This window comes from Cavia porcellus, unplaced genomic scaffold (assembly GCF_034190915.1).
Source record: "Cavia porcellus strain 051 isolate PalLab524CR breed Dunkin Hartley unplaced genomic scaffold, mCavPor4.1 scaffold_2, whole genome shotgun sequence".
Lineage (NCBI taxonomy): Eukaryota > Metazoa > Chordata > Mammalia > Rodentia > Caviidae > Cavia > Cavia porcellus.
Window position 1 is genome coordinate 146,926,492 of NW_026947485.1, and position 144,179 is coordinate 147,070,670.

The following is a 144,179-nucleotide window of genomic DNA, read 5'->3' on the forward strand; positions in this document are numbered from 1 at the left end:
CCAAATGTAAAGGCCCTAAAGAAGGATAAACTGGAGGCTTTTATAGGTAAATGCATACAACTTGAGGTCATACCCATCAGTGAAATAAATCAGACCCACATGTGTAAACATTACACTGTCTCCCTTGTGTGAGAAATTCGAAGAGTAAATAAAGTTTGTACTAATATTGGTTGTGGAAGTTTTTATGCCCATACCTTGTATGCTGAGCAACCACTTTGAAAATAACAACATTTAATGCATCAACTATTGTTATTCTCCTACTATTTTGTTACAAAATTTTATCTTTTTTCCGTAAAATAAAAAAAATTTTAAAAAAAGAAAAAAGAGAGGGTGAGGATTTAGCTCAGTAGCACATGCTCCTGCCTGGCAAGCACAAAGTCACACATTCCATACCCTGCACAAAAATCAGAAAGAAAGAAAGAGAGAGAGAGAGAGAGAGAGAGAGAGAGAGAGAGAGAGAGAGAGAGAAAGAAAGAAAGAAAGAAAGAAAGAAAGAAAGAAAGAAAGAAAGAAAGAAAGAAAGAAAGAAGGAAATGCATCTTTTAGCCTCTAGATGGCAGTGCCTAAGAATTCGTACCAACTTTGCAGAACTTCATTTTGGATGAATCTACTGATAACCTGCAAATACCTCTTTCTCATCACCACTTTCTCCCAAAACTTTTGTAAATTTACTTTGCTCCTTGTCTCATTCATGAGCATGACAGACGCTAATTTAGACAAAATAAATGTTTAAGATATAGATTCTGGCTAATTCAATTTACCTTTCAAATCATACTCAGAAAGAAAGGGCAAGACAAAGAGAGATTTTACTTAGAATTTGGTTTTTTTTAAGTATTTTGGGGAGTTGTTGAGTTTGTCTTTAATGGCTCTTCTTTTATGTGAGGATAATTTTCCTGGTGTCACATTTGAGTCTCTTACAATTCTAGAAATCAATGGAAATTTGCAGAGTACCTAAGCAGCCTTTGAAGTTTCTCTGCAATCTCTAAAAAGAGATTACTCTTCTGGGGGAAAACAAGCAGATGGTGCTCATAGCACTTCCCCAAATATGTGTAACAATACTATTACTTGACTGTGTCATCGTCTAGAGCACCTGTCAGGAGAAAGAGTCATGCTTCTGTGCTTCTCTCGGCAATTAATCACACCTCTTCTCCATTTCTCACTGTTCAGCATGTTGTCTTTTTCAGAACTTTGTGCCAGGAGATTTCGGTGACTCCCTGACATAACTCAAAAATATACAACAATACCACTACTGTGAGTCCTCTGAGACAAAGGAGACTTCACTAGAAGACAGGCGGGCATTTGTTCAGCTTCTGACAAGACTATACTTAGTCAGTTGTTTCATTCCAGGTGAGTGATGAGATCTCAGTAAAAGAAGAGCTTGAATATGCTATGGTTGCTCTAAAACCTGACTTCCCTTCATCATTTTGCAGCAGTTTCTCAAGTAGCTGGGACTAGAAACATGCCCTCCCCTTCCTTGCTTTCCAAAAGCCATTTTAAATGAAAGCAAGCATTATAACTATTAACATCAGTAACACTATTATTTGATATAAGAAATACATTTTCTTAATCTTACTCATGAATAAAAGCACCTATGAATTTTTATTTTATTTAGCTATACTCTAAATGAATCACAGAAAGCAAATACTGTTTCAACGCAAGATCTTTATCCTTCTATTTCGAAAAATCACAGTCAGTTTCATCCCCGAGGCTGATTGTAGACAGAAATCTAGATCTCCTTTGGTACTGGAAGAGGTGACACCATTCTATATTTTCTTTCTTTCTTTGTCCCTATAAATATCTCTTATTGTAGAATCTTCTGAAGAAACTCCAAATTATCTCAAAAAATAAAAAGAAAAAAATATTAAGCATAGGGATTAAAAAGAAAAATATAACTGAATCCTCTATGTTGCTCCATTCCTTAAACCAATACAGAAGTTGTTAATTCTCAGAGAAGAGGGAGAGTCCACTGATTTAGCTTCATCTATTCACAGCATCAGTGGGACTAGACCAGTGCTGAGCAGAAACGTTTGAAATATCATGCATGAATGATTCAACAGCTGGGGACCATGGAAATTGTATCTGGAAAGTCATGAGAATGGTTGGGTGCCCAACACACAAAACAGAGTCTGTTTTTAACTAAGAAAAGGTGTAACTCCATTTGTTCTTAGTCATTCTCAAAATGCAGAGTCAGGAGAGGAGTACTCCAATTAGAAGTGAAAGGAATTCATAAACACCCTACTATGTGCTTTACAGTTGTGGGCTTCCTTTATAATCCAGTTACTGTTCTCCTGTGCATCTGAAGACTATAATTGCATTACAATTCTCAAGGCTAAATTTACTCAAAAATGTTTTTGTATTTTGTCACATTGTTGAGGATTTTTTTGCCAACTTCCTTTTTTGGTCCTTCTATAGGTTACAAAACTCTAGCTGTAGATTTTCTCATTACATCAATTAAATGTGAGATTTTACCGTATATTTTTAAGTGCTAAGGAAAGCACAGCTTTTCTAAAATATACTAGGTGTCATTTCTTTAGAAAACCCCAGAGTTGAGCTAATCTAAATGAAATACAGATGGAGTTTTCTATATGGTATATTTAAAAGTAAGATTTATTTATACACACTGAGGAACTGAGTATGATTTTGCATTTTTGCAATACCAGCCCTGGGACATGGAGATAGAATAATTGCCATTCAAGTCCAGCCTGGACAACTTACTGACTTAGCAAGACCCTGTTTCGAATTACAAAATAAAAAAGTGCCTAGCATGTAGCTCACTAAGAAGGATCTGGGCTCAATCTTTAATATTACAGGGGGAAAAAGGATAGACAGATAGAGATAGAGAATAGTAATAAAACTAGAACTAAATTTATTTATTACATATCTTGCAAGTAAAATAATTTCATTTGCCTTAAAAGAAATTACATATATATATATATATATATATATATATATATATATAATTTCAGGATGCTTCTTTGTATAATAAAATACTTGATTTTTTTCATACATAATAATAAAGTGATATTCACCCCATACAAAACATAGGAATTATCAATTATGATATATCACTCTAGCATGATATTTTAAAGAATATCTGTGTGGAATGGAACCTCTCATCCTGGCTTTTTGAGGAATCTCCATACTGATTTCCACAGTGGTTGCACCAGTCTACACTCCCACCAACAGTGGAGAAGAGTTCCTTTTTGCTCACAGCCTCTCCAGCAGTTGTTATTCATGGTTTCCTGATGATAATCATTCTTTCTGGAGTGAAGTGAAATCTGAGTGTTGTTTTAATTTGCATTTATTGAATGACAAATGATATTGAACTTTTTTCCATATATTTATTTGACATTTGTATTTCTTCCTCTGAGAAGTGTATATTCATCTCAGATGCCCAGTTTTGGACTATGTGTTTGAATCTGGGGGATCTGATGTTTTTCAATTCGTTATATGTTCTATATAGAAGTACTTTGTCTGAGGGACAATTGGCTAAACATTTTTCTTATTCTGCGAGCTGTCTTCTCTCTGTTGGTGATTTCTTTTTCTGTGCAAAAGCTTTTTAATAAGACCAAATCCAGTTGTTGATTCTTTTAAGTGCTTCCCATGCAGTTTGGGTTTTGTTCATGAACTCTCTGCCTACACGTATGTCTTCAAGGTTTCTACCTTCTTTTCCTTCCAGTAGATTTAGTGTTTCTGTTTTAATATTTAGATCTTGGATCTATTTTGACTTTAGTTTACTGCATGGTGATAGACATGGGTTTAGTTTTAGTCTTTGCCATGTAGAGAATCAGTTTTTCAGAATCATTTATTAAAGATGTTCACTGTATTCCTTCCAGTGAACATATTTGGCCCCTTTGTCAAAGATAATGTGGCTGAGTGTGATTTTAGTTGTGTCTACATCTGCTACTCTGTTCTATTGGTCTTCAGGTCTTTTTTTTTTTTTTTTGCCAGTAGCATGTTGGCTTGGTTACGGTAGCTTTGCAGTATAATTTCAAGTCAAGGATTGTGATGCCTCCTGCCTTGCCTTTGTTGCCCAGGAATGCCTTTGCAATTCTAGCTCTCTTGCATGAAGAGGCTTTTACAGAAACTACTAAAATGATTCTAAATGTTCATAGTCATATTTTCTTTCTATAGACAAGTTTTTTGCATGTCAGGCTCATTATATAGTATAATATTAAATGTTAAGAAAACAAAAATACAGTAAGAATTCAACAATAAATGTGAAGACAGTCAACCTACCTAGGAGTGTCATCAATGACATTTCACAAGTGTACCTAAACTAGAAAGAAGGTATTGAATAATCCCTTCCAAAGACTCACCTGCGAATCTTTTCAGTCAGTTCCCGCTCCTAATCCCAGTCCAGAGAAACCATCAAAACATTTTCTTCTCTATAGCTCTTTCTTTTCAAGACTATCACATGAGTGGAATCATACAGTAGTGGTTTGTGTGTGTACGTCTACTCTCTTTCACTAAGCATTATGCTTTTAAAAGACTCATATATGTAGTTGATTCCTTTTTATTGCTAGTATTATTTCATCATATGAGTGTACCAGAGATCATTTGTTTATTGCCCAGTTGATAGCCTATTTTCAGTTATGATGACTATAAGTAAAACTACTAGAAATGTTTGCATATTGACCTTTGTGCAGACATATGGTTTTATATCTTGGATAATTGTAAGACTGTAATTTCTGGGTATTATAGTACCATAAATAGATCTCACAACTTGGCATTAAGAAAATGAACAGTCCAGTAAAGATTGAACAAAATTTTGAATGGATATTTTAGTAAAGCAGATTTAACCCAGGCAAAATAAGCATATGAAAAGAAGAGTGACACAATTAGTCATTAAGGAAACACAAATAAAAGTTAAGAAGGGCTGCCACTTTACAGCTATTAATGTGATTAAAATAGAATGGCAAACTCTCAGAAAACATGTGAAGCCATCTGAAATTTCATATGCTCCTAACAAGGATAAAAATATGATGTAGCTACTTTAGAAAATAACAGCACTTTCATATAAAATTAAATGCTCACGTTGTCAGTTTTCTTACAACTAGTTCAAGCAAATGGCTCCACCTGGTGTAGAACAGAAAGAAATGCTTACAAAATTTGAATTATGTTTACACGGGAATGGGAAGAATTGCTGTATGTCAAATTATATCTACATTTTTATTTAGACATTCTCATTTTAATTTGAATCTTTCTGAATGATAAATTAGGATCAGAAGGTGGTTAGTCCGAAGATTAATCAGATGCATAAAACAACCTTTCCACGTGCTATTTTCCTGGTAGAAAACAGAGTAAGGAGAAGCATTTTATAATCTTCAGCAAATCTGAGGTACTGATGTGTAAAAACTTGCATTCTTACAAGTAAAGTTGAAAGCTGAAATAGAGAACTAACAACAGAAAACCCCTGTGCTTCTAAATTTGCAAACACTGACATATAAAATGAATATATGTAGGGATGATTATGCAGCTTTTTGACTTTAGATCATTTATTCTTCTGTTGAGTTATTCTTCAAAATCTAGTTCACCTCTTTCTTGATTTTTTAAAATTTTATTTAAAGAAAGACTAAACAAAATGGAAAATAGGTACAAATAATACATACATTCAAGGAAAAAATAAACTAAGAAATCACTAGTTGATGTTTATATATTGTTGTTTTACAAATAGTTGTTCAAGATACAAAAATGGAACTTACATGTTCCTTACATGTTCCAAGTGGGAATTCAAACAATGAGACTGCAAACAGTTCTGTTCAACTATCCAACAAAAACTTAGTAACATGGTTGTCAGTCCTATGCACTTAAACATACATGCAGTTATCCATATCTTCATTTATGTTTAGATTAAACAAACTAAAGCAGGTTAAAATCATTCTGAACAAGAATAATAGTATTGCTGGGTTTCACATTATGACACTCCAGGATCAGCACTGGACATTTTAGTGTCTCTTTTTCTTCAAAGTATCTGTTCATTTCATCATGTCCTATGGTCAGTTCTCATAAACTGTTTATAGATTCCACACATGCATGAGTCTTAACATATATTTCTATCCTTTCTATATTAGAAGGAGAAACAAAACAAAGCAATGCAAAACAAAACATATTCCTATAAACACATGAAATGAAATAAACATATAAGACCATTGTACAAATCTTTCTACCATAGTTCCTGTGTTGTCTCTTATCTCCAATAGAATTGGCTATATCATCAGACATAGTATAATTGAATATGTCAGTACATAACAGTATTAATAAAAACACAACTTTGTATATAGTATAGAACTTTGAAAACTGGCATTTATCAAACCAGAATGTGTATCGTTGAGTCTTGTCATCTTCAGTGCACTTGCCTATACTCTCAGACTTGATACTATCAATCATATCAGTTTTGAATAAAATATTGTCTGCCTCATTTCTTTTATGCTCTTTTTTTCCCCCACCAGTTGTCTGCTTATCTTCTTCATTCTTGTTTCTGTTCCATTCACTGAGGCCTCTCTGCCACTGTTCCTGGAATCCTAGTACTTTTCTCTCTCTCTAGAATGCCCTGCAGTATTCTCTGTAGACTTGGATTGGTGGTTGCAAATTTCCCAAGTTCCTCTTTGTCATGGAAGCATCTTGTTTCTCCATTAATTTCTAGAGACAGTTTATCAGAGTATATCAATCTGGGATGCAGGTTATTTTCTTTCAGGGCTTGGAATATTTCACTCCATGCTCTTCTTGACTTGATGGTTTGTGTCGAGAAGTCTGCCATTATTCTGATGGGCCTTCCTCTGTAGGTTATCTGTTTCTTGTCTCTAACAGCTTTTAATATTCTGTTCTTATATAGAATTTCTGGGATCTTGATTATTATATGCCTGGGTGTAGCTCTGTTTTGGTTGTAGGTGGCTAGAGTTCTGTATACTTCATATATCAGAATATCATTTCCTTTTCCTATGTTTGGGAAGTTTTCCTTAATTATTTCTGTGAATAACATTTGTAGTTCCTTTGTTTGTATCCCTGCTTCTTCACTCACATTCTTTATTCTCAAGTTGTAGATCCTCTTCTTGTCTTCTAGCCTTTGTATTGTTACTACTTGTTTCCTTGTTATTTTTAAAAAGTTTTCCCTTTTATACTCCCACACTGCAAAATTGTCCTCCAATTTGGATAATCTGTCCTTAGTTTCTTTCAAGCTGATTTGCAATCTTTCCACAGAGTTTTTAATTTCCTGGTAATCGCTTTGAATCTGCTTCATGTATTCTACATTTTTTTATATTCTTCACCAAATGGTTCTCTCCTTTGTTTGATTTCCTCCCTTCTTCCATCTGTGTCTGCTTGAGGGGTGCTTTGTACCTTTTTTATTAATCTTCTTATATCTTGCTTTATTTGGCTAAATATTTCACTTTTGAACTTGTTTATGAGGTCCCAAATATATCTCTTTATGTCCACTGGCACTGTGTCTGATATTGCATGTTTGCTGTTCTCATTCTCGTTTGTATTTACCTGTCCTGGGTCAATGTTCTCAGGGCTGGGGCCTGGGGACTTTTTGTTGTTGCTTCGTCTTCCCATTTTTTTTTTTCTTCTTCCAGGAGGCCCCAGTTTCTTTCTTTGTTGGTTACAATTCTTCTGAAGCACACTGGCTAGATGACCCTTCACACTGCAGTGTGTTAGAGAGTTGCAGACAGGGACAGCGTATGCCAGCCCCTCCCCTCTTTGCACTGTGTCCCCTCCGGACCAGCCAAACCTCTGAGGCCCCACTGGGCCAGTGTGGTTAGTGTGCACCACTGCTGCAGGGACTTGACCTCAGATAATCTATTGGGTCTCAGCCAGGTCATGTGACTCAGGCCTAGCTCACTTCACCAATTCTGTTCTGGAAGGGAACAATTGACTGAAGTCACTGCTGCCCCTTGTACTTGCCAGTCCTGCCCAGCCCCAGAATGTCATCCACCGGAGCCCCCTATTTATGGAACGGCTCCACTCCCATTACTCACCACAGTTTGATGTAGGTTCCCCACCAACTCAGCTCTCTGTTCAGCTCACCGACTCTTGAACTCAATGTAAATGCACTTCCAGTGAGTTGAAGTGGCAGGACTTTGGACGGCTCGGCAGGTTGCGGTGGGACCCCGGCAAGTCGTATCGGGACCGGCCAGTCACATGGGAACCGGCAAGATGCGACGGGACCTCGGCAAGTCATGCAGGACCCTGGCAAGTCACAGTGGTGTCGGCCAGTCATGGCAGAACCTTGGATGGTCAGCAAGTCACCTTAATTTCTTCTTGGGACAAGAGAATTCATCTCTCTGTTTGGGGCTCCCCACTCTGTATTATGTTGAATTCTAAGTTGACTATCTCAGAAAGCCTCTGTAGCCAGTTGTTATCTATCCGCCATCTTGCTCCTCCTCCTAGTCCTACCCTAGTTCACCTCTTAACATGACACAACACCAGGCTGAGCAGGTGCAAAAATGAATAAGTAGAGTTTCCATCTTCTAGGGATTCACATATGTTTTGGACTGATAGTAGTACTGTATTACATAAAGCTAAAAGTGACAAGTAAAAATATGAAAAGTAAAGTCTCATCCTACAAACAGTGCTATAATTATAAATACATTAATTTTCAAAGTTAATTATCCAACAAAATTTTATTTATTCTGCATACAACTTATGCCCAATCTCAAAGATGCATTTATAGAAAAGCTCACATTAATTTAGAAGAGGGATAAAATCTTTCTTTGTACAATTATGAGAATGATTCTCAAATTACCTTGAGAGCCCATTATTTTCAAGTAACTTAATAGGGCCCATTTCAGCACAAACATTTGTTATAAGGCGAAGGTATTAAGCACCTTTAGTATTCACCACAGGAAGCTAAATGCAATTTGAAAGTAATGATCTGTATTTTTAAAGGAAATATTAAAATTGACTTTGTTCACTTTATACTAGAAATGTTAGGTGCTATAAATACAGTTTATCACAGTGTACTTCTAAAATTCATTTCATGAAAACTCTTCCACTCAATAAACATTTTCATTTTCATTTTCTTTTTGTTTCCCTTTGGTTTTGTGGTGCTGAGAGTTGAACCTAGGTCCTAGGCAAGAGCTCTACCATTTAGGACATCCCCAGCCCAAGAACATTTTTTTAACTAGACAAATATGAATTACATCTATAAAAGAGAAAAACTTGGATAATAGAAAATATCTTAGAGTTGATTTGTCTGGCATTATTTGTCTCCCATGTATGCTATTAAAAAGTAGGTTTTGCCAACCCCCTCCTGTGAGCCAGTCAATGTACAGGCGGGGGGAGGGGACAAGAAGAGCTGAGCCCCTCCCCCCACTATGTAAGCAATCAGCTGATCTGGAAAAACACAGACGAGATGATAGCTACTTAAGCAAAAAAATAACAATGCTTGTATTGTTTGATTGGCTTCGCAGGCCTACAGCTGGTAGTCTGAGCATCTATTTAGAGGATATGTAGTATAACAACTATGCAATATAGCAACTATGGGAGATTTCCTTCTGTCCTGCTGTTTTGTTTTGTTTTGTTTTGTTTGTTACAGAGGATTGAACTCACAACCTCATACTTGCCAGGCAGGCACCTATGCCACTGAGCTAATTCTTGGTAAAGGATTGTTGCATGATCCTTGAAACCAAGTAAGGTGGAAACTGAAATAGGCAGGGCTCAGACAATGAAAGATATTATGATGTCTCTCAGTTTAAACCCAAGTTTGTTTTGTTTTTGTACCGGAGATTGAACTCATGACCTCAAGCTTGCCAGACAGGCAATTATGCCACTGAGCTAAATCCCCAGCCCTGTCCTGCTTTTGAAATCCAGTATTATTCTCACTGTTTTGTTTGGCTTAGTTTTATTCCCTTTAAAATAAAAATAAAAGTACATTTTTAAGGGTAAATGCTGTTGAAAAATCAAGACACTTTAAATTTTCTATTCTGCACTAAACTTTTTTTTTTAAAGAATACCCACTGGATTTTATAGATCATGAGGATACAGCATTGTGTCATGTAAGTATTAGGCATCAGGGAGAAAATCACTAACATAAGACTTCAGAAAGCCATCCTTGGGTCTGGGCATGCTCTTATTAGTGGCCAGATGGCTTTTTGTTTTTCTAAGAAGTGCTGCACCCAGGGACTGTCTCTAGTCTCACTTTAGAATGGTCATCCCAAACGGCTGTAAAGCTCTGTGTTTGCATGTCTCCTAGCAGCCCCAGTCCCTGAAGAGTAGTAATGGCCAAGATTGTGATGTTATTCCCACTGTGGCTGTGACTATTCAAAGGCTAAATTGTTTCTTATCTAGTTTCAACACATAGTACTTAAACTATTGAATATATTATATATGCATAATGTTACAGAACTATAGCAAATATTTATAGCAAATTTTAAAAATTAACTTGTTCATTAATTTATTGGGTTTCTTCTCTGTAGAGTTTCAATTGGCATAATAAAGCACTGCTGCTTTGATTAAATTGAAGTTGCTAACTGAAAGCATGCAATTCTGAGCTTTCTAGAGAATGATGTCTATGCCTATTATTGTAAAATGTTTTTATGTACATTAAGCTTTGTTAGCTACAAATTATAGGAGGTTTAAACCATAAATCCTTAACTGATTGTGTATAATAACATTTGTCCATTTCTTGATTTAAAAAATGATGCATGAAAATACTCAATACCTTATAATGGGCTAGACCCAAGCTTCCTGTGTGGTTGCATTGGTGAATTCCACTCTTTGGATTAGAAGCTTAGTCTGGACTATATCCTGCTTCATCTACTATAATGGAATGGGGTTTGTTTAATAAATTTATTACAAATTTTCCCCACAAAGGAAGTACATGTATATTACCTTACAACATCCTTACAACATCTTGGTGATGTAAGAAGCAAAAGTTGTTTTTCAGAAGTTCATGACGAAGAAACTGATGTATGTTGAAGTTGAGTGGTTTAACAGAAATCATTCAGAAGGGAAGCCCTGGCTTTCTCCCCCACACTTCCTTCACACTTACTCGGATGGCTGGCTCTTCACACACAGCATATCCAAAGCCCCGGAGTTACTAGCTACCTTAATACGGTCAGTGGATCATAAGCGTGCGGATGGATGCTGCACAGATGGCGTTTTGAGCATGTGTTTATAGCATTTCTCTAAAACTTCATGGTTACATCACTTTGGTGAAATGTGAACTTTTACATTTGTGTCTGCTTGGATCATCAAGCTAATGATTAGGTTTTATTTATTTATTTTTTCTTCCAGGGTCTGAGGAAGGATATCATATGAAGTGGAATGAATACGCTGATTCTTGTCTGAAAAAAATATTAATTGCATATGGATTTCCACAATAGCCGTAGGGACTGATAAGCTCGGGCACAGTTGATAACAATAGGTAGTTGAAGTAAACTATACGTGACTACTCTTTGACTGCCAGAAATGCTTTGTGCTGATGCGAAGCAGAAGTCCCCAAGCTTCTCCTACTCCTAGTTTTCCAGAAGAGGGCGCCGTGCTTCGCAGAAAGAAAATGAAACACGGGTCCAATACTAAGGTAAAATTAGTCCTACAACATTTTATGACTCAGGTATTCTTTAAAAAAGAAAATTTGGAAATTAATATTAAATAGATCATATATCTATAACTTATTTGGGTCTATTAAAGCAATTGTATTATGAAATCTACAACAATAAGGAATCTGGCTATGAATATTATTTTGTTGTTGTTGTCAAAAATCCCACATTAAAATACTAAAGAGCATTTAGATAATCAAAACCAAGTAGACAAGCCAAAAACAGTTACTCCACACTTTCTCAAGAACTAACTCGGTATAAATCCTTCATGAAAAGGACTATCTCATGTGTAGTGCTTCCTAGACAGCTATAATCACTCTGTGGGACCTCTTTGTCTAGTTATTGAAAAACTGAGCTTGCATTTAGCTAATTCTCTTTCACTTTAAAAGATTTTATCAACATGAATGAGTGAACAATTACTATTTTGAAACCATCTAAATGTTACATATGTGTCAATGTGATTAAATACGGTCTGTTATATATTCCATAACCTAAAGTAATTCTTGGCTTCTTTCCCCATTATTGTTTGGAATGAATCTTTATAATGAGCAGGTATTGTTTAATAAAATATGGAGTTTTAAAAACAATATTAAAAAACCATTTGTAGGGCAACATTACATTAAGCCATTGTCTTAAGAGCTTGTGTGAAGTGATAAGATTATCAAACAAATTGAATAACTTTATCTAACTACACTGGATTCTGATTTGATTGGGGTTTTATTGCTAAAACTACAAATTGCCTCAAACAACCAATAACTTCTGTTTCTCTTTCTCTGTGTGTCTCCCTCTCCTCTCTCTGTCTCTGTCTCTCTGTCTGTCTGTCTCTCTCTCTCTAACTAGTAGGTTAACCAAATTGCTAAGCTGTTTTCAAAAGACTATTTAACTGGATTGTATGTGTAAGTACATCCTTAGATGTCACAACTTTATTTCTGATTAATTTATTTGAATCAGATTATTGAGAATAGAGAGCAGTTTCTCTTTTTATGCATGTTACCTTTTTCTATCAGTGATTGCTTTTCTTTCTAGCCTGGATAGTAGAAGTTAGCTTTGTAGCAGCCTAATATCAGTTTAAACTGTACATTTTAGAGAGAATTCAAGTTCAAGCTGAGGAGTGATATAATAAAAATATACTAACAAACAGAAGTTATGATTTTGGAAACATCTAGGCAAAATTATTTGAGGTACATTTACATGTAAAAGCTATTTAAATATGTATTCATTGTGGTTTTATTTGTGCTTTCTGATATGATATTCTGGCTCTTTTATCCTAATTTTTGTTCTATGTCTTTTAAAATTTTATTTCTTTCTCTTTCCTCCAGGTAAATCAAGCCAAATCAATTCACAAGTTCTAGTCCACGTAACTAACTCTAATTTCTTAGAGGTCATTTGAGCCTCTGTGTTACAATCTGTTGTGTTTAATAAACACAGACATAAACAAAAACTCATCAAAGTTTGTGTCCTTGAGACACAATTTGCAGTATAATCAAAATTATCAAATTTAAGAGAACTTGACAAAATATTGCATAATTCTCTTTTTAGTCCTAACAAGGAACAGTAGCTAGTCCATAAATGCAATTTGCTTCCTTTTTTAGAGAAGCCAGAGAGCAACACTAGGACCACCACAGATGTTTAAAGGTGAAATATGCTGAATTTTAAATGTTACAGTTTGCCAAAATAATTTGTTATAGGACATAGAATTATTTGGCTTAGGATATAAAATATAAACTATCCAGAACAACACACAGTGGCCACTTAGTAAACATTCCTAATTATCTTGTTTTGAAAATAAGAGTTGGGCAGCCTCTATTGGCTTGTTCTTTCCTTGCCCAGGAGATATACCCTGGCAAGCTCAGTGCGGTTAATCAGTTTTGTTGAACCCTTTGTCCGTCCTTCTGGGAGATAATTCACATGTCATCTCTGCACCAGGCTTACAGTGCAGTCAGGCACATCAAGCCAAACAGGGAGGGTGGCTTAACTTCCTTAAACATAACAGGGTGAAATATTTGCTCCCACAGGAAAATTTAGAAAGGGCAACAAGGCTTCTACACACCATTTATCCTTCTTCAGATTGGGCTTCAGGGAGATTATTCTCCTCTTCAAAGATCTTGACATACTGGTCCTATCCTTTTACTTTGCTCTCTGACACAGTGTGGTCCTCCCTGGCTTGAGGATTCTGTGGGAATGAGAAGACGCAGGTAAAAGACTGAAAGTTCTACTTGAAAGGATCAGAGGAGAGGGAGAAGGTTTTGAAGAATACAGTGTTCATCTCACAACACAAAAGTCTGTGTAAAGGGGCACGGACAAAATCAAATGAGAAGGAATATGTAGCTGAGGATTTAGTATAATGAAAATAATCAGTAAGGTAACATCTGCTTTAAGCACAACAAAATAGAACACACTAGGAACAAAACTAAGAGGAATAAGTAATAGTTAAATGTTAAGGATTCTAGAGAGATATTAAGGTCGCATATATTATTTTATATTTAAGAATTTTATCATTTTTATGAATATAAAATGCACAATAACAAGGAAATAAAGTATTTTCCTAAATCTTTCCACAGATTGTTACATGATGTTAATGTCACATGAATGCTATATACTCTCAAAAAAGGAAAAAGATGGAATCCACTGATAAAAAGAATTAATGACAAGAATTTGAGCATATTACAGTTAGTAGCACACAGCTGTGATGGTCAAGAATCATGGAGTTACAGGCAATAAAAATGCAAAATGAATTAACTGGCTAAAGAAAACCTAAACAGTGAATTCCTTGGCTCATGTTACTGGACCTGGAGAAAAGTGCCTCATGTGTAAGATATTTAATGATCTCATCCGAATGCTACCTTTCCATCAGCTTGCTGCTTCAGGCTCTGTCTTCATTGTGGATGTAGGTTCTTTTCCTATAGCAGAGAAGAAGAGCTCTTTAGGATCTCAGTACAAAACCCTTAACATCTCTAGAGGAGTTAAGGTAGGTAGGTAGATCGACAGGGTAGGTAGAACTGGAAAATTTAAAAGTCTTTTAAAAAAATAACTGTGGTAACTGCTTTATTGTTAGTTAGGCACTAAACGTAAAGGAGAATTGCTTCTCGGGAATGACTTCCATCTGAGCTCTGTCAGCGGTTACCAGTTTCATGTCAGGCTGTGGCTTCTTTTTGCGTCTCCTTCGGTCACTCATGAGCCTTCGACCAATCACCAAGAGCTGATGTAGGAGGATTGGTGGTCACCCTGAGAAGGCGCGTGGGGCTCTGGGACAACCGAACCAATACACATGGGAGAAAACATTGTGCTGCTGCCACAGAAAGCAGAGGAAAGCTAGGGGTGGGAGAAAAGATGATTTATGAGTACCGATTTTTTTTTTTTTTTTTTTTTTTTTGTCTTTTTCATTTTTATCGGTACCGGGGATCGAACTTACGACTGCCTGCTTGCAAGGCAGGTGCTCATGCCGCTGAGCTAAATCCCCAGCCCCAGAGTACCAATTTTTTAAAAGTTACATAAAGCCCCAATCCTTTGTAATTATGGGTAAAATAGAAAGAAAGAAAAAAAAAAAAGATACAGCCTACTTGTCAGAATTAATGTTTTCCATGTCTAATTTTCATCAATCTTAGGCAGCTGAAAAATGAAAGCTATCTGAATATATCTAATTAGGTATGCAAAATTCATAGACAGCAAGAAAACCACACAGCCAAATGCTATAACCCTGAGCGGTGCCTCTACCTAGAAAGAGAACCGTACCTTCACTTAATTCTGATTTGAATGACAGAAACATATGAATAAAGTTGTCATAACAGAAGGTGAACGGTTCCGACTGTGGCTCAGTTCACTCAGGGGCAATGCAGGAAGCCACAGCCTGACGTGAAACTGCTAAGAGCTGACAGACTGCTCAGATGGAGGTCATTCCCGAGAAGCAATTTTCCTTCAAGTTTAGTAGCTAACTAACAACAAAGGAGTTGTCACTGTTGTTTTAGACAAAGATGCTTAAATTTTCTGGCTCTGTCTATCTGTCTGTCTGTCTATCTGTCTGTCTGTCTGTCATTGACATTTTCTAATTACAAATCTGTTGACCTTTGTGTGAAGTTGATTAAATCTTTTCAGGGATATTATAGCAATGTCACATACAACATTTGATACTGGCAGTTCATATGCTTGCCATTCTCAGTAGCTATCACCCTTTTCTCCACTGCTGAAATAGTGATTTTTAGCAATGATTTTATCTAGAAGTCAGTAACTGCAAAAATCCAACTTTGTCCCAAGTTTGATAAGATTATTTTAAAATAAGTTCACATTAGAGAACAGGAGATAAAAATTTCCCAGATTCAAAGAGATTTTTGAAATATTATCATTTCAAATGTCATCACATGCAAATGATTTCTGGTAACTTATTCTGAAAGTCTGAAGAGAACATTCTTTTGTCTTTGACTCATTAATTCTAGTTTGAAAATCAGCTGTGAATTAGGTGAAAAAAGTGACAGAGAGAATAGAAGGTTCAAATCAACTTTCTTCCTTACTTTCTTAAATTCATAAAAATAAGAAAAAAAATCCAAGAAAATGAAAGTGAAACTGATACTTCATTTCTTTTTTAAAACTAACCATTTGAAAGATCTAGAACTTCAGTTTTATAATGAACACTAGTTCTTTTAAAGTATGCATGCTTCCTGAAGAAAAAACTCTCTTCAGAATACATGAGCATGATTTTGTAATCACACAGACCTTTTCAAGTTACGTCATTTTAGCAATGCTTTAGCCCCACTCACTACATCATAAATACATTTCTTAAATATTCATGGCAATCTATTGAGCTAGAAATCTTTCTTCCTCAAAAATCAATAGCATTCCCATACACTAATAACAAAATCACAGAGAGAGAAATAAGAAAGTCACACCCTTCACACTAGCATCCAAAAAAATGAAATACTTAGGAATTGTTCTCACAAAAGAAGTGAAAGATCTATATAGGGAAAATTATAATATACTGAAAAAAGAAATTGAAGATGATCTCAAAAAATGGAAAGACATCCCTTGCTCATGGATAGGAAGAATAAATATTGTGAAAATGGCCATTCTCCCAAAACTGTAAGACAGATTCAATGCAGTCCCAATAAAAACACCATCAATATACCTCATAGATCTAGAGAAATCACTTCTAAAATTCATCTGGAACCAGAAAAGACCTAGGATAGCAAAGACAGTTCTAAGCAACAAAGGCAAGGCAGGAGGCACCACAATTCCTGACTTGAAGTTATACTGTAGTAAAATCAACATGGTACTGGAATAAAAACAGAGCTGAAGATCAATCAAATAGATTAGAAGATACAACCACAACTACCAACACACTCAACCACCTTATCTTTGATAAAGGGCCCAAATCCTTTATGTTTTCATGTTCACTGGAAGAATGACAGTCTCTTTAATAAATGGTGTTGGAAAAACTGGCTCTCCATATGCCTAAAACTAAAACTAGACCCATGCCTATCACCATGTACTAAATTAAAATCTAAGTGGATCAAAGATCTGAATACTAAAACAGAAACACTAAATCTATTGGAAGACAAATTGGGTAAAAACCTTGAAGACATAGGGGTAGGTAGAGAATTCATTCAGAGGAATCAAACCACACAGGAAATACTTCCCAGAATCAATAACCGGGATCATGTCTTATTAAAAAGTTTCTGCACGTCAAAAGAAATCTCTAGCATAGTGAAAAGAAAACCCACCAACTGGGAAAAAATCTTAGTGAACTGCCCCTCAGACAAAGGACTTCTGTCTAAAACATATAAAGAATTTTAAAAAGTCAGAACTCTGAAATTCAAAGGTCCAATCCAAAAATGGGCGTCTGAGATGAATACATAGTTCTCAGAGGAAGAAATACAAATGGCTAATATACATGAAAAAATGTTCATCATCATTACTCATTAGAGAAATGCAAATTAAAACCACACTGATATTCCTGTAAGAATGGCCAGGATAAGGAAAACTACCAACAACAAATGCTGAAGAGTCTGTGGGGAAAAAGAAATTCTCCTGCACTGTTGGTGAGAGTGTAGACTGGTGCGACCATTGTGGAGATCAGTCTGGAGATGTCTCAGAAAGCTGGGATTAGAAGTCTCATTTGTACCAACTATTCCACTTGTAAGCATATTCCTAGAAGAACTGAAAACACCATACAACAGTGATATATGTGCACCCATGTTATAGCAGCACAATTTGTAATAGCCAGATCTTGGAAACAACCTAAGTGTCCATCAAATGAAGAATGGATAAAAAAGTTGTGGTATTTTTGAATGGAGTACTACTCAGCTATAAAGAATGATCATATTAAGATATTTATAAATAAATGGACACAACTTGAGACCATACTCATAAGCGAAATAAATCAAACTCACATGTATAAATACCAAATAGTTTCCCTAGTGTAAGAAATGGTAAGAATACATAAAAGTATGTGGTAATCATGATTCCCCATTATATTGCTTTGAAACTTTATAATGTTTTCATTCATTAATTGGTATGGTTTTATTCTGAGTTGTTTGGTTTTATTGTGTGTGATGATATGAACAGCTATTTTGAAGAAAACAAGACATTATAATAGCTAGTGCTGATTTAATATCAGCTTGTTTTGAAGTCCTACCAAGCTTTTGTTCTTCTGTCTCCATTGGTTTTATCATGTTGTATCTTATTGGATTTTATTATATGTAATAGTATAAACAAAAATTTTATGGACGAGGAGATAATATACTAACCATTGTTCATTTTCTGTTAGTTGGTTCTGAATACCTTGTAATACTTCCATTTTCTCAAATAGTTTTACACTATCTTGTTATGTTTGATACTATAGGGTATGAAGTTATACTCAAATACTTCAAGGAAAGAGACACTATGGTGGTTACTTTTATGTCGGGTTATTCTGTGGTGAAACACTATGTTGCTTAAATTGTTCTGTTCTGTTCTATGTTCCTATGTCCTCTTTTATCTTAATCTTTTTAAAAATAAAATTAAAAAAAAGAAATTGTCTTCCTCAACTAATTTATGAGATCTCATAAAATTTTAGTTCTTTTTCCTTTATATCTATAAGAAAAATAGGAAAAATTTGAAAGATGCTGCTTTAAATGTATGCACATCTTTTTTTTACCTTGATTTTTTAATTTTCAAACATGTAGCATAAATCTACTTTTTTCATAGTTTTAATTTTATGTTTCTCACACCCAAATTATATACAACATTTATATTTAAGTTTCCCTTTATCTTTGTAAGTAAATTATTATCCACACACTAATGGTAAAACATATGTCACTGCAAATATTAGGCAATCACTCCAGGGACAAACTAACAAGGGTGTCGAAACTGGGGGAATAAGTACAATATTGAGGCTAAGAGTAAGGAACACTTTTAAGTACATACCCATTCAACTATTTGTGTTCTTGCAATGTTTTACTACTTTCTAGGAAATCAGTGAACTCTAACACAGTTGAACTGAAGTGTCCTGGTTCCTTTATTTGTGTGTTACTATCACTACCAAAGCTTATTTGGCATTCCCAGTAATTTAAACTCCCACAGATTCCACAGTTATGGGAGTGCCAGCATAACTGTATTAATACTCAGGAACATTTTCACACTTTTGGGGTCAATGCATTTATTTGGCTCTCAGTTTTAAACAAGTAGTAGAAAAATGGAGCTACAAAATGATTTACATAAGAATAATTAAGTCATATCTCTAGACTAAAAAAGAAAACATCTCTCATACCAATTACTGAGGTCTGTGATATGCAGCAATTCTCGTGGTGCTCAAGGTCAAAAGTGACTACAGGCGCTCTGACCTTGAGGAGCTGCTTTATGTATGAGTCCCACAGTGTTTGAACAACCAGTATTCCCACCACAACAGACACTGGCTCTCCTTTCAGTCACATTTCAACAGAGCCCGGGTGATCTTGCATCATTCCCTGGGGAAAACTGTCCACGACCTCCCACACTGCCCTGCAGGACCTGAGAAGCTCTTTGTCCTGTAGCCCCACCCCCACCTCCCTGCTGGCATTTCACACCGCTTTTCCTGGCATGTTCTCTCCTGCCACCTTAGGCCCTGTGTGCGGTCTGAGCCTTTGCAGATGTTGCTCCCTCTGCCTGCAGATCAGCTGCTCATGTCCCCCTCTGTCCCTTCCTGCAGATTTGCATTGTCCCTTCACTGCTGACCATGGCCAACACCCATGGAAAACTGTAGTTCTCTTCCTGCTTGCTGGCACTTTCCTCTGCTTGTGTTTTCTTGGTATGCTTAGGACTTCTGAATATCTAACACTGTGATTATTTCTTGCATCCTATAGATTATCTGTTTCGCCTACCAGTGAAGACAAAAACTTTCATTTATTATTTACTTTTATACACTCAGGATTTAGAATGACATTTAGCTAGTACATAATAAGCAGTGAAAAAATTCTTGGTTGAACTGGAGGAATAAATAATACTGTTACCACTAATAAGAATATCAAGCTACTATTCTCTGGCACATACTTCACTAGGTATATTAAATAGATATTGTCATTTTTTCTGCAATAACATTCATATTATTAACTTCATTTAAAATGTAAAAATTTTAAGCCAAAAAGACATTATAATTTGTCCAATGTTAGTCTATTTTCTTCTCTGTTTTTATTTTTTATTAGTACCTCTTTTCAGTATGTAATGGTCACATTCCTTATAAGAAGTTGATACCTGTACATAAAATGTGTCAATTCTTTTTGCTCATCCCCCTCTCTAACCTCCCTGTTCATACTTTTCAATAATAAAGTTATTTGGTTGAGTTTCGATGACTATTAAAGATTATCTAAATTAAATATAATTAAATTATTTATCAACTGTGACAAAGTTTTTCAAATCAGTAAGTTAATTCAAGTTTTCAAATTACATGGGATTTTTTATGCATTTAATAAATATTAATTAAGCCCTTAATCTGTGGTTGCTAGGCACAAGGGCTACAGTCATGACTATTTGTTCTCTTGAATCCTACTTTTCAAGCTGATATATAAATCAATAAGTAAAAGAATTTCAAATAGTAATGATACACAGAGAATGAAATTGAATAATAGATAATGAATGCCAAACTAGTTGCTTTAGGTAGGCCAAGACTTTCTGAAAGTTAAAATGGTCAAAATTACTTACTTTTGAATTTCATTAATATTTTAGAAAATGCAATATCTAATATTCACAAAAGATGCAAGAATAGTTATTAAAGAGCTACCACTGAAAATCAACAGGCAAGAGGGCTGTACAGGACTGCAGGGGAAGAGAACAAGAAGTCACCAAGAATCAAGCCCTCCTTGCCAATCGGTGCCACGTACAGGCCACTGCAGGGAGAGCCAGATGCCAGCCCCTTCAGGCACATGGGCTGGAAAAGAAGAGCCAGCATCCTCCCTCCCCCTGCCATAAGTGACAAGCTAATTCAGAGAAACACAGGCTGTGATAATAGCTATTGAGGTAAAATACAACTTAACGCTTGTAGTGTTTAGTGTTTCACTGACATTGCAGGTCTAAAGCTGGTAGTCTGATTGTCTGTTCAGAGGATAATAATACACAGTGTGGCATCTATGGGGCATGTTCTTCTGAGAGTCGTAGCCATTGTTAATTCCCTACTATCTTGTTTTGAAGTCCTATATAATTTTCATTGTTTTGTTAGGTTGAGTTTTATTCTGTTTTATTTTATTTGATTTTATTATATCCGATGGCATGGATAGCTATTTCAAAGATAACAAGATATATTATAGTAGCCATTTTGGATTTACTATTATCTTGTTTTGAGGTCCTATGTCACACTGGTTTGTTTTGATCGGCTTTATTCTATTTTGTTTTGCTTGATTTTATTCTCTTTAAAAAATAAATAAAATATGGTTATATGACTATAAGCTGTAGCAGTTATAGTGAAAATAGCTGAACTGACTTCTAATCTGCGAGGACAGAAACTAGGAATTGAAATGGAAATCATGACTTCGAACTGTATTTCCCCACTCCTTGCAAAACCAGTGAGTTGTACTGCACAATGCACATTGTAGACTAATAGCAACCAGTTTGTTCAGATCCATTCATTTCAAAACAAGACTGTAGATAAAATAATGTAATAGGAACTCCTCAGGGATTCTATAAACAAGAGACCACTGACTGTTCTCACAAATCCCTGGTTTGGAACTTGTAAGCATCCTGCTTATCAACTTATTTCTCTCTTCAGGTCCCCGGACCCTTACAGTTATTTGATTCCCCACTTTTGATATGTCATTATCCCATGAGGTGCAGTCTTCTTTGTTGCAAGTAATAAATCTAATTTTGTTTAAAGCAAGTGTGTTTCAAGTGGCTTTTGGCTGATGGGAATTTAAAAAGTATATTTTTATTTTAGTCAAGCTACTCCCAGATCATTTATCATCTTTTTCTTGAAAGCAAAAATCATATACAGAGAAAGAGGTTAATTTGCCTGAATAAAAGTTCCTGCTGTTATTTAGCTCCCTGAAAGAATTAAAAAGAATAGTCTTTTCATTTCAGTTTTCCTGAAACTATAAATAAGCACATATGATTGTATAAAGGTTAAATTACCATCAAAAATTCAAATCACTGTACCACAATGTCCATGGCATTATTCTCCAAATTCATTATTCTCTTAGAATCAATTAATATGCAGTAAATAATTCTAGCAATGTAGGATTTTCACTTTTCAGGCTGTATCTTGTTAGGACAAGTCTAGACACTTCAACCTAAATACTTCATCAAGACCTTTTATATTTAGGAGACCTATCCCCTAACGCACAATCTATTCTGAAGAATAACAGCTGACTGGTTTGGGTGGCAAACCACGTTGGTGGTTCCTTGCTTAATGAGCAAAGCAAAGTCTCCAGCAGTTCCATCCTACATAGAGGAGCAGTGTATATGTATCTGTGTGAAGTCCCATTTAAGATCAAGATTGAGCTCCTAGCAGGTGCATCACATAGAGCAACAAAGAGAGCAATAACTTTGCCTACTGTGGACCTTCTCAGATATGCTTTGAGAGAAATGTTCGGCCACCAGCATTTTATTCTTCAAAGAACAGCATTAGAGAGTTATGGAAAGTGTAACATGCCTTTGGACAATGGCTGTCAATTCTTGCTACATATTAGACTATCTAGGGGAAAATATCTGGAGAGCTTTAAAATTTCTGATGCCCAAATTGCACACTGGACCAATTAATCTCTGAGGATGCCACCCAGGCATCAGTAATTTTTAAAGTTCTCTAGGTCATCACAGGTCAAAACCACTGCTTTAGGAATAAACTGAATTGCTGTACTATTAGTGTGTTGTTACTTGGAAAAATAATATAATATTCCACAATGACTAAAATACACAAAAACAAAGAAATATGTAATTAACATCTCTTAGAATTTCTTGTTAAAATGCTTTATTTTTTGTGGGTACACTAAAGGTAATATGCATTATTAGGGTTAGTGGTTATTGAGATATTTTTCATTAGAACATTTGTTAATTCTTTAACCAACTAATAATTTAGCAACATTGTAAATATCCATGTGATTAAGAAGTTTGGCTTTGTATTAGACCCAAAAGCATGGCCCTAGTAAGCTGGGTATCTCTCTAGCAAACTTTTCCCTATATATTAGAAATAGGGATAATATGTGTCATTAATAGAGTATGAGACTAATGGCAAAGCACATGATAATTATTTTTCACAGTACCCGATGACAAAGTACGTACTGGTAGCTATTATTGACCTGGTAGCTATTGTGCTCACTGGTCGGATCAGAAATAGCTATAAAGACTTTCACGTCTTTTATCCAAGGGTGAACATTAATTATCTTTTGAGTTGCTAGGCTGTATTAAGCCTGGGTCAGAGGCCTCACGTGGATTCTTATTTCATTCACTTTGTGTGAAGCTGCTCTTCTCATCCAGCCTTTGCAAATGGGAAAACTGACGGCAAGGAAGTATAGGAGCCCACACTGCTGGTGAATACTGTTCACAAAAATCACATTAATGAACTCGTACAGGGATTTTCTGAGATAAAAGCAGTCCAGTAATTGTGAGAATATGTCCACATAAAGTGATAAGTGTTTTTCCTTTAGAAAGCATTAGAAAAGTAATATGGAGATGTTTAGGATGGAAACATAATTCCTGGGGTTCTAAATAAATAATAAATCCAAAGTAACTCTGTATTACATAGAATGAACTAGACAGAAACATTTTGATTTCCAATCTCATTAAATGTTTTCTTCCTAGTAAAAAAATCCAAATTGGACCAGTGATGATGAGAACTGTTTTGTTCCTTTTAACTATGCTTCCCATGAGAAAATAAAAATCACAATTCCTTTGTACCTTATTTCTGGTACTTTCTTTTTCTTTTTTCTTTATTAGTATATGTCTGTAATGCCTAATAACTACAATTCTGGTGGGGAATTGGTATGTTTATATACTGATCTCAATAATGTTTGCCTTTCTTTCTGCCTACTGTCCTGTCTCTTATTTCTGAAGATTCATCAGAGCAGATTCACAGTGATTGATAGAGCTAGGGGCCTGAGTATGGGGCAGGGGAAGTACTTCATGAGTCTATCGTGGGGCTAGTGTGAAGAATGTTTGCTTTGGTCTAATTATGCATACCTCAGTGAGAAACAAAAAGCCGTAGGTATGAACATCCAATGAAAATTGTCTTTTGCCTAAGAGACTTGGAAAACTAGCATTTGTCACTGAATCATGAATCATGAGGACAATGTAGATGGTGAAATTCTTTGTGATCAGAATTAACTATTTTCTGTCTTTTCATTTTGCCCCAAAAAACTGATAAAATAAGGTCTTCCCTTCATTAGTGCTTTATATTGACAGTTTTTAAATTTATTTGAAATTTAATCACCTGTAGTTCTTTAAATTAGTCCGTACTCTAACCTGAGAGTTTCCAGAAAGCAGAAAGGACTATGTGCCAGTAATAATCTGGGAGGCAGTTACATATCGCAGCAGTGAGGAGAAGGTCAGATGGAATGCAAGAGAAGACAACAAAATGGTAAATGACTGAGTTGGTAGATGAGGTATAAAGTTCTACAACCTTCAGAATCATCCACATTGGATGGGGAGAAGAAGCATTGCCCTTAGATTCTTGTCCCTCACTGACTGTTATGCAGGGTCTTTGCTACCCAACTACTCTGGTGGATCAGTCAAATGGAACTCAGCAGAACTCTCAGTGCACAGAATTGGAATGACCTGAGCAGGCATTTGGAACAAGACACTGTCAATACCAAGTGTGTCAAAGCAAGTGCTGAACTGATCACTAGAGCAGGGACTGGAAGCAGAGACATGGCACACTGAAAATGACACTGGGCAGTTTATGAGACACAGTGTTGTGGGTCTGGGAATTTTGAAACATTTTCACAACAGCCTTACGTGGGTTTGAATCTAGACATTATCCAGATTCTGTGGGTTATTTTGGACCAGTTATTTGTCATTTCTGTATCTTGATTTACTCATTTTAAAATGGAAGTTATTTGTGCATCATTAGCAAAGATCTCATAATTATCCATATTATAGGAAAATAATTTAATGCATGTTGCTTGGAAGATGCTAATTTGTGTAAAAGAAGAGACTTACAAACACTTTGCACAAATGGTAATACGTGCCTATAATCCCAATAGTCTGGGAGGCCAATGCAAGAGGATCACAAATTCAAGACTAGCGTGGGGTAACTTTGTACACACACACACACACACACACACACACACACACACACACACACGAGGTTATCTAGTTCAGTGTAAGGTGTTGGGTTCAATTCTTGGTGTCACCTCCTGCCAAGACTCTGTTATAAATTATTTCTGTGGAGCCATGAAGCAATCCACAAGTTAAATAAAAACAAATTATACTTATTTCAAGTAAAGTCCCAGAAATGTAAAATAGTTAAATGTTTTAACTAAAGTATCTTACTTGTTAAAGTCTTTTTGGTGCTATTTTTCAGAGTGTTCATAAGAGCCTTCAAGCCGAACACAATACTGAACACTCACAATTTCAAGGAGAAAGATTAAATTTAGCTGATGGTTTGGGTCCATAGTCAGCTGGCTCCAAAGCAAGAACATCATGGTACAAGGGTGTAGCAGAGCAAAGCTGCTCAGCTCAAGGGAGCTGGGGACCCAAACAGAGAAACAGTGCCAGAGAGGAAGAGGTAAAAGACCACAAATATTACCTAAGCCCATGCTCCGTGACCTACCCAGACATCCGGAGAGGGCTCTGCTAATCTGTTAGGAGTTTCTTAATCCAGTGAAATTGACACATCAGGGTTATGGTCAGTATTTAATAACTTCTCTTCAATTTTAGCAAATAATGAAACTTTTAAGTTTGTCTTCAACTTGTGAATTATATGTAAATTGCAAATACAATTTATGGATCCCAGGCTTAATTGCAGTAGCCTAATAACTGTGTACTTACTGAACTTGGTGAGTAGCTCATTCCTTATCATTGATTGTGCTGTTAAAGGTTGGACAAGGCCTTTGAGTCTTTTCCCTTGTCAGTGTGCACAATAGAAGGGCCAGTGTAATTACCTCTGCTGACTGCTAGCTTTTAATTGAATTAGTGGTTCTTGTAGTCTATCTTAAATAAAGTTTTTAAGCAGCAACTTATTGTTAAGTGATTTAGATTAAATATGTCCTATTAGATGCTACTTTAAAAAAATCCTATGAAACTGTGAGAAAAGTACAAAAAATAATATGTAATTTAATAAAACAGAGTTGTATGAATTTCATTAATCCAAAACTCATCACTTAACAAATTTCTTGGCCACAATAATTTTATGATTATACTTGTGATTTGTTTATTTAATAAAAATCATTTTGTACTCTATATTACAGCTTAGGAATCGTCGCCACATACCCTCTTTTGTCTTGTGACAGTACATTCATAACCCTCTAGTATTGTCATAATAGCCTAAGGAGAGAGGAAGGTTTGTTACTTCTATTTTGTACAAAAGAAAACCAAGGAACAAAGAAGACAAATGACTTAAGGTCACATAATGATTGGAAAACTTAGCTATAAACTCTTGTAGTAGGTTTCGTGTCCACTTCCCTAACCATTAAGCCTATTTCTTCCTGTGGTTCCTGTGGGGGGGGTGGTCAAAATTTCACTGATTTTACAAATTGTAGATAAATCCAAACAGATCTGAATATCTGATTATTGCATTCTCCAAGAGGTACTTAACTGAACATGTACAGTAAAACTATGCGTTGAAATGTTTAATAAGGTTACACTATGGGAAATGAACTGCCACAGGCAAAATGTGCAGAGATGCCTGGTTTTATTTTGACTGCAAAGGTGTCTTGGTCAAAGTTTTTATACTGTGTCATCTATATTGTCTTTCATAATTACCCTAAGATCTGATTAAATTAGTTTAAGAAGAAAATAAAACATATTAGCACAAGTATTGATAAATCTAAAAGTCAGTGCTGGTATGGGGACTTAATTATTCAGGACCATCATTTTGATGATCTCTCTCAATCTCTCTTACCTTCTTTCCACTTTATTGGCTCCCAGCAGTCTCCCATGTAGCCAATAAGCAGACATCACTGTTGATACAGGGAGTGCCAGAGTTGTATCATCTTCAGTGCATCTCCTCTCTGAAAGAGAGCTCCTGTCATACAGGTTCACATTAATCACGGGAAAAGAATAGATTGACTCTATTTGGGCGATTTGCCTACTTCTGTAGTAATTGTTAATTCCAGAGGCAGGCTGTGTTTTACTTACCAATGCTGGTTGGTAGAATTAGCATATTATTGGAATCCTGTCAAATAGGTGAAGAACAATTCCAAAAGAAAAGAAGATTTAGTTGTCAGAGGAGAAAAATAAATCTTTGACCTCTTATATGGTAGCTGCTGTGGTTCCAAAATCTTCAAATCTCTTCAAGATGTTTCATGAAAATGGCACTGGAGATAGATATTGTTGGAGTCCCCCCAACTCTCCCCAGATTTCCTCATACCGCAAGACACTGAAGATGAATCATGGAGCTCTTGCCTGTTATTGGAAATAATCATATATATTTTTATGATTGCTCCTAAATTACTGCTGCTAGTTAATAAGAGTAAACTATTTAATATAAAAAGGAAATATTACAAATTCTTTGCAGCAATATTATCCTGTCTATAAAACATGACAGATGAAATGTGAGCTCATTTCTTTTTTGGTATCTACTGTTCTTTTAGGTTTGCTTTTATTCTGGCCAAGGAAAAGTATCATATATCCCCCTTTGTTAACATTAGTATGATTTTCTGTGTATTTCTCTGTATTTTGAGTGTCAACTTTTATCTGCTGTACACTCTTAGTTACAAGGAAATTCATGCAGTCCACATTTCATTTAGCCTTGAGTCGACCTAATTCCTACTCCTACGCTCTCCCTCACTAATCTATAAGTGGCGGTGCAGACTAGAAAAGAGGGATCCCTTAATCAACTTGGCAACTCCTCTACATGACTGATGGCACTGTTATCTATAAATTACATTGGAGGAAACCAAGGCACTGAAATATTGCATACAGATGATAAATAATGCAGTAAAAATACAAATCCAGGCAGATTGATCTTAATCACTATAATATATTGCCCCTTCTTCAAAGGGTGTTTATCAAATGAATGGTTCAATGATTATGAGAACAAACCCTGCTATTATGTCATTGGATGACTGTAAAACAAAGATAAAATGAAAAGAATCCAAAGTCAGGATCAGGTTATTTAAAAATATGACAGAAAAGCCAACCCTTTTATGCTTCATTAATGTAATATGGATTGGTTAAAGCCTTTAGAATAATGTGATGACTTTTTAGAGCAAGGTATGTTTTTGGGAGAAATATTTGATCCATTATACACACACACACACACACACACACACACACACACACACACAACGCACACAAGCACTTTTCTAATGTGACATGTTAATGTAGTATACACATTTAATATTTGATTTTTTCCTTGAGGCAAGCCTCATCACCTTGCCAGTTTTTTCATTAATAAGGTAGGAAAGTATTTGACACTGTTGAGTTTGTGCATATGTCAGTTACTTTTCCATCACTCGAACAAATGCCTGAGAAAATTGATTTAAAACCGGAAAATATTCCTTTTGGATTTGGGCTATGGAAGTTGCAGGTCATGATTGGCTGGCCCCAATGCCTAGGTCTTCACATTATGGTGAAGTGAAAATGTCACCTCATGTTCTAGACAGCATGGGAGCTGTTTGTCTTCAAGGACATGTGCACAGGGACCTGAAGATTTTCCATAGGACTCATGTCTTTAAGGTTCTACAACTCCCCTACAATGCCACTTTGAGGAGAAAACCTTTAACACATGAGACTTTGGGGGTCATTCCAGATTCAAACAATGGCAGCGAGTTCTATAACCTTCTCAAAATCATGCCCCGCAATAAAATGTACTAAATGTGTTAATCTTCTGCAGAATCATCACAGAGATTCATGGAGTAGGCAAACCTACTGTCATGGTTTATGTTTGTGTCCCCCAGGCCTCAGGAGTTTGCATTGTTCATTTGTGATGGTTCATTGTCTAGTGCTTGGATTGATGGTGTCGGTGCTCCACCCACATAGGGGTGGAGCCAGGATGTGATGTAATGGCAGGAAGAAGGTGTGTCTTTCTCTTTGCTGGTTCGAGTGGGCGGTGGCCATGAACTGCAGCCCAGCCATGCTTACCTGTCTTGGAGCCAACTGAGTGTGGACTGAAACCTCCAAAAACTGTAAGAAATAAACCTTTCCTTTCCCAACTTGGGCATCAGGTATTTTGTCTCAGCGACGAGCATAAAGTAAATAAGACACCTACTAAGGCTCAAATTTCCTGCAAAAGCAGGATGGTGATTTTATTTGCTCATATTAATGAATATCTGTGTATGTAATCCTTGGATAATGGGTCATTCTATGGTGGAGAAGCATTGAGTGTTACAGATTAGATTTTACAGTACACAGAATTAATGATTTCTGCATAGTGGGAGAAGTTTCTCAGACTAGAGCCACTAAGAAGTTATCATCATCTCCTCTAAGGAACAGAAAAAATTCTTCAAGTGCAATGAGGGAACTCTGTAAAACATACCTTGAAGAAAATAATTTTCATAATATCTAGCTTTTAAAAGATTTGAGACAGATGCATAAAGGTTAAAGATATTGAAATATACCTGATATCTTCTTTTTCCATCAATTTTGAAGGATAGTTTTGTAGCCTAGATCAATCTGGATTGGCAGTTGTTTTCTTCAATTACTTCTGTGAATATCCTTTTAAATTTTATTTATGTTGATCCCTGCTCCTTCATCTACACCTATCATTCTTAAGTTATGCTTCTTTGCATCATTTTGCAGTCATTAGGTTTTTATTTCCTGATTCCGTGTTATTTAAAGACACCTTTCCTTTCATGATCACTAGCTGCAACCCTGTCTTCAAGGTTTGAAAGCCTGTCTCCAGTCTCTTTCAAGCAGTTTTGCCAGCTTTTGATTGAATTTTAATTTCCTGCATCTCTCTTTGAATGTTTCATGTATTGTAATTTCTTTCTATATTCATTCAAGGTTTCCATCATTTTCCTATGCTCCTTTTTATTGGCTCTGTCTTCTTTAGAACTGTTGAACAATTCTTTCACTATGCTTGTGATTTCTTCTTTTACCTGAGACATTATTTCTGATTTGACTGCTTTTACAGTCTCATGAAGTTGTTTCCTTACTTCAGTTGCTATCCTCTCAGAGATGTCAGGTGTGTGACTTCCATTTTATTCCATGACTGTATCCCCCAGACTTATTCTGCGTGGGCTGGAGGTCTCAGTTTGCCTTTTGCTCCTTTGTCTTGACACTCCCCTGGGTTCCTCCCAACAAGCTGATTGTGGAGGCCCAGGCACTTACCATGTTGGCTGTTCCTAGGCAGTGTAAGGGGATGAGACAGGTACCTGGGTCCCTCTGTTCCATATTTACAGGAGACAGCAGGGTGTGGAGCAGGCTTATTTAGACCTATGCAGCTACACTGGGGCTTTGCTGATGATCAGGGGTGCATGGAGGTGGGGCTGCTTCTCTCAGCCTGTGCGTCTACACTAGGACACCCACAATGGTAGCAGATACATAGAGTGTGTCTGTCTGATTCTGCTAGTGGGTGGTGGCTGCCTGAGGGAACTAAGGTCCTCCAATACTGGCCTATGGATACACAGGGCTTACCTGGCTATATGTCCCTGCTCCTGCTAGCTGCCTGCAGGAAGGAGCCTTTGGGTGGTAGCTCCCTGAAGGTGAAGGCGGATGGATCTGCTGGTTCTCTGCACATGCTGGCCACCTGCAGGGCGTGGCCTTTTGGTGGCAGCGCACAGCAGGCAGAGGTGGATCTGTCTGTCTCCCTTCACCCCCACTGGATGCAAGAAAGAAGTGGCCTTTCTTCCGGTGGTGTGGTGATGCTCGCAGGCAGAGGTTGATCTCCTGGTTCTCTCTTCAGCCCATGCTGGGCACGCAGAGGAAAGGTCCTTCCAGTGGTGGCACCCCACAGGCAGAGAGCTAAATGAGGCTTTTTAAGATAACAAGTTGAATAACAATTTTATGCGACTTACTTCTCATTTGTCTCAAAGCTTAATTAATTACCTAAGAGAGAATTGGAATTCATTCTCAGAACCATACCATTTATAATTTGAAATTGTTGAATATACAAAATTAACTAAGTTTGGGTAACACTTTTTGTGATGTTAATAAATACTGCAGTTTTTCTTCCTTTTTGTTTCTTTCCTTTTCGTATAAAAACAAAAAGCTTTCCGTAGTATCAAAGGACCTAAAGCCATCACATTTAGGCAAAGTGACTGGTCATCAAGAGAGTCTCTGAGGAGCCTATTTGGAGCAAGGTGCATTTTTTCTCTTCTTAGAGTTGGCAGAGAAGAAATGAATGTGAAGCGATATGGATGTTCCTAGAGTCAGACTATATTATATTTTATAGTTTTTTTCTTGCTGTTTTTGAAATCCTTGTAAAACAATCACAGTGTCTCACATTTTTTCTTGACCCCACATCAGTCCAGTTACTGTTTTTTCATTCTGGCTAGAATAACTCAAGTGAAATACACATTTGAAATGATTGTATCATTTTTCATTGATGAGTTCTTATTAGACTGAAGCCTGATCTTTACATGGCTGTTAATCAGGCACATTTGAACTCTGTGTGTTGTTTGTTTTCTAAATTCCTTGAAGGTACTATGCTCCTCTCTGCTATTGGAGCGTAATATAAGCTGTTCCTTTTACCAAGGTATTCTTGAAACTAGTCCGCAATTCTTATTCATTCTTCAGAACTTGGGTTAAACATCTTTGAAGAATCTTTTACTGGGTGCAGATCTCTTTATTGTATACTTGCCATGCATTCTGTGACTTATATTTATAGTAATTTTATAGTTTCGAATGATCTTTGGATTATGTAATCAGCTGTTACGTATGTGTTGTTTTTCATTAGAAGAGAGGCTAATAAACTTTGCTCCGCAGGACAAATCCAGCCCATTGCCTACTTTGTAAATAAAGTTGTCTTGAATTATACTCTTACTAATTCATTTACGCATTGCTTACAACTGATTTCTGCTACTCCATTAGCAACCGTGACAGAGACCATGGTCCTAAGGTTCTACAATGTTTGTATTTGGCCCTATATTAGGTATGCTTATGGGATGCTGACAGTGGTGTAGACTTATTTTCTTCCAGTACCGTGTGCAAATCAGTCTAAATGCACTGACATTAGAAAGTGCTCTGGCTCTCCTTGGTCTTACAGTGACAGTCCGAGGCTTTCCTTCTTCCGCACTGCTTGCAGAGTCCTTCCACTCAGTCCGCGGGTTCTTTCGATGGGCACCCACATTCCAGGATGTGATGTAAGGAACAGCATGGGTTTTTCATTACCCTGCATCTAGAACATATACAAGTCAGACCTCTACTCTGCCCTTGCAGACCTCTTCGTGAGGCTTCATGGTACCACGTTATCATTATACAAGATTCTCTGTTGCCTTCCTTAATTTCACTGAACGTTCTTTCCTGGGAAGGCCTGGGAATGCAATTAGAAACAACCAAAAAATATAAGCATAAATACTTGTATAAACGATTGAGGTTATAGATGAAAATCTGAAACTAGACATGAGCTTTTTTTATTTTATGGAAAAAGGTAAAGCAGAATTTCATAAAAAATATTAGCAGAATAATAATAATTAATACACTACATATTATCATCTTAAAAGTAGTTACTCAGAGTACAAGATATGGGCATAAAAATTGTACAGTCAAAGCACAAACCTTCTTTTTCAATGAACTAAGAGACACTAACAGGATAGCTTGCATTTTTTCCTTTTTTCTTCCTTCCTTTCCCTTTCCCCCACCCTACTTCTTTTTTCCTTTTAAACATTTTTTTTCATCTCACAGTATCTATTGTTCATTTTAGACTTTAATTACTCTTTTAATTTCTCCCACCAGGGAGAGAATACATTTACACATGTGAGTCTTATTTATTTCTATGATTTTTATGGATAGGGTCTCAAGTTGCAACCATTTATCTGTAAAAGTCTCCAGTTTATCCTTCTTTATGGCTGAGTAGTACTTCAATGTGTAAAAAATCATGTCTTTTTTTGTCCAGTCCTTGGTTGATGGGCATTTGGATTGTTTCCAAGAATTAGCTATTACAAGTCATGCTGCGATAAATATGAATGCACATGTATCTCTGTGGTCTGATGTTTTTAATTTTTCCTGGAAGATACCCAAAGGGGGAATAACTTGTCAAATGGAATTTCTAATCTTATCTTGAAAAATCTCCATACGATTTCCACAATGATTGCACCAGTCTACACTCCCAGCGACAGTGGAGAAGGGTTCCTTTCTACCCACAACCCCTCCAGCAGTTGTTATTTGTTGATTGCTTGTTGATAGTCATTCTTTATAGAGTGAAATGGAATCTTAGTGTTGTTTTAATTTGTGTTTCTCAAATGACCAATGATGTTGAATTTTTTTTCATATACTTATTCAGTATTTGCATTTCTTCAGCTAAGAAGTATGTATTCACCTCAGATGCTCATTTTTAGACTGGGATTTTTGAATTTGGGGAGTCTGATATTTTTCAGTTCTGTATATATTCTAGATAGAAGTCCTTTGTCTGAGGGACAATTGGTTAAATTTTTCCCACTGTGGGTTGTATTTTCACTCTGTTAGTGATTTTTTTTTTTTTTGCTGTACAAAAGCTTTTTAATAAGATGAAATCCCAGTTGTTGATTCTTTGAAGTAATTCCCATGGAGTTTGGGTTTTGTTCATGAACTCTCTGCCTACACGTATGTCTTCAAGATTTCTACCTTCTTTTCCTTCCAGTAGATTTAGTGTTTCTGTTTTAATATTTAGATCTTTGATCTATTTTGACTTTAGTTTATTGCATGGTGATAGACATGGATCTAGTTTTAGTTTTTGGCGTGTAGAGAACCAGTTTATCAGAATCATTTATTAAAGAGGCCATCTTTCTTCCAGTGAATATGTTTGACCCCTTTGTCAAACATAAGGTGCCTGAGTATGTTTGTAGTTGTGTTTCAATCTTTTAATCTGTTCCACTGATCCTCAGGTCTTTTTTTCCCAGTATCATGCTGTTTTTGTCATAGTAACTTTGTAGTATAATTTCAAGTTAAGGATTGTGATGCCTGCACCCTTTCGTTTGTTGCCCAGGAATGCCTTTGCTATTCCAGTTCTCTTTTATTTACAAATGAATTTTAACAATGCTTTTTATAGTTCAGCGAGATATGTTAATGGCATTTTGATTTGGATTGCGTGAAATGTATATAACAATTTTGGGAGTATGACCATTTTCACTCTGTTGGTAGTTCTTATCCATGAGCAAAGAAATATCTTTCTATTTTCTTTTTTAAAGTTTATTTTAAAGAGAAAAATAGATAAATGAACAATAAAGATGAGTTTAAACACAGGTAATAGGACAATCACAATACTTGATATATTGTGTTTTGGAGTCTTGTTGTTTTTCAGTGTACAAGACATAGGCATTATATCTTGTCTAAAATATTATCACAAAACATTCTTATCAAGGAATGAACAGAAGCTAGCTGTGTAACTACTTTAACTATCTTGCATATTCATATATTTTTTCCTTTTACCATTTACCCATTCTTCCCTTCCCCTGTCATGGTTTGTTTTTTCTTTTGAACAATTTCTTCCCAAATCACAATATTTATTGTACATTTTTTTATTTTAAAGAGAAAAACCATAAAAATAACAGAAAAATAGAAATGCAAAAAAGCCCTCAGAAACAACAAGGAAAGCAAAATGACAACAACAGAAATAATAAAACAAAAGAAAAAAAAAACAACAATAGCTACATAGGTTTTCAAAACAAGATGATAGGAATTTAAGAATGGTTATCATACTGCATATTGTTATCTGCAAAATAGTGGCTCAGGTCACCAGACACAGGACAGAATAAAACACTGTATATCAAAAACAAGACAGAAGGAAATCCACACAGTTGTCACGATACACTGCCATCTTCCTAACCGATGTCCAGACCAGCAGCCCCAGGCCTACAAAGACAATCAAATTCCACAAGCGTCAAGCTACTCCTCTCAGCTCCATTGCTGTCATCCCACTCAGGCTTCCGAATTGGTCAGGGGCTTATTGGGAGGAGGGGTCCTCTTCTGGTTTCCCAGCCTACGCACAGGCTGCCTAGGGGAAAGTGCTTTGTCTTCTTGCAAAGTATCCACTTGACCTCCACGGGGAGTCTATCTTTCCATTTTCTGATATCTTCTTTTTCAGATAACTGTAATTTTCAACATACTCTCTTTGTTGGATTAACTCCTGAGTATTTCATTTTTTTGGATGCTATTATGAAGAGTGTGGTTTCCCTAATTTCTCTCTCAGTGAATTTGTTGTTTGTGTACAGGAATGCTATTGATTTTCGAGTGTTGATTTTGTATTTGGTTATACTACTGCATATGGTTGGTTATTAAATCTAGAAGTCTTTTGGAGGACATTTTGAGGTTTTCTATGTATCGTATCATATCATCTGCAAAGTGATAATTTAACTTCTTCCTTTCCTATCCTAATTGCTTTTATTTCTCTCTCTTGTCTATTGCTCTGGCTAACAGTTCCAGAATGCTCTTGAATAGGAGTGGTGATAGTGGTCTTGCTCTTAATTTTAGAGTGAAAGATTTCAGTTTCTGTTTACTTAGTATAATGTTGGCTGTTGGTTTGTCATGGATGGCTTTTATCAGATTGAGGTGGAGACCATTTATTTTGATATTCTGTAGGGTTTTTATTAAGAATGATGTTGGACTTTATCAAAAGCTTTTTATGCATGTATTGAGGTGATCATGTCACTTTTCCCTTTGGCTTTGCTGATATAGTGTATTACATTAATTGCTTCGCATACATTGAACCACCCCTGCAATGCTAGAATAAATCCTACTTGGTTACAGTGTTCTTGGTGACTTGCCGAAGTTTGTTTGCTAGTGTCTTCTTGAGGATATTTGCAACAATGCTCATTATGGAGTTCGGCCTGTCATTCTCTTTTTTGGTTGGATCTTTCTCTGATTTTTGTATTCTTGCTTCTAGAAATGAGTTAAGGAGTATTGCTTCCTTTTCAATTGCATTAAAGATTTTGAGGAGTTTTAGCATTAAATTTTCTCTAAATTTCTTGTAGAATTCAGCTGTGAATCCATCAGGACCTTGATTTTTGTTTGTTGGTAAGTTTTTAGTTAAATTTTCAATTTCATTAATGGATAATGGTTTTTCAAAATTTCAATATCTTCTTGATTCAGCTTTGGAAATTTGTACAAATCTAGGACTCTGTCCATTTCTTCTGTGTTTTTCATCCTTTGAAAGTAAATATTTTTGAAGTTAAGTCTTGATCTTCTGAATTTCCACAGAGTATGTAGTGATTTCATTCTTTTCATTCCTCATTGCAAGAATTTGAATCTTTTCTTTTCTTACAAGGTTGGCTAGGGGTTTATCAAGTTTATTTATTTTGTCAAAGAACCAACTCTTCAAATCATTAATTCTTTGCATTGTTTTCTTATTCCCAATTTCACTAATTTCTGCTGTGATCTTTATAATTTCCTCCCTTATATGGGCTTTCAGTTGACTTGCTTTTATTTTCTCTAGAAGTCTGAAGTGCAACATTAGATTGTTTATTTGTGCTTATTCTATTTTTCCTGATGTGAAAATTCACTGCTATAAATTTTCCTCTTAGATCTGCTTTCATTGTGTCCCACAGGTTTCAATATGTTGTCCCTAAATTTTCATTTAATTGTAAATATTATTCAATTTCTTCTCTACTTTCATCTGTAACATATTGGTTGTTCAGGAGGGTGTTATTTAATTTTCATGTATTTATGTAGGTTTTGCAGTTTCATTTGCCATTAATTTCTATTTTCATTGCATTATAGTCAGATAATATGCATAGGATAATTTCAATTCCTTTGCTTTTCTTAAGCATGTTCTATGGACTACTATATGGTTTATTTTAGAGTATGTTCCATATGCAGCTGCTTCTATTCTGTGTGTCTTTTTCCCCAGGCACAATACTGGTTCACCTAACTTAGCACCTGTTGGCATGCATTGTTAATGTTGCTTTGAATTTTTTAGTCCTACCTGTTCATAGTGTGTATCCTATGGGGTCCTATTGTGGTGTTTCCCTGGTTTCCTGGTCTCATCAATACAGGAGTAGGAGCCAGCCACCTGGATTATTCCTGCCAGCCAGTTGCTGGCTCCTGAGATGCATGGCGAGGAGCCAGTTACCTGGATTCTCCCCAGGCTGGTTGCTGGGTCCCCAAGATGAGTTTTTAAAAATGCAAATTAATAGCAATGGTTGGTTAAATAGCTGATGGAGAGACTGAAAAATCACATAGGGGACACTGAGGTATTCTAGAGATTAGCAACAGTAGAAAACTGCTACTATCACCATTAAAAGGAGATAGCAGTGTTCCAAAGGTCAGGAGAAGCAAGGAAGAACCTGGATGATGGAGAAGGTACAGCTGTTCCTAGAGAAACTGCAAAGGCAGAAGGAGATGCTCCATTAGCTGTGCTCTGGCACTATACCTAAATACCTCAGGCTGTGTGCTTTATAAAGAAAATGGATTTATTTAGTTTATAATTTTGTAGGCTGCAAATCCAAGATTATTCAACTCTATTGACCTCTGGTCAGGGCAACCAAGGCTACATCACAGTACAGTGGATGGCACTCTGCAAATTCTCGTGACAGAGGGGTGTCACAGAAGATAGGAAGCCCAACGGAGTGAAGAGGCCAGTCTGACTTCTTTTTTTAATAGCAACTTGCTTTTATGGGAATCCATTGTATGAGACCTAACCACTCTTCACTAGACTGAATCCCTTAAGGGTTCCATCAGCTTAACACCACTACACCCAGGTGCAAGCTCCCAGCATGGGAACCACTGAGAGACACACCCAAACTCTGCCTTTGCTTTCCTCTGTGCACCATCCTACCAGCCAAACACAGCAAAGAACAGTTGACTAGAAAACCTGGAAACCACAGATCAGAGCCTTTGAGGTGAACATTGAACTGCGGAAAGAATGACAGTGAGAGAAAACAAGCCAAACATCAGGGCATTTTTAATCTTTTAAAATTTTTTTATCGTTACCGGGGATTGACAGGCGCTTATGCCACTGAGCTAAATCCCCAACCCCATCAGTGCATTTTTTAACAGGACAAGGATAGATCATTAAATTCCTGCTCTTTCAAGTTTTTGGTGTCAGTAGCCATTTAGGCTATCTTGTTATCGACAATGTAAAGAAAAGTGTTTTCATAACATACCCTAGAGACTTGAATCAGGACAAAATTTTTAAAGAGTATAGACTGTCCTACTCTGAGGTTCTTGAAACCATCTTTAGTTATAGTAAATTTTGTCAGCAATTTTGTCACTCTCAAATCTTGATGTATCTTAATATTTTTTCAACATTTCTTATGGTTGACATTCCAAAGATTTTCTATCTGCTTATAACCTCATTCTTTTTAAAAAAATTTTATTTAAAGAAAAGAAAAAAACAGTAAAAGGGTACAAGTAATACAGAATTTCAAAAAAATAAACAGTAAGAAATCACTAGTTAATAGATTACATATTGTCATCTTAGAAATAGTTGTTCAAGTTACAAAATTAAAGCATACAAAGTAGACATTTAAACAGTGAGACTGCAAACAGTTGTGTTCAGTGATCCAACAAAAACTTAGTAATACAGTCATCTATCTTACACACCTAAACACACTTGCAGTTGTATCCTTTAGAGCACGTTCTTTTCCTCTCTTTTTAAAAATAACATTTACACATTTTTGGTTTTACTACTCCCACAGTTCTTATTACCTTTTTTTTTGGAAGAGAATAAAACCAAATGTGACAAAACAAAGCAGTCAGTCAAAACAAAGGATGGGCATAGTACATGATGTAAAAACAGAATACAAGGTAACCAACGATAGTCACCATAATGCCTCTTGCTACCTTAAAAAGAACTGCCAAATCATCAAGTATAATAAAATTGAACAAAACAGTACAGAACAAAACCAATAAAACCTAAACATTGGAGACATTACTGGACTGCAAAAGAAGATAATAGTCAAACCAGAATGGGCATCGTAGTGAATCTTATTGCCTTCAAAGTAGTTGCCTATACCCTCAAACTTGATACTATCAAACAGAACAGAATAGAATAAAATCAGTCAAAACAAGATGGTGAGAGTGATACAGGGCTTCAAATCAAGTTAATAGGAAATCAAAAAGTTTACTATAATATATCCTATTTTTTTATTTTTCCCTTAATTAAAAAAATAAATAAATAAATTTTTAAAAAAGGGAAAGATTGAGATTAAAGAAGACATAACAATATAGGTCAGAACAGAACAATTTAAGCAACATAGTGTTTCACTACAAGATAACTCGACTTTGTATAACTTGTACCCTTTTTATGTTTTTTTTTCTTTTTCTCCTTAAATAAAATTTTTTAAAAAATGGATAACCCAACTTAATAGTAGTTACCATAGTGTCTCTTTCCTTGAAATATTTGAGTATAACTTTGTATACTATAGCATGAAACATATCAAGACTGTGAAACCATTCAAGAGGATGAAAGTATTACAGGGTATTTATAACCAGCTAACAGAAAATGAACAATGGTTTCTATATTATCTCACATAACCTCAGTAGTTAATTATACTCTTTTGTCTTTGAGATCTGAGCCCTTTGCAAAAATAGTATACAGTTTTTCCTTAAGGAATAAATTAATTGCTGGAAAAGTTAAATTAAGGAACACAATTAGGATCTGAAGTGAAAGTGTGCTTCTTACTTTTTTAATAGATTAAACTGACCCCAGTAGATGGATAACTGCATACTAGGGCTGTGAGTACTCACTGTTCTTTTGACACTTTGCCTTTTAGATTCATCAACCTGGTAAAGCAGCCAGAGCTACCTTTCAGTACTCTTTTCTGGCTAGTAGAATAGAAAACCTCTTTCTCTGTACAAATGAGAGAAGACAGAGAATAAAAGTTCCCCTCAGTCAAATGATAACTGAGCAAAAATTATCAATCACTCACCTAAAATCCCACTTTGGTCGAGCTTAAACTTTTGGATATTAACATCTACAAATATTTGCAAACTGGGCATTCCTAAAAGACATCACAATTTTTCTTTTTAATTTTCTTCCTCAAAACTCACATTTAACAAATATACTCTGTGCTGTCATAGAAGTGAGGATAATACACACAAAAATATGTTGTGCATTATACATAGCCAATAACCTTAATTCAAATCTGAAAGAGTACTAGAAGTATTATAGGAAGTGTTAACTAATTTTATAATTGAATATTTATTTTCTGAGTAGAAAACGTAAGTACAAAAATAAAAGCAAATGAAGTTTCAATGTCTAGATCCATTTCTTTTAGATTCAATATAAAGGTGAAATATATTCCCTCTAGGGGGCAGCAAATGAAATCTTTTAAAATATTGGTGCCCCTGAAAAAGTAAAGGGAAAAATAAATTCTTATTGGCAACTGGATTAGAAAGAAGGGAGTTAAGAATTCAGACCGAAACAACTCCTTGCATAATGCACTGGCAAATCCAATGCACTGTGCCAAACTTCTTGTGATTACAAATCTCCTGATGTCAAAATTTTAATACTGATTCTTCTCAAACCTGTGTTTTAAAATAGTCCACAGGCAAGTGGATAGAACAGTAACTCCCTGTTACTGTTAGGATCTGGTCTGAGTGAATGCGAAGGTTCAGGTGCAAGACATTTGACCACAGCGTGGTGGCTCTGAGGAGAGACCATGCTCTCAGAAGGAGCTCAGGTCATCCGACACTCTGCCCTTAATGGGAAGCAGAAAAACTGGGGCCACTCTCACCTTCTAACAGTCCACCCTCAGGGTTCCTGAGCCCTGCTGAGACCATGGCCTTGCTCCCACCCCTCCCGTGGAGCTGTCTGCTCTCTGATTCCATCCTCCTGTCACATTACCGCATGAAGACCCTCCCCAGAGGTAGGCTTCTTCAGATCACAGGCTTCCCAGCCTCCAGAGATGTGAGTAATGCATTTTCCCTCCGTATAAACTTCCGACTGGTGTTACAGCAACAGAAAAGGTACTAACATACAAACTCAGTGTGCTCTTTTGCTTCCAAACCCCATTTTTCTTTGCTTGAATTAAAGTTAAGCACAATTTGTCTCCTCTTTTACAATAGTCTTAAGTAAAATTTGCTTTAGTGTTTAATGTGTTAGAGTAATTTCAATTTTTTAAATGTCTTGTTTTTGAAATTGCAGCATGTAACACAACAATCATTTTGAATCATTTTAAAAGCGTATTAAGTCTTACAGGAGTATATTTCCTTTAATAGTTCTTGTCATCACCTAACTTCTCATCCTCATTTCTATCACTTTCTGCTGAACCCGCTCTGCTCCCACAAAGACCTCAGTTAGGAAGGCATGTGGCACGTCTAAATGTTGTCTTGTTTATGTTTTTCTGCCCAGAGAGGCTTTTGTCTAAAAAGCTGATTCAGCGAGACTTAAAACTCATTGAAACAGCTTTGTATGTCCTTTACAGGTACTTTAAACCTTACCCTTAATATACCTAGTGGCAAACATTGATTCAGTACTTATGTCTATCACTACCTTCTCTCTCACTTTTTGTGAGAAAATTTTCTGATATATTTTTCCCTCAGCTGAATCATTTCCTATCCGCTAATCCAGAGAGCTATCTAAATTGTTTTTAAGATGGAGGCTAGTGATTTTAGTAATTAGAAAAATAATTATCTTGTTTACTTACTATATGGCATGAGTGGGACAAAACACTTATAAAATATTGCTTCTGGTATTCAGAATAACCACAAATAGCTTGACTAATATCTTCATTTTTAAATGAAGAACTAGGAATTAGAATGTTTAAAAGACCTGCTTCAAATCATAAAGAAGCCAATGGGATGAGGTCAAAGTCTATAGTGTACTCACTCCATGGGATGTGTTGTTTTGTTTTATTGCTAAGAAGCTTTCCATGACTCACTCATATTCTCCCCTAGTTATAGACCTGTATAAATTTTCTGTCTTCCTGACTCAGTTTTAGTAGGTTATGTAAGAAAATTATCCATGTTTGTAGATTTTCCAAGATTTTGGTGCATAAGTTATCTATTATAGTTTCCATGACCCTTTACATTTCTATGCTATCCATTGTAATGTCGTTTCACTTCTGATTGTACTCATTTTGCTCTTTTCTCTATAGCTAGCTTTATTGACTTTTAGTTTTACTGTTTGTGTAGTTCATATTTTCAAATACCAACTCTGTTTTGTTTATTCCTTTTCATCTCCATTTCTATTTTTGCTCTGACCTACTCTTTTTTTTTTTTTTTTTTTTTTTACTGTATCTTAGTTATTTTTCCCATTGCGGAAACAAAATACCTAATATCTTCAAGGTAAGGAAGGAAAGTTTATTTACCTCACAGTTTGTAGAGGTTTAAGTCCATAACTGGCTGGTTCCAAGGCAATGTGGCTTTGCAGAGAAAAATAGTTCATGGGGGCAGAAGCTAGCAAAGCAACGAGGGAAGACCTAAGCTCTTTCTGGTGCTTTTGTCTTATCCAAGCTGCATAGGAGAGTAGCATTCACAGCATTAGCCCTAATGAGCTTGAGCCTAGCAATGCACCACGAGTCAATCCCAGCATCATATAGTCTAGATTTCAGCCACCTCTGAAAAAGCCTCAGCTATGACTGCATGAGGCTTTGCCGGCAACATTTAGACACAAACCATAACACACTTACTTTAAATTAGGCTTTTCCTATTTCTCTAGTTACTTGAGTTATATAATTAGGTTGTTTATTTGAAATCTCTTTTTGTTTTTTATGTAGGTGCTTATTTTTACAAACATCTCTTCATACTGCTTTTGCAATATCACCACAGGTTGGTATGTTTATTTCTATTTAAAAAACAGTATTGTGCTTCAATAAGTTCTCATTTAGGACTTGTTTGTAAGGCTTTCTCAATTGCTAAACATTTCCAAATTAACGCTACCATGCCATTTTTATTCACTATTAGCATGATTTCATTTTAAAAGAGAAAATTTATTCTCATTACCAATCTCTTCCACCTTTTTTTTATTCCTTTTCCATCAGTATTCACCACCCCGTTCATCTATTTTCATTATCTCTTTTCTCTATGTAAAGATTTGCCTGTTCTAGACCCTTCATACAAATAGAATCATACAATATATGGTCTTTTGTGAATGGCTTTTCACTTAGTGTAATGTGTCTGAGACTCATCAATGTTGTAACAAAAGCCAAGTACTTCATTCTGATTAGTTGCTGAGTAAGAGTCCATTGTTCAGATATACTATGTTGTGCCCATTCATTACATTATAGATATTTTGATTGAATCTAATTTTTATAATTATAAATAGTTCTGCTGTCCTATTTGTGTATAAGTTTTCATCTGCTTTAATTTTTATTGATTGTGTATTTCAGCAGTGGGATTGGTAGATCTTATGGTCACCTCTATCTTTCACATTTGGGGGGATTTTCCAACTGTTTTCCAAACAACCTGCATTTTAAATTCCCATAAGCTGAATTTGAAGGTTTTCATCTCATTGCCAGTTATTGTTCTTGGCCATACTAGCTATTGTTTTCCTTTTTTATTATGGTCTTTGTATGGATATAAAGTAGTGTCTCATTGTTGAAATACCTGCATTAGCATTTAAGAATTCATTAAAATTTCAAATATTTCTATTTTTTAATGACTGCTTTTTTTCTTGTGCTCTTCCAAAAAAAGTGAGGCCATCTGTGTGCACCACACTGCTTCCAAAGGGTGTGTTTCTCTTTGGTATGAATTTATATTTTGTAAATATAGCCTTCTAATAGATTCAAAAATAAAATATTTATGCAATCAGGCTTTGTTGTTGTTGACATTAAATTGGTGGGAAACATAGGAAAGCTGTCTCTGTTCTGAAAACTGAGATTTCTAGTATCAGTTATTTTTAACAGCACTGTATTTTCACCACTGGGAAAAATGGCCAGTGTGATATCAAAGGACAAAGACAAGGGTTTCCCCTTCTCCATTTCCTCCTCCTCAGAATTCTGCCTTGTCTCTACACCTTTTAACATTATGAAGCAATGTGAGGGTCCACTGAAGTTGAGTTTGATGAACATGGACAGCTGGGATGTCTCTGGAGTGAGTGTGCATTTGACAGTGCTCTTACTGACACGCTTGTAGCCTCTCTGAGTCAAGCTTGCCCTTCACATCAGTGGTTTAGATGGATTTTCTCCTTGTCTATCAGGCTAGCCCAGCACAAAGACTTGTTGAAGAGCAGGATTGTTTTTATAACATATCTAATCCATAGGAAGGAACACAGTTTCATCTTTTCTTGAAATCCATCCGCTCCATAAGTGCAGATTAAATAACATATTTTAAGCATAAGAAAAGAAGTCAATAAGATGTTTTAATATAAAACAAGTTTTACATACTGCAAGGATGCTTTCACAGTCTTTATCTTCAGTGAGACTTTTATACCTGGGAAAATTAATCATTCTACGGGTTCTGTGACTTTAGTTAGGGAGGAAATGATTTCGGTTGCGTGGTACGAATAGTTTCTCAGAGAATATTTTGCTGGTGTTAAACCTTGTATTGAAGGATGTTCTCTGAAGTATTTTTCTCATCTCTGTTGCTCTCCCAAGATTTTCTTTGTGTAAAAGGTATCTTTTCTGCTTCTGATCTTTTTCTGGTGCTTCAACAAATCTCAGTGTGTATCAAATGAGATGGTCCAGTTTGGGGATGGAAGTGTCACAATAAAGTAAATCTGGGAAAAAGACAATTTCATGGTCCCAACTTTACACATTGCTCTTTCCTTGCTTCCTAACGAGTATCAAATAAATAAATAATGGAACCCTTAACTTTACTCTAGCATTCCCTGGGTGTGTGCACAGTTATCAGAATCGAGTTCTCACTTTCGTTCTGTTTTGTTTACCCTTTTATGACGTGGCAGGAAGTCGCCACAAGGCAATGGCAGCTCCTGCATGGGCATCGCCTCAGGCCCGGAGGATGCCCGTTGGCCTCGGCGCGCGGCCACATCACAGTCCTGGTGTCTCGGAGTCGCCCGGCCCAGCCATGGCGCGCAGCCCCGCGCTGCGCACGGTGTCCCTGAAGGAGACGCTGGCTGAAGTGGAGACAGGGCTCAGGTCTAAGAAGACTTCGAGGGCAGAGGATGCTGAAGAGAAGGAGATGATCTCTAAGATCTTGAAGAAGAAACCCCCGTACCTAACAGTGCTTCCAAACACCGTGATCAAGTTCACTCGAGCCTCCGCCAGGAAAAGGGCCAAGCTCACCATCTCCAGTAAGCCGCCCCAGACAGCACCGGAAACCTCGAACATCTCGGAGGAGCGCTGCGGCCTGGCCTGCCTCGTTATCCCCTGGTGCCAGCGTTTTAACAGCATCCGGTGGTTTATGACTTTCTATAGTGTCCTGCTCATATCTCAAGGTGAGCCCCGGAGTGGCGGCCTCTGTCCAGCTCTGCAGAGAGAGCGAACCAGGCCAGGCAGCAGTCCTTGCATGTCTTCCATGCTGGACATGGTCTGATGCATACACTTTAGGTGATAGGGCCCAGAGCCCCAGGGAGCCAGGTGGGGAGATGTTCTCTAATTTCCCTTGTGCCAGATCTAAGCTGCATTCAATCTTCGGATGCAATTTTGCCCACTCTGGCTGTTGTTGCCTTGTCTGTGAGCGGAGGGAGAGGGACCTCCCAAAGTCTACACCAGACAAGGAAACGTGAGAGAGTTTATTTTTTTCCTATGCTACTCTCAGAAGGTGAGCTTCATGCTCAGAGAGACCATGAATGAATCCCGGGCCACAGCATTCACCAGTCCCTCTATATCCTGACTGTTCCTAGCCTCTTTAAACTGATGGCACTGAGTTCTGACCCACCTGCCCTCTTTTTGCTCCCAAATGCCATGCTTAAATAAATGCAACAAAAATGCTGTGTATGAAAAGAACCATTTGAAAGGAATAAAGATGTGGTCATTAGTTTGTTTTGAGATCTTCTCAGTTTTTTGCAGGAATTATGCCTTGATAGTTAAGTACAATCCTGATAGGCAGCTTTGGAGTTAAAGAGCATTTATTGAATAAATAAATGAGTGGGAATCTTTAGGGACATATGCTTGAAGAGTATTGTGAGACTTCAGCATCTTCTTAGTTTTTATTTTTTTTCTACTTCCAATCTATAGATACACCACCCTGGTCTTATTTTCCACCCTGTTTTGATACATCAGCCTCAAAACAATATGGCTGGCAGATCAGGGGCTGGAGTCTCTGAAAATGAACATTTTCTCTTTATGAATCAATTATCTCTGATGACTGTTGCAGTAATGGAAAACTGATTAACACAAGAAACTAGAACCAACAAGTGGGGTCCTTCTGTGTGGCTAGTATATAATGGGCAATGTGAGAAAGCCTTTGGAACTGGATTGCAGGAAGAATTTACAAAGGTTTGAAGGAAGAGAATAGATAGATAAAGCCTAGAAAGCTGTGAGGGAGGCAGTTGATTCTGGTAGAGGCTCAAAAGACAGGTGAGCAAATACAAATGAGAACAATAAAGGTTATGTTGATGAGATTTTGTATGAAAATGATGTTTCTGTTGGAAATAAACTAAAGGCTTTCTTTGTCATACTATAGCAATTAATTTGGATTCATTTTGTCAGTACCCTGATTGCTTCAAGATACCAGCTTTACGTAACAGAGGACATTTCATCTAGTGATGACATGAGAATAATGACATCATTTTAACTAAATTTACAGTGAGAATCAAGAATAAGATGAGCATAGCAAAAGATCTGAAAATTTTATACTTTGACTAGGAAAGTAATGTGTTTGCAGGAGCTGCTAGAGAAGGTTTGGTTATTGGTGCCTACAAAAAGAACCCAAGTGCTTTGCATAGAAATATTAAGAACAATTCCTGAAGCTGGCCAGAATAGAAACTGGCCAGGCTAGAACCACTGCAGGCTGAAAGGTGCAGAAAAGACTTTTTAAAAAAATCTCTGGGATGCTCTACTTTGCTCAAAAAACAAAAAATGAAACACAACCAACCAATCAAAAAGCTAGAGACTAATTTTCCTGTGCTTAGCCAGTAAGGTACTCAGAAACTTTTACATGTGTGATTCAAGTGGGCACATATATAGCTTGTCCTGGTGATAGACCTTGGCTTTGTCCATATGATGATGGCTTTGCAAGACTATGGAATAAAAGAATTTCCACTGAGATTTCTGGAGAAAACCTGGGGAGGCCGGAAAGTGCTTTGAAGGTTTGGTGTGCCTGCAAATACTCAGTGACAGGGCAATGTATGGATCTGTGACAGTGAAACAGAATTGCAGTGGAGACCAACAGCAAGAAGAGATGCCAGCAGAGTGAATGACTAGCAAGGGAAGCTGTAGGAAATACGCAAGCCTTATAAGAGAGAGGTTGTTTTTATGCCACATAGCCATAGAAGCAAAGCTGCCTAAGTTCTCGGGAGTCCACATGAATCGTACTGTGCCTAGATGTTGGAAATGAAGATTAAAGATTTAAAGTTTTTCCTGCTAGATATCAGACTAATTTTGGCCTGAACCTTATTATTTTATTTCTTAATTTCTGAATAGGTTGTATAATCTCTGTCTTTTCCATCATTTTATCCTGGAAGCATGTAACTTTATTTTTTATTTTTATAAAGGTTCATGATTTTGTCTGTTTGCAGAAGATTTTATACTATTAACAATTCTGGAACAGTTCAGACTTGAAATTCTTGAAAATGTGGTATACTAACCAGCTTTCTCACTAGCTTGATGATTTTTTTGAAAGAAAAATAGCAATAAGAATTGTCCCTATGAAAAAGACACTGACTTTTCTGTATCTCAGCTCATTATTTGTTGCCAATGTCCTACTCACTATAACTCTTCTGTATTTTTATGTGGCTTCCAGAATCGTCTGTGTCTGAGCATTCTCAGCTTTGGAATGTAACCTCTAACTCTTACATCCTCATTTTCTAGCCTTGTAAGATTCATTTTCTTTTTTTTAAATTAAACTCAAACTGATAAACTTTTTTGATAGAGGATATGATTCCAGAGGATATGATACCTGATGGCAGGATATGTAGGTCAGAGGCACAGGGCCTGCTTGGCAAGTGTGAGGTCCTGAATTCAATGCCAGGTACAACTCCCCCAATCATATTACATTAGAACCATAATTTTCTACCTCTGCCCCACTAGAGACTCATTCATACCAATTTATGCAAAAGGAATTTAGTTATACAAAAGGATTTTAGTTGCCAAAGTCCTAACAGTTTAGCACTGCTGAAAAGTCCAAGTCCCTAGTCTCTTCTGAGATGTGAGGCAAACCTTTACTGAGAGCCCTTGTACAACTGAAAACAAACACTTCCAACTTTTAATGGCATGAGATAAACATTTTCATTCCAAAAGTTACAAATGGGAACACAAAGGATTGGGACCAAAGCAAGTCCAAAACCCAGCAGGACAAATATTAAGTCCTATAGTTCCACATGCAGCATTCTAAGCAATCTGTGGCACACTGCGAACTCCAAAGGGCTTGGATGGCTTATTCCACATGTTGTAGCTCCCTTGGCTTCTTCTCTTGGGTCTGCTTTGCTCACTCCTTGCAGATTTCCTTAGGAGATCTATGCTTCTGATGTTTTCGAACTTCTGGGGTCTCCACTGAACCTTTGGCTTCACCCTCACAGCTTTATATCCTACCCTCACAGGGGCACATTAACTGGCTCCCAGGCCTTCTGAAATAGGGATGAAAGCCTTAACTGCACAACTCTTGCATTTTGCATGCACCCAAAACCAACATCACATGTATGATGCCAAGGTTTGCTATTACCTGGAGTAGTAACCAGGCTTCCTTCTCTGTTGGTTGTAGGGGCTGGTGCCTGGATCACGGGGCACTCTGAACTCAATAATGAGGAACAAATTGTCTATGCTACTACCATTCTGGAGCATGATGCTCTGTGACTTTCTCCTCAAAGCAAAGTCTTGCAGTTTTGCAGTTTTGAGGCTGAAAAAGGTGAAAATTTGCTGCTGCTTGTGATGCCCTCAGGCCATCTATTCCTTCTCAGCAATGGAGATCTCAGCTGTAACTTTTTTTAGTCCACAAATTTATTGGAGCTTTTCTTTTTTTTTTTTTTAATTTATTTAAGAGGAAAAAGAGAAAAACACAAAACAAACCAAAGCGGTGTAAGGGTACACGTAATACAGAACTACAAAAAAACAAAACAAAACAAAAAAAACAAAACAAACAAACAAACAAAAACATAACAGTAAGAAATCACCTGTTAGTATATTACATATTATCATCTTGAAAATAGTTCCTCAAATCACAGTATCAAAGAATACAAGGTGGACATTCAAACAGGTAGACTGCAAACAGCTGTGTTCAATGATCCAAAAACATTGATACAGTCAGCTATTTAACACCCCTAAACACACTTGCTGTTATATCCGTTAGAGCTCTTTTTCTTTTTTTTTTTTTCCCTCTCTTTTTTACAACAAAATTCATGCACTTTGGATTTCATTACTCCTTAGTGCTTATTACTTTTTTTTTGGGGGGGGGAGAATACAGTCAAATATGGCAAAACAAAGCTGTCAGTCAATACCAAGGATAGACATAGCACATGATGTAGAACAGAGTACAAGTTTATCAACAATGGTTATCAACGTTGTCCCTTGTTTCCTTAAAAAGAATTGTCTATCTCATTAGATATTATAAAGTTGGACAAAACAGTAGAGAACAAGACCAATAAAACTTAGGCATTGTAAACATTACAGGACTTCCAAAGAAGACAATAGTCAAACCAGAATGGGTATCTTAGTGAATCTTATTGTCTTCAAAGTAGTTGCCTATGTCTTCAAACTTGATACTACCATATAGAATGGAACAGAGTCTAATCAGTCAAAACAAGATCGTGGGAGTACTAGAGGACTTCAAAACAAGTTAATAGGAAATCAAAAAGAGTTACTATTTATATATCCTAATTTTTTGAATTTTTTCTTTAATTAAGACAAACATAAGAAATTACTAAATAATTTTTTTAAAACAATAAGGGGGAGATTGAGATAAAACAGGACATAACAATATAACAATAGAGGTCACAGCCTGACTGTTTCAACAACCTAGTACTTCACCACCATATAACCTGACTTAATAGTAGTTACCATAGTGTCTTTTTCCTTGATATATTTGGATAAAACTTCATATACTCTAGCTTCAAATATTTTCAAATCAAGAAGCCCAGAATAAAGCCTTTCTAATTAATGAGTGAAAACTTTATAAGGCTCCAAGGCCACCTAATGGGGAATCATGATTACCACATATTTTTATATATTTGAATCATTACTTACATTAGGGAAACTATTCGGTATTCACACATGCGAGATTGATTTATTTCACTTATGAGTATGGTCTCAAGCTGCGCCCATTTATTGATAAATATCTCAATGTGATCCTTCTTTATAGCTGAATAATACTCCATTGTATAGAAATACCACAACTTTTTTATCCATTCCTCAGTTGATGGACACTTGGGTTGTTTCCAAGATCTGGCGAGAACAAATTGTGCTGCTATAAACATAGGTGCACATATATCACTGTGGTATGATGCTCTCAGTTCTTCTGGGAATACGCCTAGAAGTGGAATAGCTGGAATAAATGGGATTTCCAGTCCCAACTTTTTGAGAAATCTCCAGACAGATCTCCACAAAGGCTGTACCAGTCTACACTCCCACCAGCAGTGCAGGAGAGTTCCTTTTTCCCCACAGCCTCTCCAGCATTTGTTGTTGGTTTTCTTGATCCTGGCCATTCTTTCAGGAGTGAGATGGTATCTCGGTGTGGTTTTAATTTGCATTTCTCTAATGACCAATGATGATGAGCATTTTTTCATGTATTTATTTGCCATTTGCATTTCTTCATCTGAGAATTGCGTATTCATCTCAGATGCCCATTTTTGGATTGGATCTTTGAATTTTGGAGGTCTGAGTTTCTTTAATTCTTTATATGTTTTAGACAAGAGGCCCTTGTCTGAGAGAGAGTTCACTAAAATCTTTTCCCAGTTTGTGGGTTTTCTTTTCACTATGCTGGAGATTTCTTTTGACATGCAGAAACTTTTTAATAAGAAGTGGTCCCAGTTATTGATTCTGGGAAGTATTTCCCGTGCGGTTTGAGTCCTGTTCATGAATTCTTTACCTACTCCTATGTCTCCAAGGTTTCTACCTAATTTGTCTTCCAATAGATTTAGTGTTTCTGTTTTAATATTCAGATCTTTGACCCATTTAGATTTTAATTTAGTACATGGTGATAGACATGGGTCTAGCTTTAGTTTTCGGCAAATGGAGAGCCAGTTTTTCCAGCACCATTTATTAAAGAGACTGTCATTCTTCCAGTGAACCTGCTTGGCTCCTTTATCAAAGATAAGGTGGTTGAGTGTGTTCGTAGTTGTGGTTGTATCTTCTAATCTATTCCACTGATCTTCGGCTCTGTTTTGATTCCAATACCATGTTGATTTTACTACTGTTGCTTTGTAATATAACTTCAAGTCAGGGATTGTGATGCCTCCTGCTTTGTCTTTGCTGCTTAGAATTGCCTTTGCGATTCTAGGTCTCTTCTGGTTCCAGATGAAATTTAGGAGTGATTTCTCTAGATCTATAAGGTATGTTGATGGAATTTTTATTGGGATTGCATTGAATCTGTATAACAGTTTTGGGAGAATGGCCATTTTCACAATGTTTGTTCTTCCTATCCATGAGCAAGGGATGTCTTTCCATTTTCTGAGATCATCTTCAATTTCCTTTTTCAGTGTATTATAATTTTCACTGTATAAGTCTTTCACTTCTTTCGTAAGAGTAATTCCTAAATATTTCATTTTTTTTTGCTTGCTAATGTGAATAGTCCAGTTTCTCTTATTTCCCTCTCTGTAATTTTGTTGTTCGTGTATAGGAATGCTATTGATTTCTGAGTATTGATTTTGTATCCAGCCACATTACTGAATTTATTTATTGTATCTAAGAGTATTTCAATGGAGTTTAGGGGGTCTTCTATGTAGAGTATCATGTCATCTGCAAACAATGATAATTTAACTTCTTCTTTTCCTATCTTTACCCCTTTTATTTCTCTTTCTTGCCTAATTGCTCTGGCTAGTACTTCCAGTACTATATTAAATAGGAGTGGCGATAAAGGACATCCTTGTCTTGTGCCCGATTTTAAAGTAAAGGCTTTCAATTTTTGGCCATTTAGTATGATGCTGGCTGTTGGTTTGTCATAAATGGCCTTTATTATATTGAGGTAAAGACCATTTATTCCAATTTTCTGTAAATTTCTTATCATGAATAAGTGTTGGACCTTATCGAAGGCTTTTTCTGCATCTATAGAGATGATCATGTGATTCTTATTTTTGGCTTTCTTGATATGGTGGATTACATTTATTGATTTGCGTATGTTGAACCATCCTTGCATTCCTGGGATGAATCCCACTTGGTCATGGTGTATAATCTTCTTGATGATTTGCTGGATCCTATTTGCCAATATTTTATTGAGGATTTTTGCATCTGTGTCCATTAGGGAGATCGGTCTATAGTTCTCTTTTATAGTTGGGTCTTTCTCAGGTTTTGGTACTAGAGTAATATTTGCTTCCAGGAATGACTTAGGAAGGATTGATTCCCTTTCAATTTCATTGAATAGTTTGAGGAGTGTCGGCATTAGGTCTTCTTTATATTTCTTGTAGAATTCTGCAGTGAATCCATCTGGGCCTGGGCTCTTCTTGGTGGGTAAGGCCTTAATTACATTTTCAAGTTCATTAGCAGAGATTGGGTTATTCAACAGTTTTATATCCTCTTGATCTAGCTTTGGTACTTCATATGCTTCTAAGAATCTGTCTATTTCTTCTGTGTTATCAAACTTTTGAGAGTAGAGGTTTTCGAAATAGGTGTTGATGATCCTCTGTATTTCTATTGGGTCTGTAGTGATTTCTCCTTTTTCATTTCTTATTGCATGAATTTGGGCTTTTTCTTCCCTTTTTTAAATAAGGTTGGCTAGGGGCTTATCGATTTTATTTATTCTTTCAAAGAACCAACTCTTTGATTCGTTGATTCTTTGGATTGTTTTCTTAGTCTCTATTGCATTGATTTCTGCTCTGATTTTTATAATTTCCTCTCTTCTTTTGGCTTTGGGCTTGACTTGCTCTTCTTTTTCTAGCTGTTTGAGGTGTAGCATCAAGTTATTTATTTGTATTCGTTCTGTTTTCCTGATGTGGGAACTCAGTGCAATAAATTTTCCTCTCAGAATGGCTTTCATTGCATCCCACAGATTCCGGTAAGTTGTATCTGCATTTTCATTTTCTTTTAGGTATTGTTTAATTTCTTCTTTAATTTCTTCTGTGACCCACTGATTACTCAAGAGTGTGTTATTTAGTTTCCATGTGTTTGTGGAATTTTTGCAGTATCCTTTGTCATTAATTTCTAATTTCAGAGCGCTATGATCCGATAATATGCAAGGGATGATTTCAACTTTTTTGCATTTGCTTAAATATGTTCTGTGAGCTAATATATGGTCTATTTTAGAAAATGATCCATGTACTGCTGAGAAGAATGTGTATTCTGATGTTGTTGGGTGGAACATTCTGTATATGTCTATCAAACCCATTTGTTCACAGGTGTGATTCAGTTCTGTTATTTCTTTGCTCATTTTCTGTCTGGTTGATCTGTCCCTTGGTGTCAGTGGTGTATTAAGGTCTCCTGTTACAATTGTGTTACTGATAATTTGAGTTTTCATTTCTGTTAATAATTGTTTTATATAACTGGGTGCTCTGGAGTTTGGTGCATATATATTTAAGATAGTTATCTCTTCCTCTTGGAGTTTTCCCCTTACGAGTATCTAGTGACCTTCTTTGTCCTTTATGGTCATTGTTGGTTTAAAGTTCACGTTGTCTGCAAACAGAATGGCTACTCCTGCGTTTTGTTGGATTCCTGCTGCATGGAGAATTGTTTTCCATCCTTTGACTTTCAGTCTGTGAGTATCCTTCTGGGTTAGATGGGTTTCCTGTAAACAGCATATGGTTGGATTTTGTTTCTTGATCCATTCTGCTAGTCTGTTTCTTTTGATTGGTGCATTGAGACCATTTACATTAATGGTTATTACTGTTAAATGCTGGTTAATTGTAGGAATGTTATCTCTCTGCTGTTGCATCTTTCTTTTTTTTTTTTTTTTTTTTGTCTTTTTCATTTTTGCCGGTACCGGGGATCGAACTCACGACCACCTGCTTGCAAGGCAGGCGCTTATGCCGCTGGGCTAAATCCCCAGCCCCCCGCTGTTGCATCTTTATCTTTCTGTTCTGTTTAATTATTTGCTTTGCTTAGTGGTTTTTTCCTTTGTGTATCTAAACTGTCTTTCAATATTTTTTGCAGGGTTGGTTTGGTGTTCATGAAGTTCTTCAGCTGTTCTTTGTCATGGAAGTATCGTATTGCACCATCTATTTTGAATGATAGTTTTGCAGGATATATCAGTCTCGGTTGGAAATCATTTTGCTTTAGGATCTGGAATACTTCACTCCATGCTCTTCTTGACTTTATCATTTGGTGCTGAGAAGTCTGCTGTGATTCTGATAGGTTTTCCTTTATAAGTGATCTGTCTTGTCTCTCTGACAGCTTTTAATAATCTATTCTTGTGTTGGATTTCTGGGATGGTGATTATTATATGTCTGGGTGTAGTTTTATTTTGGTTATGACTGTTTGGAGTTCTATATGCTTCACTGATCCTGATGTCAGTTTCTGATCTCATGCTTGGGAAATTTTCAGCTATTACTTCTCTAAATATCCTCCTGACATCCTTCATGTTGTCTCCCTCTCTTTCATTAATCCCTATCATTCTTATGTTATTCTTCTTTGCATCGTCTTGCAGTTGTTGAATTGTTGTTTCCTGATTCCTTGTTATTTTCAAAAGATCTTTCCTTTCCTGTTCACTAGCTGCAATCCTGTCTTCAAGGTCTGAAATTCTATCTTCACTTTCATTAAGGCGGTTTTTACAACTTTCAGTGGAGTTTTTTATTTCCTGTATATCTCTGTGCATCTGCATTATGTATTCTGTTTGTTTCTTATATTGCTCATCTAGGGATTCTATCTTTTTGTTTAGTTCCTCCAATTTTTTATCTGTGTTTTCTTTAGATATATTTAGAATCTCTTTCATTTCTTTTATCATTTCTTCTTTTATCTGGGAGATTATTTCGAGTTTGAATTTCTTTAAAGCTTCCTGGAGTTGCTTGTCAATTTCAGTGGCTATTGTGTCCGATATATGAGGTGGATGGGATATATTTTCTTCTATATACATCGCTCCTAGGGTTTCTTGAGATGGGCTGGAGGTTTGAGGTTGTAATTTGGTCTTTCGTTTTGTCATTTTCCTATATTTCTGTTTCAAGTGTTATTTGAAAGCTTCCTCAGGATCTGTTGAAAATCCCCTTCTATGTTTGGAGCTACTGAGACTCTGGCACCGCGCTACCCCAAGCCATTGGGCCTACAGAACCAGTGGCCCTCCTCTGCCTGCTCAGAACTCCGCAGTTCCAGACAAGCTGGGCCTCAGGGACACTGTGCGCCCACCTGCCCCTTGGAAGCTCCACAGTTCTTCAATCGCAGCCGGTTTAGGGTACTCACCACAGGCCGCAGTGGTTCAGGAACCTGTGGACCCTCCCTGGTTGCAGAGATATCCAGAGTCCTCCAGACACGCAGAGAGGCCGGTGAGGGCACCCCAGATCTGCCCAGCTCCTCCTCTGCAGACCTATGGCCAGCTGGAGCTTTTCTTTTGGCCAAATTTACAACATTTTAAATCATCCTGATGGGCTCTTTGCTTTTGATTCTCACTATAAATTTGGATAGAAGCCCATAACAATAACCATGTCACCACTTCAACATTCAACTGCCTTGAAATTTCTTCTGCTAGTTTAATTAGCCCACATCCTTAATCTTAGTCTTAGATGAAATCTTGGCATGGACAAAATGCAGACAAACTTTCTACCAAACTATAACATATTGTCTGAAGCCCAGCACCCAGTGTAATACTTCTTCTTAGCAGAAAACTCCTGAACTTAGTCTTTATCTGCCAGATTTTTATCAACCACTGATCTTCTGAGTATGACCAGAATCTCTCATACAGAACATCATAAGGTGTTTCAGCACTGTTACTTCAGGTGACATCTTTCCAAATTCTTTCCATAAGCCATTCGCAAAAGTTCTTGAACCACATGGTCAAGTATAGACAAAGTAATGACCCTACTTCTCTGGTACCAAATTCTGTCTTGGTTACTTTTCTCTCATTGCTGAGACAAAATACCCAACATTCAAAATTAAGGAAAGAAAGATTTATCCAGCTCGCAGTTTGTGAAGATTTCAGTCCATAATCAATTGGCTCCAAAGCAGGGTGACATGAAAGAGGAGCGACACTTCAAGGTGCCAGAAGACAGCAAAAGGAACAAGAGCAAAAATGGGGAGACCTCTTTTTCTCCCTTATATTGTAAACAGAATACCTGCCCTTGGATGGGTGTAGTACTCACACCATCTCTGTCTCCACTTAAACAGGACCAAGATGTTTGCAAAGAGAAGACTCTGGCCCTCTTCTGAGTTGCATAATTAACATTCTAAACTTCTCAGATTGATACAATGTATCAACCATTTCAGTGAATATGCTTGTATCACTGTACTAGGATGTCTTTAACTCTTCTAGGAAGATACCTAGAAAGGGAATAGCTGGGACAAATGGAATTCCTAGTTTCAGGCTTTTGAGGAATCTTCACACTAATTTCCATAGTACTTGTACTAGTTTACTTTCCCGCCAACAGTGTTGAAAGGTTTCTTTTCCCCAAACCTCTCCTGCACCTTTAAATCATAATGTTAAGTGAAATAAATCAGATATACAAGTTTAAATATTGCATTGTTTTCTCTTTTATGAGAAACACAAAATATAAATAAAGAACAAAACAAAAGATAGATACTAGAAAGTAGGGAGATACATCTTTTTCAAAGGGGAAGAGATGGAAGATAGGATGGGACCAGGATGAAAGAAAGAAATTAAGAAAAAAGAATGTGTTATGTGCATGTGCCAACCCCACACAAGTAAGTTGAACATTTTGCAATACAAACATGTACAAAAACAAAAAGGAAGGAGATAAAGAGATGAGTGAAAGCCAGCAGAGGGAATGTAGGGAAAGAGGATTAAAAAAGGAATTAATCCATGTGCTGGCTGTTGCCTGACAGCCACACCCAAGCCTCTCCAGTCAGCACCATTCCCAGATTGCAGGGGAGCCATCCTGACAGGGAAACCATATCATCTTCATTATTTTGTTGGGTTGGGTTTTATTCTCATTTGTCTTGTTTAATTATGTTAAATCTGATGACAGGAGCAGCTATTTGAAAGATAATAAGACATATTATGATAGCTAGTTTTTACTTACCAGTGGCCTGTTTTGAAGTTCTTTAGCACATTCACTATTTTGGTTTTATTGTTTCTATTCTGTTCAATTTTTACTATTTCTGTCTGCAGCTAATTTGAAGACAATAAAAGGCAATATGGTAACTATTATTGGTTTCATAAGGTTTTGAAGTCCTGTATCACTTAAGCTGGTTTATTTTTTATTGGTTTTACTCTGTTTTATTTTCCTTGGCTTTATCATTTTTCAAATAAAAATTTAAAAGAAATTAAAATGTATTATGTAACTGTACCAACTCCCCACAAGGAATATAAACATCATGTACTACAAACATGTGATACTAAAAAACATTTTAAAATTCTTCATTAAATTACTCATACAGTTTGTTAAAAATAACTTCAAAAACTTAATTAGCAAATATTTCATAGAGGTTAAAATCTATTCATGCTTTAGAAAAGGACTCATGAAATCATTGTGTTTATAGGTTGTAAACATTTAGAATAATGAGAAATAAAATTAAATTAGTTTTAAGTTAAGGCTTGCTTCAAAATAATTATAATGATAATATATTTTGTCTCCAAGATACATATTACTATTGTCTTTCTTTTTTCTTTTTACTTGTAGGTATTGTGCTTGGTATTATTGATGTGAGCAATAATGATTTGCAACAAGAACATACAGTGACAAATATTGAGCATTTGGCACTGACACTCACTTATGATATATCTTCTTGCCTAGTAGCACTATTTATAGCATACTATGGAGGGAGCGGAAACAGAGTAAAGTGGATTGCACTTTCCTCCTTTTTGGTAGGATTTGGATCACTTTTACTTGCTTTTCCATACTTCAGTGTTAAGCATTTTGAATCAGAGGCAAAAATTGAAGGTAAGATTTTTCAAATATTCTATGGCACATCAAATGAATTTTCACTTAAACCATTGGCTCAAGAAATTTGAAACACTCTGTGATACCTGTCTACCATTTATATAACCAAGTTTATTAACTGTTGCACTTAGTGAATATATATGGCTTGTTCATAAGGACCAAGGGAGTAAAAGAAAGGATATTTTGCAATAATTACTCTGTAAATGTATCTCTTCTTTATGGGTTTTCATATATGGTATGAATTTGAGAACTTTGGTATTTCCTTTTGTCTTCTATGTATGCTTGCATGGATCCCTTTATCTTGTCTCACTGCTGTTTTTCTGTCTGTGAACCTTTTGACCAAACTATCCACTTTCTTTTATCTACAATTGGACAGGTGATGATTCGTACAGTAAATTTGTGGCTGTGAACTTCAGTTGATAATTTTGCTCTCAAAGTAATCTTTTACCTAAACATTTTTTTTGGTAAATTCTCTGTTCCATAATAGTCAAGGAGTTTAAACTTTCTTCACTTAACTCTTCTGCACTGGATGAAAAGTTCATGACATAAAATAATGTTGCTTTAATTTTTAAACATAGTTTTTAATTCCACCTACATTGGCATGCTAGTGTTCTTTACTTTTTCCTTCCTGTTAAAATGGAAGTGATTCCTCTGGCTAAGCATTCTGTGCTTCCTTGTCTTTTGGAGAATTTGTTCCATTAGTGATCTCCTTGCCCTCTTTCTGAAAATCCTTATTCTCCATCAGTTTTCCTTTATGACACTCAAATGTGCTCAGATTTTTCCCCATTCTTAAACAATGGCTGCAATACTTGACATAACTGTCAGTATTATTTTTTATTACTCTTGCAACCTCCTCACAGGCAAATTTTTTGAAGGAATTGTTCATGGTTATTGATTTTATCTCCTGTTTTTGTTCAGTCCACTGTGGTGCAACAAAATTCTTTTTATGAAGTCACAAACCTAATTCTTGTTGCCTAATGTTTGTTTTCTTTATTCTTTTTCTTTTGAAGTTTTATGTCAGATTTTTTAAGATTATTCCTTTCTACTTGAATTCTCTCCTGTTTTGCTTGGCATTCATAGTAACTATATAATTTTAGTTGAAATCAAAGTTATTTTTAGTGTGAATAAAGATACAAAAATTATCTTTATTGATTTAAAAATATTGTTTCTTTTTTCAGATGTCAATGAACAGGAAGTTTAGGACTGTCGTTTCTAGGAGAAAGGATCTAAACAAGTTGAATTTTCTAGGATAAGTGAAATTAGCAAACTAGAAGCACTTTTTATGATAACCAGGAACATAAAGGATCTCCTTGAATTTGTATTCACAGTATGATTTTAGTGGTTGTGTTTTTTTCTCAGCTACAATCAGCTTTAAAGAAATAATTTGAGTATGGTTGTGATTTTATTAGGAGGTTAAATTATATGGGAAAAAAGCAAAATAATGCAAAAAAGGTGATAAATTACAGAAGTAATGACAGAGGACATTGGGATAGTGAAAAGAATTATTATATGATAATTGGGCCCTGTAAATTTTAGGTATTATTTGAACTGGGTTACTAACTAGAGTGAGTGTGGATGGGTAGAAATTCCAATTTGGGAAGCTGTGTCATATAGTTTACATTTAAAGTGAGCAGGTAACAGAGATGGGGTATAGAGAATGAGAAGAAAAGAATTTCCCTGGTGAATGTATTTATTTTGTCTCCGAACATATATTAATAAAAGGGGGCACTCAAAGAACTAAGGGAGCAGAATGTTGGATGTATCACTAATATCACTACGAGTCAAAATGTCTGTATAAAATGAACAACCACTGTTTTACCCACAATTCTAGAAGTCTCCTTTCACTTGTTTTAGAGTCAAATATTATTCCATGGAAACCAATCCAGATGAAAACTTCCACTGGTGTACTAAGTTGCAATCTGTACTTCACTAGATTTTCCACAATAATATTGGAAGAATATTTTTACAATTTTACCCCAAACCCACAATCAGTATGATCTAACTGTGATCTCCTAGACCTGTCCATATAGTAATAAATGCTACTGCACAAACATTTGTTTATTACTGTTCCATAGCCATGTGAATAAAAGGTGTAAGAAGGATCCTGCAACCTAAAGAATTTTAGAATGTGATAGCTGGATGTTCATATAACCACTAACTTTAGCAGAAAGAAATTTTTATTGTGTAATGCTTTGCCCTTGTGATCCTGTGGTCTAGAATTTAGTGGGTCTAAAATGGAAAATTATTTAATTCAGAGTGACACAAATTTACTGTAAAGATTGCTAAAGAAATGGACATAGAATTAAATGCAAAGGGTAAGTTTTGATAATTGAGAAAATCCAGAACATTAGAAATACTTTTATTTTAGAGGCAAAAGTTAGAGCAATTGAATACCAAATTAAGAGGAAATGGAGGCCAGGTGCAGTGGTGCATGTATTCCTAGCTACTTGGGAGACAAAGGGAAGAAGATCTAGAATTTGAGGTCAGGCTGGGCTAGAGAGAAGATCCTGTCTGAAAACAATAAAGGTTAGCAAAATGAGTGTGTATGTGACCATGTTATGGATTTATAATAGTTTATAATAGTATATAATGCATCTCTTCCAATAGTTTCATAAATATTATCGTATAATGGTATTTTTCTGAGAATACGTTTGACAAATTAAACAAATGAAGTACCTAAGAGACAACATAGCATCATAGTGGCAATAGCTTGTAGAAGAAAGATATTTGATAAAAACTAGTGCATATTGTACTTTTAATTTTTAATGTCATTAACAAAATTAAAACTGTTATCTTTTCAAAAGATATTTGCAGTGCAACAAAGTCTTTCAATTCCTTGGTGAGAAGCAAGTCATCATTCAAAGCAAGCTATGTAACTTTCTTCACTCTTGGACAGATAGTTCAGGGAATTGCAGGAATGCCTCTTTATATTCTTGGGATTACCTTTCTTGATGACAGTGTTCCCACACACTCATCTGGCATCTATTTAGGCAAGTTCTTTTCTTGCTAATGTGATTTATCTATTTTGAATTTTCACCTATTCTATAATTTGGTATGTATATTTTAACAGATACAGTGTACTAACTACTGGCCCTGTGATAACATTGTAAATGCATAAGTTAGCTATTTACCTGCAAAATCGCAATGAAGATTAAGGGCACACATCAAATCTAGACTGTGTAGAATGCTTACAGAGTGTGCATGAAGCTCTTGAGTTTGATCCTCAGCAACACTAAAACAAAGAAACAAACATCAATCACACCTGATCCCCTGAATATGTTATTGAAATTTGGAATTCTACAGAAGTTATCTGACATTCATATGAATGCCACTGAGAATATATAGAACAATAGGAAAAATACTCTTTTAGGTATTGAGAATATCCTGCAAATAGACATATATGTACATATGGGTACATGTATGTGTATATGAGTATATTGTATATACGTGCATATATATGTATGTATGTATTCTTTTATATATGTATGTTTAGAGTCATATACTCATGTCATGTTATACAGTTCTTTTCTCTAGAGAAATACTTACAGTTGTTGACTTCAAGAGGTTGAGTAGTTATATTTTTAAACTTTGGGTGTGCAGACCATCACTACTGCCTTGAATCTGTTAGGGGATAGGACACTGTTATACAGCTCCTTATGTGCTGGATTCATTGTGATCCTGAAGTAACCATCACTTTCAAATCTCTTTACACATATTATCTCAGTCTTTTTGAAGCATGTAATATTCTTAAGCTAATTGCAAACTTCTTGAAAGAGGGATATCGGTATGCTATTTAATTAAATGTAATGAAGTCTCTCTTGTTTACAATGTCTTTTGCTACTGTATCTACAAAAATTATTCTAGATATTTCCCTGCATAATTTATCTTTTTTGCTGTAGATTGATAGATTTTGGTCCTAGTACATCACCAATTTTTATACAGTTACTTAAGTATAATTTTGAAAAAAAAATAAATTGTTTTTATATACTTAGTATTAGATGATTTAAAAGTGAACTATTTTGCAATGAAATAATCATTTTCTACCATCTATATGAAAATTCTTGTCAGTAAAGTAACATAAAGGATATTCATAATTAAATTCACTTTTATAAAAATGTTTTCAGGAATTCATTAGAACTATTAGACAAAAATGACACAAAGTTTCTTTCTTTTACTTTTAATTCTACTGAGAGCAATTGAAACACATAACTCCATGACACAGAGAGAGGCCCACTGGTATAATCACTGCTTACCACCTTAGCAGTAAAGGCTAAATATGCAAAGGTGATAGTGCAAAAGTATCATATTCTTATGTAGTTCAATGTTAGGGGAGACATGGACTATTGCACTCACGTTAAACATAAATATATTGATGTCATCATAAATACACAGATTAAATAGGGTATAATGAATTATATAATAAAATTACCTGAGTTTCTCTAATCTTTATTAGATAATATGTGTGATGATTAATTCAATGTGCCAACATATCTAAAGTACAGCACCCTGCTCTTTGGTCAAACCCTGGATATTTCTCTACTGATATTGTTTAACATTTGCAGTTAGTCAACTTTGCATAAAATAGGTAATGTCGTTCCATTGGGTTTCATCCAGTTAACTTAAGGCTTTAACTGCAGAGACCAAGGTTTCTCCTATAAGAAGCTATTCTCCCTCAAGCCTTGCTTCGATTTCTAGCCTGCTAATGTACCCTGGAGTTGTTAGGCCCAGTAACTGCATGAATCAACCCTTTAAAATGTCTCTCGCTCTCATCTCCCTTACTTCCTCCTTTCTTTTTTTCTCCTGTGTGAAAGTACCTGCTGTTTCTCTGGAGAACGTTAATACATCATGCTATGAAAAGCTCTTCAAAATAATCTACTTAAGTTAAATAATTTTATCATCTGTAACAATGCTGTCTTGAGAAGGTGCTTCATGCTTGGTATTCATTTTGTAGGCATTTCAGATGCTGCAGCAATACTAGGTTATGCTTTGGGCTTTGCAACAGGATCACCACAGCTTCCACACTCTCAAAACAGTACTTCTGGTGCAGCAACGTAAGCCACTTTCCTGCCTTTTTCTTATAGTTTTCATGTATAAAGTATTTGTGAATTGATAATAAAGTTTATAAATATACATATATATTTAATTAACAATAAACATTTTGAGAGTTATATGTAAATGTGGTGGCTAGACATATGTATGTTAAAAACATACATTTATAGTTTTTTCTAAATATAATTAAAATCATACTCATATCACAGTCTTACTATTAGTTTATCATATAGTTTTATTATTTTTGGTAAAAACCACTGTCTTTGCCATTTTTAGGTGTACAGTACAATAGTTTTAACTGTTCATGTTGTTTATAACACATATGTAAAAGTTTTCATCATGAAAATTGACATTCTGTATCCATTTACCAATTTACAACTCCATTTACCAATTTAACAGCTTCCTTTCCTCTTTCTCTCCAGACCCTGGTAACCATTATCCTAATCTCTGTTTAGAAAACTTTGACTACTTTATATACTTTGTATAACTGGTATCATATAATAGTTAATCATTCTGTAACTAGCTTGCTTCATTTTCTTAAAAATCTATTTCTATCTAGGTGTAGCGTAAGGCAGAATTGATGTATGTTGCACTATTTTGCATTACAGGAATAAATCTCGATCATGGTGTATAATCTTTTGTAATATGTTGTTGAATTCAATTTACTAGTATACTTTTGATTATACTTGCATCTGTATACATCAATGTTCTTAGTCTATAGTTTTCTTGTGGCATCTTTGACTTTTTTTTGTAAGTGTAATATTATTAAGAATTTCAAAATGTTCTCTCCTGTTCAACTTTTGAAAAATTTTGAGAATTGTTATTAATTCTTGTTTAAATGGTCAATAAAGTCCTATAATAAAGCCATCTTGTCTTGGACTTTTATGGAGGGAAGTTTCTGATTACTGACTCACTGACTTAGTAGTTGTAGAAGTTTTCAGATATTTTATTTCTTCATGATTCAATAGGTTGCATGGTTTTAGAAGATTATCCAATTCTTCTATTCAATTTTTTTACCATGTGACTACTGCTAATAGTCTTTTATAATTGACTTATGTCTTTGAAATCTTTTTTAATTCTCCATTTTATTATTTACTTTATTTTTATCCTTTTAATTAAGGGAAAAATAAATAAAACATAGCAAGATATATTATAGTAACCCACTTTGATTTTCTATTAACTTGATTTGAAGCCCTGTATTGCTCTCACCATCTTGTTTTGACTGATGTTCCTCTATTCTGTTTTGCTTGATAGACCAGGTTTGAAAGTTTAGGCAACAGCTGTGAAGATAGTGGGATTCATTATGATGTCCACTCTGGTTGACTATTATCTACTTTTGAAAACCTGTAATGTTTCTCATGTTTTGGTTTTGTTGGTTTCGTTCTTTACTGTTTTGTTTAATTTTATTATAACTGATGATATAGGTAATTCTATTTGAGATAGTGGGAGGCATTATGGTAACCATTGTTGATCACCTTGTAGTATGTTTTTACATTATCTATTATGTCCACCCTTTTGATTTGACCGACTCTGTTCTGTTATGTCACATTTGGTTTAACTCTCTTCCAAAAAAGTAATAAGAACCGTGGGAGTAATAAAACCCAAAATGTGTAACAGTCATTGTACAAAAGAGAGAAAAGAAAGTGCTCTAAACGATATAACTGGATGTATATTTAAGTGTATAAGATAGACAATGATATTACTGAGTTCTGTTGAATCATTGAACAGAACTGTTTGCAATCTCACTGTTTGAATGTCCACTTTATATGCTTTAATTTTGTAACTTGAACAAATATTTGTAAGATGACAATATGTAATCCAGTAACTAGTGATTTTCTGTTTATTTTTTTTTCCGAAATTCTGTATAATTTGTACCCTTTCTGCTTTTTTCTCTTTTTCTCCTTAAATTAAAAAAAAAGAGAAATCTTTTATAATGATTTTATTTTCATTTCTAACTTTTATTATTTATTTTATCATTTTGTGGATTCAGCTAGCTAATTGTCAATTTTGGTTTTTCAAAAAACCCCAACTTATTTTTATTTTATCTATTGCTTTTCCTTTCTCTGCTTCATTTACTTCTCTAATCTTTATTTTCTTTTCTTTGCTACATGCAAAAAAAATTTTTTTTGAGGAAGGGTCTTCCTGTGAAGATCTGGTTGGCCTTGAACTCATTTTGTCGGCCAGGCTGGCCTTGAACTCACAACAATCCTCCTGCCTCAGTCTTCTGAGTGCTGGGATTACAGGCATGTACTACCACACCTGGCCTGCTACATGCATTTTAAAATTGTATTTTAGTTGTATATTTAGGTAGTAACATCTTTCCTCCTTTTGTTTTGTTATTGAGATGTTGGGCTTATTTAAGGAACCATTATCTACAACTGGAAGAAAATGTGAAAGTTTACATTCTATCTCCAAGGCACTGATACTATATTAAGATAGAATATATAGAAACTGTGATATAGAAGCCAAATAACTCCTCTTACTTATTGTTGATTAGTCAACTAGTTTTGTGATTATATCACTAGAAATAGCTCCTTTATCAGTCAGTCTTCAAATTATCTAGTGTAAGTATATCATCTCTTTCCTACCAGCATATTAATTCTTCCTGGAAGAAGTTTAAGAAGTAGCAATAAAATTTCATAACTAGGTTATGTATTGATGTATGAAGATAGTATCATTTGTAGGGTAACTTGACATAGCTACTAAAATAATCACTGGTTATAGAAAAGAATAAAGTTCACGATAGGTCAAGGTTTTGAGAAATTAAGTGGTTGCTATTAAATGATTTGAGTGACAAAGAGATTTTTTAAAGATTTCTGGGTTGTATGCTCTCTTTTAATAGTATTGGACAACATTCCTAAAGAAAAGGGAAGAGTTAAGTGGATGATTACTTAAAACAATGGCCACCAAGTTATAGCTGTAGTCAACAGCTGTTTTGAAATAAAGGGAATCCTTCTGGTGGGTAGAACTTCAGGCTAGTTTTCCACTTAGCCTCTAGGAAGAGATGGCTTGAGGTCTATGTTGATACTGATTTATCTTGTTTTTGTTAGGCAGTTTGGACAAGAACGCAAGGGCAGATTTCAAAGCAAGTCCACTGGAGAGCTTCCTTATCTGTCTCTAGCTTCTTACAAATAGTTGTCCCTAACTTCACCCACTTTATATACTTATTGCATATTATAGAACTAATCAAATCATTACAGGATGATGAAGTCTTTTTAGGTGCTTCGATCATAGAGCAGAATGGTTTGTAGGGTCACTTTTTTGAATGTCATTCTAAATACTTTAATTCTATAACCTGAACACCCATTTCGAAGATGACAATTCGTAACTTATCAACCGGCAATTTCTTACCTTTTGTTTGTCTGTAATTTTGTATTATTTCTACCCTTTTTTTTTTATCTCCATGTATTTTTTTTTCTTTTCGTTTCCTTTTCTTTAAATAAAAAAAAAAAAAAAAAAAAAGAACGCAAGGGCAAACCTCTTTGAATACCTATGTGAAGAGGGTTTTGCTGTAAAGAGAGACCAGCTTCTTCTCCCTCTCCACAACTTTCTTTTCCTCTTTCCCACTGCAGTTCCTCCTCAGACCCTGACAGTTGAAACTGGGATTATTACATAGCTATGGCAACATGGACTTCTCAATAGGGCAATCTCTCATCAGAAATATTCACTAGGAGTTTAGTATTTCTATGCCAAGGGTCCACTGTTAACGATGGGAGGGAATTCATGATTATGTCCCTAAGACAGTGCATTCTTTGAGACAACAGGTAGATAGGATGATAAACTTTGACCTTGCACCTGGATAATGAGGCAGCAACCATCAAAACTAGTTTTTATATTTAATTTATTCTATTTTTCTTCTCTTAGCTTGTATGATGAACCTTGGTAATTAATAGTAACTATCTTGAACTGGATTTCCTCAGAATCAGAACTTGTGGCAAAGATGAGAACACATGCTTCATTTAAATAATATAACAATCAGTATAACATATAACAATCAGTATAGCAGATATTGGGGAAGCAAGCAAGGCAATGGAAGGAAAATGATAAATAAATAACCTATTCTATTGGGGCAATTTCATGCCAGTGCTCCTGCAGCACACTGGAAGACCGTGTAGGACATAACTCCATTATCCCAACAGCCACTGAAAAGGGTGGAGGTATATTTCCACTAACTCCTGATAACCATTGTTTGAGAGATGCCCCTGGGATTAATAGGAATTTAGGGCAACTCTCACTTGCACCTGGTTTGGGTATAACAGCAAGAAAAGATATGTTAAGAAGACAGGAAGAAATGAGTTGTTCACATCAACATTTCCTCCTCAACTCGAAGAAAGAAATGAGGTACAAAAAGAGACATCTCCCCTTGATGGTGATATTAAGAAATAGAGGAAAATAAAAGGGATTAAACCAGGGCTAAGACTTGAAATCTAGCACAGTGCCAGACCCACTACTGTGAATTATACAGTGGTAGGCAGAAAGGTATGACCCCCTGACCCAGCCACAGACTGGGCCTTGGAACTATTTTAGCCAAGTGGCCAAGAGATTGACTCTACCATCTTCTCACCTGTAGGCAGGAAACCTTGCATAGGACCTAGCCTTGGAGCTCAGTACTGGACCCATCACAGTGAAATCCACCATTGGGACAGAAACCAAAAGCCTCCCTAGCCAAGCCAGACCTGGTAGTTGGAATCTTCAGAACTGTCAAAACATCAGGCAATGCCCTGGCAGAATACTACTCTTTGAGATGAATGGGAGGAACTTCCCTCTCCAAGATTAGTACAGATTGTATAATAAGTCCCAAAATAAGTCTCAAAAAATTTAGAAAATTGAAATCATATCAAGTATCTTTTTTGTAATATTGGAGTAAAACTAGGAATCAATGAGAAAAGCTTGAGAAGCTACTTAAAGAAGTCACTTACTCTAAAACAATTAATGATCAAGGAAAATTCTAGAAAATCTTGAAACAAAAATAAAAACACAACATACACAAAACTATGGGTTACCAGCAGGATTGGTGGTAAAATTTATGTAATCAGTGTCCACTTCAAAAACCAGGTAGATAACAAGTAACATATTTCTGTGCTTCGAGGAACAAAGTAAAGAAAATACAAACCAAACTCAGAATTAATAGAAGGAAAGAAATGAAAGACTAGAGCCAAAATATCAACAAAACAAAACTCTGGTTCATACATGATAAGCAAATAGACAAAGTTAGCTGGACTAAAAAAAGGAAAAAAAGTCAAGTAAGTAAATCACTCATGAAAAAGAGATATTATAGCTGACACCACAGAAATGCAAAGTATCATTAGAGATTATTAAAAACTACATACCAAAAAATCTGATAATCTTGAAGAAATAGATCAATTCTTACACATATAGATCTTAGCAGGATGAAAAATAGAAAACTGGAACTTACTACACGTAACAAGATTGGATTATAAAAAAACTTGAGAAGAAAGGCCAAAGACTGGATGATTTCACTGCTGAATTCTATCAGACATTCAAAGAACTAAGATCATTTCTAAAAAAAGCAAGTCAGTTACACTATTAGTGTCTCTTAGTTCTTACAAAAAGAAAGGTTTGTGCTAATATCAACTGGAAAAAATTTTAAGCTCACATCTTATACTCTGAGTATTTTAAAGACAACAATATGCAAAAAATGCTCTAAAACATTGAATGGGAGGTGATTCTTTCAAACTCATTCAATAAGAGAAATGTTACTGTGATGCAAAAAAAAATCAGAGGACATGATAATCAAAAAAATCTAGAAGTTATTTATCATTGACAAACATAAATACAAAACGTTTCAGCAAAATGCTGATAAATCAACCTCAAGGGAAAATTTAAAAGATTATTCACTATTACAGAATGTAATATGTGTTTTAACCAATAAACATAATATACTACATCAATAGGATGAAAGATAAAAAAAATCATATGATCAACTCAATAGATGCAAAATTTATCTGGTAAAATCCAGCATCCTTTTATGACAAAATGCCAGAATAAGTTATTAGGCTAACAATTTACATTGTTGTGAATATATAAAAGCTGATATGTTTCTAAAGTGCAGAATAAGACAATGATATCCACCTTCACCATTTTGTTCAATATATTAGCATAGATCCTACTCAGGAAGATCAGACAAGAAAGAAAAGCAGAGCGCATTCAAATTATAAACTAGGTAGTCAAACCACGGCAGACTCTATCCAAAGACTCCATCCCACAAAATACTGTTACACTGTCTTGACTTCAAAGTATACTACAAAGCTGTAGTAATGAAAGCATACAATTGGCATTAAAAAAGATGTCTCCATTCCCAGTAGAAAAGAATACAGAAACAAGAAGTAAGTTCTACGTAGGAAACAAAAAAAGACTTCACTAAATGTATTAAAAACATGCATTGGAGAAATAATTTCTCCAAGCAGTGATGCTGGCAAAATTGGATATTCACATGCTGAAGACTGAAACTAGACCACCATGTCTCACCAATTTTAGTTTCAACTCAAAATAGATTAAAATCTTAAATATAAATCTAAAACTATAAAACTATCAGAAGAAAACATGATGGTGGGGGCTTTTATAGGTAAATGCATACAACTTGAGACCATACTTTTCAGCGAAGTAAATCAACTCGTGTAAATATCATATTGCCTCCCTAATGTAAAAAAAACTGAAAGGATAATATCCAAAATATATAATAGATATTGTGAAAATAAAAAGGAAAGAAAGTGCTCAAAAGGAAAAAAACAACTCCAATAGGGTAAAGAAGAAAAGGAAGAAGAGAAACGATTATATGCATACAGGTATACGTGTGTGTATGTGTGTGTGTGTGTGTGTGTGTGTGTGTGTGTGTGTGTAAAACAAGATAATTAGACTACTAATCGCTGTATGTTCATCAGAAAGAACAGTTTGTGCTCTCATTGTTTTATTGTTTGATCATTTTTTGTGCCTAAATCTTGTAGCCTGAACAACTGCTTCTAAGAAAACGATATGCAATATATTAACTAGCGTTAATTTTCCATTTTTTGAAATTCTGTATCATTTTTATCTTTTGGTTTTAAAATAAAAAAAACATCAGAAGCACTTCAGGACATTCTAATGAGAAAGACATTTTTAAAAAAGACCCACAAAGCCCAAGAAATAAAACGAAAACATCAGACTGAAAAACTTTTGCACAGCAAAGTAGCCAATAGATAGAATGAAGAGACTACATACACAACTAAAGAAAATATAAACTTTATGTCTGACAAGGCATTAATATCTAGGCTGTATAATGAACTTAGTAGCAAAAGTGATCAGATCTAAATAGACATCTTTCCAAAGAAAATCTATAAATAGCCACCAGATATCCAACAAAATGCTCAACATTACTGAATTATGGAAACAAAATTAGAACTATATCACCTCACTGATATAAGGATGCCTATTATTAAGAAGGGTAAACAAATACTGGGAAAAATATGGAGTAAAGAGAACACTTGAATGCTGTTAGGGGAAATAAAAACTAGCCATTATGGAAAACCGCATGAAGAAACCTCAAAATGTTCCAAATAGAAGTGGCATAGGATCCAGCTATTGGATTATTGTGTGTATGTCCAAAAGAAACAAAATCAGTGTGTTGAAGAGACCTGTGCACTATCCCCTTCACTGTAGGAATACTTACCACATTCAGTAAATGGAAACATTGTAAATGCCCATCAGCTGCTGAACAGTTAAAGAGAATGTGGTGAACATACAAAACGCAGTACCATTCATCCCTCCAAAAAGAATGAAATGGTGTCATTTGTGACCACATGAGTGGAACTGGAAATTATGTAGAACGGAATAAGCTAGGCCGATAAAGATATGCATTTCATGACTGTATGTGCAACATAAAAATTTAATCTCATAGAAGTGCAGAATATTGTTTACCAGAGGCTGTAAAGAGTAGAGAGGGAAAACGGTGGTGCAAGCTTGATCACCAAGTGTTAGAGAAGAGAAAGATGCTCTGGTGTGCTGTTGCACCATAGGGTGACTGAAGAGAATGCAAATATGCTATGCTGTATATTAAAAACCTGAAAGGATTTAAATGTTTGCACCATAAAAATGATTAATGTTTGAGAAGATAAGTATGTCCACCCTAATTTAAACATTACACAAAATATGCATGTATCAGAATATCACATGGTTTTCCATAAATGTGCGCAACTTTTAGGTTCTGTGTATCAGCTAAAATGAATTTAAATTAAAGGTTTTCTCTTCATGCAACCAAAGATTTTTTTTGTCAAGAAAAGAGGAAAAATAGATTCTTAGGCACAGCACTGGAAATTAGAAATCATGTAGAATATCACCTGTTGGCTGCTACAGTACTGCTCTGTACTTTTCTCCAACCTCCTACCCTGAATACGAAGTGATTGACCCTGACGGACCACCCCAATCAGCTCACCTACTGTCTAGCTTCATTTGAGAACAGGTTTGAGTGAATAACCAGCAAGAGAGCTGGGGTCAGATGGAAGTAAAACCTGGAATTTAATTCTTCCTTCTCTTTTTCTGCTGAGTCTCAGTGGTTTGACTGTATGTCTTGAGTAAAGGCCACCTCTCCTCTTTCATGGCACTTATGCTATGACTCTCTTTATGATTTATGGAACTACTGGATCCTGGGTTCTCATCAGATTTGGAGGTAACACTAGCTCTTTGCCATTGCCAGAGCCCAGTTCCCAAGTGTTCCTGTTCAGATTCCTTTAAACATTTCTCATACCATATAAATAGCTCCTTTTATTAAATTCTAATCCTCAATTACTAAAAGTAAATATATTGTCAGAGCCATGACTCAAACAATATTTCTTATTAGCCACAATGTGTATATTGTATCTCTTATAAGTTTGAATTCATTGTTTGTTTCCTTTTTTGTGTTTATATTACCTATTGTTTTCATAGATTCATACAAATATTGTTTGCTAGATATATGGCAGACCTTTCTTCCCATCTGTATCTAAACTCTCTGAGTGGAGTCTTTTATTATATAAACTCTAAAAATTTTTTAGGTAGCTAAATATATCAGTATTTTTTATCTCATAGAACTTTAATCTTTTGTGGTGCTTCAATCATTCTTACCCTCTATAGAAATACAAAGCACTCTTCTATTTGGGTTTAAAAATTAACAGTTTGAGTTTTTTGTATATGATTTGAGGCATAGGGCAAGCTTCTAATTTTCTGTCAAAGGGCTATCTAGTGATACTATGGCTTTCACCAATCTGTGCTGATTTTAACACTCATATTTTTCATAAATTAAATTTCAATGTATGTATAACTTCTTTCTTGGCTCTGGTATCTCTCGTCTGTCCTGTAATATATTTTTTTCTATTTCCATGTCAATATTACTATTGGGATGAACATACCTTATTGTTTTATTAGGAAATACTTGTTTTTTTAAAATTTTATTTAAGGAGAAAAAAGAAAAAAACAGAAAAAGGGCACAAGTTATACAGAATTTCAGAAAAAATAAACAGTAGGAAATCACTAGTTAATTACATATTGTCATCTTAGAAATAGTTGTTGAAGTTACAAAATTAAAGCATATAGAGGGGACTTTCAAGCAGTGAGACTGCAAACAGTTTTGTTCAATAATCCAACAAAACTCACAATATGGTTATCTATCTTATACACTTAAATATATATATAGTTATATCTTTTAGAGAACTTTCTTTTCCTTTCTTTTGTACAATGACAATTACACATTTAGGGTTTTATTACTCCCACAGTTCTTATTACTTTTTTTTTTGAAGAAAGTAAAACCAAATGTGACATACCAGGACAGAGTCAGTCAAATCAAAAGGATGGACATAATACATAATGTAAAAACAAAATACAAGGTGATCAACAATGGTTACCATAATGCCTCTTGTTATCTTAAAAAGAATTGCCTATGTCATCAGTTATAGTAAAATTGAACAAAACAGTAAAGAATAAGACCAATAAAACCAAAACATTGGAGACATTAGAGGACTTCAAAAGAAGATAATAGTCAACCAGAATGGGTGTCACAATGAATCTTATTGTCTTCATAGTTGTTGCCTATACTTTCAAACTTGGTACTATCTAGCATAACAGAATAGAGGAAAATCAGTCAAAACAAGATGGTGAGAGCAATATAGAGTTTCAAATCAAGTTAATAGGAAATCAAAGTGGGTTACTATAATATATCCTGCTATTTTTTATTTATTTTTCCCTTAATTAAAAGGATAAAAATGAAAAAGTAGATAATAAAAAGGAGATTGAGATAAAAAAGAGGGCATAACAACAAAACAGTGCAGGTCAAAACATAGCCATTTAAGCAAAATAGTGTTTCACCACAAGATAATCTTGACATAATAGTAGTTACCATTGTGTCTCTTCCCTTAAAATCTTTGGGTATAACTTTGTATACTGTAGCATCAAACATATCAAGACAATGTAAAACCATTCAAGAGAATGACAGTATTACAGGGTATTTAGAATCAACTAACAGAAAATGAACAATGGTTTCTGTATAATCTCCTTGTCTATAAAAGTTTTTGTTTATATTATCACATATAATAAAATCCAGTAAGATACAACACGTCAAAACTGATGGAGAAAGACGAACAAAAGCTTGATGGGACTTCAAAACAACAGGATATTAAATCAGCACTACCTATTATGATGTCTTGTTTTCTCCAAAATGGCTATTCCTACCATCCAACCTTCTCTGCTCATTTCTGCTGAGCTTTTTTTCTGTCACTAGTTGTCAGTTTGACCTCTTCATTTCGCTTTCTGCTCCATTCATTGTGGCCGCTCTGCCATTGTTTCTGGAATCTTGGTATTTTTCATTTTTAGAATATCCTGCAGTAATCTCTGTAGAGTTGAATTGGTGGTTGCAAATTCCCCTAGTTCCTCTTTATCCTGGAAGCACCTTGTTTTTCCATCAATTTCTAGGGACAGTTGTGCAGGATATATCAATCTTGGCTGGAGGTTGTTATCTTTCAAAACTTGAATTATTTCCCCCCACGCTCTTCATGATTTGATGGTTTGTGCCAAGAAGTCTGCTGTAATTCTGATGGGTGTTCTCTTGTAAGTGATCTGTTTCTTGTCTCTGATGGCTTTTAATATTCTGTTCTTATATTGGATTTCTGGAATTTTGATTATTATATGCCTGGGTGTAGCTCTGTTTGGGTTGTAGGTGGCTGGGGTCCTGTATGCCTCATACATCTGAGTATCTTTACCTTTTGCTAAATTAGGGAAATTCTCCTGGATTATTTCTGTGAATAGCTTTTGTAGTTCATTTGCTTGAGTCCCTACTTCTTCTTTTATGTTCTTAATTCTTAAGTTATAGATCCTCTTGTCATCTTCTAGTCTTTGTATTATTGCTGTTTGTTTTCTTGTTATTTTTAAGAAGTTTTTCATTTCATGCTCCCACCTTACAAATCTGTCCTCCAGTTCTGATAATCTATCCTTAGTTTCTTTCAAGCTGTTATGCCAGCTTTCAATAGAGTTTTTAGTTTCTTGGTAATCTCTGTGAACCTGCTTCACGTATTCTATGTTTTCTCTATTTTCTCCATCAAACAATTCTCCCCTTTTTTTCTGTCCTTCCATTCCACCATCTGTTTTTTCTTGGGTGGTGCTTAGCGTTTCTCTAACTATTCTACTTATTTCTTGCTTTATTTCATTAAATACTTCATTTTTGAACTCGTCTATGAGGCTCCCGAGATACCGTTTTATGTCTATAGACGCCGTGTCTGATATTGCATGTTTTCTGTCTTCATTCTCTTTTGCATTTACCTTTCCTGCATCAGTGTTCTCAGGATTGGGGACTGAGGACCCTTTCTTGTTGCTCCCTTTTCCCATACTTTTTGTTCCTTCCATACAAGCATATGTAGGAGGCCCAGTTTTTTTTTCTCTTTGACTGTTGCAGTTTGTTTGAATCCGCTGGCTAGGTGTTCCCGCCCACTGCAGTGTACTAGGGAGACACATGCCTGGGCAGCCTCTGCTGGGCCCGCTCCTCCAGGTCAACCTACTGAATGTTTCACTGCTAGGGTGCACCAGCAGGTGCAGGGACCTGATTTGGGCTAGCCTACAGGATCTTAGTCCACAGCGTCACCAGGCCAAGTGCTCCCCACCACTCCCGCTTGAGAGGGGAATATGCGACTAAAGTCACTGCAGGGCTGTGTTCCGGCTAGTCTGCCCGTTCCCAGAATGTCCTCTGTTGGAGCCTCCTAGTCTATGAAAGGGTCCCCATTTCACTCACTGCAGGTCGAGCCAGTCCTGCTCTTAACGCCGTTTGAGCCGATTCCCACTCTCAGAGCTTTCCGCGTCTCTCTCCCTGCCATGCAGATTGGGACGCAGTATCGGCAGCAGGACATTCAAATCGCGGCTTCCAATGACGCGGGATCCAGCTTCTGCACTGAGATTTTATCTGTTCCTGTTATAGCATCAGGATTGCATTTCCAGTTGGTTTCTCTCAGCTTGCTTTGTTACTGGGTCGGCAAGGTACATCTCCCCTCGCGTAGGACTCCTCACACGGCACCGCTCCTGGATTCTAAGCTGGTAATCTCAGAGAGCCTCCGTGGCTGCTGTTATTTGTCTTCCATGTTCTCCCGGAGTAGGAAACATTTGTAATACATAATGTTTACATTCCTTCTGGTGAATTGGTACTTGTAAATAACATTTTAATTCCTTTTTCATCCTATTCTCCTCCTCTCCTTCCTCTCCTTTCATCACTTGATCCCCTTTCTCCTTGAGAAACATCTGTCTTTGTAGTTCCTGTTACCTACCTTTTACCTTACCCTTTATTTATAATCTGCGTTTCTCATATAAGAGAAATTGTGCAATACTTGAGCTTGTGTGTCTTATTTATTTCCCTTAAAGGTATATTCTCAAGGTGCATCCACTTTCCTACAAATGACCAAAGTTTATTTCTCTGTGGCACAGTAGTACCCCACTGTGTGTAAACACCACCTTTTCTTTTTCTATTCATCTCTTGCTGGATAGTCTGCTTCCAAGATTAACTTAGTATGAATTGTGCTGTGTAGGCATGTATCACTGTAATCTAATGTTTCAAAATCTTTTGAGAAAATACTTAGGAGGGAAATGTTTGAGTCAAATAGGATTTCTAGTTTTAGTTTTTGAGGAATTTCCTTAGCAATTTTCATATTGTTTTTACCAGTTTACATTCCATCAACAAGGTAGAAGTGTTCCTTTTCTTTCCTCAACCTCTCCAGCCTTTGTTATTTGATTTTTTGGTGATGGCTTTACTAGGGTAGAGTGGAACCTCAGCTTAGTTTTAATTTGCATTTCCCCAACAGCCAGCAACTTCAAGCTTTGCTTCATGTATTTATTGACCACTTGTACTTCTTCTGTGAAGTATTCGTTTAGTTGCCCATCTTTTGATGGCTCTTGATTTTAGGTATCTAAGTTTTGTGTGTTCTTTATATATTTTATATACTAGTATTCTGACAAATAGCTGGTAAAAACTTTTTTCCACCTGTACATTGACTTTTCACTCTGTTGATTGCTTATTTTGCTGTGCACAAATTTTTCAATTTGGTGAGATTCCATTTGTTGATTCTTGATACTATTTCTGTGCAAGTGGGATTCTGTTCAGAAAGTCCTTAGCTATGTTTATGACTTAAAGAGTTTTACCTATTTTTTCTTCCAGCAGGTTAGATGTTTTTGTTTTAACATTTAGTTCTTTCATCTCTTTCGATTTTAGTTTAGTTCATGGTGAGAGATACGTCCAGACTCAATGCTTCTCCATGTGGATATCCAGTTTTACCAATGCCATTTATTAAATTTGTTATCTTTCCTTCAGTTTTTGCATTTTGGCCCTTTTGTCAAAGATCAAATAGTTGAATGTACTCTGTCGCAAAACCCAGTGACTTGTGTTTACTTGGGAAGAAAGTTGGTCCAGTACCTTGTTTTCTAGGTATGGGCCACAGCATTATTAATGACTCAAGGTAATCCATATGTTGAATCTCAAGAAAAATAAATAATATCAACAAATATCGCTGTGGCTGTTGTAATAAAGTGTTGGAGACCCCAAGTTCAGTGTCTGGTTTTGTGTATTTGCTTGTGGGATGAAAGGAAGGATTGAGATTGTTGAAATCACCCATCTGATATTTCCCATTGACTCTTCCAAGCATAAGATCATCTATGCCTTCTTAAGTCATCTCAGGATTACACTCAAGAACAAGATACTTCTAAGCATAAGATCATCTATGCTTTTGCGAGTCATCTCAGGATTATATGCAAAGTCAAGATTTTTCTAAGCATAAGATTATCTATTTCCTCTTGAGCCTAAGTCTTCAGATGAACTGGGATCCTTTACTAACCCCATCTGTTCACGGGATACAGCTAGTAAATAGTGACTGCTTTAGGAGTAGAGAGGTTGGATTCTGAGACACTGACTTCTCAGCCACTGTTGGAATATGATACTTGTCTCTGTTTTTTGTATTTTTCTTGCATTCCTGATATTGACAATCTGGATGGACTCTTAGCTGGGTTCCTGATAATCATAATCGAGACTCTTGACCAGGTTCCCAATAATAATGTAAGCAGTGACAATAATGTGAAAGACAAACTGGATATTGACAAACTTGGAGGATTAATAATATAGATTCTCTTCTCTATAGATAAGAGAATTAAAAGAATCCAAATAGTGACCTTCTGTTTATCTTCTGTAAATTTCTACTAAATGTCTATCAAACTTTACCTTGACTAACAGTATAGCTGTAATCAACAGTAATAACATAAAATTAAGCAGCTATCCAGAGATTCATAGAACTTAATAGTTACACTAGTAAAGTTAGAGAGGATGGAGAACCAGAGTGAAATAAGAAAAATTTGAAAAATGAATCAGTAAGATATGAGATGGAAGAGAGAAATGTAAGATAGCTGGTCCTACTGGGGAGTAGAAAGAAATTAGTAATGTTGGAAAAATGACAAGAAATAATAGACAACAACAGCAAAAAAGAAAAGCATGGAGAAAAATAAAGGAAATGAAAGGAAAAAAGACAAAGAAAAAAAGTTGAAAGAGAGGAAGAGAGAAAAGAAACTAAACAGAAAAAAAAAAAGACCAAAAAAGAAAACCCACCTTCTCCAAAAACAAAGCAAAATACACAAAGGAATGAAAATAATAATTTAAAACAGAGAACTTTTAAAAAGATTAAGTAAAAAAAAAAACTCACCTGTGATTTTAACTGAGTGGTTTCTTCCCACGGTCTGCAGTCTTACAATCCAGCCAGTTATAATTTCCTGCCAAGGAAATTACAACTTTAAGGCCTAAGGGTTTTGAGGTATCCTCCCTGTACCCTCTGGCTATTCTGTCTACTCTGGTTACCATCCACATCAAAGCTCGTCCATGCTCACATTGGTGGATACGGAAAGTGACCAGCTCTCTGGGCTTTGTTGGTTGTAGACCACAGGGCAGGTGTTCAGGTGGATGCTGGATAATGCCAGTGCTCACAGGATCGGTGGTTCCTACAGAGGATAGAGCCCAGGTCCTTCCCGGTAGTGTGGCTTCCTTTGTTATACTGAAGGTGCTGCATTCTGGGTGGGACCCTCTTATTACTTTTCACCAAGCATCAGAGACAATTTTTGTAAAATTACTGTTCCAGTTAATATTGATAATCTCTGATTATAATCAAAACATTTTGGTTTGAATTCATATATCAACTGGAAATAATTTTCTGTGCAAGAACATGGTATATCATGTGATTTTCTCTTTGTTTTCTATGCCTTTCAGTGAAGTGTTGTTGTATTGTTTATTGAATATATTCTGGTAGGCTTATTTCTGAATATTTTGTACATTTTGTTAGTGATCATTACATCATTTTGTTTTCCAATCAATTATTTCTGGTAGGAAAAATATTTTCATTTTAAAATTTATCTGAAATATACAAGTCACCCTATCAAATTTTTGTTTATATTTTTTAATTTTATTTATTTGATTCACCTGAATCTTCTTTGTATACAAGTATACACCCTTACATGGTAATCACACTGTATGTATTATGATATATATAGTTAGAAATCATAGTTGTGCTCAAAAGTGAAAAAAACGAAGCTCCTGAGTCTTAGTCAGAAGAGTAATGTAATTGGAAGACCAATAATCATTATCTGTCAACAAAACCAGCAAGTGATAGTGACAAATTACAAATTAGTACAGATTAATAAAAAAATCCTCCATGTGCTCTCTGATTGATTAAGGCTTTGTTTTTAATAATTATTGCTTTGTTTTTAATAAAGTGACGAAAGCTGAAATTTTCATTTTTCTCTGCATAGTGTTGATACAGGACAGAAGAAGAACTGGTGGCATGATTTTATTGTTGCTGCTTCACTTGCATGGTCTACACTAATACCATTGTTATGCTTTCCACGCATTATAGGAGGTGACTATAAAATTATAATTAATTAATTAAGATCAGTAGCTTCTCCTCTCCGATTCTCACAGCATGGCCGAAGTACATCTGCCTGTGAATACCAATCTTTTACTGGTCCGTCATAAAGATAGTGTCACGTGCTAATATTTTTGAACAAATAAGGCAACACATAGGCACATATTTTACTTATGGAGCAAAATCATATATATATATATATATATATATATATATATTCACTGTTTGCTTTGTAAATGATTTATGTTTAAAGCACATAGTTGAGTTTTAAATATGAAGCATATTTAAAGCTACCTAACTTGCTTTAATGTTTGTACCAGCTCAGAGAAATTTTCATAAGATGGAATCACTATTAAAACTATTGCAAATACAAAAAACCACATGCAAAGTCAGAACAAACAATTCTCTCTTGATGGTATATTTTATCCTTACAAAATATTTTTAGTAAGAGCAGAGTTTATTCTTTTAAATTTTAGAGGTGGGCTGTCAAACACGTCAGCCACTTGTCAAATGTATCTGTTTGAACTAAATTAAAAATATACTCAATTATAGGAAATCCATTTCAAGTTCTTAGTAGCCATAGGAAGCTAGTGGTAGGTGGTACCAATATAGCTGTCTTGCATTGTCACATTCTGTCAATATTGCATTACCTCTAAAACAGCATTATTTTACAAGAGTGTGTCTTTTAATTAATTGAATTGACCTCAGCTTGTTTGAAAATGTCTTCCTAGCCTCCCCTCCAAAAATTAGGTATATTAGGATTTGTATATTTGTGTTTTGTTTATTTTTTAAATAAATTGTTTTCCTTGTTAACTTCCAGATACAGCAAAGATAAGAGATAGGAAACGAAGAGAGTTTCATTTGTTTGAGAAAGACCTCCAACACTGGAAATTTGGAGCAAGTATTAAGGATTTGTTTGGTGTTGTTTGGGTAAATTAAAATATTCTTTGTAAACTTGCTATTTAAGTTCATTAGTACAGTTTTCTGATAGTGGGCTTAAGAAAATGACCATAATTATTAAATTTAAATTTGCGTGAAAGTTTCTGAGTTTTTAAATTTTAATTATTTATTTTCTATGAATAGAACATACAATAGTATTTATATAAATGACATTGCCAAGAACCTGGCCAGAGTAGGAGACTAATACCAGGTGTCTTTTTTGTATTTCTTTTAATTTTGTGTCTATGTTATTTTGCATTTGTTTTCCCCTAAGAAATAAGAAGTTTCTTTAATGAATGATGTATTCACACCAACATGAATTTTACTATGCTTAAATTATTTAGGAAACTTTAGTAGTAAACACATAAACCTGCAAACATTATATTTTAGGCAAAATATCTCAACACAGAATGAAATGAAGAACCTTTGCTTCTTTGGGTGAGAAACAGAACTAGCACACACATATCATAGCATTAAAAATATCAATGTCCAATCAGTTTGCATTTCTTTTCTCTTCTCCCACAAAATAATCTTTTTTTAATGCTGCCTGCACAATTGTTTTATTCATATATAAATTTTATCTAGTAATTTCTCAGATGACATGGTAGGTGATTTTCATACTTCAAAAATAGGACTTTCAAGACTCATAAGAGAGTCAACCATATTTTCTTGCCTCATTTTCTCAGAATTTTCTTTCTTTCCCCCACATTCTAGTCACTTGTTTTTAATGTTGCATAAAACAATTTTGGTTTCTATTCACTAAATATTTTTTGTCAAATCATGAACCCTTTCTTGTAGTTTTTTGCATTTCTCTAATATTTTTTAGAATTTAATTTTATTAGAGTATACATGTACATATTTTAACAATGTAGAAGTCAGTTATAATTTTCCATATTGTTAAAATTAAGATACAATTGTTTAGAAAATATTGCACAAAATTTAAACAGGAATGTTTTAAAGTTGTTTCTTTAAAAGTTTCAAACATGTGTTTAACATGTGTATTAATTGGATTCATTGTAATATTTCAACACTTGCACACAAAATGCACCAGTCAAACCACAGTGAGTTGCATTTCCCTGCTCGTATCATTTCTTTGTGTTTCATGTCTTGAGCTTCTCTCTTCTAGATCTCCATATGATATGGAGTAATTGTGAAGGGTAGTCAACCCACTAGACTGTAGAACACAAGAGCTTACTCCTTCTATCTGTGTTTTGATGCTTGTTTTACAGACACTTTTGTCAGTCCTTTTTTCACTTTCCAGTATGCATGGCAACTTTTATTTTTAGATTCCATGTATGAGAGAGGACACACAGTATTTGTTTTCACAAGTCTGATCTATTCAACTTAATACATCCTTCAGCTCCATTTCATTCTGCTACAAATGACGAGATTTTATTCTTCTTTGTGGGTAAATCATATTCAGTTGCATATGCATACTACATTTCTTTCATCCTTTATTCATTCATCAGTTGATGAGTATCCAAGTTAATGTCATAGCTTAGCTATTATGAATAGGACTATAGCAGTCATGGTCATGTAGATATGAATTTTGTTTTTTGAGTGAATGAAAAATTAATTGTAAAATTCACATGGCTCAAAACAAGCAAACAGCATTGAACTTAGTACATATTAAAATATTTTACAAAACCATACTAGTAAAAATAGTATAACATTTCTTCTGTACAAAGCAATAGAAGTAAAAGAACAGGAAGAGAACTAGCAATAGATTATATAAACTACATATACTATATATAACTTTGAACATGATAAAATAATTATAGTAAGAATAATTGTGTAGTGTATGTGAGGAAAAATTTTGTTGTCTATATGTAAAAAATGAGGTAAGATGTCTACCTCACATTATGTGGAAAGGTGACTACCAAAATTTGGGGCAAGTATACTAACCTTTATACTGAGCTATATTCCCAGGCTTTTAAAAAAGCCTCCTGCCACAGCCTCCCAGAATATGGGAATTATAGTCCTGTACTACCACACCTAAAAATAACAAACTTTTGAAATTCAAAACACAGAGAAATATTTTGTAACATAGAAATGGGACAGTGTTAAGATTTTGATAGTATAAAATATTCAGTAAAGTTTTATAGATTAGATTACATAAAGCCAAAGATTTCTAGGAAGAAAACTACATACAATATTAGTGAACAGGTAAGAGATCTCTAAATCCAGCTTAATACCTAGCATGAGCAAGAAAAATTCTACACAAAATGTTCAGAAAGATTAATAGAAATAGAAATAATCATTACACACCCACACACACACAAAGCCCTCAAATGGCTAAGAAAAGTTTAGTTACGTTTACAGCTACATAAGTACAGAAGAAAGCTTTGTGAAACTACATTTGTCTGCATGAGGATATTTTGAAAAGTAGAAATGTTATCAAGTACTTGTGACTTATGTGGGATGTGCCAATTATCCACTGCTCTGTGACAAAGTACCACAAACCTTCATAGCATATGCTGGGAATTATAATTTCTTTACAGACTGATCATTAACATATTAATACATTAAATATTATATAATGTATATTATATATAGAATATATATAAATTAATATATCTAATCCTCTTGACATAACAAAGTAACTGATAAATGGTATTTCCTTTACAGATTATGCTGAAGAATCCAGTGTTTCTGTGCCAAACACTATCTAAAGCTACAGAATCTTTAATCATTATTGGAGCCTCTGAATTTTTACCTATATATTTAGAAACTCAGTTTATATTAGCACCCGCAACAGCAACTGCACTTACAGGTAGTCATTCCTTCATATTATTATCATCTCAAACGTTTTGTGATGTCTTCGTGAGTATGCATTTATTAAATATTTCCAGTAAGCATAAAATAGAGAAATATACTTAAGTACTATTAACTGAAGTTTTAAAAAATGTGAACTGTGCTATTGTGCCATCATATTTTTTTTAAATTTTATTTAAAAGGAAAAAGAGAAAAAACAAAACAAAACAAAGCGGTGTAAGGGTACAAGTAATACAGAACTACAAAAAAAAAAAAAAAAAAAAAAAAAAGAAATCACCAGTTAATAGATTACACATTATCGTCTTAGAGATAGTTGCTCAAGTCACAGTATCAAAGCATACAAAGTGGACATTCAAACAGTGAGACTGCAAACAGTTGTGTTCAATGATCCAACCAAAAACATTAACATGGTCAGCTATTTAACACCCCTAAACGCACTTGCAGTTGTATCCTTTAGAGCACCTCCTTTCCCTCTCTTTTCTACAACAAAATTTACACATTTTGGGTTTTATTACTCCTTAGTTCTTATTACTTTTTTTTTTGGAAGAGAATAAAGTCAAATATTGTGCCATCGTATTTTATAAAACAAAGTGTTATAAGAACATTCACATCCCTTCCACACCCATTTCTCTAAAGTTACACTGAATCCTCTTTATCCATATTTGTCTTCGGGTCTCTGCTTATCTTTTTGTTTATATTTAACCCATTTCTAAAATTCATTTATCATTTTACACATTCTTTTGCTCCTTCTTTTTCTCATCAGAAGTTATGTTCTTCACACATAGGTTGATGTACATCTATTTAATGCATCCTAAATGTCCTGTGGGGACTCTGTTTTGTGGATATGTCACTCTGTATCATTATATTGACAGATACGCAATTGTCTCTAATAGGCTTAGTGATATCTCCTTATGCTCATTTGTAAAGGCTGTTTTATGTTTTGACATTAAAAGAGAGCGTCATTGTATATACCTAGTTATTACTAGTTATTACAGTTTAACTAGTTATTAAGACTTTAGCTTCCAAAAAGAGGTTTCTAGTGGAATTAATGTCATAAGCTTCTAGCATTAATAAGAAAGCAGGAAATGTAGCAATTATATTTAGCTATGGGGGGTTAAGGATTCATGCTGAAACTTTTGATCAGTCAAGGAATAATCAAAGAGGATATTAATAGGCAGAAATCAGTGAGTTAAAAATGAAACAATGAAAGAGCCAAAGAACACAAAATATGTGGACCAGATAGAAAAGACATATTAACACATGCAGAAACATTGAACATAAGGTAATTATTTAATACATCTTTCTATAAAAGTCCGAGCATTGTCAAGCCACACATTTTCTAAAAAGCTAAAATATGATACGAATGTGGCCATGATGATATACTTCCCATAAGTGCAGTATTTATCACTGTTAATCTAGTCAACAGAGGCTGTGAAGCAAATACCTTTGATTTGTTTCTTAGCTAAGCCTCTAACAAATTGCAAGACATGGGATAAGACCACCAGCAGGAAAAGTCTCAACTGTGCCTTCAAGATCCTGGACCCAGCCAGATGCACAAAATTCTTTAGCTATGAGATTTTCCTTTAATTTTCTGTATTGTAAGTTTTCACATAGCCTGAGCTTTAGTCAACGTCTTGTTAGACATATTAGAACATAAGAGCACCTGCATATTCTACATTGACCTACAAGGATGAAGCTTTGGGCAGTTCTGTCATTAATAACAATGCCAATCAGTGACTTAGGCTTGCCAGAGTGCTTTCCAGGGAAAATTTGGTGTCATTATTTCACTCAGCTTCAAGGATAAATGTTGCATCACCTTTTATAATTGAATTGTGCTGATTATAGAGATAATTGCCCTCAGGATTGATATAAATAATGTGTCATTAATCCCTTTGGGGAGCTCTGCTGAGTAACAAGAGCAGCTTTATTTTAGAAAGATTTCCATAGTCTACTGAGGCATATGATCTACTTAGTGTGTTTCCTTGTATGTATAACTTCTTTTATGACCACCACCTCTACGTTCTTCAAAATATCATTTCCATTGAACAAGTAAAACTTGTCAAATAGTTGGTTGTGCGCTAGGTTCGGCTCATACCAAAATGAGGATGTCAGTCCCCAGAGGTTTAGAGTTTATGTTTCAAGGCTTTTGTTTTGACAAAAGGACATTAATAGGTGCATAGCTGTTTTTCAAAAGGTAGCTATTTTAGCGGGTCAGTGAGTCTTCTACCCAAAGAAAATATCCTAGTTGAAGTTTTCTCCCTTTTCTAGAGGCCCCAGTCTACAAAATCTCTAGCCATGAAACCTTGTAATTCATAGGGCTCATATGACTGTGGTTTATCTGATTAAAAGCATACCCGAATGCTCTAATAGATCATCTGCTATCTCTGATGCCCAAAGTGATGCTAATCTGCTTTTTGTTTGGAGGGAGGAAAAATTTAACTTTTCCTTTTTTTTTTCCTCATGAACAGATGGGTTTATTTCAGCAGTGTTTGAAACTATTGCCTTAAGCAAGGGTATTACAATAATTATATCAGAAATAGACAATTTCCTACACTGTCATAGATACAAAGTTACTTTTGTACTTTTTTTCAACACTGATCAACAGGCAGATTCAGTCCACATTTGCTATGATCTATCTGGAGTTAAGCCAAGCTGCTTCTTCAGAGACTTTGACCTCTCGGGTGGAGGAGGGTGAGGGAGCTTGAAGTAGACCTTCACTGGGTCGTAGACAAGCACTTTAGTGCAGCCAGAGGAGCCATCCTGATGACATGGGCAGAGTCCCTTCTACATACGTTTCCTTAACTACTGGAGAGAATCTTCTCCATGGCTCCTGAGAAACATGAGGAGAAGTTTGAATTTTATTAGTTTTTATCATTTACCCTTGATGTTCTGAAAATACCAAATGAAAGTCACTGAGTTGTCATCTATCAGGGAAAGCTTTGTGCACTCGTGTGAAGTGCTGCTCACTCTACGTTTGATTCACTGTCCTGTAGCAAATGACTCCTCCCAGGAGTTTAGGTACCTCTTAGGAGATACAGCAAATGTATATTTTTGTGGCTTGGCAGCAAGACTGATAATTGATATTTATCTTTAAGTGACAATGAAAGACAAAAAGAGGTCTTGATAATGTCCAATATAGCAAATAAAGTGCCAGCAATTGATGTTAAATTTGGTTACATCACAGTATCTCAAATTACCAGAACTATAGGTTCAACAACTAAATTCAACAGGCTATTAATCTGCTGTAAAATTCCATTCCTTATTACCTTACTCGCTGACCATAAAGTCTGCTAAGTTGAAATACTTTATGCTTTTCTAGCCCTGCTAAATTTAGGTTCATATTCAAAGTTGGGAATTTTTTTTCTAGAATCATACAAAAGGGGATAAAGGAAGACATTTTGGATAGCAATTAATGTATTCTGCTATCATTTTGGGTGTTGGCGAAAGCTTATAGAACAGAACTTTCAGTTACAAACTTAGAAATTGGAGTTGCAACATCATCATATGACAACAAAAGCACATTTTAATTGTCTAAAGCACCAGCCATAGGCCACTTTACTTTCTTTTCAGGGATAGTCCAAATTCTATTCAATGTGTCACACAGAATTTTGTCTTGGGGGAAACATAGGTATCTTGTAGCAGTTAGAATACATGACAAAAACCTCTCAGAGCTTTTATTATTACCTTAAAACAGATGCCAAGTTGATGTGGTAAACTCCAAGATAGACTGACATTTCATTAAGAAGTGCATTCTACTCCCTCATCTTTCAAGCAGATCAACTACAGTTCTGATAGTTCACCTGGTCACTGCACATAGTGGTTGTAAATTTCCCTCTTTTTACACTCAGTATTTTGCATGTCTCCATTACCTGTTGCCTGAAAGCAAAAGGAATTTTCTGTCTGACCATGATTAATCTTAATAGTAGTGGTCACAATAGGTCAGACCTGATATTGATTTACAAGGAAGCGTCCTGTCCAGAGGCTTCTTAGTAAAAATGATTGAAACTTCTGTGAAATTGTAGCACATCTACAGTGTGGCCTACATAGCCACACTTACCATAAAACAATGTGAAAAAAGGCCAGGTACCATCTGCACACACAGAATTGTGTTACAGGAAAGGAACCTAACTTTCAGAAATCAAAATCTTTTATAAGAGAAAGTGATCATGCTTGTCTTTGACTTCAGGAGACACTATACTAGATAGCATGTGTATCTTTTCTTAGTCTCAGGAATCATACTATCGCCAGCCCTTGAAATTGTAAAGTAATTGGGAATATACAACTGCCACTTTCAAGTGGTGGCCTCCGTGATATTCAACTTTCTTCTATTGATGTGCCTTGGAGTGTTGATTTGTTGTATAATGCTGGGACTATTTCCTACTGGACTCCTTAGGATGCTCTCCCTATAGTTTCTTTGGTTGTAACTCGTGGCTCTGGGCTCAGAGCATCCTCGGTTGGGGTTGAAATGACCTATTGTCTCTTCAGGTTTTGAGGCACGGTTGATAGTTCCTTGAAAGTGATTGTGATGCTGGTTGCATCAGATCTGTTGAAGGGCATGAAACTCTTGTCCTCTGATTGCACATAGGTATGGATCTGGGTGCTTCACAGGGAAGAATGGAGACTGAAATCTCAACTCCTCTCCAGTGGGAATCGCCTTGATAGTCATCGGCCCTCTTCAATCAGACCAAGTACAGCTGAAATTTATTGTAGGAATATAGGTACATAGGTACAAGCAATCAACTATAGTCACGGTTTTGCTCTGTGCTGATCTGTGAAGGTATTCCACTAGGGCAAAACCTCAGCCTTCTCCTATCTGTGGCCACCTTAGGATGGGTCATATCTGGAAGTCAATGTCTTCCCTTTTATTTATACAGAATTTCCCATCATTGTTTGAGTGGGACAGGCTTATGGGTGAAGCTGGCTTGGTTCCTCCCAGGTGAGCTGGCATGTAGCTCATCAGCATAGAACCTACTCAATGTGTGCCAGGCCTTGGGCTCAAGTCCCAGCACTGGGTGGAAGGTAAGGTGGTGGTGAGAGGAAGAGAGACAGGGAGGTGGGAGGGGAGAGAGGAAGAGAAGAGAGGGAGAGGAAGACAGTGGGGGAGGAAAAGGGAGATTCTTGCAAGAGAATAAAACTATGTAATGACAAGCAAAGGAAGTGATATAAAAAGAATTAAAAAGGGAAAAGGATTAGAACTGGTTCAGTGAGCTGCAAAAAAAAAAGGGAAAAGGAAAAGAAAAGAAAAAATTAGGAAAGAAGAGAAGTGAAAGAAAAACATTCAGTTAAGAAATTAAAATAAGATAAAAGGAAACAATGAATAATAAAAGCAACAATAATAATAGAATAGAAGGGGAGAAAAAAACTAGTAAAAAAATTTCCCCTATTCCAGGTGCTTTGAAAAGCTTCTCTCTGGTTGCACTCTGCAATGTGTGGAGGGGTTGATGGGTTACAGCTGAAGTTTATAATTTCTCTTGGCTCTTGCCAAATTAGTTGGGGTGGAAGGCAGGTTGCACCCTGCATTTCACAGGTTAAGAGGATGTTAACAAGTCAGAAGTATATTCTCACCTAAGGCTTTTAGTCTGCTCATCTAGGGGCTGTGACTAGTCCAGCTACAGAAAGACATTTTTTGGACTGAGTGTGGGTAGAACATGACATTTCCAGCTCTACATTTGCTCTGGAGGTCTTTAGTTGCACATTTGGCAGGTATGGTCCATGTCAGGGTGCAGCAAACACTTCTGACTGACCAAGTTTCAGCAGAATGGTATATAGTCCATAGGCTTTCAGTGTGTGCATCCTCAGGCCTGGCAAATACCCAGGCCATGGCTGGTCCCCAGAATGCTCAGTGGAGCAAGCAATTAAACCAACCACTTCTGCGTAGGAGAGGAGGTTGTGGAACTCTGGAATTCGCTACACTTCATCTGTGCACTTTCAGAAGGGGCTCCTTGGTGTAACCGCACATGACTGGTGTCGATTTCCTTTCCATATGGCAGGGTCTCTGAATCCTGTGACCTCCCCAGCCCTCTCCCTCAGGAGCCTTGCTCATCAGGGCACAAATGCGCAAAGATTTGAGTCAGAAGCACTTCCCCAAGCCATGGCCTCCACCTATGCAGCCAATACAGCAAGATGCCCAGAGGGACCCCAAGATGTGATTGTGCTGGGTGTTCTGATCTCAGGGCAGTTTAGTCCTAACAAAGAACTGCTCTCTAGATGCCCCTTGGCTCTTGCACTCAGAGTTTGCTGAGGGAGGCAGTGAATTTCTGTTCTAAAGACAGACTGTTATGCAAACTCCAAGTCACCTATTTATGTAAGCTATTTGTTTAAGCTTCAGGGTGCCGCGTGGTGAGTGTCTCTTTGGCCTTACATTAATGAATTTATTCTGGTGTTAGTGAATCTTTTTCTACTTAGAAGTCCTCTTCAACCACCCAAGGATCCTGGAAGCCAGAGCTGTGTTATTCATTTTTCCTTCTCTTCCTGTCTCCTTTCTCTTCCCCTCCTTCACCAGCTTTGTTTTCCTCCCTTCCTCCCTCCCTTCCTTCCTTCCTTCCTTCCTTCCTCTCTCTACCTTTCCTCCCTACTCCTAAAATCTACCAGGTTTCATTTTCTCTGCCATCAATTTCAGTGCAGAAAAGAGCTACATCCCTTCCTTTGTGCCCATTCAGTGGGGGTGCCGAGGGTTTCTGTTCCACCATGTTGACCTTCCACTTCATTTTTTATTTAAACAATTAAAGTTTTTAATATCTAAATTTCCTATGTGTTCCTTTGTATGTGTCCATTGTATTCCTTTCCCTTGTATTTATGTATTTATTTTTATGAAACATTTTATCATTTATGCTTTTGAACATTCTGAAATTCCAGTCTTTGTCAGACGTTCTGTAGTACAAACTTAACCTGTATTAATGTTTTGGTGTTTGTGCATTAAATTTTCCATACTATATGCCTGTTTACACCTCCCATTGGTCTGTGTGTGGAGCTAAAGGGTTTGCACCAATGTGTGAGTTTGCTGTGCTTGTTCATCTGATGATTTTCTGTTTCTCTTCATCCTTCTTGTTCTCTGTTATCTCCTCCCTTCTATTCTTTTTTGGGCTTTCTTCTTCCTAGTTCTTTATGCTTGAATAAAAATCTATGTCTTATAGTGGCTTTTTAGATTCCCACTTTTTGTGAGATTCTTATTATTTCACATATATTTACAGACACAATGGGTAGCTTGTTCGCAAATCTCTATTTGAGAGCTCCTGTTGCTTAAATCATGCCTCTTCTAACAAGCCACAAATCCAGTTAAGCTATTGTTAGCTATCATTAGTTTAGCTAGCCAACTGGTTCTCACTGGCGTGGATTAGGCTGCGGGTTCATCTCGGATATCATGGCTATACAGGAGCAGAATTGCACTCACTTCCTTAGAGACCACAGACCCAAGTTTTTAGGCTCACTCACAAATCTGTATGTCTCATAAAGTTCAGGTTTGTTGCCAGTTCTATCATGTCTTAAGCTTTTTCCGCTGTTGTTAAATTTACATATAGACTGGCTGTATGTTAGAGCAGAGGTATTGAATGAATGTATCCAATAATTAATGATTGAATTTAATGATTAACTTTAACTGTATTTTCTACTTTTCTTTAGGAATTATTTTAATTCCAGCAGGCGCACTTGGCCAACTTCTAGGAGGCATCATCGCTTACTATTTGGAAATGTCTTGTAAAGCTTTGATGAGATTTACAATAGTTTCATCTACTTTGTCAATTATATTTCTTGTGATGATAATTTTTGTACACTGTAATCCAGTGCGGTTTGCTGGAATCAATGAAAATTATAATGGGTAAGTAAAATTTTGTATATTGGACTTTGAAATTAGAGCCCAACAGTAGAAATCTCAATCAATTAATAATTATTCAGTAACCTTGATATACTTGTATCATTGTTGTAATTGTTAGATGTGTAAAAGAAATAGTTTTATCTTTCACATGAAGGAAGGAATGCTCTGAAACCTGATGATGTAGATATATGACTTCATTTATAAAGTACAGAGAAAAACATATTGAAATGAATCAGAACCTAAAAGTGAAATTTTATATTAGTGCAGGTAGAAAATAGCAGATATTATTGAATTATGGACAGCAGTTTTATCTTTTGTTCTTGATTTAGTCTGTCTGCCTTCTTACAGTCACCAGAGAATGGATGTGAAGTGCATCTTGAAGTATGTACAGATAAGAACTGCTTTACCCTAAGTGGCAACAACTCAAGAACTAGGCAGAGAGTGATACTCAATATTGGGCAATAGAACTCGAACTTGAAATTTTATGGAGCTATTTGGTTTGTACATTACCATGTAAGATATGTGAAAGTAAATTTATCAGTGATGATTCAGACTTTTATGAAGAAAAATACAACTTCACTGATACATATGTATATATAAACATACTCAAACTAAGAGAATATTTATATATTTGAAGAACTGAGCAAATAAGACAAGTAATGAGAATAAGACTGCTTCCAACTATAACAGACTAGAGTATGGAAAATAGTGGTCAGCAAGTGTTATCAGAGCTGGTGGCTGGCCACAGATTGAAAAATTGCTTCCGGGCTGGGGATTTAGCTCAGCGGCATAAGCGCCTGCCTTGCAAGCAGGCAGTCGTGAGTTCGATTCCTGGTACCGATAAAAACGAAAAAGAAAAAAAAAAAAAAGAAAAATTGCTTCCACTCCAATCATTATACAAACGTGTTTGGAATACAGATTAATTAACATGTATCATAAATTTAAAAGAAAAACTATTGAATTCTCAGGAAAAATGAAGGTGAAAATCCTGAAAATTTAGAATTAATTGAAGAGTTCCTAGATATATCGCTGAGTATAAACTATAAATGGAGAAAAGAAAGATAAATTGTACTTCACCAAAATTAAAAGTTTTATGCTCAAAGGACCCTAATAACAAAGTGAAACTGTTTTATTAAAAGTGGACAAAATATTTGCAAACTAAACATTCATGAGCATCTATAATTGGAAAAATTAATCATATATTGGTTTAAAGTCCTTAGAAAAAAACATTAGATAAGAATTAGCTATTCTTTTACCCTACTGAGAAACAAATGAAAAATATATAATTTTATGGAACTATTTGGTTTGTATATTACCATGTAAGATATGTGGAAGTAAATTTATCAGTGATGATCCAGACTTTTATGAAGAAAAATACAACTTCACTGATATATATGTATATATAAACATACCCAAACTAAGAGAATATTTATATATTTGAAGACTAAATATTAGAAAGGTGTTATTTCTCTGCAAATTATAACTTCCTCGCAACATTAATAAAAAATCTTAACAGAATTTTTCACAGACCTTAAAGGGTTTTATAAAAGTCAAATAGAAAAAAGATATCAAGAATATACAATACACTCTCCAGAAAAATGGCAAGGTAAAGAATTTCACTAAAAGAAAACCAAAATTTATTGTGAAATAAACCAATTAAGATAATTGTTACTTATGAATGAAGCAGAATGAAATTTTACTGCATGCGGTGATACACAGCTGTTACGTTTGTTTCGGGGAGTTGGTGCATGCATACCGCGTATCTTGAGCAGTTTTAATCATTCTACACCTCCTTCCTTTTCCTAACCCCTCTCTTTGATCTTCCCCATTGCCAGTAGGCTAATTCGAATTTTCTATAAGCTCTTCTTTATTTTTTCATTTATTTATATTTTGGTTTTCTCATATAAGAGAATGTAGGTGATATTTAACTTTCTGAGTCTCTCTTACTTCATTTAGCATAATCTTAACTGCACAGATGGTAAAATATTTTAAAATAGAGAGCCCAGTTATGTATCCATGAATACCTGGAAATTTGGTATGTAAATATTACAGTAAGATCATTTTATGAGGAGTGCTAAGCTTCTTTTTTTTAAAGAGTTCTGAAGATTGTATTTATACCACAGAAAATTAAACTTCAATTTGCACCTCCCAGAATACATAATTTTCCAGTTTATAGAAGACCTGTATGTCAAAAGACAAAAGTTTTAATGTTTAGGAAAAAGTAGAAGAGAATACCTTTGACCTTAGAGTTAAGAAGAATTTCTAAAAGCAGATGTAAAATAACTTACATTTATAAATACAAAGTTGATATATTAGATTACAATAAATGTAGATGACAATTTGGTTATCTATCTGTTATGTCCAGAAAAATGTTTACTGGTGGGTATAACAGAACAGAAAGAGAAGAGGAAAGGTACACAGCAGTTTCTTTTCAAGATCTAAGAAAACTGAGTGTTGAGTATATGAGTATTACTTATGCTCTGTTTTGTGAATGCTTTTAAATATTCCATAATAAGAAAAAGGTTATAATATGTCAATATGACCAATCCTCTCCAGACATGGAGGTATAGTGGTATATTTGGTTTGGAGAAGCAACATGAAAAAGTAAAATATGTCTTGAATAACATGAAATAAAATATTTCTTGAATAACATGATGTAAAATATGTCTTGAAGACAACACATCCAACATGATTGCAATAATGTGAATTACCCATTTGAGAGAAAAAATGAATGAAAAAGAACAAGAAATTCTTACAGGACAATTGAACCCCATTAGCAAGCATACATCTGCATTTGTATCATCAGGTTTCAGAGGGAGAAAAGAGGGGCATGTACTGGAAGTATATTTCATAAGATAATAGCTGAAAACTTGCTATATTTTGTGGGAGATATGGGCTTTTACTTGTAGCAAGCTCCAAGAATCTCAGTTAGACCCAGCACAAAGATGTCCTTTCCAAGGCAGATTATAATCAGGCTGCCAAAATTCAAAAAGAAAGAATTCCAGTAGCAACAAGAGAAAATTCAAGTAGCATGTAAAGGAATCCTTATACAAGAAACAGGAAATTGTTCACAGAAACCTTGCAGACCAGGAGAAAATGGGATAATGCATTCAGAATGGTTAAAGAAAGAAAAACAAAAGATAGCTCAGCGGTACACTTAAGAAAATTATCCTTCAGAAACTAGAAAAAAAATGAAGTCTCACAGAAGCAAAAGCTAAGAAAATTCATCATCACTAGAATGGCTTCACTAAGATTTCCTAAGAGAGCCCTAAAGCTAGAATGAAAAGATGGATAACTTCCATCAGGAAAACACAAGAAAGTGTGCAACTCACTGTAGAAAATGAAATAAATCAAAACTTGACATTACAGCAAACCACCACATCACAAAAGTTAACAGGAGAGGAGGGAGAGAGGAATACTGGATACACAGAGCAAATGACGGTATTTTGTTAATAATCAGTAATAACACTGAATATAAATGGATGACAGTGCATTAATGGATGAATGGATTTTTAAACCTCTCAACTATATATTGGCTGCAAGTAATTTAGTTTTCTGGGAAATATATTTTGTTTTTACACAAATGGAGTCCAAAACCGAATAGTATAACTATCTTCATGATTAGTAAAACAAACTTCAAGTAAAAACTGTAAAAAGATATAATATATTTATTATATAATGGAAAAACTGATTGAGAAAACATATAAAATGCTTGTAAATTGTATTCATCCAACACTCTGCTACCCAATTGCATAAAACAAATATCAAATCATAGGAAGTGATAAAATCCAACACAATAATCCTTGGGTATTTCAACATTTTCCATTCAACAATGGATAGATCACCTTGAAAGAAAACTGAGAGGCAGTAGGATTAAACTGTATAATATTCTAAATGAATCCCACAGGTGTTATGGAACATTTCATCCGACAGTCATGGAATACCCTGTTTTTGTTAGCAAAGTGGGTGTTCTTCAGAAAGAAGCATATGTTAAGTCACAAAACATGTCTAAACAGATTAAAATTTTTTAAGAATTAAAATTCTACTGTTAGTGGGAATGCAAACCAGTGTGACCATTATGGAAGGCGGTACGGAGATTTCTCAAGAACTGAAATCAGAAATTCTATATGATCCATGCTATCTATCCAAGATATCTATCCCTGCTAGATATCTTCTCCCAAAGAGTTTGAGTCATCATACTGAAGTGATACTTGCCTACCAATGTTTGTAGTAGCACACTTTGTATTAGTTAAATCCTGGAAGTAGTCTGTATATCCATCAACAGATAACTGGATAAGAAAAATGTGATATCGATACGTAGTGGAATACTACTCAGCTGTGGAAAATGACACATTTGAGATATTTGTAGGAAAATGGATGCACCTGGAAAGCATAATGTTGTATGAAATAAACTAGACACACAAGCTTAAATGGCATATGATAGCTCCCATTTGAGGGAGGCAAAGTGCAAAGAAAATGATAAAGGATAGGTAGAAAGGTACAGAGAGACAAATCTCATGCAGTAAGAAAGGAGTCCAAGGAAACAAGCATGAGGGTGAGGACAGGAGAAAGGTAAATAAGAGAAGCCACGGTCAGGAACCTAATAAGCCCAATGAAGGCTAACACTGTATGCCATAACATGAGCTAGACAATATCAGCAAGAATGAAAAAGAGGATAGGGGAACTGGAGGAGGAGGAGGAAAATGGAACGGAGGGATAGAGGATTTTAAAAATGGAAGCAAACTTTGATGTGAATATGTGACCACTCTCATAGATGAGTGTAAACTACATGATTTACAAACACACTCATTTTTTAAAAAATACTGTATAAAGTGGAGTTTGTAACCACAAAAATTAAACTGTATGAATGTTTGACCAGAATAGAGTAAAACTAGAAGTCAAAAAAAAAAAAAAGGAAATGTAGCACAGAAAGCAAGAGACACACTCCTGAAAATCAATGGACCAGTAAGAATTTAAAACAGAAATCAAAGTTTCTTGAAAACATGGAAACAGGACATGCTGAAATCCATATTATACAGTAAAACAGTACTAAAAAATCTCTTGTCATGTGTCGGCATAAAATTATTGAAAAATTTCAAAAACACAATCTGACATTGCAACTAGGACCTAGAATAACAGGGACAAGCCAATCTCAGTATTATTAGAAATAAATTATAAGCAAAGCACATTTGAATAAAAATAAGGCGAGGTACTATTATAAACAAACATAGACCAACAAATTGGAAAATCTAAATAAAAGAAATGGGTAAATCCTTGGACATATATAATCTACTACAATTAGATCACCAGGCTGTAGAAGATCCAAATGGAACAATGACAAGTAATAATATTAAATAACTAATAAAAGTTTACCTAAAACAAATCCTAGGACTAAATGGTTTCACTGTTGAATTTACCAAATATTGAAGAAGAGTTAACATCAATGCTTCCTAAGCTTAAAAACATAAGAGGGAAACTTATTCCCTAAGGAAATCACAAACTATACAAAAACTAGAGAAGGACACTACAACAAAAAGAAAACTATAGATCAATTTCATGGATGAACATAGATGAGGAAATCCTCAACAATCTACTCCAACAACACAGTAAAAAATTGATTCACAATGACTGAGTGGAATTTATTTCAGGGATGCAACAAGAGTTTGGTATATACAAATTAGTAAGTGTTACATAGTATCAACAGAATAAAGAACAAAAATTAAACGATCATTTCAATAGATAAAGAGAATATGTTGAAGAATTCGACCTCCTCTTGTGATTAAAAAAAAAGTTTGAAGAAATTAAAGAATTGTAGCTCAGCATAAGAAAGATTGAATGTGACAGCCCCACAGCCAGAATCAGACTGGAAGGGCAAAAACTGATAGCATTTCCTGTAAGAACAGAATCAGGAGAGGGATGTCTACTTTCAGGCCTCCGCGTGCATAGTATGGGAAGACGTAGTAAGAGCAAAAACAGAAAGAGAAGTAAAAAAGAGGCCTAAATAGGAAAGAACTTCAAATTAATCCTTTACAGAAGACGTCATTTTATGTATTGCAAAATTAAAAGACCCTTCTCTAAAATCTTAGAACTAACAAATTTGGTTATGTTATGTCAATGCACAAAAACAATACATAAAATGCATTTCTTTTTGCACAGCAATAATGAAACCTCTGATAAAGCAATTAAAAAAGTAATCCCATTCACTACAGTGACAATAAAATAAAGTAAAATAAAATAAAATCCTAGAAATAGATTGAGCCAAGGAAGCAAATGATCTCCACAATGGACATTACAGTACACTGATGAGTGGAATCAAAGTAGAGAGCAGAATAATGGCTACCAGAAACTAGGAAGAATTAGGGGGATGAGAGGTGAATGGAGAAGAGAGGACTAAGGAGTGCAAGGGTAACATTATATAGGAGGCATAATAAAGTGACTGTGGTTAAGAACAACTCATTGTGTATTTCAAAGCAGCTGGCAAAAAGGACTTTAAATATTCCCAAGAAATAATGCATATTTAAGTCAATGAATTACTTTAATCTCATTATGCATTACCTGCATGTATTTAAATATCATATTATACTCCATAAATATGTAGTCATTGTCAGTGAAAAATAAAAATTGTAGAGATAAGAAAACACTGTAAGAAAACCACAAATCTTTTATCTCTCATATGCATACTTACAAAAATACTGAACAGAATTTTAGTAAATCATGTGTAATAAGATATTACAAAAAGAATCAATTAAGCAGAATTTATTACAGAAATGCAAGATTGGTTTAATATTTGAAAATCAACTGATGTATAACATCATACTAACAAATTAAAAGTTTAAAAAATTTAAAGTTATTAAGTTAATAAATATTAAATTTAGTAAATTCTCCTGGAGAAAGCACAAAAAGATATCACTTGATAAAATGTCACATTAATTTTTGACAAACTAAGGAATGGAAAGGAAATAACTCAGTTTGTAATTCCTGCAGCTGGGGTTATAACTGACATTGTTAAAGTCTACATGTTTTCATTCTCCTGAAGTCAAATTGTGAATTCTTAACCCACGTGTGATGATTTTAAGTGCGACATTTGAGAAGTAGTGAGGCTTAGCTGAGATCAGGAGGAGGGAGCCCACGTGATGAAATCTGTGTCCTCATCACAACAGGCAGAGACTGCTAATTCTCTTTGCTTATGTTAAGATACGGTGAGGTTGGGAGAATCCGCTTCCAGGAAGAGGGCTTTCCCTAAGCGTGAACTTTGCCTGCTGATAACTTGCTGCTGGACTTGCGAGTTCCAGAGCTGTCTAAAGTAAGCGTCTGTCGTTCAAGCACCCAGTCAACGGTGTTTTGGAAACACAGGCTGGGTATACGGAGGGGAAGAAGCACTGCGTGGTCAAAAACAGTATGGTCAGGTTTGTTTTTGATAATCTGTCTTAATACTGTATTGGAGGTTTTAGTCATCACAATAGTAACAGAAAAAAAGGTGATAAACATCCAGATTAAATATGAGGCTTTTTGAATAAACGCTATTAAGTAAAGCAAGCACCTGCCTTGCAAGCAAGCGGCCGTGAGTTCGATCCCTGGTACCGATAAACATGAAAAAGACAAAAAACAAAAACAAAAACAAAAATTAAGTAAAGCCCTTTGTCTGAAGGCAATGCGATTATGTAGAAAAAATTTAAAATCCACTAGAATAATACAATTCATTTATCAAGATTTCAGGGTACAAAATTAACTAACACACAAGAATCTATGGTGTTCTGAGGCTGGGAATGTAGCTCAACCGAAGAGCACTTGTGTAGTATGTACAAGGCCCTGAATTCAGTCCACTGAACAGAAAAACAATCTGTTATACTCTGCATATACCTACAAACAAGCAGAAATGAATTTATGTCAAACCATTAACTCTAACTTAAATCAGGGAAAAGTGATATAGAAGATCAATATAAAGGAATTTATTTTCAGATACTATGTAAAAACAACTAGAAAAGCAGTATTAATAATATGAAGAAAAATACTTAAGTTAAATGAGATACATATCTGAATAACATAGTAATATGTAATGTATATATAATAAAACAAAATATTAGTGGGAGAAATTAAAGACCTACATTTGTAAGACTTATATTCTTACATTGTATGGGTTGAAAGACTCAATATTATTAGCATGTGATTCCTTTCCAAATTACTATAGGCATTCAATGCAATCACAATAGCACACCCAATGGACTGTGTCTTTAGGTATTGGCTAAATAATAACATTTCCAAGAAAATATTTTTGACTTTGGATTCAGCAAGGATTTCTTATAAATGACACCAGATGCATAACACAGAAAGAAGTATAAAGTTAAAATCTTCTGGCTTTTGCAAGACTGTGTTTAATTCTGTATTACTTGAACCCTTTTACTGTTTTTATTTTTCTTTAAATAAAAAAAGAAAAACTATTTTGAGGCATGAAAAGCAGTGCACTTGCTGCAAAAATATTTGATTATTGTACATCTTACAAAAGACACTTTTCCAGAATATGTAAGGCACTCTGATGATTGGCAATAAGTCAACAAACAACCCAACAAAAACGTGCCAAAAATTTGAACTGACATTTAATCAAAAAATATGTACAGAAAGAATATAATCAACATCATTACTCACTAAGAATATGTGTATGAAAAAGCACAGAATGAAACAGCTTACTCCTGTTAGAATGCGGCCATGAACAAAAGGCCACATGAGTTGGAGAGAAATATGGAGAACAACTAAAACTCCTATTGATTGCTGGAGGGAATGGAAAGTAGCACTACTTTGAAAAAAAATGACAGTTTCTTATAAAATTCAATGAATATTCTCCTGAATATGTACACCATATGGAATCATGTGACCCTTTTAAAAAACCAAATGAAGATAAGTTGTGTGAAAGAAGCCAAGGAAAGACTATTTATTGTGTGGTTTTGTTTCATAAAATGTTAAGAATTTCAAACTAATTAATAGTGACCAGAAAAAATCTGATGTTACCAGAGGGTCAAGGGATTGCAAACAGGTACAAGAATTTTAGAGAGTGATGATAATATTTTTTATTAGACTGTGGTGACAATTTCACTAGTCTATACATATAATTAAAAGCTTCATATGGCATATGCTAAAGTGTGCATTTTATTGTACATTATTGATATCTCAGAAAACTGTTAAAAAGAAATGATTTCAATAACCATCCTTAGGAGTAGCGTCAATCACCTCATTAGTATGTTGATTTACAAATTAATATTACAGAACAATGGCACTGTAATGACTTACGTGTTCAATCATTTTTACAGAACAGGTCAGCTGGGAAATCTCACAGCCCCTTGCAATGAGCATTGTGGATGCTCACCTTCACTCTATTTGTCTGTTTGTGGAAGGGACAGCACTGAATATTTTTCTCCGTGCTTTGCAGGCTGTACAACTTCAAAAATTATAAACAATGAAAAGGTAATTATGTTTTATTATGCTTCTTCCTCTCTGTTAACATGTTCACCTGATAGACAGTGTTTATATTTTTACTCCTGGCTCTTTGTAAAATTTTTCTTTCTTGTTTTTAATTTTCAAAACAGGAGAAGAAAAGGTGTTTTATGTTTTCATAACATAAAAGACTCTTGAGAATTAAGAATAGAAGAGACACTCCTACATTAAAATGTAACTCTGTATACTACATTTTCCAATGTTATGCTTTTAAAGTAGTCACGTCTATCTCTGATAATAGCAAAACTGAAAGAAAAAATCCAAGAGAACATAATGTCTTCCACTTTCATTGTTTGTCTTAGTATCTGCGCTTCTTGTCAGTAGCAAACCCTCAAAACCTGGAACGTCATCCTTCTGAGGTGAGGGGTTGACTAGTGCTATTGTTTTGATCACATTTCACTGTTTCCTTCTGTTGAAGAATTCAGAATGATACTCTAGGTTGTTGCTATTTTTCTGTTTCTACTGCACATCAATTCAGGTGTAGAAACCAGTCTTTTTATTGAGTACTAGAAATCACCATGTATACAAGACTTTTATAAAACATCAGATGTTCCAGAAAAGTAAGAGTTAGAGAAAACTTATGGAGCAGATCCAGGGGCTTCTGTCAGATTCCGCTCTCAACCTATATAGATGGAATTCTCACCATCTTCAGAGAGCTCATCTCACCCAAAACAGGAAGCAATACATGAAACAGTCCTTCCAGACATCTTTCAGTTGACACAGTTACAGTATTTGACTCTATTTACTCATCTGTGTTTTATTACTTTAGTAATATACTTAATCATACATTTTAAGTGTCTTATTAAGAATTTCTTTGTAAATATTCAGTTATGTCTACCTTCTTCTATTTTCTTACTTTCATGTGGTGTGTCATTTTTCTGTCACTGTAACAAATTTCCTGAGAAAAATAACTTTAAAAGAGGAAACTTGTATTTTGACGGATCTCAGTCCATCATTGCATTGGTTTCTTGCTCCATAGTTAGATGTAGTCCAAAGACAGGAGAAGACATGGAAAAACAAAACTACTCACTTCATAGCAGTGAGGATGTGGAGAGGAGAGGGACAGGGAGGAAGAGTTGGGGACAAACATAACCTTTGGAAGGCATGCCCAAAAGAACTTTCTTCCTTAACTTAGGCTCTGTACCCTAAAATATCAACCACCTCCCAGAAGCCCCTTTAGTTATAAACCCTTTAATGTATGAATCCATTGACACTTAGACACATGGACCTTTGGAGGTTCCAACTGTAATACATGGAATTATTTTCCGTGTGACTGAAGAATTTTATTTTTTCTGCACTTATGAAAACCCTTCACTGGGTCAGGGATTTAGCTCAGAGGCATAAGTGCCTGCCAGGCAAGTGCAAGGTCATGAGTGCAATTCCCAGTACCAAAGAAAAGAAAAGAAAAGAAAAGAAAACCCTTCAATGAATATGGGACACTAGACTGATAGTTATTTTTCATCAAGCATTTAGAAGTTTGAGGTTCACCATTAAGTTGTTTATATGTGCTTGCTCTACTGTATTCCATAAGTTCTGGTGTGTTGTATTGTCATTATCGTCCAACTGTAGAATCTGTCTAATTTCTTCTTTAATTTGATCTGTGACCCATTGGTTGTTCAGTAGGGTATTATTTAATTTCCATATGTTTATGAAGATCTTGTGGCGTCTTTTAACATGGATTTCCAAATTCATTGCACTATGGTCTGATAGGACACATGAAATAATTTCAATTACTTTGTATTTACTTAAGCATGTTCTATAAGTCAGTATGTGGTCTATTTTGGAAAACATCCTGTGTGCAGCTGAGAACAATGTATATTCCAATAGCATGGAATGGAAAACTCAATAGAAATCTAGTAAGACCATTTGTTCAGAAGTTTGGTTCAGTTCTAACTTAATGATTTTTTGTCTTTTTGTCTTTTCGTGACAGTGGGGTGTTGAGGTCTCCCAGTACAATTGTATTAGGGCTTATTTGATTTTTCATGTCTGTTAGTATTTGTTTTATATAGTTGGGTACATTGGTGCTTGTTGCATATATATTTATGATTGTTATCTCTTCCTCTTGGATTGTCCCCTTTACAAGGGGGTACTGACCTTTGTGTCTCTTAATCAGTCTTGGCTTGAAATTCACTTTGACTGCAAATAGAATGGCTACCCCTGTCTTTTTCTGGGTTCTTCTCATAGGAAATATTTTTTTCCATTCTTTGACTTTCTACAGTATATGAGGTTATTTTTTTAACTAAATGTGTTTCTTGTATGTAGCATGTTGTTGGATCTTGCTTCTTTTTTTTTTTTTTTTGTCTTTTTCTTTTTTATCGGTATCGGGGATCGAACTCAAGACCGCCTGCTTGCAAGGCTGGATCTTGCTTCTTGATCGATTCTGCCAGTGCATGTCTTTTGATTGATGAATTGAGACCATTAACGTTGATGGTTATAACTGATATGTATTTATTTATCCTTGTCATGTTATTTTCTGTTTTCTCCACCCTTTTTTTTCTCTCCCTCTGTCTACCTTGCCTGCTTTGATTCACATATATCTTTTTATTATTGGAATTGAATATATTTTACTGTTTCATTTCAATGTCATTTTGATTATATATTTAATTTTCTAATTGGTCTTCTGTTATTAGGAATTTTAGGACTAATCATATTATCATTTCATTTCTATCTAATAGTCATCACCAAAGGCTCAGGAATTTCAGGTCATTTCTCATCTCTATATGGTTCTAATTTTATGTATTCCCTTACTTGATCTCATCTTCTACCTACCCTAACGAACATCATGATGTCTTCTACCCTGTCCTCTGGAAACCAGAAATACGTATCAGCAAAATTGCCACGTTTTTCTAAAACTCATTTATCTTTTCACTCTGAATGCTCATTCCTTTTTTCACCTTTACATGGCAGATTTTTCTCAGCCATTTGCCTCACATCATTGAGCCACAAGAGGATGAACAGTCTCCTCGTTCCCTTTGATACTTTCAGGCCCCTTTCTTTACCTGTTCCCTAACTTTGAAACTCATCATGAGGGCCTTTGTCATATTCTAACTCTGTAATTTCTTAACTACTTCTTTCCCACAGTCCCGGCTACCCTCTCCCTCATCCAGCATCCTTCCCTAGGCAGACCGTAAGTCTTTTCTTGTTAGTATCTTTACCCCTTCAATAATTTCAGTCTCAATTATTCAGAGCTGGCTTTCTTTTGTGTCCCTCTTGCTAGTACATGAACTCGATTCTTCCACAGTGTGAGAGTCCGAGCTCTTGTGATCCTACCATGGGACCTCTCAGCCTTCTGCTCTCAGCTTAGATTCCATGGCTTGAAATCAATTACTGAGCTAGGGATCTCTGTCTGTCCTGTCACCTTTCTCTACGGTCTCATTGTCCAGGAGTCTGAATTGTAGGATGAGAGTTCCCATGTCCTCTGGCTTCTGACTAGGTTGAGATAACGAGGAGTCACAGGAGGAAATCAGAAAGATAGCAAAAGTGACAGCAGGGTTATATTGTTTGGTTTCTTCTCCTGGCTGCATGCTGACTGCCTCTCTGGACTGGGCTCCTCATTTCCCTGAGGAGGGCTCTGACTTTCTTCTTTTGAATACAATCTCACCTCTAAACCTCATCAGCAAATCCTTTCAAATCTACTTTTAAATTAATGCTGCTTCTGGTAATTTTTAATTTTCTTTTGTCACACCTGACTCCCGGCACCACTGTGTGACACTACACCTTCTTTTAATAGTGTATGAACTAAGCATTTGTCTGCTTTCATTCTTCCCTTCATGGTCCATTAGCCTCACAGCAGTCAGGTGACATTGTAAAGTATTTCATTTACAGTCATAACCCTTTGAGGACTTTTCATCACTGAGAAAAAAGGCCAAAGTTCCTAAACTTCTCTCTTAGTTCCTTACCCTTTATCTCTGTGTGCGCACTTCTCCAGCCCACATTGTTCTTTTTGCTCTTCTTGGCAAGTAGTTTTTTAAAATTTATTTTTCTTTTTCCTTCAAAACCAAGTAGCTCACTCCCTTACGTTATTCACACGTCTCTTTAAATGCCACTGTATCACCATGCCACTACGCCCAGTGCCTCCTGTATGAAAGAATTGTGGCGTGGCTGAAAAGATAAGAAGTATGAAATATAAATGACCTTTATTTTAAGAATGTGGGGAGAGACCCCTGGACCCTCTGGGGTCTGAAATTGTCTCCTGGGGTTGGCAATCTCTCCGTGGGACACGTGGAGTGGGGACATACATGTAGCTTAGGTTGGGAGTGGTGCCTGAGGGGCATTAGGGATGTGCAGGAGATTTATCCTGCCATCCTGATTTCTATTTTACTGAGAAAACGTATTGTCTCAACAGCTAGAAAGATGTTTGGAGGCTGGGGATATATCTCAGGGGCATAAGTCATTGCCTGGTGAGCAGAAGTTGTGAGTTTGAGCCCAATACAAACAAAAAAAAAAAGGAAAAGAAAGATGTTTGGAACACAGGCACTTGCAAATTTGGTGGGACGGATAAAATTTAATTTCGATATTTACATACATCTGTCATTTAACGTAACCAGTAAAAGCTTAGCAACTTCTCCAGCCATACTGATGTGATTTTTATACTGTGATTTTCTGCATGACTCAGATTTAAGCCATCTTTGCTGTCTTGTATTCATTCACTAGTAATTTATTTTTAAATTTATTGTTGTTTTCCTTATTTTGTAATTTAGGATTTATTCAGTGGATCAATAAGTTTGGATCTATCTACAAACTCTGCTTAATTTTTTAAAAAATTAATAATTTATTTTCCTTAAATAATCAACCCTAAAATAAAAAAACTTCAAATTTTCATAGGTTACCTTTGCAGGGTCACAGTATCACTTTTTTCATTGACTCTATAGATGCTTACTCTTTTGCTCCTCTTTCTTCATTTGAGGCAATAATTTATTTACAGATATGTTGTTAAGGAAAACAGTATCCAGGCTGGGTTCATTATTATATATTATTTTTCTATGCTAATATTATTATAATGGCATTGAAATTTTTCTTTGCTTTTAAAACACATGGCCCTAACAATATTTTGGGCCCCATGCATTGTGCCTTTTGTGTATAGAATTCTTGTCAGCATTTTGTACAAAAGCAAGTGTTGTCTTTTCTACCTGGTTCCAGAATCTTTCACAGTAGGGTCACTATTTGTATTTCAAATGCCAGCTAAAATTTTATTTTATTCATTACTTTTAATTTCCCTCAAGTTTTGTAGCTAACCAAACATTATGAAACTGAACAAATACTTTGAAGAAGTTTTCTTAACAGGTTTTTTCATAACAATAGGTAGTGTAGAGATACACTAATCTTTATCCAGTAAAATAACTTGAATTTATCGTTAGTATTTTAATTCTAAATGATGACTGGATACATGTTAAAGTCACTGATTTAAGTTTTATTTTATAGTAAGAGTTTTGTTTCATGAACCTATTTCTGAAACATTTTCTGTCTTCAATATTCACAGAGGTACTATAATTGCTCATGCATTAAAGAAGGATTAACAACTGCTGATGCAGATGGTGACTTTATTGATGCTCTGTTTGGGAAATGTAACATGTACTGTCACACATTACCTTTGTTTTTTGCTTTTATTTTTTCTTCAATTGTCTTTTCTGGTTTTTGTGGTGTACCACTCACTCTGATTATTTTCAGGTATGTTATTCATTTAACACTTAAGAAAGTTAAAACTATTTTACATTATTACAGTAAATGACTTTCTCTGTGCTTCATGGTACCAAATACAAAGGGTAAGATTATACAAGCTACACATATACACAAGTAATTCAATTTAAATGTGCCAAAGTGTACATTAACTGAGAAATGAAAACAGAGTAAGGTCTGTAGTTTTGTTAACAGTTATTTTCTATATCATTTTTCTGGTTTTGATAATTATATTTTCACCACTGTGGGAAGCTTGGTGGAAATACCAAGTTTGTAGTACTTTTAAACTTCTTGTAAGACTGAAGTCTGTAATACTTTGTCTCTGTCTGTCTGTGTATCTCTCTCTGTCTGTCTGTCTGTCCCTCTCTCTTTGGTACCAGGAATTTGAACTCAGGACCTTGAGCTTGCCAGGCAGGCACTGTGCCACTGAGCTATACCCCCAATGTGGCTGTAATACTTTCTAAATAAAAAATAAAACACACACACACACAGACACACAAGTGTATTATTAGATAAGAAGATATACATTCTCAAATTAATTTGTTAATTTTAATGTCATAATGAGAATAGCAAAACATGTATTAAAGAAAACAACCTGAATCAAGTTCTTATGGGAAAATCAAAATAAGAGTAATGGCATCTGAAACAGGGATGCAGAACAAATAGAGGCTTAGTTTGACTTGTAAGCTAAAGTGTACCACAAAATCTTAATGAATATATTGACAGTAAATCTAGCAATGCCCTCTCACTCTTTATATTCTGCATGTTATTTCACATTTATTTTAAGCTTTTAAATGTGAATATAATCATCCAAGTCTCAACAGGAAAGGGGGACCAAATTCTAATTAGGACAATCCAAGGAAAGTATAATGAAATGCTTACTTAAATTGTGTATGTGGTGTAGTGAATGACAAGTACATTATCAGCCCAGGCCCAGAAGCAAGGAATGGGGAGGAAGGAGATGTGTGGGCTGGGGAGAGACCTTAATCTCACTCCGTACCTCACCGTGGAACCCAGTTCAAAGCCAGGAAGCAAGGCAGCCTGTTGGTGTGTTCCTTGTGAAGTGCAAGTGGAAAAAAGTGGGAAGGGGCGTGCCAAAGGACAAAAAGGAACAGAAAACAATGGTGCACATGACCTAACAAAGAAAGAAAAGTTTGAAAGCTGGGGCCTAGTTATTTCAGAAATGGAAAGAAAATGATAGGGCCGAAAATTTAAGCCACGAAACTCTCCTCCTGAAGAATAAAGAGCTTTGGAACTGATTTGCAACAGGTAGAAAATGGGGAAATGAAGTTCACTTCCTAGAGATTCTTTATGTAACTGAGGTACAAGAAAAAGCCTTGAACCTAGGATACATTGTTCATAGCTAACAATATTATTGCTATTTGCTTCCAGGATTGTACCTAGAGAACTCCATTCCCTGGGCATCGGTATAACCTATGTGATTGTGAGAATATTTGGTAAGAAGTTTTAGCTTTTTTGTTATGTAAAATTGTTCGTTTTTGACAAGCATATGCTTACAAGTATAGTTCAAATTACAAATTAATAACACGTGTAAAATGTCATAAAGCAAATGAAAGGAAGAACTGCTTTGAAAAATTTAAGAGCCAATTAATATAAAGACAAGATAGTTAAGGTACTATCCATCCCATTATGCAAATTATATATCAATTATGTTGGACCAGATGAAACAATGCATTTGATCTGAAGTATATTAGTCATCTAATACAAGTGAATTGGAGAGTTAATTTAAAAAGAAACTATATAATCACAATATCTTTGTGTTTCTTGCCTGTGTGGGAAGACTTTAAACTTGGTTGGTGTTTTCAAATATTTTCATCACCAAAGACACTAAATCTGAGGGTTTTATAGATTTACTTGTTAGTAAGAGCAACTTGGGATTTTTGGAGATAGTGTACATTTATCTTCAGATTTTCTTAAATAGCAAAATCTGTATTTCAAATCTACATTATGGCTTTATTAGAATCCCCTGATTCAAGAAGTTGATAAAAAATATAGGGGGATAAGTAAACAACATTGGACTGATAACTGAAAGGCATATAGGAAAAAACTATGGCTCTGATGTGGACAGAGTAATCATTCTGTAGCTATATCAATATATGTAATTAAAATTAGCTTTTTTGCATAAGATAGAGTCTTGCTACGTAATTGAGGCTGGCTTTGAACTTACAGCAATCCTCTTATTTCAGTCTCCCAAGTACTGAGATTATAGGCATACACCATCATGCTTGTCAAAATTAGCTTTTTTAACTAGGAAAAATTAGTACCTTTTTTTTCAGTGCTGGGAAAGAATAAAGTAAGATAATTATGTAGATATAAGATCTCTCTAGATGATGCAGAGTTTTGGCACTAGAGAATTTTAAACAGGGCATGTATATTACCTGATAGATATTCAAAGATAATTCTGTTTTCATATGGACAAATAAATATAGGAGATAAATGTAGAAGAAAAACAAAGGAATGTTTCTGCCAAAGTTTAAGAGTTGTATTAATTTAGAATCTGGTGTTTGAGTACAAGTAAAAATAAACATACCCAAGATATGCTTGGAGTTTGTGTTACAAAGATTTATGGTGGATTGGAATCAGATGATGAGAAATAAAAATATTAAGTAGTGGACCTAGATTTTTTTCCCGTTTAGCCACTATAAAAAGAGTGCTATTATTCACTAATAGGAAAATCCAGGTAATGTTTATTAGTAGACATTAAGATTTATGGGGAAGGAGAACCTTGATCATTTTTCAAGAAAGTTGGCCAGTCAGTAGAGATGTTAGAGAGCCCAATTCTTGTGTTTTTCATATAACTTTCACTGCTGATACACTTTTAGTTGAAAATGTGAGTAGATGTTTTCTCTGAGAGCATATAAAGACTTCTTTCAAAAATCACAGCCTTTCCTTAGGTCCAAGGCTGTCTGACTCTTGGATCCTCTAACACAACACAGCATTTGCATTTTCAGGTATTTTTATCACCATCTTAATGAAAGATGTCATAATCCAGTCACTTTTTGGTCATTGAAAACTTTACAATTATGTGTTTTTGAAGATGCATTGAATTTGCAAAGTCAGAATTTCTGTTCTACATATTTATACCTGAGTTTTTCAGTGAACATCAATATTTTTAGATTTTGTTTTCTAAATAACACATCATGGATCAATTCTAAAAATATTCCAGGATGTTTATATATGTAGGAATAAGTGTATTTTGAAAACTCATCATTTCCAGTGACTCACAAAACTATGTACATTAATAAGTCATTAATAATTATAAATGAAAATTCAGCATGTTTTTAGCCTGAAATTATTATGATCCTTATAAATGGTATTTTGTGGAAAATTTATAATCTTTGAATATTGTTTTAGGAACAATTCCTGGGCCATCACTTTTTAGAGCAGCAGGAGAATCTTCTTGCATCTACCGGGATATGAATAAATATGGACAGGAGGGACATTGCTGGGTCTACAACAAGACAAAAATGGCATTAATTTTGACTGGAATATGTAAGTGATACATATTGTAGACACTTGGAGAGACACAACTATTTTTAAAACTTATGGCTATTTATAGTAAGGTAGAATATTTGACAAAATTCTGCATCATTTCATGATTTAGAACTCTCAAGAAATTAGGTGTAGAAAAAATATAAATATAATATATAACCACTCCATAGTTAACATCATACCTGTAAAAAGCTGAAACTTTTTCTATAAAATCAGCAGAAAGATGAACAATCACTCTTCACCAAACCAGAATGATTATGCAAGGAAAACAATAAAAATTATCCAAATTAGTAAAGAACAGTAAAATTTTCTACTTATAAATGACAAAATCCTGACTTCACTAAAGACACGTTACATTTTATAAATATATTCAGTGGGACACAAGCCCACACACAAAAATCAGAGGTGTTTTATAGACCAAAAGGAAACATCTCCACAGAAATAAAGAAAACATTTCATTTAGAATAATTGTCTGCATATATAGATGGTGCTGGAGTTTAATATGGATTTTGACCCCCAACAAGACTGTGATTAGAGGGTTGGTTCCCAAGATGATAGTTTGAAGAGGTGCTATGGTATCATTAAGAGGTGAGAAATTGTGGCCAGCTCTTGCATGACTGGTTAAGAAGGTAGTTCTCAAGTAGCTCATTTGCAGTTCTCATGTGACCCCTTGGTATGTCTCAGGAGGAGGTTTTTATCTCACTGTGCTTCCTGACTCCCCTGCCATTTGGATTTTCTGCCTCTAAAGCTAAGAGGTAAATAAATCTCTAGAAGTGCTGTAGCTTCTGGGAAATATTTCCTTATGAAAAATGGAATGAAATGAAAAATTGTAATGAAAAATTGACACAGAAATAAATTTATTTTAGGAGTACAAATATATGTACACTGAAAAAATAAGTCATTGATAAAAAAATGAAAGCAATATAAAAAATGAAATTATGTTACTTATTCATGGACTGTAAGAAATACTGTTACTAAAGTGTCCATATTAGTCATCTAAAAGCAATTGAAACCAAAAATAAAAAAATAAAAAAATTGATTATAAATTCATGAATTTCTTTCTGGGATCTCTGTTAAGTTCCATTAAGTCATTGTGTCCGTTTTTTATGCAAATGCAGTGCTGTTTTTATTTCTATAACTTTGTAGTATATTTCAAAATCAGGCAGTGTGATATTCCCAGACATCTTCATTTTGCTAAGTATGATTTTGGTTGTTTGGGACCATTCGTGATGCCACAGAAACTTCAGTATTGATTTATTTATTTCTGTGAAAAAGTCTTTTTAATTTTAGGAATGCTAGGCTTGCCATGGTGATGCGCAGCTATAATGTCAGAACTTGAGAGGTTGAGGTAGGAGGATCTCTGTGAGTTTGAGGCTGGCCTGGGCTACAAAAGTCCAAAGCCACCCAGCACTGCATAGTGAGACACTGTCTCAAAAAGAAAGAAAAATTAGGAATGCCATAAACAAAAGGCAAGCTCATCAAGTTTCAAGTAGGAATGAAGAATCTATTGGAAATTGGATAAGAAGCCAAGCATACTTTATTTTGGCTAGAAATTTCTCTACATTCTGCCCATGTCCTGAGAATTTGCAAAAGATTAAAATTAAGACTGGTGTGCTTGCCAGAGATTTAGCTCAGTGGTGCAAGCACTTGCTTGGCAAGTGCAAGGTCATAAGTCTGATACCCAGTACAAAAAAAAAAAAAAGTGTGTACTAATTAACATGCTGGAGAAATTTTCAGGGCATCTCAGTGTGCAAGCTATGATATGGGTACTATTTGCTCAGTGAGAATCTTGAGCAAAAATCAGACACAAAGGATGTAAATGTGAAACTTGGCCAAAAGAAAGCACCTGTGAAGTTCAGACAAAAGAAACTGTGATTTCTAAAAAGGTTGTTACTAAAAGGAAGCCATGCACTTTGCATCAAGACAGTAGGAAAGATAGCCGGAAGATACCTCAGGAATTGGCCAGATGCCACCCATCATAAACTCAATGGTACAAAAATGCAAACTTTTCACTGGGGAAAAGAACCCAGGATGCATTGTTCATTCATAGCTGCAAAACAAAATGTCAGAGAATGCAGCCCCAAGGGAATCCAGCTACTGCTCAGGTTGGTGGCCAGTCTTGGGAGCATCCATGTGGTGCTGGTGTACAACTTGTGGAGTTAAAAATATTTCCATTCAGATTTCTGAGAAAGACCGCCAAATGCAAACAAAAACTTGTGACAGGTTCATAGTCACTGCCAGGATACCATGAAAAGGCAGTGCGTAAAGCTGTGAGAGTAAAGTCAAAGGCAGGATGGAGATCCAGCAGGCTGGAGATACACAGAGTACAGGTGATTTCTGGGGAAAGCCATGGGCAGTGAGCAAAGCCTGTCCAAGAGGAGAGCACACATGGAGGGTGAAAATTTGGACCTGCTCTTGCTCTTTGAAGCCCAGGCCTCACCACATCCTTCCCAAATCCTGGGCATGAAACTATAAGATTTAACATTTGCCGTTGCTAGTTTTTGGTCTTGCTTTGGTATGATTTCTTTCTTTTCACCTGTTCCCCTTTGAAATGGTAATGTTTACCCTGTGCTATTGAATACTGCCTTAATTCTCAGAGATGACTTTAAACTTGTACTTTTCATCAGTGCTGATTCACAGGGATGGACTAAATGGATTTTGGACAGTGAGAAGGCCATAAGCCTTTTAGAACACAGAGCAGGAATATTATGTCTTATGTCAAATGTTCCCCATTAAAATCTCATGTTCAGAAGTGGGGCTGGATCAGAAGGACCAGCTCATTGAGAATATGGCATTCTTCCCCCAGCTCCTCCCTTCTGGCTCTGCGTCTTGGCCACCATGCAGTGAATAGCTTTCATTGTGCCATTCTTCCAAGTCATTTCTGCTCTAGAATCAGTTGAACAACAGCTGAATCCACTGAAACTGGGAGCCAAATTAAATTCTTTTTTTTAAAATTATAATTGTTGGAATTTTGACCTAACACTGGGAAAGTGACTAATACACTCTGGGAAATGACCTTAGCGATATGGTCACAAATGTACAACCAACAATGCAAACTAAGCAACAGGATTGTATCCAACAAAAAAAGCTTCTGCATAATAAAAGAAGTAACCAACAGTTAAGAGACAACCCACAGAATGAGAGAAGACATTTGCAAATTGTACATTTGGTTAATATTCAAATTCTGTAAGGAATTCATTCAAGTCAGTAGTAGAAATACAAATAACCTAGATATATATTGACAATTTTTTATTGCTCATCTTTTACCAAAATATCTAACACAAATTACTTATGAAGAAACATGCTTATTTTGCTTATAGTTGGTAAAGCAAATTGTCCAAATGACATGGCACAGACTGACCCTGGTGAGGCGGTGGGTGCATGGTGAAGCAGATGCTGGTAGGGCCAGGTTTCTTCACCTAATAACAACTTACCCAAGAAAATTATCGGGGCTGGGGATTTAGCTCAGCGGCATAAGCACCTGCCTTGGAAGCAGGCAGTCGTGAGTTCGATCCCTGGTACCGATAAAAACGAAAAACACACACACAAAAAAAAAAAAAAAAAGAAAGAAAAGAAAATTATCAAGGAGTTGCACAAGAACCATCTCATGTCTTCAGGAACTAAAGACTTGCTGGTCCTTATCACATGTGTTCCATGGCATGTTCCAAATATTACCACCCCAAGGAATAAAGCCTCCAATCCTGTGAACATTTAGGGAACACAATCATCCATGTCCAGACAACAGTAGACCCAAACAGACATTTTTTAAAAGAAGATATAAAAGTGGCAAACAGTACATCAAAACTCCTTGGTATCAATAATTATCAGGGAGATGCAAGCAAAACCATCAAGAGATATCATCTTGTCTAAGTAAGAATGATTATTATCAAAAGTCTAAAGATAACAAGTGCTAGTATTTGAAAGAATCAACTGGTATCTCATCTTATTAAAACGTTTTGTCACAGCAAAAGAAATCGCCAACAGAGTGAAAAGACAACCCACAGAGTGGGGAAAATATTTAGCCAATTGTCTTTCAGACAAAGGACTTCTATCTAGAACATACAAGTAATTGCGAAAAAATCAGGCCTTTCAAATTCAAAGACCCAATCCAAAAATGGGGCATCTGAGATGAATACACACTTCTCTGATGAAGAAATACAAATAGCAAATAAATAAATGAAAAAATGTTCAGCATCATTAGTATTTGAGAAATGGAAATTAAAACAACATTGAGATTCCATCTCACTCCAGAAAGAATGGCTATCATCAAAAAATCAGTCAATAACAGATGCTTCAGGGGATGTGGGGAAAAAGGAACCCTTCTCCACTGCTCATTGGGAGTGTAGACTGGGGCAACCACCATGAAAATTAGTGTAGAGATTCCTCAGAAACCTTGGATTAGAGGTCCCATTCAACCCAGCTATTTCCTTTCTGGATATATTCCCAGAAGAGCTAAAAACACCATACTACAGATAAATATGTATAGCCACATTTATAGCAGCATAATTTGTAATATCTAATTCTTGGAAACAACCCAAATGCCTATCAACTGAGAAATGAATAAAAAATATTTTTATATAATAGAGTAGTACGCTGCTATAAAGAAGGATAAACTCAAAACTTCTATAGGTAAATGGAGGCAACTAGAGACCATATGCATAAGTGACATAAAACAAATTTGCCTCTACAGTCATTGTGTTGTTATCCAGTGTAAGAAACTGAAAGAGTAAATAAGACACAAAATATAATAGATATGTAAAAGGTGAAGAAACTGCTTAAAAGGAAAGAACTACGGGAATGAGTGAAAGAAGAAACAGAAAAGAAAATATATATGTAAGAAAAAGAAAGCTAAAAAGCTAAGATAGTTAAACTACTGATTTCTGTTCATTGAAAAAAATGGTTTGGGCTTACATTGTTTGATTAGTTATGCATGCCTATGTCTTGTAACCTGAACACCTACTATGAATAACATGCAATATATTAACCACTGTTAATTTCCTGTCATCTTGTTTTGAAATTCTGTATCATTGGTTTTTATTGCTTTTTTGTTTTTAAAATAAAAAGATAAACAAAAATTAAAAAAAATAAAGATAGTAAGTGCTGTTAGGGATATGGAGAAGAAAGTGTCTTGTTTCCACTGCCAGTGGAAATGTAAATTGGTACAGCCATTATTGTAAATAATATGGAGTTTCCTAAAATTATTAAAAATATAACTGCCCTGTGATCTGGCAATTCTATTGCTAATATACTCAAAGGAAATGAAATCAGGAGATTGAAGAGGCATCTGCATGCCCATGTTAAATGCAACATTATTCACAATATCAAAGATACTGAATTAACCTAAGTATCCATAGCATGATAAATGTATAATAGAAATTCAGTGTGTGCACACCTAAAAATGAAAGAATTCTGTGTGACAATGTGGTTAAACCTGAAGGAGGAGGGAGCATGTCTGAGAGGGAGAGATCACGTGGAAAGATGAGAAGGTAGAGAACAATTGAGAGATGAGGCTTATTCTTTATAACGAACTGAGCAGACTAAGCAGTCTCATGAGCGCTACGTTGACTTCTCCTGAAACAACAGTCTGAGTGCCTTAAGGATCTCCTGCCTTGTAAAAGCCCGGCCACCTCTAGCATTGCTATACTAGGAACCATGCTTCCAGTGCATGAATCCTTGGGGGAAAAAGGGAGCCACATATATCCATAGCAATTCCCCCATGGCCCACAAGTTTAATGTCCTCTTCATGATGTAAAATAAAACCATTTGATCCCCACAGTCTCAAAGCCTTAATGCATTCTAGATTCGCTCAGATATTCAGGTCCACAGTATTATCTGGGAAACACGAAAGCTCTTTCTGCTGGGAGCCATTGTTTAAAAAAGAAATCAGTATTTCTACGGTAAAAGCATTTTAAAAGCACAGTATAAACATTCCTATTCCAAAACAGATAAATAAGAATGTATAAGGTAGTAATAGTACTAGGGAGAGAGAGAGAGAGACCACCAGAGACCACCAGGCTTGTATAAAGGCAACATGGCATGGGATTTATTGTGCCTAGGTGCAGGCAGGCAGAGAGCATGATAAGACTGTCTGCAGTGAACAGAGAAGAGCTCCTTTTATAGGGATAGAGAGAAGGACATGAAGCAAGAAGATACCAAAAAATATCTGTGTTCCAAAGTCTCTGGTAATCTTGTACCTCAGTGGGCAGGGTCCTTGAAGTGTCTGGTGTAAATTCTTGAATGTCTCCAGAAGTCCTGGAATCTGAAAAATTCCTTGTCCTATCTTATCTCCTCCACAGCATCCTGTGCTTGTCGATGATAGCCTTGGGTGCTCAGCTGAATTCCCTGCAGAGAAGGAGTGCTTCTGTGGGCAAGCAGGCTAGTGTTTGGGACAGGCAGCGTCCAGTTGGATCTAACAAATAGGACCTAAGGAAGAGTGTAGTTCATCAGGGCAATTATTAAGCCTTGAAGATCTAAATCTGGTGCCCTGTGAACACTGTGGTGATGGGTGGACCCACAAAGCCTCAGGCAGCCCTACCCCTGTGGCTTTGCTGGCCTTGGACAAATGGTTGTTCCTCTGCACTCTGCCTGCAGCTTTCTCTGATGGGACTGCATGTTGCTTCTGGCCATGCCTTTCTAGTGTCCCCACTGCAGTTTCACTCTCCAAGATCTACCAAGCTTTGATTGCTGTCTACATTGGCTCTGATCTTGCAGAAAACTCCAGCTGGCCTTGCAGATTCTCCTTTGAATTCTTGTGGAAGCTGTCAGGACACCATAACTCTTATATTTTGTGTCTCTGGAAAACAAATACCATGTGAATATGATATGGGGCATACAATATAGGGATATATATAGGGATAAAATAGATTTCAAATGATCCCAATAAGGGAAACGTAACTCCCAATCTGCTAGATGTATAATGTGCAGAGTTCCTGTTCTCTAGAAATCCAAGAATGAATTCTAGGAAGGTTAAGAGCAGGAAGTATTTGAGACAAAGAAAAAGTGTCTGTCTATCAGGGACAAAAGGAGCTCCCAAGAGGGCGATCTGGGGAACTTGCTTTTCAAAATAAGGTGGGTGTAATAATAGAGAGTTCACGATATAATTAACTAATACAATTGCAAGTATACTTGTACAGGTAGTATTGATCCAATAAAAAATCATAAGGTGGGTGGGGGTGTAAATGAGACAAAACTATGGTCAGCCGATAGGAGTACAAATATAGTTGCTTAGGTAATATTGATTAAATAGGGATCAAATGGGGGAGCAAAGTCAAGTAGCAAGTTCAGCAAGGACTTTTCTGGAGGGCTGGGCTAAGGAGGATTTGATCCTCCATCCAAGGTGACAGATGCCTATTTATAATACTATTTAGAATACAATCACAGCTCCATCCCTAGAAAGTATGTGATGTAGTCCTTTCTTTATTCTGATTCCTGACCTTCAACAAGTGGGCCTCCAGCCACAGTCGTCTTCCACACTGACCTCTCAAGTGTCCAGCCCTGTCTGATTACCTATCATATTTCTAAATAACTTAGCTGTCTACAATACAAAGACAAAATAGTTTTATATAATGCTAGGAATATATACAATTCCCAAACATGAAACATAAAAAAGAAACAGCAAACTTATAAAATCTTTTAAACTTTTTATACTTTTATTAGATTTGAAAAATAATAGGTATTTTAAAAATTAAAAATATGTGCAATGATTTAAACAGGTTCCACTTCCTACTGATACTTAGATTTGAGGTACAATTTAGTTTTATGTTTCAGAATTAATACACTCTATAAATTAACATATTTTGCATTGAGGGAGGCTGTAAGCTTGAGACATATTAGGAGTCTTCTAAGAATTCTTAAATCTCCTTTGAATAACTTGGTATACATTTGTAATATTATTGCATTTTACAGTAACATGATTTATACTTAGATATGTACTCTATTTTTCTTTGGTAAGTAGCATTCTTTACACAGATGTTTTGTGCAAAATAAATTTATGGTATAATTATGTTTTCTTAAAATTCAGGTTCTTTCTGCAAAATGTGCACTATCTGTCTTACTCTTATTGGATTTCAAAAGTACAGCTATTTTGTAAAGGAGAGAAAAAACATTCTTCATGATATATCTGCGCAGAATACAAAAGAGAAAAAGAAAAATACTATGTTATAGCTTAGATCTTCATTGTGTAAGAACTTCACATTTTCAATCTTTGAATAATCATATTAATAGATTTTAAATAATATACTTACATGTTTAACAAATGAGTATGTTTCATATATCCTGCATGTATTATTATATTGTAAGAATAAATATGATAATCTGTTGAATTTTTTAAAAAGTGTGAGATACACACATGCTGTCAATAGAAAACAATGCCTTCATTGCTAGAGAAGATTGAAGTGGAAATAGGAAAATATACGTACATTCATTCTGACTGCAGTAACAGTTACTGGACTTTGGCTTTGTAGGATTTCTAAAACTTTTTGCTGGTACATATTTGCAGTACATAATGATCATATTCTTCATAGGGTGGTGGTACATATACATAATATATCCATTCCTCTTTCATCCTCCTTCCCTCCTCTGTCCCCTCACCCTTCATCTCTTGTTCACCTTCCCATTTGATGAAGATCTTTCTCCTTATTCTATTACTTATCTTTTATTTTCCTCTTAGTTATAGTTTAGGTTTCTCATATTTAAAAAGAAATGATATGATATTGCAGCTTGTGTGTCTGATTCATATCAGTTAGCATTATGGCCACAAAGTGTATCCATTTTCCTGTGACTGACTCAAATGCATCCTTCTCTGTGACAGTCGTACTCCATTGTGTGTAAGTGCCACATTTTCTTTATCCAGTCATTTATTAAGGGACATACATGCCACTTTCAAGATCTAGCTCTCTTATGAATTGTGCTGCTATAAACAGGGAGGTGCATTATCACTACAATATGGTGTTTTTAACTCTTTTGGGAAGATACCTAGAATAGGAATGACTGAATGGAATGGAATTCCTATGTTTGATTTTATAAGGAGTCTATAGTGACTTCCATGTCATTGAACTAGTTTATATTCTCATCAGCAATGTAGAAGAGTTCCTTTTCCCTCTGCAGCCAGAATTCAGTATTATTTGATTTCTTAATGATAGTCATTCTTTCTGGAATAAAATAGTATCTCAGTGTTGTTTTAATTTTCATTTCCCTAATGGCAGTTAGATGTTAGACATTCTTTCATGTATTTATTGGTTAATTGTACTTCTTCTGAGAAGCGTATATTCACTGCAGTTGCCAATTTTTTCACCGGGTCTTATTTTAGGAAAGGAGTAATCTTCAAACAGTGTAGATATTGGTCTCCTGTCTGAAGAAAAGCTGGGAAAAAAACATTTTCCATTTAGTAGATTGTCTCTTCTTTCTTTTGGTTGTTTCTTTTGCTTTGCAGAAACACTTCAAATTGTTATGATCCCACTTGCTGATTCTTGAGGCCATCTTCTTTCCAGAAAATACTTACCTATGCCTATGCCAACAAGTTTGTACCATATTGTCTTTCAGCAGGTTGTTCCTTTTCTAACATTTAGATATTTGATATATTTTGATTTTAGTGTAGTACCTAGTTTAGATAGTATTTTTTGCTATTTTTCTCTTTGAATATTGATGTTTATTTCTAGGAAAAATTAGATTGTCCCGTACAATTCTTAGAGTAAAAATTTTAAATAACACATCTATTTTCCTAAAGAAGACTATTATAAGCTTTTAAAAAGTTAACATTTTATTTAGTAATGATTTGATTAATGATTTGACTTCTGGTTTCTACAGAAAACTTCTCTGGTCAACTGACCAGTTTGAAATAGATGTTTCGTTTCTTCTTGTGTTTCAGTAGATATAAAATTCAGCATGATCATGTACCTCCACATTTGTGGCTTCACTTGAATTGGACTGATAAAAATATCAGACCACATGAGTTAAGATCCATTTTGTGCTTTTCCATTTCATTTAACAATCACAACTATTCTTTGTAAAGAAATATTTACATGTGAAAACAGACATTCCATTTATGAAGTTTTTATTAAGTGAAAATGTGTTTCTAAAGATTGTTTGGGCTATACTTTTTTTCACAAATCATTTTACATTTATCCAAATTACATTTTTCAAATATTGGATAAAAACCTGATGGTTGTATAGCAAAAAGTTTTTGTTGTTTTCCTTTCTCCTGGGAAAAGTAATAACTCACAAAATCTGTTTTTTCATCTATATTAATCAGCAATCCTGCACTTTATGCAGAAAAGTGTTCTCCTTGCAGTCATAGTTGGCAAAAGAAAATATAAAGCAGGAAACATACAATTTGTTATATGTTTCTCTTCCTTAACTTCAACATACATTTTTGAAAATCTATGAAATTGTCTTTATGTGAAATGTTGTCTGACTGTCTCTTCTCTGAACCATCAGGACTGCTGAGTATGTGAGGGTCAGAGTTTGAAAACAGATATGGCTCATTCAAAGATGCCACAAGATTCATTGCTGTACCTTACATTCAGAAGAGGAAAATCACACCATATCTACCTGTCTCAAAAAAGAATTTATGGCGACTTGTATTTTCATAATAAAGTATCTTCTTCCAAAGAATTTCTGACAATGTTTTATGTGTGTAGGACTTTGACATATCATTTCGTAATATAGGTCTTACCAAAAGAACTGAAATTTAATCGTTTCAAATTTTGTCCTTAATATTCTAGCATCTATAAATATCATCTGAAAATCTATAATACTAGAAAATAAAGTAAAATAATATTCAGGCCCCAAATGAAAAATACTGGTAATATTGTCTGAATGCATGTGTTTGTATAGATACCTGTTGTCTGTGTTTCTAGATCTGTGTGACACACAATATCGAAGAAGTAAAAGTGTGTTACACGATAAGAGAGTGGCTGTTTGGTGTGTGTGTGTGTGTGTGTGTGTGTGTGTGTGTGTGTGCATGTGTCTCAAGCAAATGCATAAAATAGTATAATTAGTCTGGTAATAAGGTAGCCTTTTAGTACAGATTTCTACTATAACAGAATGTGTGGTTTCTGGATCACAAACTAATGCTCAGGGCACTGTGAAGTGGGGAGTCGTATAAATAAAACCCAACAGTTACTTTGGTTAAAATCTAACTAACTACTTTTAAAATAATAAAAGAAAAGTTGCTCCATACCTAAAAGGTGATTCTAGTGATAAATGGAGTTATAAAAATTATTAGAAAGCCATCAAAGTCCATTCATATGGAGTCAGTCTGGAATGACTCAGTGCTTCACAAACCCTTATGCTGCTGAGGATATCAATGTGTCTAGTGAAGCAACAAATACCAGAAATGTCAAAGATTATTCTAAATACCAGATTTTTAATCTTGATTAAATTAATATCTTTGGGGGATTCACATGATCAAAAAGCTATATATTCTTATTATAAATTAACTCTATGGTTGTAGACGTTTACAGAGTACACAGTAATATTTTGACTTGTGAATACAGTGTGGAGTAAATAATCAAACAAGTTAAACATAGTACTCATTTCACCTATATTCAAAGGGTAAAAGCAAATCATACTTTTTAACCTACAAAGAACTGATTGACTATGGTGCTGGACAAAAATGCCAGTTGAGACTTAATCGTGCTAATATTTATTGAGATAGCTTTTAGATTATATTTAAAAATTTAAAAACATTCATGAGTAGTTTACCTCTAAAATATCTTCTCCTTAGTATAGCTTTTTTTCTGGCACCTGGTGGTGTCTAAAGGAACATTGTAGAAGAGCATATACAAAATATTTTAATGGAAATACTTGTGTAGTAAAATTGATAAGAATCTGTGTTCTTCAAATGCATTTGTTTAAATTCTTAAGGTAATTACTATAAAAACCTTTGTTCCTCAATATTTTTATTTTCTGAATTCTCATTTTGAGTTGCAAGTTTCCTATTCATATCAGTTATCCATCTTCTATGTGCATTCTAGAAAAGTATTATTTTTATCACTGACCGTCTAGTTTCTACATTGTCAAAAGTTTAATTTTATAATTATTGAGTTACTTTTGCATAGTAGTCACTGAGAAATAAAACTGTGTTTAATAAGTCAACTGATTCTAATTTCTTTTTGTAAGTGATATGGACAGAAAAATGACTGACTCCAAAAAATTTTAAAAAGCGCTTTGTTAGCTGAGCTCAGCAGCAGCACTGTTCCAGAAAAGCAGCCAGAGAAGTGTGAGCCCAATGAGGGGCTGCAGGGAGCTCTAAAACAACAAGCCACAATGAGAGAGGTGAGGGTTTGAGGATCACGTTGGTTCCCTAAAAGGTAACTTGTTGAATTTTCGTCAGAATACGTGGGTCTCCCGGACATCGGGGCGTGGGGGGAGCAGTTACAGGAACGAAGGAAACAGGGAGGGTGTTAGGCGGCTGGTGTGTTACAGAACAAAAACCAGTTATAAGGCCACATTGAGTAACAATCACAGCACCTTTTGAAGTTATGGTTCTAAAGTTGCAACTTAACTGACAACTACACAAGTTTTACAGGAAGAGAACAAGTTATAATAAGTAAAGCACATTTTGGGTTTTTGAGCTTATAACACTAAGTACTACTTATATTTTTACATACTCCATTTTAATATTTAGTTTGAATCTTTTCACATATAGAACAATATAGGGTTTTTAACTTGCAATCTAAAACTTGCAATCTAAGCCTGAAGATCTGCTATTAACTTTACTTGTAACAAATTCATAAATCTATTTCTGATTATTGACATAGTGTTAAGATAAACACTAACTGCAGGTGTTTTCTGTTGATTATATTAGAGACAAATTCTCACCATGTAGTTCAGGCTGGTCTTGAACTGCTTTATGTAGCCCAGATTAGCCTTGGACTCATGGCAATCCCAGCCTCAGCCTCCTGAGTGCTAGAATTACAGTATGCCATGATGCCTGACTGGATTGCATATTTTAATCAGTACTTGAACTCAAAATAGTCACTACTATTCCAATTTGAGAGGCAAAATAAAAATTAATACAAAAGATAACTGTTATGGTTTATTTCTAGATGTTAACTCCAATCCATATGTGGCCATAGAGGGGAATTTTCATAGGTGGTTGGTACTGGAGTGTAAAACGCTCAGATCAAGGATGTGTGATTGCTAAATTAGTCTCCTGGCTGGTTTGGCATCCTTCTGGGGTAAAATTAAGGGTCCCTAGGTGTCAGTGCTACCAATCCTAAGAATGGGTCGACTGAGTAAGAGGTAAGGGGAAACAGTGTTGCTTGTTGCTTGTCACTTGCTTGATGCTTGTTGCCCCTGCTGCTTGCTTTTGCTGTCTTCTTCTGTCATGAACTTTTTCTCCTCTGTGGTGCATGTCTGCCATGCACCCTGATTTGGAGCCAGTTGATTATGTACTGGAATCTCTACAAACTGTGAACTGAAATAAACCTTTTCTCCTTTGACTTTGGGTGTCAGGTATTTTGTCTCAGCAATAAGAAAAGTAAGATATGTGTATTTACTTTTATCTAAAAATGACACCATAAAGTGTGTATGTTTTACAATGATTATGTTTCTTTGCTTTATGGTACCCCATAAGTACAGTCTTAGTCACTTTTCTGACACTGGAACAAAACATCCAACATTCACAATTTAGAGGAGGAGAAGTTCTTTTTGGCTCAGAGTTTCTATCTATAGTTGGCTGGCTCCAGGCAGAGCAGCATGGTATTCTGAGCATGGCAGAAGAAAAGCTGTTCAATCTACAGTATCCAGGAAGCAGAGAGATAAGTGAAGATCTAAAACAAGAATACAAGCTTTTAGGTCATGCTCCCAGTGACCCAAATCCTACCAGGTCTCAGCTCCTCTTAGCATATATTCATCTACTAAACTTACTGATGGATGAGTCCCCTGATGATGAGTAAAGCACTCCCATGATCCAATCAGTCACCTTGCACACACATGAGATTTCTGGGGCCAAACATAAGGTACCAGGGGTCCTTTTGGCCTGTATCTCTGTGATCAGATGTACAAATAGGTATATATTGTACACACACACACACACACACACACACACACAGCAGCAGCAGCAGCAGCAGCAACAACAAACTTTTTGCTCATCTTAGTTCACAAAATGTGAGCAGAATTAGGGACTCTATGAATATCATTCAGGATATGGACATAAAAACAAAATTAGTTCTTATTCTTCAGGTGAGAGAACTCAGGAATGTGTAACCTAATAACCAAGGTATTAAATGTCATGCCCTTTAGTAATATGTTTATAAATGCCAAACTATTGACTTCTTATCATTCTTGATCTCATTTTTTAATTGTTCCTCTTCTATAACTTCTCTAATACGTTATTTTTACTCTAATCTTTGCCCCAGAATCTGCTTGTAGGGGGATACAGCCTGAGAATAATATAATAAAGACTTGTGTTTTATTATTATTTGGGAGGGGGGTACCAGGAATTGAACTCTTGACCTCACATTTGCCAGGCAAGTGCTGTGCCACTGAACTAAACTCCCAGCACTGTGTTGTATTTTTAGTGTTTATATATTCTTTTTTTAATATACTGTAGCTTTTCTATTACAAAAGTAGTTACAGTGATTTTTTTCAGTTAATGAGTTAGTAGCTCATTTATTAAGACAGTAATTCTTCTAAGCCTCTTGTTTTGAATTTTATTTCATCTACTGTTATAACTCCTTTCTACTTGCATTGTATTAACTTATGCCTATTAATTTATGCTTAGGCTTCCTGAAACTGATTTAAATGTATCTTACACAAAGCAAAGGATTGGTTTGCTTGATTGACAAATCTGCCTGCACAGGGAGTTCCAGCTCATTGGAGCAGAGGGGAAGGAGTGCTTGCAGACAGCTTTGACATACACCCCAACACATTGTGGCTACAGAAGGGGACAGAAGCATTGACTACTGAACACAGATTAAGTCAAACAGAAAGCAGGTAAAACAGAGGGAAAAGGGAAGCTGGAAGATAGAGGTAAAGCAGGTAAAACAGAGGAAGAAGTGAGGTTGTTCTCAATCTTGGCGTTGCTTTCAGAGCAGATTCAGAGACTATCCCAACATGCAGTAAAAGGTGCAAAAGAATCTGAAGGAAGAAACCAGATGGGCAGACATAGCTGGACACTCATGCCGGATGCCACTGCCCACTGTGCCGGCCTAGCTGCATGGTTCCCCTGCTGAGACATGACGCAGACTCTGAGGTAATAACTGAAAAACGCTTTCCCATTCACGGGCTCTGCTCCCAGTGCTGGTCTGGAAACTGCGCCATTCTGTGAAATAATGGAAGACTTTTAGGAGAAGTATCTAAGGTGTCTGACACCATGTGGAGCTCGTTCATCATTCTTGCCCTATTTCCCTAAGTGTTTTCCTCACTGAGTGGTTCTGGCACCCTGGTACTAAGCACAGGGAAAAGCAAGTGCCAGAGATAAACTTATAGGTCAGCAGCAGTTGGAAACCACAGGCACTGAGAGAGGAGAGAACTACTCACTGAGACAACCTCCTCCCCAGTGCCAGATGCCATAAAATAATGGGGGGCTGAGGAAGCTGATACATAGCAGCCAGGAGTTCTAGAGAAAGAGAGAAAAAGAGTGGAGCTTCCTGGGAGGTCATTACTGATTGGGAATCCTGGGCTGAGACTCACTGAACAGAGCAAATTCCCCATTATTCACCCTGAGAAAATGAGAGGCACCTGAACACTATGGGTTAAAAACAGGGAGAAGTAAACTGTGTAGGGATGTTCACCCCAAATAAGAAAACACATCAGTCGCTATTTTATCTTTATGAGTTCAGTTTTTTACTTACATTTGTAATCTGTATGACATGGGTCAGTCTGTTGACATATGTATATGTGGATACGGGATTGAGTATTGGTGTTCTGTTTCCACACCACAGCATCCTACCTTGTTTCATCATGTATTTCCATACTATTAGTTGCTTCTTAGGAATATCTAAATTTGGTCAGCTGATTAGCAACTACATACACTCTTTTTCTCTCCTCTTACTTTCCAGATATTTCCTTCCTTTCTATACTCTTTTTACTTTCCTCCACATACTTGCTTTTGTCTCTCTGCTCTCTGTCTATCCCTTTCCTTTTCTGGTATTACATTACCATTACTGTTAATATGTCATTTTATTCTCTATTCATTTTCTCTTTATTTTTTTCATATCTTTCTCTCTTTTACCTACACATTATTTAAAATAATCTGCATATCAATGGTTATTTTTTCTAGTCTACTATAACTATCGTTCTCTGTGTCTTTTTCTCAGCTAGTGAAATAGTAGAGACCAATTTCATTAAGTCCTCAAATATTAGACAATCCGTAGTTAACATCTCCATTGTTGATGTTACTGGGAGTTACTCTTTCCTCTTAAAGCAGTAATAAGAGCTGAACCTAGCTTCCAGAGTGAAATTCACATGAAGAAATAACTACAACCTAGGACTTACCATAAAGAAAAGAACTTAGAGAAGCCACCGAACCCCAAAATCATGAAGGAAACACTTCACTTTACTCTTCTACAAACTTGAACATAGAAACACAGCTAAAAATGAGAAAACAGGCTAACAAACCAAAATTAGATAACTCCCCCAAAACTGATTCTATAGAGCTAAAATAAGTAAAATCAGAGAAGAAACAAATAAGCAGCTGAATGAATCAATTACTAGAATGATTGATGAGCTTAAAGAAGATATAAATAAGCATCTGATTAAAAATAAAGTAGATAACGAAAGATCACTCTAGTGATCTCAGCACTTGGAAGGCTGAGACAGGAGTATCACAAGGCCAACCTACATTACCTAGTGAGACTATTTCCAAAACAAAAAGACAACAAAAAAAGGCCATTCCAATAAAGTGATGTAAATTTTGAAAAAGAACTGAACAGAAATCCTGGAAATGAAAACCTCAATAAGTCAAACTAAAAAGACAGTTGAATGTCTAGGCAATAGACAAGGTAAATCAAAGAGTATCAGGAGCTAAACGAAGTATGGAAACATTAGAATATGCAGATAGGATCAAAGCAAAAAGAAAAGGAGAACTGAATAGACTAAACAAGACATTTTGGTTAAATGTAAAAGAAATACTTCTGTCATTTTGGCTCAGAAGACACACAGAGCTAGGGTAATGGCTTCAAGAATCTCTTAACTGAAATTATAGCAGAAAATTTTTCAAAATTGAGGAATGGGATAGATATTTATTAGGTAAGGAATTTTGATTCCCAAATAGACACAAACAAGACAAACTTCCATACAATACATTATAGGCCCTCCCCCAAGATTGCCACATATCAGAATAAAGAAACTACTGAAAAGTACTTACAGAAAAATTTCAGTTAGAAGGCTTTACAACCAAATAATAATAGATTTCTGGATATAAATCTTAAAAGGTAGAAAATCTTGGAAAGGAGATTTTCAAACTCAAAGAATAATTGCCAACCCAGATTATTGTATCATGTAAAACTATCCTTCTAAGTCAAGGAAGATAGATAGCTTTCATGGTAATTGTAAACTGAAGGAATTTATGACAATAAAGCCATATATCAGAAAATACTTAAAGGAATCCTATCTACAGACCAAAACAAAAACTATTAGATAAAGGGAAAGAGTAAGCTAAATGGGAAAGGAGTTAAATGAATTAACAGTAGAAATTAATCAAATATTTTTTAAAATAGCAAAATGATAGGAATTAATATATAGCTTGCAACAAGAACAGTTAATGTAAGTGAACGGTCTTAACTCTCCAAATATAAACAAAAGTTGGTAGCTTGGATCTAAAGAAAAAAATATTATTTTTTTGGCACTCAATCTAAAGATGCAGAAATAATGAATGAGGAAGGAGACAAACAACAGAAAGACCTTTAATGCAAGCATGGGAGAGACACACACACTGAGAATATGGGAGCTCTGTCACCAGACAGAGGACTGGGGCTACTTATAAAGATTACCTCTTGGGGAGGCGTTTGTTAATTGACAGTGATGGATTACTGCTACATGTTAGTGCATGCAAGTTGGGGATTGGGGAATCTTTGGTGTGGATGGGATGGAGGGACAGGAAGGCTAGGCTGGATCAGGGAGAAGTCAGATAAAGTGTGTTTTGTGTTTCCTTTGCCGTGTTGGACCTCTGCCTTGTTGACCAAGCAAAACTGTGGGGAGGGGGGACCTATCATTCCCACCTTTTGATGACAGAAGGCAATGCTAGTTTCTTAGGCTGTTTCCTGCTGAGCAGGGGTGATGTAAGACACAGCAGAGGTGTAAGCATGAGAATGCCAGGCAGGTTCCACGTGGGTCTGCAAGACAGAGGATCCCTGAGGTCTAGGAGTTGTTTAGTTGTCAAAGCTTGGATTCTAGATTGAATAAATCATGAAAGGAGTTTGAAGGTGCAGAGTACTAAGAGCAAAAGCAAACAAACAAAAAAGATAACAGTGAATGGGGGCCCTTGGATAGCATCAAAACAGGAGCCCACATGTCCAATGTAGGCCACCAGGAGGACCAAGGAGAGGAATTAGAGACAGTGTACCTTTTTCCCAGTTCAAGTGCAAGTTCCCTGAGCTTTACTTGCCCTTTAACTATGCCTGATTTATTTACAAAGTAGCAGCATTCTTCTCCCAGCATAGCACAATATCCCCCTTTTTCTGTGATGAAGACACCAAATACCCCTGGTGGAGAACAACTGCTATCAATGAGTTGGTCTTGTAATGAGTCAACAGTCTGTGACACTGCATCGATGGAGGTTTTCAGGTCATGTGGTAATTGACTGTAGTAACCAAGGCTTATTCCAAGTCCCCCTTCCCCCATACCTACAGCCGAGAAGACACCTATTCCTGTCAAGATGGGGCTAACACAGCTGTGTGTGTAAGTGTATGAGATGTAAGTGACAGAGAGGTTTGTTGTCCCGGTATTATTTGTGTCTTTGTAGAAGTGTTACCTGTGGGTCAACTACTGCTACAGTGTAAGAGCCTTGCCATGCAGATAGGAGGCAGGTATATGCTCCGTGTCCATTGGCAAAGAATTGTCCGTGGAGCAGATGTATTGATTGACAATTTAGGAGACACCTTTTGTAATTGAGTGCAAGGGGATAGAATGCCCACATGTGAAGTGGCTTTAGAGCCATTGATCTGGTGGATCCTTGTCAACTTTGAGGGCAGAGTTGCCCAGGAGCTAGTGTGAAGGGGCCCCACAATTTTTGCCAATGGATGTGTTTGAAAGGTAGATTAGTCTACTTGGACGGAGTCATACATAGATGTGTAAAGGTAAACATAGCCAATAGTCAGACAGATGAGCATCATCCTCTGACAGTTGGAGTGCTGATCTTAGAAATTGCTAAGTGTTGTTAAGAAGCCAGGGTTTGAGTAGTGTGATAGGAGTGATTTTGGAGGATATGAGGGTGTTGGTGATAGTATATACAATGGGAAATAGTCTTTTGCAAAGTGTTAGAAACATAGGTTTAGGGGTAAGGGTTACATGTAAATGAAAGCTCCATATCTGACTATGGGGAAATAGTGGATATGCCTCAATTGCACAGTAACTATCACATAAAATCAACAATTGGGATCTTATTTTATTAAAACTTTTTTGCACAGAAAAAGAAACCACTAACAGAGTAGAGAGACAACCTATAGTATGGGGAAAAAAGCTTTTCCAGTTGTTCCTCAGACAAAGGACTTCTACCTATAATATATAAAGAACTAAAAAAAAGTCAAACTCCCCAAACTTAAAGGTCCACCCCAAAATGGGCATTTGAAACAAATAGACACTTCTAAGGTGAAGAAGTACAAATAGTGACTAAATATATGAAAAAATGTTCAACCTTGCCAGTCATTTAAGAGATGTAAATTAAAACAAAGCTGAGATTCCATCTTGTTATAGAAAGGATAGTTATTAGCAAGAAATCAACCAATAAGAAATACAGCAGGAGGGCCGGGATTTACCTCAGTGGTATAAGTGCCTGCTTGGCAGGTGCTAGGCTGAGAGTTCAATCCTTGGTATCAAACAAAAAAGAAAGAAAGAAAGAAAGAAAGAAAGAAAGAAAGAAAGAAAGAAAGAAACAAACAAACAAATACAACAGGAGTGTGGTGAAAAGGAACCCTTCTCCCCTGTTGGAAGGTAGACTAGTACAGTCACTATGGAAATCAGTGTGGAGGGTCCCCAAAAAGCTAGGATTAGAGGTCCCACTTGACCCAGCTATTCCCCTTCTTGATATCTTCTCAAAATAAATAAAATCATCAAATCATAGTAATACATGCCTTCCCATGTTTATATCAGCCCAGTTTGTAATATCTAAATCTTGAAATCAGCCCAGTTCTCATGAATGAACAAAGAAGATGATACTTGCTTTTTGTATGTGCTTTTTATACAATGGAGTATTATTCTACTGTTAAGAAGGATAAGCTTGAGACATGTCTAGCTAAATGAACGCACCTTGAGTCCATCCTCTTGTGAAACAAATAAGACATTCATGTGTAAATTCCACATTGTTTCTCTGGTGCAAAAAGACTAAAAATGTAAATAAGGACCAAAATGTATAATAGATATTGTAAATTATGAAGAAAGTGTTCAAATGGGAGAGGAGCTAGGTGAGAGAGGGTAGGAATGGGAAAGAAAAAATGATTATAAATGAAAGAAAAATGAAGGAATAATAGGTGAATGGGGAAAAAAAAAAGAATCAAGCTATATGATGTACAGGTACAAACTCCCTGTGATGAATGTGATCATTATATACACCTAAAATGTACCAACAAAATTAATTAAGAAAACTTTACCAGCAAAAATTTGGCAATAGCACACAATAAATATATAGAAATAAGGAAGGAAAAAATCAAATTACTCCTATTTGTACATGCCATTATTCTTTTTTTAAATTTTATTTTGAAAGTATACAACAGAACAAGTCAGAATAAAGCCAACTAAGATCATACAGTGAAATTGGTACAGAACTTCACAGCAGGTTACCGGGATAACAGTAATAGGTATCACAGTATATTTTGTTATCTTCATAATAGTTGTTCTTTCAATCACGTATATCAAAATGAGATGAAATATAGAACACTATAGAACTTATCAAAATAGAATATTGTATAGAGCAGTACCATTAATCAGAAAAGAGCAAAACAGTAATAAAAATATTTGCCTTCAAAGAAATGGTAGAAGGAAGTCCCTCTTATTTGCTATGGTCAACCTCCCAGGAGATGCTCAGATTCCTGGTTCCCATTTGCTAATGGGCGGGGGAGGGGGGAGAAGGAGGATAGGGGAAGTGGGATATTTGACTCTAGGCCATGTAGCAGTAGGTTCACTATTGCTTAGCAGGGAAGTGGGATGGTCATTTGTTTTCACAGCGTCCTCAGTTCCAACATGGCGTGGATCTCAGGAGACGCTGCTGGTTCACCCACTGGAAGGGCTGCAGTCGGCCAGACCACCACCACTTACCAGGGAGAGGAGGTGCTTGCTTCGCTTCCCAGAGTCCTAAGTTCCAACATGGCGTGGATCTCAGGAGACACTGCTGGTTCTCCCCCTGGAAGGGCTGCAGTCTGCCCCACTGCCACTGCTTACCAGAGAGGGGAGGTGCTTCACCATTATTCTTTAAATAGAAGTGCTTCAGGCTTACATCTTTCTAAATCTGATCAACAAATTCAGCAAAGTGACAGGGTTGAAAATCAATATACAAAAATCTATCATATTACCATATATAATAAACTTAGAAATATAAGGAAACCATTTCCATTCACTGTAGCTTCAAAATAATTAAATACTTTGAAAAAATGAAATTACATGATTTATTTGTGGATTGACAGAAATATTATTTAAGTGTCCATATTACCAAAAGAGTTTATAGATCCAATACAATTCTTATAAAATACTAACAATATTCTTCACAGAACTAGAAAATTCTCTCAAATTTTAACTGGAATCAGAAAATATCAACAATTACCAAAGCCTGATCAAATAAGTATTGCTGAAGGCTCACTATAAGATTTCATGCTTTATGCTATTTGTGGGCTTCCAGGAGAAGGATGAGAAGCCAGGTCTTTCCTATGAGTCAGCACCATGCATCATCGGCCACTGGGAGGAGAACCAGATGCCAGCCCCTTCATGTGAGTCATGCTATTTATGTGCCAGAGGGAAAAGAACAAGAAACCAGCTCCTTCCTCGGTGTTTGTGCCGTTTACAGGCTGCCAGAAAGAGAACTAGAAGTCAGCCATTTCCTGTGAGTTAGTGCCATGCCCAAGCAATGGAGGGAGGGAGTCAGACACCAGACCTTTCCTGTAAGTCAGTGCCATGTACAGGCCATGAGGAAGAGAACTAGATGCCAGCCTCACTCTGTGAGTCAGCAGCATTCATGAGCCATGGGGAGGAAAACAGGAAGCCAGCCCCTTCCTGTGAGTTGGTGCCATTTTCAGGCCACAGAGAAGAAAACAAGACACCAGACCCTTTTGGCCTGTGGGCTGGGAGACAAGAAGAGCCAAGGTACTCCCCTCCCCCTGCCATAAGTGACCAACTAATCTGGAAAAGCACAGGCTGAGATGATAGTTACTAAAGTAAAATACCACTAAATGTTGTAGGGTTTAGTGTTTCATTGGCTTTGCACACCTAAAATCAGTAGTCTGATTGTTATTTAGAGGACAACAATATGCAGTATAGCATCTATGGGGGATGTCCTTTTAAAAGTGGTAGCCATATTATCTTGTTTTAAAGTCCTGTATCATTTTCATTGTTTGGTTTGATTTTATTCTGTTTCATCTTGTATGATTTTATTATATCTGATAACATATCTGGCAGCTATTTCAAAGATAACAAGCTATATTATGGTAGTCATTTTGGTCTTGCTTTGAAATCTTGCATTGTGTTCAGTTTTTTGTTTTTATTGGTTCTATTCTGTTCTGTTTTGTTTGATTTTACTAAGCAGAAGTTACGAGCAGCTATTTTGAAGGCAACAAGAAGCATTATGGTAACTATTGTTGATTTCTATTATCTTGTTTTGAAATCCTGTGTCACACTGTTTTGTTTTGATTGGCTTTATTCTGTTTTATTTTTATTTGTTTTATTCTCTTTTTAAAAAAGTAACGAAAAGTAGAAGCCACAAAAAAATACAGAACCAAAACAGGGAGTGTCTGAGGTCTGCCTTAGGTATCATGGGCCACTACGTCAATTGTCAAGAAGGGAGGACAATAGAAGGAAAATAATGTGACTTCTCCAAGGAGAGGTCATACAGAGTGTGCAGTTTAGAAAAAGTCTATTTTAATTTGTATTTAGCTTTCAAGGGTGGTATGCCCCCTGGGTGCAACATCCTCAATCAAGCTTCCGTCTTGCATGTAGACTGATCAGCTTCTGGTGTGACTAAAATAACACTGTCATCTCCTAGTAGTGTCTTTGAGGTAATGTTGTGTTCAGGTGATCTCCATTGAATTTTCAAGGAGTCTGGCTGGTTGTAATGAGTTGCCCAGTTGGCTGAGAAGTCTGTGATGTGAGCTTTGGTAAAGGCTTGTATGGTGTACACAAGGTACACAAGGTACAATACCTGCAATTTCGGCAACAGTCAGAGTGACAAGCAAAACCAAGTGAGTTCCTGTCCATACAATATGAAGGGGTTTTTTCCAGATTTCACCCAGACTGAATCTCCTGGTAGGAATGGATATGCAGGGCCGCCTGGTGTCATTGGAATTTGATATAAGAGAATATTTTCCCTAGGGCCTGTAATTCAGCAGTTAGATTTGATTCTCCTAACTGCCTGACATCTACTGTGAAGGCTCTACTTAGGGAAGGGAATTTCCCAAACAGAAGTTCACAGAGAAAGTAACCAAATGGTCTTGTCATACATGGGCCTACATTAAAACCTGAGACAGCATATTAACCCAGGGTAGGTGAGTTTCCTGACAGAATATGTCTAGAGTGGTTTTTAGGGTACAATTTATGTACTCTACTTTTCCCGGTCTTTAGGTCTTTAGGCTGTCCTCTTCCGTTCTTGAAGCTCCTTCTTCATGTGCGTAGTGATCTTCCTCAGGAGACTATCTCCGTGCTTGTCAGCTGGGAGTGCATGGAGCTCTGTTTTAGTTGTGATATTTGGGTAGGCTACTGTTCAAGCTGACAGCAGACCTTGACATCATCTACTTGGTGCTGGTTTTAGGTGCATGCAAAATGTAAAAGTTATGGAGTTAGGAAGGCTTCCATCTAGATTTCCACAGAGCTGGGTGGCCAGGCATTGTGCAGTGTGTAAAGTTGTACAGGGAAGAGAAAGGAAGAGCGGAGGCCCCAGAAGTTTGGAGAGTCCAGGAATATGGATTGTCTAAGGAAAACTACAAGGAAGGAGCAGAGTGGCCTAAAAGAGAAGCCATGGGGTCTACAACCACCAGCAGTGCTATAGGGATGGAGCCACATAAACCTTTTGGAGTTTACATCTTGCTCCATTGGATTTTGGACTTGCTTTGGTCTCATTCTTTTGTATTCCCTTCTGTGTAATGTTTGAAATGGAAATGTCTATCTTATACCATTGAATTCTGGAAGTGTTTAGCCTTCAATTTTACAGGGTTCACAACTAAGAGTTGCCTTAAATCTCAAAGAAGACTTGGGGCTTGAACTTTTCAGCAATGCTGAAACTGTTAAGATTTTGGCAACTTAAGAGATAGACTAAATACTCTCTGCAAAAAGGAATGTATTTGAGTCTTTAGGGATCCAGGGACAGGATGTTATGGTTTGTACCTGGATGACCTCCCAAAGCCTCATGTATTTTTATTTTATGATTTGGGACTTTTGTGAAAGGGTCTCTCTATGCAGTTCAGGTTGACTCTGAACTCACTTTGTAGCCCAGGCTGTACTCAAACTTACAGCAGTCTTTCTGTCTCAGCCTCCTGGGTGCCAGGAATACAGGAATGCACCACCACGTCTGGCTTAATTGAGTCTTCTTTTTTTGCACTAGATATCAAACTCATGACCTCATGCTACCAGGCAAGTGCTAACTCTGCTAAGCTTCATGTACTTTTAGATGGGGCTTTTTTAGTGGCAGTAATTGATTCATAGTGAAGTGTGGGATTAAGGATGAGTGATTGCTACATCAATCCACTGATTAGATCAGCACTGCCCTAGCTCCAGTAGTTAGGATAAAATAAAGAGAGAAGAAAGAGGCTTGCTTCCCCTCTTTTTCTATAGTTTCTTTTGCTCTCTTCCACTGCCATGAACTGTTATCCCTCTGCCAGGTGCTACCCTGCCTTGGAGTCAGTCAATTATAGACTGAAACTTCTATAAACTGTGAGCTAAGCCAACTTTTCCTCCCTTAACTTTGGATGTTGGGGTATTTTTTCTTAGCAATGAGAGAAAAGTAACTAAGACAGGCTGGTAATAGAGGTTTGGTTTATTTGTTAGGCAAAGCCATTGACTTCCTCCTGGATAAGACCTCTCACTTCTCCTTGAGGCATCTGGAGAGTAAGCAGCTGTGCTAATCAGAGTTGATTGGCCAAGAGTTCATCTGAGGGACTGAGAGTTCAGCTTCACTTGTTTCTGACTCGGGAGAGGCCACCTCGGGTGGAGGATCTGATAGAGGTGTGCTATCTGGAAGTGTCAGTATCAGTGGTGCCAACAGTGTCTAAGTAAATATAGCAAAGGATTGAATTCTTCATCAGAACTGTCCTGGTAAATTGGCTTCCTTTGCCCTTTATGATTTGATTTCAGCTCTGAGTGACAAAAACCCTGCTCTGTGCCTTTGTTTTACTTTCATGGTGAGAGAACCTGACTGATCTCCAACCAAGAATCTATATGTGGTAACTGGTCAGGGTAGCCCTGTACTCTGCTCACCACTTTCCAAACACAGTGGACCACATGGGGATTGAGGATTCCCTCTGGTGGTCATTCAGCACCAAAGCCGGGCCAAAACATTTCACAGAGGGTCTGGCGCCGCTTTGATACTTTTTTTTCCATAATCACCATTAAAACCTTTTTTTAAGGGTTTGATCATATAGTCTAAAGCAGTAGGCTTGCAATGTGCATTCTCCATCCCATGAATCCCCCATCCTGTGAATGGTGTTGCAACAGATAAGGCTAGGAGTCCCCTGTAGGAAACTATTCAGATGCCCGCCTGGCCATGTCCCTTATGGGTGCCTAGGCACATCTTGGTTAAGGATCACTCATAACCCCAGGTCCAGTGAACCCCCTATTATGAAAGGTGTGTCACCATTATGCCAAATGATGTCACCATGTAATTGCAGTTTAGGGCCCACTTAGATACCATAGCTAACACTATGGAGCCACAAATATATATCTGTGGCAAACCATGTTCACATTCACTCACACAGTCACTGAGAGGTTATGACATTCTCTCCCCTTTTTGAGGAGCTCACTGACTGTAGTCTCTGGTACTAGGCTCTGAGAAGTAATCTTTCTCCCCTTACATCCATAAAGACAAGACTGACCTTGGAAAAAAGGAGGGTCTGGAGTCTTATCTTGTCCAGAAGTTCTATTGGAGCCAGTGTATTCCTCTGCCAAGTCTAGTCAGAAGGAAGTTGGAGCACTCACTGATCCTGTCTTCCTGTGGAAGGAGGTCTCACCAATCATGCCAGAAGCATACCATCTAGTCCTCCAGGGAGGAAGCTGGCAGGCACTCCCCCAGGGCTGAGCACGTGGTTCAATGTATCGATGTAGTCAGTCCTCCCAGCCAGGGAACTGATGTTACAGCAATTTTAATTTATTGGAGGAGAATAAAATAAGCAACACTCAGAGAAGTGGAGGGAACCAAGTTTTATTATGCCAGTGGCCCCAGCAGAGTTCAGCACTCCAAAGTCTAAGCCCCAAGTATGAGGTAAAAGTCTTATAAAGAGCTCTGTGGTGGTAAAAGGGAGGCAAATTTTGTTACAAAGACAAAACAAAGACTCTTATTTAGAAGTGACAGTTTTGTCAGGTGTGGTGGTACATGTCTGTAGTACCAGGACTTAGGAGGCTGAGACAAGCAGATTGCTGCAAGTTCAAGGCCAGCCTGGGCAACACAGTAAGTTTAAAGTTATCTTGCACTGCATTCCAGGATGTTGTCTCAAATAACAAAATAGAATAAAATAAAATAACATCATTGACAGTTTTATAGCTCTGCACAGCTGGGTGTCCTGGGTTTATTGGAGAGTTAGACAACAGAATGTAGTAAAGCTGTTTGCTTATCCAGACGGAGAGCTACCGTATGGTAAAAGGGGGGGTGTCTACAGGGGAACATCTGAGATGAAAAGTTTTGCCCACAAAGCCCCAAGGTGCCATGCATAATGCCATTGTATGAAGATATTACAGAGCAAAGATGCATTGCTCATGGCAGTTTAGAAATAGTGCCACAGAGGAAGAGGCAAGGGACTTTCACATCACTCACCTAGAAACGCCAAGAAGTGTGTTTGTTAATTTCCTGGGTGTTTCTTAATCCAGTCAAGTTGACTTTTCATGATTAACAGTCAAAAGGGCCAAAAACATATGCTGGATCAAAGAGTCTCTTTCATACATAGTGCAGGGAGAACTGAAGATCCACAGGCAGACAATTGAAGGTAGATTCCTATACCACATACTGAACTAACATCAAATCAAACTGCATCAAAGACCTAAATAACCAGAAACATTGAACGTACTTAACACAACATTGGGGAAAGAGTGAAAGTATAAGCACAGGCAACAACTTTGGGAAATGGATTCAAAAGCATAACAAATAATATCAAGAATCTGCAAATGGGACTACATCAAATTAAAAAGCTTTTGCGTAGGAAAGGAAACAACTCCTACTAAAAGGGAGAAAGTCTTCTCTAAGTACCCTCCTGATAGAGGATTAGTAAGTAAAGTATGTAAATAACTTTAAAAAACTAACTGTTAAACAATGAATCAATAGACTTCCGGGAGAACATGGCGGACAGATAGCAGCAGCTCCAGAGGCTCTCTGAAAGACCTAGCTTAGAATTCAGGAATGGTGCGGAGTAAGGAATCATAAGCAAGAGGAGATATGCCTTTCTGACCCAAGAACAAACTGAGCTGAGAGAAACCAACTGGGAATGCAATCCTGGTGCTATAACAGGAACAGAAAAGCCTCAGTGTGGAAGCTGGAGCCCACACCATTGGAAGCTGCGATTTGGGTTTCCACCACCGCTGCTGCGTCTACATCCGCTCGGCAGGGATAGAGACGAGTGAAAGCTCTGAGAACGGGAATCGGTGAATGGAATTGAAAGCAGGACAGGTGGGGAGCTGTGACCTGCAGTAAGTGAGAGAAACTGGGACTCTTCTATGATCTAGGAGACTCCAACAGAGGACATTCTGGGACCGGGCAGACTTGTGGGAAGAGGGTGCTGCAGTGACTTCAGTCACATATCTCCCTCTCAAGCGGGATTGGTGAGCAGTGCCTAGCCTAAGTGATGCTGCTGGCTGAGACCCAGTAGGCTAGCACAACCCAGATCCCAGTGCCTGAAGGTGACCTGGAGGGGCAGGCCCCACATAGGCTGCCTGGTCTGCAACTTCCTGGTGCGCTGCGGTGGACGGGAACACCTAGCCGGCACAATTCAATCAGACTGTAGCCAACAGGGAAGGAAGCTGGGCCTCATATATACGCTTGCATATATAAGGAATAAAGAATATGGGAAGAGGCAGCAACAAGAAAGGGTCCTTGGCCCCCAATCCTGAGAAAGAAGCAGTAGCAGACACAGCACCAACAGATATAAAGTGCTATCTCCAGAGCCTCATAGACAAGTTCAGGAATGAAGTTATTAAGGACCTGAAGCTAGACATAAGCAGAATAGTTAGAGAAATGCTAAGCACCACCCAAGAAAAAAACAGATGGTGGAATGGAAGAACACAAAAAGAGGGGAGAATAGTTTGATGGAGAAAATAGAGAAAGCATAGAATACGTGAAGCAGGTTCAAAAAGATTACCAGGAAACTAAAAACTCTATCAAAAACTGGCATAACAGCTTGAAATAAACTAAGGACAGATTATCTGAACTGGAGGGCAGATTTGTAATATGGGAGCATGAAATGAAAAACTTCTTAAAAATAACAAAGAAACAAACAGCAATAATACAAAGACTATAAGATGATAAGATGATCTATAACTTAAGAATTCAGAACATAAAAGAAGAAGTAGGGACACAAACAAATGAACTACAAAAGCTACTCACAGAAATAATCCAGAAGAATTTTCCTAATTTAGCAAAAGGTAAAGATACTCAGTTGTATGAAGCATACAGGACCCCAGCCACCTACAACCCAAACAGAGCAACACCCAGGCATATAATAATTAAAATTCCAGAAATCCAATACAAGAACAGTATATTAAAAGCCATCAGAGACAAGAAACAGATCACTTACAGGGGAACACCCATCAGAATTACAGCAGATTTCTTGGCACAAACCATCAAATCACGAAGAGCGTGGGGGGAAATAATTCAAGCTTTGAAAGATAATAATCTCCAGCCAAGATTCATATATCCTGCACAACTATCCCTGGAAATTTATGGAAAAACAAGGTGCTTCCAGGATAAAGAGGAACTAGGAGAATATGCAACCACCAATTCAACTCTACAGAGATTACTGCAGGATATTCTAAAAAAGAAAAATACGAAGAATCCAGAAATAGTGGCAGAGAGGCCACAATGAATGGAGCAAAAAACACAATGAAGAAGACAAACTGACAACTAATGACAGAAAAAGAGCTCAACAGAAATGAGGCAGAGAAGATTGGATGATAGGAACAGCTATTTTGGAGAAAATGATGTCTTAATAGGTAATACTGATTTAGTATCATCTTGTTTTGAAGTCTCATCAAGCTTTTGTTCTTCTGTCTCCATTGGTCTAAACAGGTTGTATCTTATTGGATTTTATTTTTATTGTATGATAGTATAAGCAAAAACTTTTATAGACAAGGAGATTATACAGAAATCATTGTTCATTTTCTGTTAGTTGATTCTAAATACCCTGTAATACTGTCATTCTCTTAAATGGTTTTACATTGCTTTGATATATTTGATGCTATAGTATATGAAGTTATACTCAAAGATTTCAAGGAAAGAGACAATATGGTAACTACTTTTATGTCGGGATTATCTTGTGGTGAAACACTATTTTGCTTAAATGGTTATGTTTTGATCTGTGCTGTTTTGCTGTTATGCCCTCTTTTATCTCAATCTCCATTTTATTATTTACATTTTTATTTTTATCCTTTTAATTAAGGGAAAAATAAATTTTAAAAATAGCAGGATATCTTATAGTAACCCACTTTGACTTTCCATTATCTTGATTTGAAGCCCTGTATTGCTCTCACCATCTTGTTTTGACTGATGTCCCTCTATTCTGTTTTGCTTGATAGTACCAGGTTCAAAAGTTTAGGCAACAGCTGTGAAGATAGTGGGATTCATTATGACCCCCATTCTCATTGACTATTATCTACTTTTGAAGACCTGTAATGTCTCCAAAGTTTTGGTTTTGCCAGTTTTGCTCTTTACTGTTTTGTTCAATTTTATTATAACTGATGATATAGGCAATTCTATTAGAGATAGCAGGAGGCATTATGGTAACCATTGTTGATCGCCTTGTATTATGCTTTTACATTATTTATTATGTCCACCTTTTTGATTTGACTGACTCTGTTATGTCACATTTGGTTCTACTCTCTTCCAAAAAAGTAATAAGAACTGTGGGAGCAACAAAACCCAAAATGTGTAATTGTATTGTACAAAAGAGAGGAAAAGAAAGTGCTCTAAACGATATAACTGCATGTATATTTAAGTGTATAAGATAGATAATGATATTACTGAGTTTTGTTGGATCATTGAACAGAACTGTTTGCAGTCTCACTGTTGGAATGTCCACTTTATAAGCTTTAATTTTGTAACTTGAACAACTATTTCTAAGATGACAATATGTAACCCATTAACTAGTGATTTCCTACTGTTTATTTTTTTCTGTAAATCTGTATAACTTTTACCCTTTCTCTGCTTTTTTTCTTTTTTTCCTTAAATAAAATTTAAAAAACAAAACAAAACAATGAATCAATAAAAAACTAGTCAAATTACTTGAACAGATACTTTACAAAAGGAAAAAAACTTTAAGTGGTCAAAAATATGTAAAGAATGTTTAACATCCATAGCCACCAGAGAAATGCCAGTTAAAATTACCCCAGTGAGTAATTTTACCCCAGTGAGCAGTTACTATGAGGAACACGAAATATAATGAATGTTGGCAAAGATAGGGATAAAGAGCTCTCTTACATAACTGGTTGGTGGAAATATTTTATCCAGTATTGAAATTTTTATGTAGATTTCTCAGATGATTAAACAGAGAAATACCTTTGTCTTGGTTACTTATCTTTCACTGCTGAGACAAAATACCTGATGCCCAAAATAAAGGAAGGGGGACAGAGATATATCTCAGTGTCATAAGAGCCTGCCTCACAAGCACAAAGTCCTGATTAAAATTCCTGGTGCCAAACAAATAAACAAAAAACACCAAGATGAAGAAAGGAAAGGTTTATTTAGCTTGAAGTCCATTATTTAGCTTGCAGCTGAATTAGAAATATTATAGGCATTCAGATAGGGCTAGGCCCTCAAGAGAGCCATTACATAGGATCAAATGTCTTGTGATCTTAGAGGAAGCAGGCACCTCCTTCTGTGAGCAAGATCTCAAGACAAAAGGCAAAGCAAATACAGCCACATTGGAAGGATTGACAGTCTAAATAGTTATCTATCACCCTGAGGAATCCAGGAGTCACCATCCAGATCTCTATGGCAAGAGACACTACAGTTATGCATGCCTGCTTACTATGTAACTGGCTCCCCGATTTGTTGCTGATGTAATCAATTTTACCTGAACAATTAGTCTTCTTGGTTGACCACAGTTCTTTCTCACCTTATGCCCACCCTACTAGTTCCCATTTTTCCCCACCTTAGATCCATCTCACCTCATGATTTTACTCTTTACAAGTCCCTAGAAAAGACAGAGTCCTTGGCAACCCATTTGGGATGCCTTCTGTCTCTCAGACAGAGTTTTCTTTCTCTCAATAAATATATTCTGCTCTTAACCTCCATTGTTCCTAAAATTTTCTTTTCAGTTTTAGAGAACAGGAACTCATACCAGACATATAGTAAGCTGGGAGATTCATTCTCCTGTATCAGCTGTGGCAGATGCCAGAAGCAACCAGAGAAAGAAGGCAAAAAGGAAGAGCAAGCCACTTTCCCTCCTGTGTACTGCACGCAGGTTACCACCTTCCTAGAGTGGGTGCGGCACTCACACCACCTCTGTGCCCTCCTCTTGCACAGGCTCAGGTCGTTTACAAAGTAAGGATCCTGTCTTCTGCTGAATCTCTTAGTCACGCTTTGAGACCTCTCAAATTCAAACAATGTACCAATCATAATACCATTTATCCTGGTTGCACCACTCAGTTATATTCCCCATAGAATTCAAGACTGTATGCTTGTGTGATACATGCATAGCTATGTTTTTAGCTGCACAGTTTAACAATAGATTAGCAGGGAAAAGAACCTAAATACCTACGAGGGATGGATAGGTAAAATAGGGTACATATAAATGACACAAAGTATTCCTCACTGTATGTTTTATGTTATATAAAAGGTCTAAAAAGAAATAATTAATTAACAGAGAGAGGACAGGAAGCCAGGAGGCAGACGTCTGTAGACAAAGGGACACATAAGACTGGAAGGAAAGGAAGAGGGGGAGTAATGGAATTGAAACTGATTAAAATATGATAAATCAGGTACCAAATTCCCAAAATAAAACCCATCATCATGTAGTGTTACATACATGCTAGCACAGTATAATAAAATACAAAAAGTAATTTGGTACGGTGCCACATGCCTGGAATTCTAGCCCTCTGAGAGACTAAGAAAGGAGACGAGCAAGTTTGAGCCCATCCTGGGCAACTTAGCGATTTAGAGTCTGCTTTAAAAAAAAAAAATAAGAAAAAGCTTGAGGATTACCTCTGTCTATAGATCCTGGCTTCATTTGCAGTTCTGTGAAAAAGTTAAAAATCAAAAACCATGCACATATGTTGGAAGAACAATGTACTTGTTGTATTCAAGTATTTTATATTAGATTGTATGCATGTGTGATATTTGCTTTAATAGTAGGTGTTGTTTGTAACTTCCATGACTGTTTGCTGTACAAAATTCCATAAAACGATAATACAGACCTGCTTAAACAAAAGGACCCACAAGGCTTTTCTCAACACTGACTAACGACTTTTCATTGTCACTCTTCTCTTTTTATATAAATAAAAAGCCCAGTACTTTTACTTCATTCGTTTCCACATTTTAAATTTGCGACACCTCATTTTTATTTTCCTGCACTGTCTATCTTGTAAGATACATTATTCTTGGATTTTTAAAGTTCTAATCCTAAGGGTGTGAATAGTTTGTGGACCTTGTTTAAAATACTAAAGCATTCTGAATTGTCCAGTTACTCTTATGAGATTTGTACCTTGTTATGCCACTGAGCTAAATCCCCAGCCCGTATTTTCCTTTTATTTATTAATATCTCTTTCTTTAAATTCCAAGAACTTCCTTTGGCATTTCTTGTACAGTCAGACGTTTGAAGATAAATTCTACTAGTGTGCTTTAAGTTGGAATTTCATTCTCTCCTTCACTTCTAAAATTTAGCTTTGCTATGTAGGGTATTCTTGGTTGGCAAGTTTTTGTTTTTGTTTTCTTCCTTTAGTACTGTGAAAATCTTAACCTACTCTCTCCTGGCATGTGAGTTTTGTGCTGTAAAAATCTACTGTCAGTCAAATTAGGACACCTTTATGCATTACTTTCTTTTCTTACTGTTTTGAGAATATTATCTTTACCTTTACTTGGAGCTTGATTATAGTAGGTCCTAGAAATAGTCTTTGGAACACTGAGTCTGACTGATGGTATTTGGGCCTACTTTCTACACCTGGAGGTTTTTACACTTCTCTGGGCTATTCTTTCATCCTTGAATGAGTCATCTACTTGTTTGCCATTCTCAAATCTGTCCTGAACTCCAACATGTCTGCCTCCAAAATTACTATAAAATATCATTTTACTCAATTCCTTTAGTTTTTTTCTCCTCTTCATGTATATTTTAAAATGTATCCATTTGAGTTCACTAATTCTTAATTCTGTTCAGTCTGCTCCACTATTGACACCTTCTTTCATATTTTAAACTTTGCTTAGTGCAGTTTTGAATCTCAGACATTTCTGTTTACCTTTTAAAACACGTTTTCATCTTGGTTAAATTTCTCCAGTAAAGTATTTA

The 144,179-nt window shown here is 35.9% G+C and overlaps 1 protein-coding gene across 1 annotated transcript; it reads left to right on the forward strand.

Moving 5' to 3' along the window:
- Nucleotides 1-40,923: 40,923 nt before the first annotated feature.
- Nucleotides 40,924-109,976, forward strand: Slco6a1 (solute carrier organic anion transporter family member 6A1). The gene is made up of 12 exons (XM_013145525.2): nucleotides 40,924-41,011; nucleotides 44,989-45,480; nucleotides 58,069-58,329; nucleotides 63,281-63,380; nucleotides 79,657-79,763; nucleotides 80,590-80,699; nucleotides 83,337-83,481; nucleotides 91,101-91,296; nucleotides 100,596-100,749; nucleotides 106,259-106,446; nucleotides 107,848-107,912; nucleotides 109,831-109,976. Exons 1-12 carry the CDS (start codon nucleotides 40,924-40,926, stop codon nucleotides 109,974-109,976), a joined length of 2,052 nt encoding a protein of 683 aa, XP_013000979.1.
- Nucleotides 109,977-144,179: the final 34,203 nt, after the last annotated feature.

Excerpts from the sequence above, each read along its gene's own strand:
- Slco6a1 (XM_013145525.2), top strand. The coding sequence starts at position 40,924 with ATGGCCTTGCTCCCACCCCTCCCGTGGAGCTGTCTGCTCTCTGATTCC. Across the intron at positions 106,447-107,847 it reads CTCACTCTGATTATTTTCAG|GATTGTACCTAGAGAACTCC; the intron begins GTATGTTATTCA and ends ATTTGCTTCCAG. Across the intron at positions 107,913-109,830 it reads TGTGATTGTGAGAATATTTG|GAACAATTCCTGGGCCATCA; the intron begins GTAAGAAGTTTT and ends ATATTGTTTTAG.